The 120,681-nt window shown below is 33.7% G+C and overlaps 3 protein-coding genes across 3 annotated transcripts; 2 read left to right on the forward strand and 1 right to left on the reverse strand.

The window, feature by feature from the left end:
- Positions 1-7,095: 7,095 nt before the first annotated feature.
- On the forward strand, positions 7,096-10,105 carry LOC132545562 (putative inhibitor of apoptosis). The gene is made up of 5 exons (XM_060209251.1): positions 7,096-8,103; positions 8,269-8,447; positions 8,879-9,008; positions 9,283-9,450; positions 9,622-10,105. The coding sequence occupies exons 1-5, from the start codon at positions 7,191-7,193 to the stop codon at positions 9,816-9,818; spliced, it is 1,587 nt and encodes a 528-aa protein (XP_060065234.1). The 5' UTR covers positions 7,096-7,190; the 3' UTR covers positions 9,819-10,105.
- Positions 10,106-19,028: 8,923 nt separating this feature from the next.
- On the reverse strand, positions 19,029-53,629 carry LOC132545493 (uncharacterized). Its single transcript, XM_060209175.1, has 10 exons — positions 53,507-53,629; positions 32,252-32,375; positions 29,280-29,372; positions 29,162-29,185; positions 25,211-25,315; positions 24,393-24,493; positions 23,937-24,042; positions 22,847-23,020; positions 20,238-20,398; positions 19,029-19,280 (listed from the first exon to the last, which is right to left on the reverse strand). Exons 1-10 carry the CDS (start codon positions 53,627-53,629, stop codon positions 19,182-19,184), a joined length of 1,110 nt encoding a protein of 369 aa, XP_060065158.1. The 3' UTR covers positions 19,029-19,181.
- A 5,480-nt stretch (positions 53,630-59,109) lies between these two features.
- LOC132545642 (heart- and neural crest derivatives-expressed protein 2-like) lies at positions 59,110-74,695 on the forward strand. Its single transcript, XM_060209339.1, has 2 exons — positions 59,110-59,670; positions 74,591-74,695. Exons 1-2 carry the CDS (start codon positions 59,110-59,112, stop codon positions 74,693-74,695), a joined length of 666 nt encoding a protein of 221 aa, XP_060065322.1.
- The last annotated feature ends 45,986 nt before the right edge of the window (positions 74,696-120,681 follow it).

Genomic DNA, 120,681 nt, shown 5'->3' on the forward strand with positions numbered 1-120,681 from the left:
TATACAGTGTTACGCTGACCAAAGCGTTAAAAAATAGCAGCAATATTCGATTTTTTAAAATGTTGATTATGTCCTTATCACGATAACATAAAATTCACTCCCTCTCTGTTCCTGGAAAAGTTTATAATTCCCATGTGCTGTTTTCTCGTTCTGCAAAGAAACGTTCTCAAATACTATTCCTTGTCAAAATACACACGAATTACTGAGGGAATGAAAATATTCATATATAAAAATGGTTTCAGAATCCTGTGTCTGGACTTTTTTCACACAAAATGTACAACTTATTAATTTTCACCTTTTTTCACTAACTAACCAGGCTTAATGCATTTCTGATCATCTGGACATGAGTTACATTGAACTATCCATAATATCCATATTTCATTTTTTTTCTCACAATTTTTAAGAAAAACAAATGCACAAATCACCTTCATATAGTGACCATCATAATGAATTATGACTTACTTATACAAGTATCAAACTTACTAAGAGTATCGGGAGTTCGTTGGTACCAGAAGTACTCGTGCAGGTCAGTTGCAAAAAAACAGCACCCCATGATATTTAATATTAAACATTTAAGATATATCTGTATAACAATTTTCAATGTTTTCTCCGTCAAATTTCTTAAAACTGAAATAAAGTTTAAAATCAATGACAGTATGTTTCTTTGTCTTTTAGGTGTCGGTACACCAAACTCCACAATATTTCAAATATTAAAAAAAATTACAAGGACATATAGGGAAAACGTGCTCAAAACCTTTACACAGAGAGGTACAAAATCAGTTGTATCGTCGGTGCAATAAATCACGTGATACAAACAAGCAATAACCTATACTTACAAAGCCATGATGACTCCATACTATGGAAGCCCTAAGCATCCAATCAATTCTTTACATTTTTCATATCGGAAAATTGTATTTTCCAGGGGTTGAGAACGCAGCAGAGCGCAGCACCCAACGTGTAATTTACAATTAATTCAGTCGTAGTGTCAGATTTGTAAAACTCTAAAAAAGATCTTTAAATATTTTTTCCCTTTTACTTCTCGTTATTGTGGTTGTACAAATGTCACATGTGAGTAGCACCATTCTATTCAAATTTAGTCAGAATACTGGGGGTTTAATTAAAGTATGACATTCTTGGGACGCTTCCAGAAGGTCAAGCGATTTCTCTTGCAAGACCTCAGACAATGGATTTGTAGGGCTGAGGACGTGCTCCGCTGTAACTAATGATACTATGAAATCGAGTTGTGCGATCGAGCATGCGTAGCTTCTGGCTTTCGTGTCGCCACCATCCCCAAGATCTCACAAACACTCCAATATAACCACGTGGCAAATGCTGAAAGGGCACCAACACTCGAAAACCATCCAGTTTCACAGAACGTTTTTAACGCTTCGTTTTCCTGTTAATAGCCGCCTGCGTTTCAGCATCATTAGCTAAACATTACTCGAATTAGTGGGATCGCTTAGCGGAATAATCAAAAGCAAATGCTGTGTTTTGGACGGTATCCATTAGATTTCGAATAAATGGTTCCTTGCATGAATGAACGATGGCGACGTTAAGTGTATGTGCGCGAAAACGTATATACTGTGCCAACGGAACCCTTTCTCGAAGTCGAACCTGTACCCCGCGATCTATCCCTGCAATGTTAGCGGCACCATCGTATCCTTGTCCATGCATTTTGTCGATGTCAATTCCAAGCTCTTCTAATGGTTGGAGGGATGTTTCCGCAAGATCTTCTCCGGTAGTACTATCAGCCTCCTTGGAGCCCAAAAGGTCCTCCAAAGTTCGCCTTTTTCCCGATCAAAATATCTGACGCACAAAGAAATATACTCCTTTGTGAAACAGTCTGTCTCCTCATCCGCGATAAATCCAAAACAGCTGGCTTTGTTGCATACATTTAAGATATTTAGCCCTCGTATTCGCGTTTTGAAAATGGTCCAAGAGATAAAGCCATAAAATTTCCTTTTTCCTTTATATGACCGATAAGGACGATATTTTGCATCCCTCAAAACAATACAAGCTGAATGATTTCTTTCAAAATATGACGATTTTTCATCACATCATCGTGATTTTGAGAGGAAAATTGACACATGATGTCGCTTTTTGACCTTTTATCTTTTGTAAAAAACCACTTCGGCTTCAACATTTCAATGAAGAACGGAATATTCTGCTACATGACGGGATACATATTTTGATAGATTCGACAAATCTGAGACAGGACCGTGCTTGGTAAATGTTTTATCATTGGAATCATTCCGTTGACTACCGAATAGAAAACAAGGAGCGTAGAACACATTTTGGAATACTGTCTAGTGTCTATTGAGTAACGGACGGTGCATTATGACCAGTCTATAACCTCCACATTTCCAAAACAACAATAACATGGGACTACAACATAGCACATAGAGTGTGTGAACTGTCTCAACAAGCAAGCTGCCAGCTCATACATTTGACTCATGTTTTCTGGACGGGACGTATGTTCTCAATCTGTCATAAACTTTAGCATCATGAGAAGTAGTAAGGGACCGATAAAATTATGTGCACACTCTATACATCTAACGGTTTTATTTTATGATTGACAAACACATTTTAATCAAGGGACACGCTCCATCCTGCTCGACAGTGAACATCCACTCTGAAGGGCTTGTGATCAGATCGTTCTACCTAATTACAAACTGGACAATATGCTGCCCCGTTGTCTCAGCGCAAGGAGAGATGGACTGCAGGAATTTCGTTAAAGCGACCATAATGTTAAAAAATACTTCTAGAAAAAGATATAAAACTTTCTATTTTCCAAAAGTATATTACAAAACTAAGACTTTTTGTTAATTACTAAAATTAAATGTCACTGCAACCATTTTTTATTGATGTCTAAAAAATAAAAAATGTAAACATTTCTGTCCTGATCTAATTCATACTTTGCCGCTCGTAACCCTTATGCTGAGCATGCGTATAAGCCTAGAAAGAAGGAATATGGCAAACGCAAATACGAAAAGGCGACGCAGAACTAAAAGTTACTTTACAGAAAGTGCCAGAAAGCGTAAGTGGAAGGAGATCAGAAAAGAGGACAGGCAAGAATTTATATTAGACAGGAGATCGATATATGGCGAAAGATGAAGGAGGATCTTGGACTGATTACGGATCCAGAATTTGCGAAGCTGCTGTTTGACTGGTTAGCTGAACGTTAGCCCTATATTTATAACGTATCCGCCTGACATTGATTATAATCCAATATCCAGTGTTTGGCGATTGGATATGTTATGAACAAGACTACTAAAAGTGTAATCTGATAAATGTTGAATATGTTATTCGCTTGAATTTACTGTCGACAACTTGTGTTTGTTGTTGACTGCAAGGTGGGGCCCAATTGGGGGTGTTCGTTTTAAGTGTAAAAATATGACGGTACTGGTGTTATTGTAAGAATAACAACCGTGATGATAAACATAGCCTTCATAATAAACAGTGCAATATCTATTAATGTGTACAGACAAAGTATCATTTCCTGTGCATTTCTGCACAATGAGTTTTTTCTCTTCCGATTGTATTTATCCCCTTTGGGGCCCCACTATCTTAGCGCCCGCGATTGACATAGATAATTTTCGAACGACAAAGCCAAAACAAAACGAATTACTAAGATTAATTTTTAAAATCATATATTATAACACTATAGAATCAATTACTGCAAACAAGAATTAGCAGAATGGCGCAAAAGCAAGTATTAAACATAAGACATGTGGGTTTGTTTACCTCGTAATCCATTTTTTTCTTTGCGGCGGATGTAAATGACTTCGTCACGTGACAAGCCATGTGACCCACTCGGCTTTCTTCGTAATAAACCGAGCGTGAACATGTTTATAAACAATAGTCAAGATAAACAATGTTGCGACGTCGAAAATATGTACAAAAAACAACAAATTTATAGTTATAGGCGTGTGTATCGCTTTAATATGGATATATTTTATTATTCGTAAGCCGAATTCTCCATTTCCCGATGTTGACATGTAAGGTAATAGCCGCTTTAAACATAAAGACTTTAAATGTCGGTTGTCGAAAGTCTCCGGAACATGTTCTACAACTAAGCCCACGATAGAGCTGACATCTCCGGACTCGGAAAGGACCCGTATGGCGACTTCGGGATCAGATGACGAAGATTAAGAGTGACGATGGCAGTCTTGAAACTTGATAACGGCTTTTTTTTTTTTTTTTTTTAGAGCCAAACACTTTTTCACAAAAAGTGTCCATTTTACTCGAATACATCGTATACGCAAAGATGTGTTTGTTGTTACATTGTATTTAGATATAAATAATTACCTACATCTAAGGTTTGAAGTTACCGGATTCGATGGTCAGCAGCGACATAAATAATATTTTTTGTATTCGTTTTTTTTTAAATCGCTATTTTAGAACACTAAATTACGCCAAAATGAAAGTCATACGGTAAATTAATCAATAAAGTTTGAAACAATGATCGTGTAATGTGCAATTCGATCGTCGGATCTCTTTGTTTCAAATTACACACAGTCATATAATTTGCATGACTGATTTCAAAGATTTCGGAAATTGTCAACTCAAAATGATAATTTCTCTGGCCCCCGTGCCGTCGTGTCTCGACATTCAGCATGTTGTGATACATTACCTACCCCTGCTTTGACACATATGAAGTAATCTGCCAATACACATGTGAGTAGTCGATTAAATTTCGGTTGTGTCCCTTGCACTGTTATACATTACTTGAACGTATACAATATGTACATGTATAACCTGCATATATAAATTTTGAAACCCCTTCCTATAAAGCAGCATGCGAGATGGTGTATTTGGGTCAAGATATACATCAATTAAATGGTGTACATGTGTATAAAGTGTATGTTTGTATTGTACCTTACACCAATTATATCAGTTGTAATACATGTGTGTAACAACAAAAACAACAAAATTCGAGACAAACAAGATTCATTTGGTGTACATCAAAGGATAAAATTAGTTTTTTCGTCTTGTCTTTCGGCATGAAGAGCGTAATGACTACCTCTATCATTTTCTGAAAGATTAATATGTGCATGTGCGTTCGCCATCTTGAAAAGATTGTTTGACATTGAATTAATATCTACACATTTTCTTTTCTTTTTTTAACCATCCAAGCTAATATTAGTTATACACACTTAAATTTGTCACATACAATCATTTGACTTGATGAGGTTTGTTATAAATAAAATTGTGTCTTCAGGACGATATTGTCTATGTACACAATAACGCCATACTACAAACAACAGGTGAAACATTTGCCATTGGAATCACAAAACGGTGGAATTATATACATGTCCACATAGTTAGAATAACAGTGTATTTATGATTTAACACATCAATTATATCATAAAGAATCAGATCCACTCCTCGACCGATATTATTTTATATTTAAAAAAAAGTAATGATTTTCTGTTTTTCTCGGGTAGCAAAGTTCTGTCTAACCATGTAATACCGCAATTTCTAAGTAAATCGCTACCATAAGTAAATCGCTACCAATCTAACGTAATAAATAGTTTTAAAAAAGAATTCGAAACGACTCAGTGCTAATTCATAATTATGTCATATCAAATCAAGTCAAATCGTAGTGTTATGTGAAGATGTATTCAAAGCTACTTTATAGGGACCTTGTGTCTGATCACGCTGCTATATTCATGAATGTCCGATTATTTGAAATCCGACAATTTAATGATGTTTGACGAACTTTGGCAACAGTTTCATGGTACGATTTGTAGTGAATCATACTGAAGCGTATTCCGGTCACGTTGTGTTTAATCATATCCACATTACAGAAGAAATATTAATCTGTCGATTTAGACCACTCTCTGCGACATATTTCGTAATTTAAATTGGGTCATTTTGATCGAGTATGAGTATGTTGACAGACGAGGATAGTATATATGCTGTTGCTATATCAAAGGATTCGTAATATTCAAAGAAAAAAAGTAATGCAAAAAGGTAAAAGTTCTTACTAGAAATCAGCAAAAAGTAAAAGAAAATCGGATCAAAGCGTACAAATAAAAACGTAGCTATATTTAGTAACAAGGGTTTTCCGTTGATACGTTATGTTAAAGTAATATGTTTGGCGTTGTCATTACAACACACAGGGCGTCGTTACAGGTTACATCTATCTGAGGACATACAGGAAGCAACGTATAAATGGTAGGTACTACAATTAACAGGTAACACGAAAGTATATCTGTAGAAAATTAACTACAGTTTTATTATAATTGTACAAGTGTAATAAGGAGTGACTCTGACGTAGGCATATATGAAGGATAGTCTGGGTCATAGGACATTATAGGAGTAGCACGTGGCCAGTGAATACACGTGGAGTAACATACGGCACTTGTCGAACTGTAAGTAAAACTACCAATACTTTAAAGAAACAAAAATACTTATAACGGATGTGAATACAATGAAGAAAAATATACAAGGTAAGTGAACAAATTGATCGATGTTTAAATTCATCATCATACAGTGTTTTTTTTTTCTGAAATGTGGTCTTTACACGTCATGCTATTGATAAAAGTTAATGATAGCGTCTACATCAGGGTTTAAAGGTTTCTAATAAATCATTTGTTGAATTGTATTATCATTAATAGTTTAACGCTTATCAATGATGTTTAATATATTATAATAAAACAATGTCAATGTCATGTTTGAATGTAGATCCCATACATATTTCACTTATATGACAGAATGGATTTCACAAGTGCCAACTTCATCACTCATATGACAAATATATTTATATATTTTCAAATCGTAGGACAACATATATCTATATTTTTAAGTTATGCCTCGCACTCGATATATTTTGTTGTACTCGTCAGCTGTTCAATGATGTTACACGAGAAAACATTTGATGATATCATGTAAGTAGACGTCAAATAGGAAATTCTATACATACCAAACATCTGACACGTGTAATGTTATTCATACTACAGAACACTTACACATTACACTAACTATATTACTGAACGGATAACATCCCATTGCCATATATAGTAGTCAATCGTTTATCCACTGCTACATGAAGTGATTAACTTGATTATTTCCAGATTAACCAAGACAACTCCACAACGACAATGTATCGAAAATGTTGACTTTTCGTAGGAATTTCATGTCCAGTAAAATTTTCCCTAGAAAAAGAAATAAACGGAAACTTTTGAATGGAAAGCGAATTATCTAGACTCGCCAGTTTCTTCTCTTTTCCTTTCAATTCCCCTGTTTCCCCGACAGATTTAGTCAAAGCAGGTTTTTATTATGAAGGAAATAGAGATGAGGTGATTTGTTACCGATGTTCGTTGAAACACCAAGGCTGGAAAAAGGGAGACATCCCGTATTTGATACATTCATCTAAATCACTCACGTGTCCCCTTGTCGTAGGTAACGAACCCGACGAACCTCTCATCGGGAAAGGACAAAATAGTTTTATCCATCAATTTGAATCACTTTCGATCACACCATCACCAGGAGCCACTGGTGGTCCGGAAGACACACAAAACCAAAATGGACATAACAATTTACAGCGAACTACACGTAATACAGTCCCTGGTGTCACCTCCAACAAGACCAATGACATCAAACTTCCAGTTGCTGATTCTGACCTACTTGTTCAAAGTAGGACTCCTGTTGCTGGTACTGATGACATTACCACAGACTTAGAAATAGTTGTACCAAATGATAAAACCATAGGGATTAGAAACGAAATCACCCAAGATGCGACATGCGACGTACCCGAACAGACCAACGACAACCTTCACGAAGACAGATGTGCATCTGGGTTACCAGGTTGTCAACAGGAGGAATCTTTGATCGTAGAACCATCCACACAGTCCAATGCGGTACAAGGTCATGAACGGGAGAAATCCCTATTAACAGAACCATCCAGGTTACCTGAAGAAGTACAAGATTATGATAGGGAGGAATCTTTGACTATGGAACCATTAGGAGTCACAGATCCACGGCCAAAGTATCCTCAGTTCGCTGTTTTAGCTACTCGCCTTGCAACATATGTAAAATGGCCTAGTCATTTGAACCAGCGTCCGGAGCAACTAGCAAATAGTGGATTATTCTACGAAGGTATTTGATTTAGATGTCCAATCAGTTAAATATTCTATATAATGTAATTTGAAAATCTGTCGATATTTGATAACATATATACGAATTGATATATAATTTTTAGATCATTTTACGGATTTTCATTACTGTTATGTATAAATGACCTATATTTTGAAACATTTTCAGGTAATCATGACTATGTGCGATGCTTCTATTGTGCTGGAGGTTTAAGAGAATGGGAGCCACATGATGTCCCAAGCATCGAACATGCTCGTTGGTTTCCTTTGTGCACGTTTATGCGTCAGCTTAAGGGTGACAGATTTATTATGGATGTCCAGTCTGGAAAGATAACATCTGAGTTACAGGTAGAATGTCACTCTTTTCTCTCATTATTATCAATGACCACGAAAGATTTTTTCCCATCCATTGTGAAAAGAAGCGTTAAAGCAGAAATAAGAGACATACGCTAAAATGAAACAAATCATTATCATTGAAAAGAATTAACACGGACTTAATCATACAATGTCGCTATGACATATGAAAACCAATATGTGGTCAGTTGATAGATATATAATGAAATAATAGATAAGATTAATTTAATATTAACGTTATGGCAATGATGATATTCCATAATGTTCAATCTGTAGCTTCTCGCCTGCTTCGCCGATATTAATTGAGGTTAACGTTATATGAAAATGAAGATAAATAGAATATTGAATTAATTTTGTTATTTGCGCGGATGTCATTTAAAACATTGATTGGTTTCAAAGAAAAAACTATGCTTGATTGTTCTTAGAGTGCCTGCACAGTGTCGAGTGTACCAAGAGATGATGGTATGGACAATCCAGCTGTTATTAGTATTATGGAAATGGGATACACGAAGAGGATGGTGAGCAAGGCGGTATCTACTCTGAGGAAACAAAAAGGTATATTGATGAATTATTGGAATTCCACTTTGTCCATGTATTAATCTGTCGGCCACATTAACATATATTTTAAGGCACTTGTTATTGAATTGTAAGCGTCATCTTCATGCAAGATTTAAAACAAAACCCGCATTGTTATACGCTCCTCGACAACGTATGATCCAAACGATATCTATGGCTGTGGGTATTTGGGCTTGTGTTTCCAATAATTACAAAAATACTTTTAATCTGATGCCCGGTATTGTGATTAAAGTAGATATTAATGGTACTTCAGACATACCCCTGACAGCCACGAACCTATTACAAGTTGTGTGGGACCTAGAGGAAAGCGGCCAATCTCCTGATGAGGAAGAAGATGAGGAATTTCACACAGAAAACACAATCCATCAGACAACACATAACAACAGCACCATGGATACCCACAAATCAGAACCTGTCCAAGGTAATTATTTCCAACTGCCTTTGATTTTTGACATTTAATTAATATAACAATAAATGAGAACACGGATCTTTGCAGGCTATAGTCTGGTATTATTTAGGCAGATTTTTATAAAACCTAATTTCACACCTTATTAACGCATTGCTTTAAGTAATAATTTGTTTTTGTTTTGAGATCTGGAAGCACTCGAAAATGAGAACCGGGAACTTCGTGAACAGAAAACATGTAAAGTGTGTCTTGACGAGGAGGCAATTATCGTGTTCCTGCCATGTGGACATTTAGTCACGTGTCCCATGTGTGCTTCGGCCCTGCGGAAGTGTCCAGTTTGTCGAACCTACATTAGAGGCACGGTCAAGGCTATTATATCATAGAAAGAATATTTTTATACTGTTAAAAACCAATAGGTCAACGAAATTACGTATTTGCTTCGGTTTATTTTTACTCGGTTGGTAGTGTTATTTACATTTCTATAACTTTGATACCATATCACAAACGTAATGACTTTGGTTATAAACCAGGCCATGTTTGTGATACGATTACTTATCTCATGAATATTTTCAGTAAATCAATTTTTACGACTTAACCCTATTATTGATAACGAATTTTCACCGAAGAAGTTCTACTTTACTTAAGATCTATTGAGATAATTAGTACATATTCAAACAAGAAATTGATTAAATCCTATGATTGTAAAATAATTCTCAATTTGTTTTCGAAACAAGTTTTATGATTTCCATATTGGAACAACATATTACATTATCTAAGTATACAATAGATTGTATTGTTCTGTAACAAACACTTCCTGAGAAAGGAGCTCGTGTATGTCCTAGATGTGTTAAACATATTATTATTTCATTACTGGCTGTGATATGTTATTGGCATACCATGTTAAGTTTTATTGATTGAAATATATCAGTGATCTATTTCTCATCATTTTTCCTCCTTTATTTAGTCATGTGTTATATTTAACACTTAAAATACAAGTAGACTTGTTGCGAGGGTAAAAGGAAGCAAAAGCGATGAGCCTCTGGCCAAGCACTTTTGACTTCTTATCCCCAACCAAAATGACGTCAGTGAAAGTAATTGCTCTGCGTGGAAATATAGTTCCAAACTTCGACGGATGTAACAGCAATCTATCATAATGTTCGTAAATGATATTGTTCTTAACAACAAATTATAGTCATTTATATTTCTAATCGTATTATTTATGTACGTTTCAAATGTAATTCAGCCGTATTAATGCACGAGCTAAAACATAGCTGTTTTCCTTTTTTGCTGAATACAGCGAAATATATGTGGCAGGTGCATTCCGACGGCAGCGCCAATTGCGAGTTAAAATAATAAAATGGATTCTCATCACAATTTCATGTAATCATTTTTGTCAATATACGTGCACTCAGTCTGAAAGGTGCTATTTACTTTTGAGTCTTTGGTACAACCTTCGAGAATGCAGGACGTAGACAAGCGAGGTTTGCCGTGGCCTTCACGTTACGTCTTAATTCACTGAAAGGTGGCACGGTTAAAATATACACTCGTACTTGACCTTCTTTCGTAATCATAGGATATATGGCAAACTGGCCTGTTGCACCTTCCCCCACCCATCTGAATTTTAGGATTTTAGCAACACTGGCGAGTAATTAGGAGAAAGAAACAGCTGTATAATTGATTCCTAACTTGTATTGAAATGTGCTTTACACGTGTGTGACACTTCTATTTGGATTGACAAATATTGTTTATGGCTATTAAGCAGAAATTGTTCCTGAACAACAGGTCTTATTCTCTTCGTACTTTCCCCGAGTCTCCGTGTTAATATTGTCACTACAGGGTGACCTAATCATTTCCACTTCTGGAGTGTTAAGGCCTAGGCGTATCAGAGTAATTCAATCCTATTCAAGATACACCTAGACTATTTGTTGCAAATCCAAATGACAAATACTTCCTCTGTTCCGCCTTCATATTTATATAGATATATCATATTAATTCTAGACAAAGTGTACATTATTATTCACACATGTAAGGCTAGAGTCATTTCCACTACATTTTTGTGGCCAATAACAAGTTTTTGTTACTGATTAAATCAAACAGATACTATTTGAAGGGACTAGATGGTTAATCATTAGTTTCATAACTGATAAAAAGCATTATTATATTTAAACATCTGTTCAAAGTTGTGCATTTTCTGTTAATATATAATATATAAAGTTTGCATAATGATTTTATTAACATCGTCAAAAAATTTAAATAAAATAGGAGCGACCCAACACTAATTCATATCGTTCGGAGAGTGTAAACAATGTCTTTGCACATTCAATTTTAGATGAAGATTAAATCAAATTGATTTATTTCGCTCTGTCATGCGTATAGCGTGAAACAAGAAGCCATTTTACAAAGTAAGAATTGAAACATGGCTGGCAAATAAAGTTTTAGTTAATTACGTGATTACACACAGTAAGAAATCATAACAAAACGGTGGGTTAAACAAAGTACGTAAAGTTCATGTGATGAACTCTGGGTGGTAGATACAACAGAGAGTGTCGACTAGCGTTAGTTTGAAGCTGATGATATTGATATATTTCTCTCAGAGAGTGTTATAACTTTCCATGTCTATTAGGTGTCAAGCAAATAAGTACAACTTTATACATTTGTATACCAGAAATGTTAATGTTAAGACAACCTATCTTTAAAACGGATGTATCCATATGTGAATATCTCGTAATTTTTAATTGTCCTGTCTATAACGGTCAACTGTGTAGTGACTATCTGTTTAAATAATGATATTTTCAGAAGTCACCTGCCTATAACGACCGGTCCTATATTACACGTATATGTTGTCTGTAGTGACAAACAACCCTGTTCTGACGATCTTAATATGTAAATGTCACCTGGATATGAATGTTGTCTTCATTCTGGGCTCTGTTTGTATTCCTGTTTGGGTAGCTGTTGTTCTGCAACATGTAATAGTTATACAAGACGAAAGTCTGTCATAGTAATAAGCTACATGAATATAATATATTAAGGTCACTTCATGACTGATTCTATGTTAAAACACAAAATGCATTACCATTGTTACTCATATTAAAATACATCCGTTTACGATATGAATTGACATGTAAATTGCACCATAACGATATCCGGTATGATAGTTTAACGTCAACAAAATCATGATTCGAAAAAAAGCAAAATCCGGTTGTAAAGTATAAACATACTGTAGTGAAAGATCCGGATTTAGGAGGGAAACATGACAATATATTAAAGAATTATATATGATCTATATTGACGATTATATACTTTTCAACCACCATACGCCACCAACCTCACACCCTTTACTTCTCTGACAAACACACACACACACACACACATACACATACGCATACAAACACCCACACCCACACACTAACACCCTTACACAAATATATAGATAAAAATAAAAATATAAGTCATTGTTCTGATTAAGAGAATCAGCTGAGGTAAATTATATTTGTGAACTTAACAGGTACGTAAGGTGATGTAATCACTACATTCCTGTATTACTAATTGTCTATAATTAAACTAGTTTTGAATTGTACTGTATAAGTTAGTTACCAAAAATACGTTTGTACATTCAAAAAATAAGATTTGATATAGTATTGACATGCAATCTTTTGTTTTATAAGTATTTTAAGTATTTCAAAAATTTTGATATTTCATAGGTAGGTACCTATTATTTTATAAAAGCAACCGGGTCTTGATACAATATGATACGGTTTTATTAATAGATTTGTGATTTTTATGATATTTACATATCCTATTGAATGTTACTCAAGAGTAAAAAAAATGGGAAGGAAACAACTTACTCAAGGCATTGTTTATCAACTCAATTAGAACCCATTCTCGATACTCCATTTATTACGATCACCTTAGCTCCCGGCAACCCTACATTTTGTTTGTCGTATCCAAATTATCTTTCTAACTACATTGACTGTATAGTTGTCATAACATAGATGACAGATATAACGCGTATAAATTATTATACCAAACAATGTACCGTAAAGCGGATCAGTTTCCTGTTGACTTTAAATTTCAATTAGGTTTTCTGATCAGTAAGTACATTGTTTAAAACTGTTAGTCAGGTTTTCTGATCAGAAAATACGTTTATTAGATCTCGTCAGGTTTTCTGATAAATCATCCATACGGTTTTTTTTTAAACTTAATTAATGTTTATTGATAACTGTTGTAACTGATATTTCCCCTGATTATGTATACTTTGTTAAATATTTATGTTAATTTCAAGCTAGTCACAATAACTACCGAACACCTGTTTAACTTACATATATACCTGGTGCTGATGATTTTTGAAGTCTTACACTGTATAATGTAAATTTGGTGATAGTATTTTTCATATTTCTAATAAACATCTAATGCCATGCCAGAGTTGTTTTATTGTATACTTGTTGTGGGCAACCCTACCCACCAGTGACTCATTATCGATATATCTTGCTAATAGTATACAGTACATTAGACATAGATAAGTATACCTGGCCTGGTGCACTTACTACCTTGGTATACATATTGACAGGGTAGCTCTGTTGCTGTGGTATATGTTACCCAGGTACTTGTATCACTGTTACCAAAAATCTTTATATATATATATTGACGTCAGATCTTTGATTTAGACTACATGAATGAATTCACTGTATATGATCAAAGCGTACGATACTAAATACAGGGACCATTATGTGTGACGAAATCATGCGATACAAGTACAAAGTCGCTGACTAATCACGTGATACTAAATAAAAAGTATCGTGTAGATAGTGGTGACCACAATGTATTTATTAGTCTACAGCACGTGATGATATTGGTAATACAGCTTATTAAATATAGTTTGTGCACGAATTGTGTTATAAATGGAAGAAAACTTTACTCGACTGATATCTACCTAGTTTACGTCACAATTGTGATCTGAATGAATGGTTATATTTACATTCTCACGTTTCGTTTTTTTTCTAACTATATAAGGCGATAAGAAAACATTGTTCATGATAAAGGCTTGTCGATCGTGTTGAAAATTCAGAACAATGTTATTTTATGCCTATCCTTGTCATTATTAGCCCTTTGTGTACAAAATGACACGCATATAGCTCATACCCAGTTCTAAAAAGGATACCTGAAACCTACATATATATCGGGCATTTGTATGTTGTGGTCAGGGTATTTTTTTACGTTTGCGTATGATGATCATACTAATATAAGTTTCAAATAAAATCAAAATAGGTATATAACCAGATTAATGCCCGTTTTCATGATATATAGTCATTTATCAACGGTGGGAAATACACTGTAACTGTTTTCACTTTATCTGTTATATTATAACAATATATGTATAAGATAAAATAAAACTCAGTATAAAGTGATACTCAACAGAAGACGACAATTTGAGAAGTTTGTGACATTTGATCACAACTGATGACATAGGCACACAAATCAAGCATAAAAATGTTATTTGACGATGTACGAGTAAGAATGTCCGTGCTTCTCTTTTTACAGAAAATTACATCGACGTATATTTCACAAGAAAAAAAAAGCATTCATTGATGTAAGCAAACCTAGACTGTTGATGGCTTCCACCAATCCTATATCGATTGACGTCACGTAACTTGTTTACAAGCAATGTATAGAAAGTTTTTAGGGAGAGTTATCAACCGATTTAAATTTCTTAGTGCAGCACCACCCAACCAGCATTTCTTTGATTTTGTATAGTATCATTTAGTCAGCCTTGCTTTGATTTTAATATCTATTTGATGATTTCATTTTATATGTATTCATCAGATGTCCGATGTCGATACACCCTTGCTTTCAAGCTTATTCAAGTAAGTCATCATTCGATAATATTTATTGTCCCGACTAAAGGCAATTCACCAGTCTTATTAAAAAGTAAAATGACAGTGCAGGGCTGCGTCAGAGTTGAGGGACAATATATTTACACGCTGTGTTTACAGGCATGGTTTGTTTCATATCAATGTAAAGATAATAGTAATATTAATTGTATTAATACTCATTACAAATTATTATTATAGTTGATAATGTTTGTTATCAATAAATCTTTCAATAACAGGAAATAGCAGGAAATGTCGATTGAAATGTGTACTGTTCTTCATGCGTCAGAAGCATTGACGTGTCATAAGTTGTTCGGAAGTATAATGTAGTCTGACGCCAATGGAAAACTAGATTACCAAAACACAATTTAGCTTTACGAAAAGGATACATATGGACGGATGTTGTAAGTCCATTGTTGTAAGTAACTAAGTGGATATTTTATGATAATATAATGATGTTAATAAACTTCCTCAAATATCGGTGCTAGAGTATAGTGAAGTACATAATACCGTTCAGTTGCAATATCTGAACGTCCTTATGTATTACTTTTGTGCACATGTCTAGATAATCCACTTCCTTCTGGAATTACACATCCTATGGGATTAAAGGGGTCATGTAACGAGTTTGAATGGTGGAAGAAAGCCTAAATTTCAGGAGAAAATCCACCAATCTGCGGCCAGCGCCTGGCCACTGTCCCATACAGGCCTCGGACCTGCGATCCAGAGGTGGATAAAGACAGTCTGGCGCCTTAACCACTTGACCACCGTCCACGATATCAATAGAAAACGTTTATCATAAATATGAAAGATCTTAACCGAACATACAGTGTCATACATCTGTTAGGATGAATAATGATGATTTTTTTTTCTAGTGATTTTGTTGTATGGTGACTTACTCTTCGATGTTGGCATGTGCGGAAACTGCGATATAAATCATAATTGTCATTTTTTACAAAACACTGTTTTGCACTTATCTCTTCAGTTGTTAAGTAATGAAAACTCTATAAATGTTTTCATTAGATTTGAAATTAATAATAATTAATGAACATGTGAAAAACTGAGCAGAACTAACGCTACTCCAAGTATAATTCTTAAGGAAGTTGTGCAAAATAAGCTGTAAACGACACAGGTCTTAATATATCTGTATGTGCTAGAAGCAAATTAATGGTTTTTGCCATGACGCTATTTTAATAGATGGTCTAAAGCTGTTTTTAAATATGAACTAATTTTAAAAATCTGATAGATGCAATCTGGAGTTAATAAGTAAGTTATTGAACTGAATAACGTCGGACAGGGAGTTTGATAATTAATATCCAATGGGATTAGATTTGCAGAAGAAATCTGTGTGCTCAATTACATGTAAATGTTTCTTTAAACGTGCATGAAAACTGGTGATGTATATAGTTCTACTGAGAAACCACAGACTGAATTTTTTTTCTCCTGTCATCGATGTCGTTTGTCATAGATAGATATGTAAAAGCTGTGGGTGACCAAAAGGATGAGTGCGTTATTTACGATGCGTTAATGAGAATCGTCAGGGAACAATTCAAAGTATCCTGTTGTAAATATAGTGCGGGATTTCCAACAAGATGAAGGATGTATGTTGAAAATGGACTACACTACCGAATAAATTGTGAAACCACAATATATACATCTACACAATATCGCAGGTCGACTTATTAAACAGAATCTTTCTCCTCTGTGTACACAGATAGTTGAACGAGGGAAAATAAATCTTTCCGTGATGCTCTACTAACCTATATTATCCCAAGCTTATATATGTCTTTGTCTTCGTCACACAATTGTGGCTCATCAGTTCATGTTGCTGTTTATGTCCGTTCATGTCCTTTTTCTTTCTTTTTCGGCCGTTGTCTTTTTACTTCCTTTCGTTAACCTCTTATGATTGGGTCTCTATACTGACCACTCGATAAAGACTTCTAATGAGACACAACTTATCCATCAGAGGAAATTGTACACGAGAGTTCTGTATACACTACAGGAAACTTATCTTAAATGTTTGTAAAATATTTTCCATGTCTATAACGATCTAATGATAGAAGTTGTTATAATATCAGGAATTAGTTTCCATCTATGAACCTTTAAAGTGATTAAAAAGTTCATATTAACTTGTATGCCAAGTAATCAAAGAGAGATAAGTTTATTCCAATCGGTTATAGAATGGTGGATTTAATGAGACAGCCATCGATAAAAGAAAGCTCAGTGATAACTTTGGAAATTGCTTTATTTCACTGTGATTTTGACATATATTTTTCATCTTGCATAATGTTGCTCTATATATGCACTCTATAAACTCATCTCACTATCTGTTCAGTGAAGTATTACGAGAAATATGAAAAGGAAGGTGTGAGAATTAAAAGGGATAGGTTTGTTTTGAAATAAATTACCAGTAGATATGATTTGAAATGAAAAGGGATTATCATATGTAGAAACAGTAATGCTATTATATATCTAAAAGAATAAGTTACTGGGGAAAATACTCAACATTCTAACGTAAAAATAACAAAGGAACTATTTAACTGAGAATAGATCTGAGTGTTACAGGAATGTGTAAGGGTTAGATAAAGTGTTGTAGGGACACGACGTGTTCCTGGTACAATACACAGGAGGAAGCATTGGGTACAAGTTATAGACGAAGTCGTCAACATATTTTCAAACTTTGAACAGATTAATTGATGTGAAGTTTGTTTTTCCAGAAATTCGATACACAATTGATGTTTAAATGTTATAATTCCCATAGAATGTAGTAAAGTACATATGAATCAGAATATGGTTAAAATCGTAGAACTGTAACATCGGAGACGCATTAACTTTATTTATTTGTGGTGTATATGTTGTTTCTCAGGGATTCCCCTCTTCATTTTCTAATCCTTTCTTTATCAGGAAGTTCTCTTAACATATGATTATATTTCAACTTGGGTTAGTGAATCGTGATGTCTCCCCTATAAGGAAGTTGCTGGTTTCTTATTAAGACGAAACACAAGCCCGGGAGAATAAAGACTGGTGTATACACGACACCAGACATTTTGTCAGGAAAATATCAAAATTAATTAGTCTTAGCTTGCTGAAAATAATAAAAAAAAAGCTCATTTAAATTTACGATTTCTTCTTTCCCCTGAAAGGAAGATGAATTATACTAACATATTCTCAATATGTTCTTTGATCATTACCACGTAATGAGTCGAAAAGGGGACTAATAGACAATTACATATCATATATAAAAAAACATTTCAGTTAAGTAGAAATTAAATCTTTATTTAATATTTCAACATTATCAATATGTACACAAAATTTCAATGACATAGGGAAAAAGCGAAGCACTCGTGTTAATAATGTCATGATAATTTCCTTTCCCCCTCTTCATATATAGGTATTTATCCTACATTTGTTCGCAAATGAAAATTACCCAGATGGCTTTCCAGTAAACAATAAAAAAAATGGCATATACATCTAAATTGAAATTGTGACTATTTTCATATTTGCATGTTTTAAACACCAGTTAATGTTTCAAACCATTTTATAAATTTTGGGATTTCTGAAAAAAAAAACCTGTTATGCTAAAAGGAATTACAGTTATACTTTCCGACGACGGCCATTCCGATTTATATAGGCGAAATACAACGAATTACTGCCGGGTCTTTCGTTCCAGAGACAAAAATGTAGCAATTATATTGATACTTGCTGTTGCTAAATAAGACAAAACAGGATGTTTATTATAATTTCCATGGCAACTATGATTTGGTTACCATCTTCACATTGGAATGACGGCAAAAAGATCGGTTGACACAACTGGCATTACTGAAAGTGAAACTAGAATCCTTCTGACTTCAAAAGTCATGAAGTATGGGTCATGCATGCCAATCAACAGAGGTTCTCCAATGGCGTGCTGGTTAGGTAGATGTGCATGGTTGACAGCTGGGCTTTATTAAGCAGACACTGAGGTACTGGGTTTATAAACTCCTGAAAAAGACGAAATAATATCATCTACGGGTTGCTAAAATTCAAGGAAGTTTTTAAATGAGAAAGTATGACACTGTTCATTTGTGTTGAGGTAACAGTAATTTAATTAATAAAAATAATCGCAAAGGTATGCATCTTACCTGGACGAGGTCAGTTACATTACCAAGAGAATATCATAGCCTTACCATTCTTCATGTGGCGAATTCATTTCCTTGATAATTTCTTATCTATTTAACATGTATAGCGAGGACACAAACATAGCATTTCCTGATAAAGTTCATTTAACGTATTAATATGATACCTGGATAATACCTGCTCTTACTCAACAATCAATTTTCCTGTAACTGTTATACAGGTTTTCTGATCTTATATCCAAACTTTTATTATATTTGATACCGAAATTATAGTTATTTCCATCACATAGTTGATCTCTAATCCACTTATCCTCTTTTGAATTCATTTTCATATTTTTTTTATTATGGCACTTGTATAATATACCGGAGAACGTTTTTCATTTGTACAAATCGACATATTCATATATATCAAACACTTCTAAAGATAAATATGATTACATGTAATGTTGTCATATGATGTGGCGTAAACAATGGAGATTCTTCATGAAATGACAGAGGTAATAACGTTATATTCATCATACAGACTTAGGTCCAATGGTCATGAACTGAAAGTACTAGGCAAGTTCTAACGAGCATCTTATATTCCAAAGATATAAAAGCATGACTACCATCGTCAAATCCCCCCAAAGTCTTCGTCTACCTTCATCGCTCTTACCCTGTTTTTGTATGTTAAGCAAGACTTTTGAATTTGAAGGCAGTAAGGTATCCTTGGAGAGACTGGTGTTTATATTATGTTGTATCAACGTGGTATTAAACCTGAATCCTTTATTCTTAAATAATGTGTTGGATAATCTTTGATGTGTTTAGATAATTGAATATTTACTTTTATGACGCTGCTTGGGGGATGCTCCGTACGGTTAGAGGTCATGGGCGTGCCGAGCGCCCAGCCAAAGGCGTTCAGTCTTCCTTTGTTGTACAGGAGAAACACGGGGAAGAAATCGTCACAGTTCATGTCAGACGTGACATTGTACCAGTAGTGTTCACCTGTAGAAAATGATATATACATGGCTTTGTGTTCCTAAATCATAATCAAATACTCACTGGGGTTTTGCCATTTGTAACGTCCTAATTAATACTGGAGATGAATCTAATTAATAAATAGATGTAATAATCGACGAATATTATTGCATTGGCGAAAAATTCACACAGATAGCATTCTAACTGACCAAGGTAAGTATCATTGAATCATTTTGAAAACAAAAGGTTTTATTTGTAAAATATATTAAACAGTTAAGCGGGTGCATGTATATAGAAAACTTGATATACTTCATACGTAAATTTTCTGCATCGTAACAAAAGAATAAATGATTAATTATTGTCACTTTTATTTAGCATAACTTTTATATACGCTTTTGGAAGATTTTGTTTAGTTTCATTTAACGCTTAATACAACAAAAATCACTCATTTTGTTTTTTAATCGTTCTATATGATAGGAGGCTTAGTCTATCAAATACTATTGAGTTTATTGGTAGCTAAAGGGAGGTAATGACATTTGAATTACAAGAATCCTCTCAGAGTTACCCCTACTGCTTACGACAACAATAAGCAATGGTCTATCCATAAGGTATTTAATGAACAAAGTAATCTGTCTTTGGATATTTTCAACATATTATTAGAAAATTGATGAGAGTATTTCTTTTATTGTTTAGAGTGATTGATCTATCTTCTTGATTTTTTAAAAATTATTCGTTAGATATAGCGATAATATCAGATATAGTCACAATAATACTTTGTAATCTTTATCAGAAAAAGAAATCATGAAACATGTTTTTGCTGCTCATAAAAATACTGATGAAGTTATTGAAATGCATTATAACAGCTTCTGCGATGTCTTGAAAACTCAAAAATAAGAAGCGGCTTGTCAGTAGTAAGCAAATAAACGTTTATTTATATAAAAAAACAGACTTATTTTCAGGTTATACTTATTATTGAGGTCGACTTGTTTTCGGATTTTGTGTATGGCTGATGGATTTTTGACCTTCTTATTTATTCTATACATTATGTTTAAACAATTTCATCTCGAATGTGTCAGAAATAAACGCTGTTTTACATCGTAATGATTTGGGAGCACCTTCCTTTATATGTTTTACTTTTTAAAATGTTGCATTCATTGTAATGCATTGATATGATAATTACTCGCTGCCTATACCTCTCATCGTGAAAATGTAAAATCTATTATTTGAAAACGATTTGCAAATTAATAAACTGTTGATTTCAACGAATTTCAGCTTCCAACTCTCTTTACTTTATCGAGACATATTACATTGTTAATTTAATCTGTTAAATTCAATCAAGAACAGACTTTAGATAATATATATGTATATATTTATATATATATATTCCGAAAATTAATGAATTAGTGTTTGATTTGTAAGACAAGTCTCCCTTGTGACGAATATAAAACCCACAGTTGTCCCGTGCTGTATCATGGAACCTTGGTATCCGAGTCTAACTGGAGTCAAATAGTGCAATGTCGTGTTGTTTGGAAGTGTAAGAATATTTTAATCTATTTTACGTTTTTCATTTACGTTCAGTTTTTACTATTTGTACAGCTGGTAAAAGCCTATATGTTTATATCAGTCTTATAACAAAAACAAAGTGTAAGACATACATGTCCACACAAAATAACATTTAATGTAAGGGAAATAACTCTAAGTGATCTAAGTGGGAGAATATTCTGGTATGTTTGAAATATTTTCAAATTATTTGAAAAAAAAAATCGTAAAAACATCCTTTTCCAGCATTTAATCTCAATACATATTAAAAACATGGGAATGAAAATCAACATAAAAATATAGCAAGATTTATTTTATCAAAATTCAGTACGAGTGTAATACAGTTTTAGTAATATTTAGCTATAGCAGTTCCAACATTTTGGTATCTATAATACTTAACTGCAGCGTCAAAGATTTTATCTATGCGAGTGGTACAAGTATGACAGCTATACAGAACATACTTAATTTCATGGTCGGGGGAATCATACCGAAAGTGATTGCAACAAACCATTTAATATATACAATTCTAGGTCATTACATAAATAAAATAATAATGTACCGTCCCTTTCAGTACAACCCATGAACAAGTTAGTTTTCAACAAAAAAAATCCCTCAATGTAAGTTATCCTATACTTACTGTAGTGACACTACAGACTTTGAATAAATAGCGATCACAAAGGGTAAAGCTTTTCCTCTGGTTCCGTTTTTGTGTACCATGTTGTCTTTTGGAAATGTGACATTACTTACATAGATTGATGGAGACGTTATCAATGAATCAGAAGAGTTTCCGAGTAAATCTTTGTTTTGTTCATATCTATTTTCTAGTTGATTATGTTGACATGTTGTTATTTTCTTTGTCGTATTTGCACACACTTTCGCATATGAATATTCATGAAAGTAAAACGTTTCAGTTCACATTAAAGTATTATATCATACCCATGCTGACGAAACAGTGTCCCTTGGTCCATTTAGTTGAATCCAAGTACGTCTCCTCCTTTGGTACCACAAAGGAATTTTTCGCAGCATCTGTTCCGTTCTGAATGAAGAGAGAGTCACCAGTTCCATCAGAGGCAAATTTTTCAGCAGTCCTTCCAGTGGTACAGATTGTGGCTATAGATACATGTAAAGGTGTTTATCGACAAAGAGTTATCATCTGATGAAAAGTTTCAAACCCTAATAAAAGGTCAATATTTGTCCGTCTACGCTTATAAATGGGCCATATAATATTTGTGGAGAACTGAATTGAGAAAATGCCCGTTTTTGGAACAAATTGTGCTTGGCAAGCAAAGTGTCTGGATTATGCCATAAATCTTTCAGTTATCTACATTTGTATTGAGTGTAAGAACCCTAGGCCCAAAAAATGCATCGTACATCTTTACAGCCCTGTCTATTATTAGCATATCTGAAATCCCTTCGGGTATACATATCTTAAAAATATTTGACTCATTATGAGTAGATCATGATTTCTATCACATCAGATATCAACAAACATGAATACTTATGTTCCCACATATAAAGATCTAATCCCTTTTGGATATTGTTTACTATTTACAAGGATCTAAATTACGAGGGCTGGTTAAATGATCATATCTTAAGAAAAATTGTCTTAATGTCTTACATATGTTACGTCCAAGACATCAATCTTCATAAAGAAAAGTGGTTGATTCCGACGTAACACATATCAAGTCTACAATTTTATCAATATCTCAATCAATATAAAGAAAGGTGCTGTTTCGTGTATTCATGCATCTTTTTTTTTTCTATATTTTAGACCGATTGCAAATGCCATAACGTCCATTTGTGAGTTTGTTAACTTAATTCCTGGCATAGCTGAAGAGTTCCAGATGGATTAGCATCTTTCAAAGCAAATTTAGAATTAGATAGAGTAGAGCAAATTAATTAAATTGCATCATACATTTATTTTGTATATCTAGGACTCTTCAGTAATGCTAAGGGCCTGAATTCTGTAACCTAACAGGCAGTTTACAAAATCTCTTAGCATTATAAAGTAACTGTAATTAATTACCTGGATTGGTGAAGTAGGCTGTTAGGTAGTACATATTGTCAACACTGACAAAGGGATGGTTGATCTGTTTGTTTGGGGGAAACTCGACAGTGGCATTCTTTGTTACCTGAAAAAGAAGTCACATTAATGAAAGGCATTATAAGACACAAGGGGGGAGGGTTAAATCTACATAGATTGTTGTAGTTTATAACAGTTTGATTCGAATGATTTTAACATAGAAAATCATCCATAATTGAGATGATCTCTAGTTCGCTCAGTTACTATTTGTTTATCTATATATTCTGCTAATTGTATCTGATGTATTGTCTTGAAGTATGGTATATTTACTGCAATGCCAAGATATTTTATGTGTTTTCTCCGCCTTTCTCAGAGAATGGTGGATATCAGTATGAAATTATGAAATGAAAAACATAATTATTGTGTTACAATATATAATATATCTGATGGTAAACTTACCCCTATCTGGATCCCAGCTATGTAACCATGGATACCGTACAACAAGATAAGAGAGTAGTCCCCTCCCTGAACATAACGTTTCCCGTAGATTCCAGGAATGGCTGTAACATTGATACGAACATCGCCAACAGTCAGTTTTACCTATGAGGTATACATTAATGCCATATAATTTTAAAAGCTGCAGACAGTTTAACAGTTTAATACGTATGAAATAGGCATTGCCTTATTAGCATTATGGGTATATATATAACTATTGCAACTGCTTTGTAACTCATTCAGAGGGTCTGATATTGGACTCGAGATCTCATTTGAACTATCTTAAACCTTTTTGTATCTGATTAATAGTGAAGAGATGTGTTGACAATATCTCGACACAACAGTTTTTTTGGGGGGCTTTGCCTCCCACCTGCAGACTTAGAAAATATATTTCTTGTTATGGTTATATTTTCATTATTTTCATCGAATTATACTATTCATTCCTTTCGAGTTCAGCATTATAATTTTGTAGGATCTGTAGGAGCTTTCTAATACATTCATATTTATGCAATTTTACGACGTTTTAGAGCACATTATTCAGCTTATACAACAACAATATATATAAATAAAACGAAATGTTGACACGAGTTGTATTGAAAAACTGAGAACAGGGTTTAAAATTTTTAAAAACGTATTACATGGGTACATTACAATAAACTTATTGCAAGGTAATATCATATTGTGTCAGGAATGAATGAAAGTGCTTAATTCACACATGAATAGTTGATTGAAATCGATATCTGTCAAAGACATGATATGAAAATACACAAAATCGTTCTTACCTCCACAATCCGAGACCATTTTAAACCCTGCAGACACGGCATCAGATGTTGTTCTCGGCATTTTAGCGAACGTGTAAGGATTGAATATGTTCACATCCCATTTCACTGATGATGTTTAGAAAATTTAACATTATAACAACAATAATCGCCATTAGTCCCATCGTAACAAATGTAATTCATTTCTTCCTGGTACAATTTATCAACCACATGACGACAACTTTGCATTTCAGAACAGGTATATCTCGTTGCTGTTAACAATAACAAATTTTGCGGTAAGAACTTCCATTAGACTATTGGCATACCTATGCGAACTAATTTTACCCTTCTATGGGCTGACTTGTTTTTTTTTTCTTTTAATTTCATCAAGGACACGACAGACACTTTTTTATACGCCGTCTGTCCTGATCTTGTCCAATAACGAAGTCAAAATGGTTAACTCTCCATTAAGCTGTGTGGTAAGCGTGACGATTGCAATTTCTCTATTGTGAATTTACCGTTTGCAGGAAATTCCCTGTATCTTCAACCTATGTTTACATGTCGCAGCTGATCATTTATCCTTCATCACCAAGCTATGGTATTTTCATGTAGCAGCTGATACGATATTCAAGGGCCTGTTTGCAATGTGATGATTTTCGTGCAAAATCAACTGACAGACAAACTCATAACACAGGGTTATAAGAGATGCATTTGTACTTTTTGTACTTGTCAAAGTTTTGTTAATTTGAGATTGGATTCATGTTGGTATTCGCGTATTGTATTTACATTACTATAATAATACATTTCAGCTACTATCAGAGAACATGTGTGTTTTGTGCATTATGCCAGAATATACACAGTAACAGCAATTTCAATATAATTATGTACCGTTAGACTATTATATCATATTTCGTCAGAATATAGGGACGGTTATGTGTTTAATATTGAACTGACCACATTAGGAACGTCATATCGTCCAAAAAGCTGTTATAATAAGTAAGACACTGACATGCGTGACGGAATGTGCAAAGTAAGGTAGGTACCCTATTTACCAAGTTTTAAAATATAACATGGGGAGAGGAATATTGTTAGAAGGATTATAGTCTGTTTCGGATCAAGTCACCTTTGTGTTTACACGTGTTTTACCTGTGCCATCTAGCGTATGTTGGAAACTGATATCATATGAAGTGATAGGAATTTCATTGAGAGTCGAAAAATAATGAAGGTGTTACATATACTTAATAAATGTAAATATGACAGTGAAAAACGACAAAAAATTTGTTCTATGATTTATTATATTGGATTTATTGGATGTTAGGATAATTCAAATTTTACATTTTACACACGACATGTCTAAATAAGAAAAATAGTTATATAATGATGCTAAAATGATATAAACTATGGAAGAAATCTTGATTTAATCAACTCCTAATATAAAAGTATTGACATCATTAGTTAATATCAAGGTTTTTACCTTTAATTCTGGTTTAAAATATTAGTCAACTACCTATGCTAAATAATTAATTGTGATGTGCCCACTCGTTTACACATTACTACCTGGCAAGACCCACAGCTGTAAATCCGTTTCCTAACTCTGTTAAAGACAACAACGGACATCAACAACTTTGCATAGAGAACGATGACACTAAAAGACGTCTTCGCCTTAGTTACCCTTGATACTCCTGGAGAGGAAAAAGGGCGTGTGGTTCACATAAGGACCTCACATTATTAAAGTTTTGGAACCATGGTAGGGAAGCTGAAGAAGAAGATACGTCACTCACATATGCATTAACACCATCATCAGGGTGCTTGAAAAGGTCCAGGTTGCCAAAGAAAGAAACAGGATAGCAGCGCGATGCCAGAGAAGCAACAAAACTACTTGGGAAAGGTACCGAAACATCTATAACATACCTCTCTGTATTTAATGACTTCGAAACTTTTTTGTTTACAAAAATGTTGAGTGTTAACTTAGAATTGATGAATTATATCGTGACAATATAGTTATGTATGTAAAACTGTTTGTAAATTTATATACAGATTATACAGTACTGTTGTCGGAAACGGCAGAAGGGTTACAAACATATTGAATAATCAACAATAATGACACTAGCTAATCTAAACTTGTTATATTTTCTGAAAGAAAGACAATGATAGGACAATATTTCTTATTATACAAACAACAGTTGGACACTGGGTTCTTGTATCATAACAATTAGCTTAAAATTGTTTGTGCGATCAAACCTAAAAAAACTATCTTTACTGTATATCGATAACTATGAAATATTAAACTATCAATTGATATACAATTTAAATCATTTATTCATTAGATGTTCATATTCTGTTATGTTCGAGCGAAATATGGGGATATGATAATGTCAGTCAGTTGGAAACCATTCACTTGCTATTTTATAAACGAATCCTTGGTTTAAGGGAAAATATAGCACGTTTTATGATATATGGGTAAACGAGACGATATCCTATAACGATTAACATTGAATTAAGAATGATTAAGTTTTGGTGTAATCTTATTTTCAATTGATTTTTTTAAAAATTTATCGTGTATGTATAAGGTGAAAATGGTGTAATAAAATTTATACAGTAACACCTTAGTTTAAGTATACCTCAAAACATAACATTGTATAGGGTTCTTTGTATTGAAGTAGCATAAGATTGTGATAAGGTAATGATATACATGTAAGATAGTTTGACCTATTATGACTCAAAATTGTACATGATATATACTATGACCTCTTGTTACACACTGTGTGTGTCTGAGCAAATAAAGAAAATATTGACAAAAGTGATCCATTTATGAGTGTAGAAAGTGCTAATATGGTCAGCCAATTAGACATTATACATATGATAAGATAACTAATTATGATTTCCGTTCATCAGCCAAAGCCAGAAACTAATGATACGACTCTTAATATAAATAAAGGGCAACATCCTAATTTCCTGTGTGATATATATATAAAGGTGGATTTCTGTTAGCATTAATGATACTACGGAGAAACTTTGTGTAAACTTTTTTCATTAATAGAAAAATTTTCGAAACGCCAGATTTCACAGCCGTACAACAATATTGGTAAAATTATTTGATTAAATAATTTGATCTGGCAATCGATTGGTAAATTTAGATTGCGAATCCTTTATTTTAACAAAAACTTTGATTTAGTAACTTAGTCTTAAATGCGTTTCCTTGCTAATGAAAAGGAACAATTTTCAGAAAAATTCAAACCAAGCTCTTTATAGTAATAAGAAATCTCAAGAGCGTTATCAAACAGTATGAACATCTGTAATTTACGGCACCTTGGGCGGAAAATAACAACACAAGTCTTTGTTGTATGTATTGATAAATGCCAAAGTATATAATACTTTAAAAAACTGACAGTGATTTCTGCATATCTCTGTCTTTTTCTGTAAAAAATTACAGTATCATCTGCATATAACAGAACCATGTCTATAGTTTGTATTATAGCATTTCAGATAACAGATCACACGGACCAAAAAAGGTAGATGAGTAACTTATATGCTTAGTATGGAATTGAGCATAATTGGTTTGTCAGAGTCATCGTAAAATAGCATCTTTGTCTCATAAAAATTGAGTAAATCGGGAACCTTCGAGGTAACTGACCGGAAACTACGTAGTACTAAGAGTCAGTCCATAGTGAGACTGTCCACTCAGGCATGTAAAACGAGGTATGAGAAGATTCTATTTTTAGCACATTGATCACAGTCATATGACTGTACCTTAAGAATCTAGTGGAAAAGAACGCATGCACTGATTTTCTATCTTACAGTATAGTATCACGAATAATTCCAGTTTATCATATTGTCCTGCAGAAGACGTATCCTATTAATGCAAGACCGTGCATTCTCAGTCATAGTGAACCCGATACTCTTGGCTTTTATATATGTTTTACAGAAATATTAAGAAAACATATTACAGATAATACAGAGAATGTATATACTAACCTCTGAGATCGTTCCATTCAGGTTCTGAAAGATTCAAAATAGGCTAAATCATAACATGTTCGTATCTTTACCATTGGCGTTACGGAGACAAAGAAATAAGTATTACACATATACATACCATCAGAAGGATACCAATCCACTACGTATCCGGAGATAAAGGTATTTATAAAGCACAAAGTGATTATAATGAAGCACCTCATCTTTACCACTTCTACCAACGTAATACCTCCAAGTCATATGACTTGTTAGCTAGGTGCATGTCACGTGACTACCGATCGCAATATATCCGTGTCGGACTGATAATGGAAGCGATCAACCATTATTGGACTGATTTTTAACCTCAATATAGAATAGAAAACCTCTTATAATATAAATATCATCTAACAATATATAAGGCCTATTGATAATACACAGGACACCTATTAGGCACCATATAATTTCTAGGTGGAAACTGTTTTTTTTTTTTAAATATACCCTTTTCCCAACTGACAACAATGCCTTTGTACTGCTTCACATTTATAAAGAGACACATGTTGGTGTCAGATGATAGATTATATAACTATAAGACGTATTACAGGCGTTCTTAATTGAAATCTTGTACAACTACTAGGTACCACAACTACTAGGTACAATTTGTAATTCGAATGAGGTAAAGTCACCGTTAATCATTCTGAAAAATCTAAATAACCCTTAATTTACAACTATTTAAAGATAATAATTTATCAGGTACAACGCTACTATCACAATCTCCATCATCTGTCAGATAAATGTGCAATTTGTCCTGTCTATTACGCAAATTATTGGAAAGTCTTCAATAATTTGTATGAGTGTTTTTATGTGAGTGGCTATGTTGTAATAAATATTTGATTCCAGTTGTTTTGGTCATATATTCCTTAAACATCACTGGTTTTAATGTAATGTTTTTTCAGTGGTCGGCGTATGTTCTGATTCAAATTCCGTTACCAGTAGCCGTCCAATTAGTTACCTGTCTTTATGTATATGTTGGAAAGCTACAGGTAATTTTGCAAATATTTGGCTGATGTCGTACACGGATAATGGATGACATCACAGCCGTGTATGAAGTTTAATTACAGTCTTGTTCGCAGAGCGGACCTTCGGAGAATGTGTCGTGTATGTTCCGAGAATGTTCTATTTTAAGTATAACTTCATTATTTATAACAAGCGTCACAACCGGTTGGTTTTAAAAATGACCTTATATGCAGAATATAATGCATGTAAATTCATGGATCGTGATTAAATCCCGGATGTTTTGATTATGTTACCTGAATATCGTTTGAAGTCGAGTATTGTCAGATTTTGCGGCGTTTTGAAAAACTAAATAATTACAATCTAGGTTATCAAACTTTGAATAAAATAATATATATATATATATATATATATAATTGTCCTATCTTGTAAGACATATGAATGGTATACATTGTGCAATGTAAATAGGAAACAGTTAGAATATTGATGTGAAAATATGTATCAGACAATGTTTTGATTATAATGACCAGTTATGATGGGTTCAATGAAGGAAATGTGAAAATATAAAAATAGAGAAATTAATTGAATGCAGAGATGTGAGTAAATATATACAGGACACACACCTCGTATGGTTAAAGGCATTATCAGTACCTACACGAAGGTTAGACGTGTTCTGTGAGACTAACTTTGAAATTTGAACTTTATTTATTTCACATCAGTTGTGAAACAAATTTACCAACTGATATTAATCAACCGTATTGGCCCGGATGAAAGCGCGCGAGGGGTCTCACCTTGTGAGGAAACCGGAGTACCCCGGCTAGGTGAAAGGCGTGAGCGTAGCCAAGGCGTCAACCGGTCAAAAATCGGCCACCCGACCACCCGGCCACCCAGCCACGCGGCCACCCGACCACCCGACCACCCGATTGAGACTAGTTAGGGTGTCTGATAGTTCCGTTACTTATTATATTACTCTGGTCTAATAATCGATACATGTTTTTTCATGAGCCGCTCTGTAAATCGTTTGTTAATATTTTGTCACGGTGTAATCGATTCTGAGTTTGAATAAAGATTCTGTAAACATGGCAATATATTTTTTCGCTGTTTTCAATGCAGCTCATTTTTTCTCATGTACACTAATTATTTCTTCAACATGCAAAACATGGATATTGTTCCGTTTCTCTTTAGTAAGAAAACCACATGAATATATAGCAACAACAATGTCAAATCATGATTGTTGTGTAATTGTTTTCCTAAAAGAATTATCTTGGGCCAATTAAGCATTTTGAAATACAACTGAAATATACCTAAAATTTATACAATTTAAATCAGTGTTTTAGGGATGGATTCCCATAACGGCATTTAATAAATCATTACTTTTCAAAAAATGAAACACGAATGCCTTTTTCATTTTTAAAATTTGAAAAAGTTCCATTCACTATTTGCATGTTTGTAATAAGACATTATCGGTAAGGTGACTTTCCTATGTTTTTTTGTTTGTTTCTGGTTTTTACATGCAAAGAGGAAACGATAAATTCCAAAACAGCAATGCTTCATTAAGAAAACTACCTAGTCCATTGTACCTAATGTGTAACCGACTTGTCGGGTTATCTCCCTTTGTGAGCTTTGAAAATGTCTTTGTAAAATTAATCTGCACCAAATTACCATATTTTGGTGGAACTAAAAATCTAATATATCATACAAACTTCTTATTCAGAATAAGTACGTTTATCGTACTTGACAACGTATCATACAGTGCCTGCTATCAGTTGATAAAATCTGTCCAAATATAATGTGAGGAATTCGCTGTAACAACTTTAAATGTAATTAAAATCTCCGTCTAAATAAAAAAGAAATGGCCGGGTTTCTATACATGAGTCGCACTTACATCAACTTGCAAATGTGTCTTTCTACATAAAACCATTACATGCAATTTTTCCAGCTTATACGGGTTCCCATAAAAGGAGTAAGTGATATATATGTACTTATCATACATCCTTCCAATACGACCACCACTTTAACTCACCATTCAAAAGCGTAGGTGTCTTTTGTTTGAATTTCAAAATTATGGAAGAGAAAAAAAATCCTATCGATGGTTTCACTTACCTTCTGAAAACATGAAGGCCCCGGACTTAGCAATGGCAATACTGATGATGGCAAATGCTAGTAACCTCATCTTCATTCTGGGAGGAGTGATTCGTGAAACAAGCTGGTTGATCAGAAACCTCCTCTGTTAATCATCAAATAGACACCAGGTAGTCTTTAATAAGGCAAATATTCAAACCACGTGATTAAAATTGCAAGACGACACAATTTTGTGTTGTAAGCGACGTACGAATTCTGACCGACAAGAAACCGTCGAGCTGATGTAATACTGCAGGAGATATGAGAAATGAAGGCAGGACATGAAATTTCATAACCAACATCACCTATTCAACTAAGCAATGTAGATTCCAGGGACAAATACTGTTATCTTTGAAGTAGAAACAAAACTAAATTTATAAAACTAACTTTAAATGTCATTTTATTGCTAACACAATAGCAACATACAAAATTATATTGATAGCTGAGAATTATATCTTACAAGAACGAGTAATTATCCAAACTGTCATGTTTTGGTGTCTAAAACGTCTCTACTTTGACATGTTCTAAATTGTAGTTATAAATATACTTTCACGTGATTGATATATTTTAACTGTGATAAATTAGGGTACCCAGCATGTGTTTTAGACCTCATCAATATGAATATATACATAGTGTAGATGTCTTTACACGTGGAGAAGTTTTTAACACGTGATTATTCGTGATTATTACATATATATTTGATGTGTTACACAAATGATTATTATGTATCATAAACATGATTAGAAAGTATTACACTTATATCATACAAATGATCACTGTGACAAAACGTCACAGATAAATAGTGTTTTACGCGTGATTTTCGTACTATACAGAAAACTTACATATCAAACATTAATACAGCACACTATTGACACGTGGTTATTACACGTTTATCTGGGATTTATGTTGTATCATCCTGGCAAATAAATAAATTACGTGTACAGGTTTAATATTCACCCAGGTGACATATATATATTGGTGACTAATGTATATTGTTTTCATTCTTGACTTCTATTCTACATGTCGGCACTCTAGTGTTAATATTCCATAGCATTCATCATGACTTTTCATGTTTTATGTTATCTTTAATATAAATATGATACATGTACTTTACGTTTGCCTTTACCGACAACCATACATATGTCAACACGAGTTATCTCTCTTGCATAACATAATTGGTGTCTGGTCTAAGGGAGATAACCTACTCGATTATTTTGTTTTATACTAAAATGCATGTTAAAAATGGTGTACAAAAGCAATTTTTATAAGTTTAGAATACTATTACGTCATTCAATTTGATATTTGCATAACTATTTTAAGGCAAAATTTGCGCAATGCATTATCATCTGGAAAGTTCATGTAAATTGATGTTTTGCACTGCACAACACACGTGAAACAATTTTACCGATCTATTTCAACTTAAAGCAACTATAATCTTTAAAAAAACACTACGAGAAACGATATAAAACGTTATTTTTTCTATTAGTATGTTACAAAACTAGACTTTCTGTTAATTACTAAAATTAAAAGTCACTGAAACCATTTTTATTGATATCTAAAAAATAAAGAATGTAAACAGTGCGGTCTTGATCTAATTCATACATTACCGCTCGTAACCCTGATGCTGCGCATGCGTATTAGCCTAGAAAGAAGCAATGTGGCGGACGCAAATACAAAAAGGCGACGAGGAGCCAAAACAAAACTAATTACTAAGGTTAAAAATTATATATTATAACACCATAGAATAATTTACTGCAAGAATTAGCAGAAAGGCGCAAAAACAAGTGTCGTAATAAGACATGTGCGGCTCTCTTCGTAATAAACCGAGCGTGAACATGTTTATAAACAATAGTCCAGATAAACAATGTGACGATGCCGAAAATATGTACAAACACAACAAATATGACGTTATTGGCGCGTGTATCGCTTTATTATAGATATATTTTATTATTCATATGCCGAATTCTCCATTTCCCGATGTTGAAATCTAAGGTAATAGCCACTTTGAAGAAATGATTTTGTAAAATTAGAAAAAAAGTCAACCGTTATATACTGTACACTTGTAAATTCTACCTGATTTGATCCATTGTAAAACAAAAGAAATTGTTTTCAATTCATTAAAACATTAATTGGTATACGGTGAAGATATTTACGAGAAACATGGATACCAGCATCTAAATATAATTATAGCGTCATAAGAGAAACCTGAAATGGCCGCAGGATGATGACCACTTTGAACATGTCCTATCAGATACTGAGTGTATCTAGTAAGAAATAGGTCGCTCAATGATAAAAGTTGTGAAGAAAGTTGTTCTTTCTTCCACTCGAGTTGTCCATCACTCATTATAAATGAAATCTACTTCATTAATCCTAGAGCAGTTCGAAAAGTTTTCAACATTATAAAAGTATACAAGTTCGAAATTCTAACGACAAAACCATATGAAGAAAGAAGACGCAGATTAATTACGATAAGGTAAAACAGTCTCTCTGACTTAACAAAGGAACAAAATAATGTTTTGATAAAAAAAATATCAACACTGCGTTTGACAGCTTGATTTTGCTTCGATTTTCTGCACAAATCTCAAGCACAATGTGTTGTTATGTTGTAGAGAAAATTTAACGAATTCCTTCCTCTCCCCCTCCTTTTCCGGGTCTTGTCCGAAAGAACTTTTTAAGCTGTACTGACGTTCCTTACGTGAAACAGAGGAACTAATTTTCGCTTACTGTTGATTAAGGTATCGTGATCCTTACAAATCAATCGTGACATTTCTGTTTACTCATTTTTGGCGTAGAATTACCAATTACCAATAAACACGGAAACAATGAAAATCGTGTCAGTTATTCTTATTATTTCAACGTTAAATCTTTCAATAATATCAATGATCTTTAGTTCTATACAAAGTATTTTTCTTTTTTCGTCTTTGTGTGTGAGCGGATGTGTGTGTTTAGCGAGGAAAAGTAATTAACTGTTTACTATAGTTTCTCGATGCAAGATAATTGCGAATCACAAACGCATATTTATCGATAGCGAAAGCAACATAACTTCCTTTTCGAATCATTTAAATTTGCGATCATCCTCTTTGGACTCGACAAATTTACTTGTTTATTTAGAATTCCTTAATCCATTCATATATAAAAATATCTCAAAACGCTGAAAACTCGTTTAAACTTTCCGATGAGATATATGGTCACAACATGAAACAAAACTTATCCTAGTGTTGCCGGTATGGTCTTCTTGTAGAGTATATTTTTTCGTGAAATTCCCCACCGAAACGTCATATCTTTACTTCAGTCGCCTCCTAGACCTCAAATTTAGGCCCTCAGTATCACTGACGAGTCTGAAGGACGAAACAGCTGTATGATGCAGGTTAATTCACTATTTGTCTATACAGTATCTAATTCTAAACTATTAAAGGTGTTATTCATTTATGTGTCTTTTGTACATTTTCAAGTTCTGCTAAATTAGGTGGGATTAATGATTTCACATTGTTATCCAGTAAAAAGAATCAATTTTATGTCATATACTGGTACCTGTATGCCGTAATATTACTTTTATTTCGATAAATCACTGGACAGCACATCTTTCACTTTTGGACATGAACACGGTTTGGGAACATTGGTAATCATTACTTAAAGGATATGGTATTTGTGGTATAAATAGAAATACCACCGGACTAATGATTGGTACTATATAAAACATAGTAGTCAGACCTACACATCGCCCCATACCACAAAACATAGTAATCAGACCTAAACATCGCCCCATACCACAAAACATAGTAGTCAGACTACACATCGCCCCATACATCAAAACACAGTAGTCAGACCTACACATCGCCCCATACCACAAAACATAGTAATCAGACCTAAACATCGCCCCATACCACAAAACATAGTAGTCAGACTACACATCGCCCCATACATCAAAACACAGTAGTCAGATCTACACATCACCCCATACCATAAAACAAAGTAGTCTTACCTACACATCGCCCCATACCACAAAACACAGTAGTCAGACCTACACATCGCCCCATACCACAAAACACAGTAGTCATACCTACACATCGCCCCATACCACAAAACACAGTAGTCAGTCCTGCACATCGCCCCGTACCACAAAACAGAGTAGTCATACCTACACATCGCCCCATACCACAAAACATAGTAGTCAGACCTACACATCGCCCCATACCACAAAACACTGTAGTCAGACCTACACATCGCCCCATACCACAAAACAGAGTAGTCAGACCTACACATCGCCCCATACCACAAAACAGAGTAGTCAGATCTACACATCGCCCCATACCACAAAACACAGTAGTCAGACCTACACATCGCCCCATACCACAAACCACAGTAGTCAGACCTACACATCGCCCCATACCACAAAACACAGTAGTCAGACCTACACATCGCCCCATACCACAAAACACAGTAGTCAGACCTACACATCGCCCCATACCACAAACCACAGTAGTCAGACCTACACATCGCCCCATACCACAAAACACAGTAGTCAGACCTACACATCGCCCCATACCACAAAACAGAGTAATCAGACCTACACATCGCCCCATACCACAAAACATAATAGTCAGACCTACACATCGCCCCATACCACAAAGCATAGTAGTCAGACCTACACATCGCCCCATACCACAAAACAGAGTAGTCAGACCTACACATCGCCCCATACCACAAACCACAGTAGTCAGACCTACACACCATACACAGTAGTCAGACCTACACATACATACCACAAACCACAGTAGTCAGACCTACACATCGCCCCATACCACAAAACACAGTAGTCAGACCTACACATCGCCCCATACCACAAAACAGAGTAATCAGACCTACACATCGCCCCATACCACAAAACATAATAGTCAGACCTACACATCGCCCCATACCACAAAACATAATAGTCAGACCTACACATCGCCCCATACCACAAAACAGAGTAGTCAGACCTACACATCGCCCCATACCACAAAGAATAGTAGTCAGACCTACACATCGCCCCATACCACAAAACAGAGTAGTCAGACCTACACATCGCCCCATACCACAAAACAGAGTAGTCAGACCTACACATCGCCCCATACCACAAAACAGAGTAGTCAGACCTACACATCGCCCCATACCACAAAACATAATAGTCAGACCTACACATCGCCCCATACCACAAAACATAGTAGTCAGACCTACACATCGCCCCATACCACAAAACAGAGTAGTCAGACCTACACATCGCCCCATACCACAAAACACAGTAGTCAGACCTACACATCGCCCCATACCACAAAGCATAGTAGTCAGACCTACACATCGCCCCATACCACAAAACACAGTTGTCAGACCTACACATTGCAACATACCACAAAACACAGTAGTCAGACCTACACATCGCCCCATACCACAAAAAATAGTAGTCAGATCTACACATCGCCCCATACCACGAAACATAGTAGTCAGACCTACACATCGCCCAATACGACAAAACATAGTAGTCGGACCTACACATCGCCCCATACCACAAAACACAGTGAATTCAAAGTAATTCGACTCTATCAGAACGTCAATTGAAAAAATTGGATGAATGAAAGCAATAATGAATGGAACTTAAACTCGTTGGATGAAGTACAGAGTTAAAGTATGTGTACTATAAGTGACACTTTGTACATATACCACACACCTCCACGACCTCCCCCTATCGCCACCGCACCTGCACGCAAAACACCGTGCCCTAAACAGCTTCCGACGCGCGCGCTCACGAGCAGTTTGGGAGGAGGATTTTCATGCACGTGATGCGAAGGGGGCAATTAACACGGGAGTCAGTATGGATCAGTGGAAACGCATAAATCCTCTAATTACTATGGATGCCCGAATCTGTCCTATTCTCACAATTACGTATGCATCCTTCCGCCGCCCGGAAACAGCAAAAGTGTACTAACATTTCCACAGTTACTTCGTAATAAAAGCACGGGTAAAGTGTCTTTGTACTTCGTAATATGTTGGCAGCAGCGTTTGGTATTTCACAGCTGGATGAAACAGTATACATGCCAAATTTTAATCATGATTGTAGATTATCATTACTCAAAATGTCAAATACCAAGGTTTATCGAGGCAAAAATCATTTAGATCATATCTTAATATGATAAAATGACAAAAATAAAACTTTATACAACTGTAATTTATCGGAGAGAACTTCAAATAATATAAAAGGCCAAATTCAAATCGTTTCGTTACACTGAAGATCACTAATGATACTTATTATTAATAGGTTTAATATAAATATGCCAAGATATATTGAAAACATGTTAGAAATTTCCTGTTAAAGTACATGTATCATAGTTTGTTAACATTAAGACTTTCAAATTTTTATTCTGTATTGTAAATAACAGATTCAAGGCTTTTCGTCCTGTAACTTTTGGGATTTTATAAAATCTTCATTTTCCCGACGTCGAAATAGACAGTTTTATTTGAAGATTTTTGACCTTCCTGTACTAGCATAAATCGGTCAGTCTCGTTATCATCATCTACTTTATTCTAAACATAAGTAGGTAGACATATTGATTGAATACTCTCACAGGTGTTGACATACCTTGATCTATCAACATTCGTCTCAAAATGAGATTAACAATGCCTCATTACACCAAACTGATTTGATAATAACTTGCTCCATATTCCATGATTTATATATTCAATATGAAGTATTTAACGCCATTAAGCGTAAAAATAGTCCAAAAACCGCCGTTTTGATATTAATGTTAAAATTTGTTGAATTTCTATAATAGTTTGCATACTTTATGGGTTCTATGCGCTAGTATCCTGTTAGTAAGATCTGGTGTGGGTTTTTTTTACTAAATCTCCGTAACCGAATGTCGTGTCTCAGTTCTATTTTCCTTAATCTATATCGTTCATCAGGTTGTGTTTGACCCACTTTATCATCCTAAGAAATCATTTACTTTTAGTATGTGGAAATCAAACTCTAGATACTCTTAAAAAGTCATGCAGAAGGGACTTTTAGTTTCCGAGGTTTGCCGTAACCTACGTGTCACGTTTTAATTCATTCGAATTGTGGCAGGGTTTAGAATTTACACATGTACCTTACTTTGTTCTAAAGTTATCACACAGATAAAAATTACAGAATTGATTGTATGATCGGACTAGTGCAGGTCTCCACCATTTTTTTTTTTTTTTTTTTTTTTTTTTTTTTTTTTTTTTTTTTTTTTTACTTTTCTTGCGATTACCGTAGATATTCCTCAGATGCCTTCAAGGCTTGGATACTTTTAGTATCACTGACGGGTCCTAGAAGGATGAAACAGCTGTAGGATGCTGTTTTATTTATTGTTTGGCACTACTTTTTCTCATTCTAAATTTGTATTTAAAGGTGCTTATGACTTGTGTGTGTCTTTTGTACAATCCTTAAAAACAGCGTGAGGAAAACTTTGGTTTAACTTCTGAATTATTCACTTGTTAGAAGAATAGAAGGGGCAAACTTCTGTTAAAGCTGCATTTTGATGTAACAAAGGAAAAGTCGGTCATCATAAAATCTTTCTATATAAGTATATACATATAACACTTTTAGTGCAGTGTATATAAGGATAAGGAATGTTTAACCTAAATTGAAGTACGACGCTTCATTTACCATATCCCATGGTTTATTTCCGAGACTTCCGGAGACTGCAAAGTCTTCTAAACAGCAATTAAAACATAGTTAAACTAATATTAGTGTTCACATTCATCACAGCAACACGTACAATAACTTTTTGCTAATTTCTTATTTAACATTATTTGTATCATTCATTCTAAATATCACCATTATAGGCGTACTGGACAGACTATTATTACTTGGGCGCTCCAATAACAAAATAATTAAAATAAATCTAGTACTATAGGTCTGTAGGTCAAAGTAAATCTAGCACCTATTTTGACCTACATTTTCATTAGAAAAGCTAATTTTATCTCTCTCTCCTTTTGATTAACTAATTGATACAGGTCGATTTATGGCGGGAGGGAACGTGTGACGCCACAATCACGTGATCCGGAACACGAGCGATGAACCAGAAAGTCGTAAAGTGCACTGGAGGTCGTAAAACGTTTAAAAGAATTACCGTGACGTAATTAAAACGATTTTTGCGTATCAACATAATAGCGCACACTAAGAGACAAGTCTATAGGTTTCACAAGAATCCTTTCCTCCTTTCCTAATTGCACATTTAGTAGATTTTTTCAATATTTGAAAATATGTAGCCGACATATTAATCAAGGAAAATATTTACCATTATTAAATACAACAGCAAAAGTTCTGAAACATGACGTAAATGTGAACACATCGGTAATCGCATAATGTAGCAATATCTTCGAGCATAAAAAGTAACTTGTATGCCATGGTATGAGGACAATGCATCCATTTTTCTCCGTATATGTATTAAAGATTATCACACTCCGGGAAATGTTATGGTGGTAGATAGCCGGACCCACTCTCTTGGTATCCTATACCTTCCTGCTATGATCCATGATGCTGGAATAATCTAACCACATACCATTATATTTGAAAGTTTTTCTCCTATACCAACTATTAAAATAAATCGTTATATGATTTTATAATGAAAACATAATCCGATTGGCTGGAAGCCATCTGTACTTCATCGTCGGGTTTCACGAGATCCGGTGGAATTTCAATTCATTCTAAAATATGCATGAAGAAGCTGGAAAACCCCCAAAACATCCGGCCATTCTAACGACCACGCACCAAATTTTATATAGTGGATTTTTTGATAATACACAAAGACAATAAGGACGTTTGAGGTAGTAAAAGCTAAATGTAGTAAGCTCCTTGGACGCTCATTGAATCACTATTTTGCAACTGTTATTTCCTGTTTAATATTTCAAGTTCAATATTGAAGAAATATATCAAATTAAGCCGTTTTGTTGTAAAATCCGATGTTTTAACAACAATTTTCTTGGTCACGTCCACGACTACAGAATGTACTAAACACAAATTTAGAATTAGACAATTAAGTGAAATAGTATTACACATCTCGTTCGTCATTATAGAACTCGTCAGGAGAATCTAAGGGTCTAAATTGTTCTAAAATATTGTAGGAGGCGACTGAGGCAGACTCAAATTTATGGAACTTAATGTCAGATTTATTGAACGATGAAGTTAGTATGACCCCCACTTAATTAACTTTTATTTTGGTCAATATGGATATCTGCCAGTCACTTGTTTCTTTTCAAAATTTAGGTAATTAGCATCACTGAGGAGTCCTAGATAGATGGAAAAGCTTCTTGATATAGTTTGATTCGTTGTCTTCTAATTCCAAATTTATATCAATACATGCTTTTCACTTATATGTCCTTTGTACGACTTTATAGATAGAACGTTGTAGACGCTGTTGATGGACTTCGAGTCCCCGCGGTTGGTCATTCGAATAGAGACATTGTTCAAACTATACACTGCACTTGACGTTCTTCTAAAATGGATTTAATCAACGTAAATTACGAAATTTTCTCCGTCATCTCCTAGATTTCAAACTTCAGGTCCTTAGCATCACTGACGAGACCTAGAAGGACGGAACAGCTGTACGATCTAGTTTTAGTTATTGTTTAGCTCTACTAAAAATTATATTCGAAATGAGATGCATAGCACTTGTGTGTCTTTCGTACTTTTTTGTCAAACGTTTTGTCAAAATTGAGACTGGGAGGTGCTTTTACCCAAAAATTTGATAAATTTGATGATTTCTAACCTTGAATGAGTTCAAAGAATGTGAAATACACTTATATATTCTAAACCCAGGCACGATTAGAATAAATTACAACGTGGCCTACAGGTTACAGTACACCTCAGGGACTTTCACATAGATTATAACGGAATAACTAGTGTATTGTTGTTTTTGACAGTTACATAAACATTCTACCGTTTTTAAATGTTTATTCATTCATACATGTAAACATATAAAGCTCAACCCCAATAGGGACCCCATTAAAAACAAGCATCTGTAAAGGCTTTAATGGATTATTCCAGGTAAAGGTCGTTAATTATTATATTTCTAATCATTAAAAAGTCTTACGACACTGATATAACCACGTATGACATAAGGACTGTTTGTGTTTAACGACACTGCCTTTTATGTATGTTGTAAGACAGTAAGATTTCTTCAGTATCTGACGTGTCCGGGTCTTAGCATCTTAAGGTGGAATGACGATAGTTATATATTGTATGTTACGAAAAACTTTTCTGACCGATTCAGAAATGGTCATATTCTCCTTCAATGTAACCACATCGATATGTTTCACTCGCCCGGATCGTTGATGCTGATTATATGAACCCCATTCTCTCTACATTCTAAACTGCTTATTCCTTAATCTTGCATACTGTAATTTGTGTCGTCACCGTTTGAACTGATTAAAACACAAATTAAATAAATAAATTAATTAATATTGATGTCATTAGAGAATATTTCGTGTTTTTTTTACAATTAGCACAGGAACAAGGTAATCGTGACATCTGTATAGGATTTGGTTTATATTTAACAGTAAATAGAAAGTCTGTTTAATCATAAATCAAAGAAAATTAGCTATCTTACTTGTCTTTTCACAAGAACACGTCATGGCGACAAAAACACAACTTGGAATTGATAATTTTATTGAAGAATTAAATCTTTCCCAGAAAGTCTAGCGTCATCCCTTTTAGTGGTCTTAAGACTGTATCTTACGCACACTTGGAGAAATGTACTGGTGATTTCCTTGTTCTACACATAAATGTAACACAATCATACTCCGTATGGAACGTACATGTCGAGTTGATGTAACTGATACTTCTGTACCCAATGACCTCTAGTTAAGAACTACAGTTGTTTTACGTCCTAACTAGGACTTATTTTTACACAGAACGTTTGCATTAAACTTTTTTTTCGTTTTTTTTGTTGATTTTATTTGTTTTCGACAATATGTTGCGTGTAAGATATGCTGACAAAATCAACAGAGCCGCATCGATACAGTAATGTGAAGAATTCAAATAGACAAGTGTTGTAGAAATAATCAAAGGAAGGGGCGTTATAGTATACAATAACTATAGCCAAGACGTATTGACAAATCTTATTCAAAGGAAGGGGGCGTTACAATTTACAATAACTATAGTCAAGACGTAATGACAAATCTAATTCAAAGGAAGCGGGTTTACAACATACAATAACTATAGCACAAGACGTAATGACAAATCTAACTCAAAGGAAGCGGGGTTACAATATACAATAACTATAGTCAAGACGTAATGGCAAATCTAATTCAAAGGAAACGGGGTTACAACATACAATAACTATAGCACAAGACGTAATGACAAATCTAACTCAAAGGAAGCGGGGTTATAATATACTATAGTCAAGACGTAATGGCAAATCTAATTCAAAGGAAACGGGGTTACAACATACAATAACTATAGCACAAGACGTAATGACAAATCTAACTCAAAGGAAGCGGGGTTACAATATACAATAACTATAGTCAAGACGTAATGACAAATCTAATTCAAAGGAAGCGGGTTTACAACATACAATAACTATAGCACAAGACGTAATGACAAATCTAACTCAAAGGAAGCGGGGTTATAATATACAATAACTATAGTCAAGACGTAATGACAAATCTAATTCAAAGGAAACGTGGTTACAACATACAATAACTATAGCACAAGACGTAATGACAAATCTAACTCAAAGGAAGCGGGGTTACAATATACAATAACTATAATGACAAATCTAATTCAAAGGAAGCGGGTTTACAACATACAATAACTATAGCACAAGACGTAATGACAAATCTAACTCAAAGGAAGCGGGGTTATAATATACAATAACTATAGTCAAGACGTAATGACAAATCTAATTCAAAGGAAACGTGGTTACAACATACAATAACTATAGCAAAAGACGTAATGACAAATCTAACTCAAAGGAAGCGGGGTTACAATATACAATAACTATAGTCAAGACGTAATGACAAATCTAATTCAAAGGAAGCGGGGTTACAATATACAATAACTATAGCACAAGAACAGGAGGTGCTTTTGTCGGCATTCTTATAATGATAATAGATATAGTAAATTATTAGACCTACATTTTGTTACTGATCATTGTATAATGAGTACATGGTTAAAAATCTATAAACTTACGTACATTTTTGTACATATTGCAGGTTGAGGTTGACTGAGATGTGGAAACCCCTGTAAAAAGGCTTTCCATTTTTATTTGATTGTCCCAATCATAAACAGCAGAGATGTTTAACTCTTAGCTGTGCTTTTTTTAATTTAGACTTACTTCTTTCTGGAATTGATAATCTGCCTGTAGACACTGATGTACTGATATTTAGAAATGTGCACAATTTTATTAAATCTAGCAATAAATTTTAAATTAAAATAAGTCTAATTTGTTTTCTTCGTTCCGAGATCAATGTGACTTTCCTGTATGTGTTTAACTATAAGCTTAGATTGATGACCTCTTTGCTTGCCAAATGCTGTAAAAATAATTGGTTTTGGGAGAGAACTTAGATAATGTTGTAATAAGTTATGTCCAATCCTTTTGCTGATGATTATGGCAATAACTGAATATGTATGTGATAAAAAAATCATTTTTAGGAAGTCCTTGAGTATAGGTATGAGAACGAGTTATTCCTTAAAAGTAAGGGGACACGGAAATTTATATTATATATGATTGTATGAACGGCAGTGGTAGATATATTCAACCCTACAACTCATGTCAAATGTCAGATTTCACTGCTGATGCCACTTCTGAAAAAAATGATGAAATTTTCAGAGGGGAATACTTATTTATTAATTAGTTATTTCATCCGAGAATTATCAAAACAATTTAAATTTAATTTTCATAAGCCTAGCAGCGACATGCCAAATGTAATGGCCATCATGTTGTCGAGTGTCTGATACACGCTATGCTCCATTAAGTATCACAACAAATTAGTATGTCTCAGGTCCTGCTAACATCATTATACAGACCGATTGGCCGGAGTCCGAAGCCCAAGAGTATTGTGGTCAACCGTAATGACCGATGTCACGTTGGTCAGTATTGAATAGATATTTTGTTGAGTTGACCAGTGGTTGTGGTGTAAAGAGGAGTCACCAGAGGGACATAAGACGTGTTGAGGGAGAAGAGACACTGATGAAATGTCGATATGGCATGCTCCCTGGAGAAACTATCTCAAAGTATTAAGTAATAATTATTGTCTTATTTTGATAAATGTCGTGAGTTTTCTGGTGGGGATACAACATAGCCACGGTTTATAAACATATCTGATACAATATCATGAATTACAGCGGGAAAAATCGGGAGTATGTTAGGAACTTAGATGGAAGTAATTTCAAAATTTGAAACCAATTCTAAGCCATAACGCTCTCTAAAGTATGAAAAACAAAACAAAATAATAATAATAATAAAAAAACAAAACACCAATCAAACAAACAAAAACAAAATAACCGATGTATCATGTGATTATAGCCAGTTCAGTGATGTAAATTAAACGTGATAAAGTATATCTTTATTGTATTACGTTATGGGGGAAAGTGTTTGCCAAATTGGACAGCTTGTGCTCAATTATCACTAATGCAAATAAAAACATTTTAAAATCAAACACCATATCGATGATCCGGTGTCTATCACTACTAACGTAACATCCTAGATACAATTAAGTTTATAAGTAAAAATATCAGGAGAATGAAAAACATCCCTCATTGCATGTGTTTTAACCAAAATATTTTCATAGTCTGGTGGTGTCGTTTACTTTATGTGATTACATGTATATAAGTATGACCAGACATTTTTCACGGGCCTAAAGTTTGACTATGATTCTTTTTCTCAATCATCAGGAATAAAGAGTAGTTTCTTTTTCAATTTTGCAGAACTGATGGCAGTCGGTTTGCTTTAATGTATTTTCAAATTGTTTAAATTCGTTTATCAGTCTTCTGTAATTTGAAAATTAATATAATTCATTGAGATAATGTCCAATAGACAGATCACTGTAGTGATGTATTTATAGTTTTCAGACTCTCCGTGATATCTAACACATTACGTTTCTCTTAAATCAGGCGTATCATTATAATCGGGGCTACCTACTGCAGTGACAGTTTACAAATTAAGGTACTGCCACGGGGCCTATCTCCCTCCCTCTAACATCACAGGGCCCTTCTCTCTCCCACTAACTGTCATCACAGGGTCTATCCCCCCTCCCTACAACTGTCAGCACACCCATCAGTACCCAGAGTGGCTAACAGCCGATCAAAGGTGAAAGTGTTATAGATTTATCTTAATATGTGACTGAGTTTAGAGAAGATATTAGATAAACAATTTATCATACATCATAGCCATTCCGTTACTTAATGATAGCTTATCCGACATGAAAGGCGCGTCGCGTGCATCACACGCAGTTTAACATGCGATTTACATGCATGATGAGTCCTTGAGATGTAGCGTACTGTTACAGCGTCTGACCTGTATCAGATGTAGGTAACGAGGCTTCAACTGGACATTATAGGTCATCAAACTATTTAATATACATAAACATAGTAATGTTTTATTCGTCACAGTAGGATTAGTATAACATATATTCTGATGATATAATCAGCCTTACAATTAACTGTAACACACACATCTCGTCATCAACTCACATAACAACATTATTTGGAATGTATATAAACAACAAATAGAATCACTGCATTATTTGGAATAGATTTAAAGTAATATAAAAAAATATTTATATACATAATTAATATGTCTAGAGTACATAGATTAAATCAACTAACATGATTCCATATCTTTCATGAGATAATATCATTATACACATTTATCACATAATCATTCTATTATGCAGTGAATTCGCGTATGTAACAATTTTTGCACACGTCACTTTTACCATACCCTGAAGCGCTTCCATTGGCTGTTCTAATTAGAAATCGATTGTGATGTCATAAGATGTACAATGACGTCACGTCATGAATTGAAAGTGGTGCCGAACAAAATGGCTGCCTCCGTTTGATTTTGTCCTCCACATTTCGACTTTAACAACTATCAAAATTTAATTGTTTTGACCCGTGTAATAAAAAGTATATTATATTTAAGTTCAATTAATTGAAGATTTGATGAAACTCGTCTCGGAAAGTTCGCAAAAAAATGACTCGTTTTATAAAATTTCATATGAAATGAAAACTAATTTAAACATTATTCCATCTTCATTGTATATGTTTCCTCTGTTGTTATAGTCTGTTTGTGTGTCTAATATAAATAAACGGTGAAACAGTTAAATGAGTAACAGCGATGGACCGGCAGCGAGCGTGTGCGAATATAATGATGATTGTTTATATTTTGAATCCATAATGTTAGGAAAAAATGTTTACATGATTTAATCATGGCTGACAGATATAAGTCCTAGCTGAAAGGTAATGGTTTTAGGAATATTCTAAAAATATATTTGTTTAGATGAATTGTTGGATTACATGTTAATCGCTGGAAATTCTATTGTTACGCTACTATCTTTGTGAAGAAATGTTCCTGAACCTGATGCCTGATGTTACCGATAAATAGCTGGTGATCAGTGTACAGGGTACTATAGATGCTTTATAGTATCATCGCAATTGCTCAAAAGTGTATCAAATGTTTTTGTACAGTCTCAGTTTCCAAATGCATTATTGTCTCAAAATACTTTCTTATTACGGTAATGGAAAGTAACATCAAAGAAAATAGGATATTTGTTCAGGAAATTTTGATTAGATACATATAAGTCCGTGGTTCAGTATGTCAGATTTTTGTTTCTTGTTTACAAATCGATTGATAAAATATTATGTACTTGATATACGTAAGTGCTGATAAACAAGCATTCAAACTCACTTAGTCGTTATTATTGAAACAGAAAAATTGATGTTGGATTGCATTTTTTTCTAATACTTTATAATATACAGTTATGTAAGCATGTCGTTACTTGTAGGATAAATTATGCCTCACATCTTACATTATTATATACCATTATACTTCGCGTCATTTCATGTAACACAATCGTCTGGTAGAAGTGTTTGTCGTCAATGACAACTGAAGTACAATGATGTCCCTGATGAGTCTTCCTATCTTAGAGAAGACGTGGACACTATAGGTACTACAATAATTTACATCTAGTAAAGTTCTGTATCGACGACAAATGCTGAATGATAATGGTTTTTGTCAAATGTGAAATGCTTTTACAAAATACGAGATTTTTTTACCTAAATACGAATAACTTAACTGAAACATTTTTGTGAAGTTTAGTTCTTGAATGCGAATAAGTTTTCCCGATTTTTAATTGAGAAGTGTTTTGTTTCTTTTTGTTTTTTGTAAGCTTTTTTAACGACTTCTTTTCAGATAAATAAGCAACTTCAAAAGCCATATATCAAATCTATCGATTCCGATCACGTGACCTCAGCCACGATTCTAAATGCTGCTTATAATATTTTAGAAAGTTTTGAAAACGCTGATATTGAATTTGAACAGAGTCAGGAATACGACATATCAGGCCATGTTCTTTAGTGCTTTTTAAAGGACATTTTCAACTTGGCCGGAAGCGGAATAATAAAAGTAATGTAAACAAATCTAACAGATTGTAATCGGTCAGTTATGATCAGGCCGTTTTGTGTATGGCCTGTAGCCTATTATTGTCACATTACATATGTATGTATGTAAATATTGACTAAGATCTAACATAATGACACGGAGAACATATGTTTACATGTCCGGTAGTTCTTTTAATGTTGTTTGTTTGTTTGTTTGCATGTGATGTTTTGTCAGGTGCGAAATCACCTAGTTTATTTAACGAAAATTGCCTGAATCGACTTTCCTCAGTACTTAAAAAAAAACTTTTCAAATGCTAATACTACTTTTAATCATAGTTTTAATGATAAAAAATCCAACATAGACATCGCCTGACCACATCGTCAAAATTTTGGACAATGTGGTCAGAACTTTCTGATTACACGCGACCTCCGTAACTATACAGACTTGAATACAATAGTGACATTGTGTGACGGTGACTCGTAGATCTAACAGCAGTTAATTGATGTAAATCGGTACCAATAGATCAACTGATCGACCCTAACCGATTTTATGCCTCATAAATGACGGTTTACATTTACTTGACCACTGAATAACTTCTGTTCTAGCGGTTATAAAAGTTAGGTCAGCTTAATGTTTACATATACACGGATACTATTTATATGTGTCATATTATGCACGTGACAATGCACTTGCACCCATGAAAATATATACTTTTCAAATAAAGTATGGAGGCCTAAATTACATCTGTTTTTATTTTAACAGACACATTTCTACTTTTATCTTAAAATGTAAATGTGCTACGATGTAGTGCTAGCTGTACACGTGCCTGGATTGTTCACTGACCACGTGTGTCCACGCCAACGAGCCGCTGTGGGTGGCAGTATAGTATGTCTATTTCCCAAGACGGTCCTACTGAGGGAGAGGTCGTATCACCCTGACCCCCGTGTGTCCCTATCAGCGCCCATAGGGGTCGGGACTGATATTGACATATACAAAGACCTCCCCCTCCGTCCCAATAATTGGCCGTTTACTTTGATCTGTGTTTCACCTCAAGTTTATTCACTGAACAGATAGGCTTTGTACTTATATGTTTTTTGTTGTATAGTTCCCACAGCAAGTGCTCAATGTTTCATGTTTTTCTCGGCGTTGTTTTATCGTTGTACCTGCCTTCCTACCACCGACCCCGCCCATATAACTTACCGAAGTACCTGCCGCCCTCCGCTAACTTTGTCTCCGCCTTACACTGCTGTGTTGAACTCACATGATGATACTGTGTAAATAACATATCCCTGATACAAACTGAGGTTATTGCTAACGGCATTCGAACATCAGTTTATTTCCAGTATCGCAGTCAGTATGAGACTACGTATTAGGTCAATGGTTTAATTTTAGAATGTGATGATTAGAAATGGTTTGATTTTTTCATCGGACAAAAAAGAGGATCTAAATCTGCTCATTAATATTGATCCGTAAGCAAAGTACTAATAAATACATTGTTTGAGTTTGTTTGTACAGACTATAGGTATAATAATAACAAATTAATGTCTAGAGTGATCATTGGTTTGATAATTACGATACATATTTCATAATTTTATTGGAAATTATAATATTTTGATATACTCCAAAGGAAACATAAACATTTAAGTGTTTGATTCTCACTAGGGCAGTAACGAGTTATTTTCCCTACTAAGACAAGGTCTTTTCCTGTATTTGTTTTCCCACATTCCGTAGTACAAAAGTACAATCCCTATTTATTTTATCAATTAAGCATACTTTTAGGGCTAAGTCAAGGCGTTTGTTTATCACTTCTCGTGTTATTCGAGTAAAACTATCGATTTGTATGAAGATAACACTGAAAAAAGGGTATTTCCTTTCGTCCTTTTCACACGTATCTGTAGCAATGACCTTGTTTTTATTAAAGCGATGTTGTTTTGTCACACTCCCGAAGTAACAACTACAACACAAATAGGAACTCTTGTCGACTTGTCATAATTTACCCGATCATTAAACATCAGCGGTATCTGTAAATTGTACTTTTATTGTGTATATGTTGACAATCTGATGTAAAGGTTAAACAATTAAATGATATGATATGCATCACTTACATCAATAAACGATAGAATCTGAAAGAGAGGCCGCCTTAGCTATGATCAGATTAACCGGAGTTCTGTGATTATTGATAATATCTACAATGTATACTCTTCTCATGTGTGGCTCATCAAACGCACGCTAAGTGAAACAGACACAAATATTTTTATTTGCACCGCAGGCGACAAAACATCTTCAGTTACAAACGAGGTTATCCGAATGACTTTGTGGATCTTCGGATGAAATCAACACCGTCCTCCGGGCATGCGCGTTTGAAAGCGTGACGGCTATGTCGATATGCTATTGTTTCTTTCTAATTCCGACACAGAATCGTGTAAGAGAATATATAGAAATAGATTATGTATATTTCACAGATAACAGAAATGTAGGAACACAGAAACGCCGCGTAAATGTACGAGATTTACACGAAACAGATGTACATTATCAGATAGAGTAAGGAAAGTAGTGAGCTTTGTGTGACAGCTATTGTATGGAGGAAACGGAAAGAGAGAGAATTGTGTGATAGTCCTGATTTCACAAGGAACCTGTCCTGTAACAGGCTCTCACACAAAAACACACAAACTGTTACGTCATTGGCAATAAACTACCATGTTTAAAGCAGATTATCACACAATAAAGGCATTACATTATTACAAGTAGATAACCATGCCATTCTATCGTTACTGGACGAACAAAGCCTCGATATGAGATCGTTATAGCTCAAATTTCCTCGTAACGCACAGCGAGATTATAAGTTAGTCTGTTAAATAAAGACAGGAAAATTGTTCTTTTTTCACTTTCCAATTAAGAATAAACTATTTATTTTACAACAATTAAGGAACAAGTTTTTTACACATATATTAAGCATTTCTGTTGGCCCGAATGTGTGACGTCCGCTCGTGGAATCGAAGCCAGGAAGTCCAGTTGAAAGGCGATTGCGATACCTGATAGCACTACCTGGACAACTCTTTCGAAAGAGATTTGTGATATCAATATCAATTTCACAAAATGGCATAAAAATCGTGTACCCTAGATAACTTTTGTCGGTTTTTATCATGGCTCCATAAACTTAAAAAATAGAGATAACAATGAGCGAATGCTTGTAATCTCGTAGGACCGAGGCTATCACTGTATAGTGTCTATGTATAATCAAAAGTAACCAACAAATAATGGCCGTGATTTGTCTTACAGAACAGATTATCATTCTTTACAATGAAGAATAATTAAAAACCTGTGAAATTAAGGTAATATTTAACAAGAATTTATCATTGAATATATGTTACAATATATTTTGGGAGATGTCTTGATACGAACATTTAATTAATTCAACATGAAATTACACGATTCCAGGTAAAATGCCAGATCTCCAAGCATACTGCAAGCCTTCCCAAAATAGCAATATAATGCCTTATCCAAAGTATCTGGGAGAACTTGCACGTGCATAGAACATACATATATATTGTATTTTGTATTGTTAATTCCGTGCATTACGTCACTCTTTTCATGTCCATGATGTGCGCAACATATGCATTTTACACATGCGGAATGGGTGACAAGTTTGAAATCCTTCGATATGCCAATTAATTCCAACGGTTCCACTTTAATCCAGCACGTGCTCTCATGTTACGTAATTGTTTATGGGTCGCTAGGTGATGCGCGTGCGATGTCCTGCTACAACATAAATGTAATTTTTAATTAGAAAACATCAGCTTCTGTTTGTCTGAATATTCATCAAGGTTACAAAACAGTAAAGATCACTGAAACAATAGCTATACTCCAAATAAATCAACAGAAAAACTTACTATAATTCTACGGCAATATTTGATAACGCTAGGAAAAGTTTGCTGTAAATGATAGCGATAAACTGTAACTTAAATAGCTTTACAAATAGACGTACGTGATAAGTAGCTTTCGGTTTGTTGGTCCGTTATAAGAACTTAACAAAGAATTAACATGGTCGAGAATAGAAGATATTGTCCTGTAATGACAATCTACCGTATCCGCGTTTCTTTGTAACTGTCCCCGTGGGATTGTTTTAAAGTTCAAAACTCGAGTATTTGATGAAGAACGATATGTTTAGTTTTAAACATCCTATGGTGATAGTGATTAAAGCGCCACTTCGTTCGTTACAGGCCAGCTCTAATGAAGAGCAGGAGACCTGTCGGAAAAATTCCCGAATTGTCCATTTCAATTTATCGTTCTAAGTTTGGAATAAATTAAGATTATTTTCACCAAAGAACTATGATTTATTGAATTAAAGATCGCCATCGAGAATTTTAATTTTGTATAAAAGTGATTAGTGGTTGTATATCTGTCGCTAAGTACAAGCACGTGTGAAGGAGACACTTGGACTAAGGCCATGCGTGTACGCTGATGCTAGGATAGTTGGTATCAGATCGGAAGGCTGTGATAACGCTCTTTACTTGAGAACTACATCTTGGAAAAATTCCTCAAAATAAACACGTAAAGGATATCGCCCGCTTAGGTTACGTTTCCTATTTTACTACTCGACAAGTGCACCAACTCAAAGAAAATATACGACAGAATTAACCTTGTCGCCCTGGGGGCGGGGCGATTCCTCTAGGTCGGGTCTGGGTGGTCGTCGCGACAAAACCAGCCCATCTATTCCCTTCGCATCCCTCTGTCCCCCTCCCTGTATCTGTGACCGACTCATTCTCCCTTACATATCAAAAGCTAGGTGGGTTGATGAGAACAAAAAACAATGTTGGTTTACAACGTTAAGTTTGTCCTTAAAATATATATGCGCGTGCAGTGACGTTATTTCATGAAGTACTTTCAGATGTGTAGGAAATGCGGAGTAAATTAATATGAGAACTTGTTTGTATTGAGAGTAAACAATCGGGGCCGTTATAGTAGTCTAATGGCAGGACACGGAGTCGGTCCGCCGCACCCGGCGTTTGTACTGTATATAAATCTTCTATATCATCTTTGAGCTAGCATGTATGTTGATTTTATGAAATTGCGGTTTTCCTGTAATAGTGTAGAGCAACGATAACCTTTGGCTATATTCAATTAATTGTAGGGTAGTAAACCCAACCAATCATTTCCTTGCTTCATTTGTTTATATGACGAGTCGAGGAAAAGTGCAATGATTTTCCCTGTTAGACAAATAAATATATTTCACACAGTTTAATTGAATTTCTTCATACGAACGTTAAGACATCTTCATCCAGTGAAAATGGGAGATACTTTATAACAGTCGTAAGTCCGTCGACATAAAACTAATTTTGGTTGGTCATTTCCTCTGTTGATTGATTTACTGACATCACGTGTGTGACCTCGATCTGCTTTATTCAGATGTTTGATTTTTAAATATACCTGTGCTTGTGGTCAATAGAGAGAGAGAGAAAGAGAGAGAGAGAGAGAGAGAGAGAGAGAGAGAGAGAGAGAGAGAGAGAGAGAGAGAGAGAGAGAGAGAGAGAGAGAGAGAGAGAGAGAGAGAGAGAGAGAGAGATGTTCGACTCTTAACATATTATGTATTTTGGTAAAGTACATTCAAAATTTGTCGTATAATATGTAACGTGCCTTGTTTTCATTGTTTAATGTTTATGTGACAACAGTTCCATTATGTCATATAGGATAACGGTGGATTTTATCTAGACAAAGTTAATGATCCGAGTAACGACGTCATTTAAGTCTGACATCCCGTATGTCACCCGTAAAATGTCCCCGGTGGTCAATTAGTATCCAACATGCTCCGGGGCTGTCTAACAGTTTAATCTCGTAAAATCTCGCGAGAGTGATGGTCTATAAACCTTACTATGAAGAAATAATATTATTTCTGTAATTTTTTGTGGGAACAAAATTTTGAACAAAAAAGTGCTGAAAACTTGATATTTATAATTACATTTTCTTTTCTCCTTTTTTTTGTTTACTTATCAGTAAATGTATTTAAAACAAAGGCGAGGACTTAGTTATGTTTCCATAGGCTCCGATAATTAGGTATAACAATTCAATATCCTAAAAATCCCGATATTATTCTAATGCATAAGATAACCTCCAAAGCCAGAAATCTGTGATATTACCGTGTAACACGTGAGGTATACTTGTTTTAGTGTTTATAAAAGTCAACACGCGTTAAAGTTTACTTTTCGGAATACAAAAGTGTTGATCGTTTGGAATTCTAACATGATTGTGACAACGTAAGAGAAAGTAAAATTGAATTAGGCCTAAATGACCGTACGAAGAACAGCGTTTATCATATGATAGAAAACGTGAGGTTAGCTCATCGGTAGAAATGAATACGGATTATTATTAAAACGTGTTTTATATAATAAATTCTACACGCGCTGATAATCGAGGATGTGATAATGTATAGCACATGCGCAGGACCAAGGTATGTACAGAAATGTATGAAGTTTATACATATCTTTGGCTTGACCATAATATTTACATACGTGAAGTATAATATTTAACAAATTAAATAAAGATATCAAATATAAATATATGTTTACATATCCTTTAATTAACATCCGAGTTTTCTCTATTTGACACGTACCTGTATACAAATACACAGAGTGAATGTGTGAGTGTGTGTATTCCGGTAATTAGGTACGTGTGCCACATGGATAACTGTGTATATGCCACAGGTACCGGACGTGCACCATAACACATGTGGCAGGCCAATTTGTAAACATATTCGCTTGACACATGTATTATTTCGACAAGGAAGTAAAAATATCCAAGTATTAGAACTGTGTTCTGCAATATCTTTCAAAGATGTTAAAACAAAAACTCCAAAATTTTTACATGTTGCTTCATGAATCTAAGTATCCATTGGGTGCATCAGGTTTTTTTTTTTCAGAATACTGTGAAATGCTTTCAAAATAATGCAAAACGATATGATTGTTGTTATACAAACAAGATATGTTATTTAAACATGTTGATCAGGCACAACGTATATGAACTATTGCGGTTTTTTTATTACAGTGACACACCAGTATGGCAGAAAAAAACAATAGGCCAAACGATATTACATCAATCAAATACCATGATAGAGAGGGATTACAGGTAGATATATTCAAATATTATATCATATCTCTAGTACACAATATTTGTAACAAAACATTTTCCTGTGTAAAGCTCTGTGAAATGTGCAGCAAAATCAAACATACGGAACAAAGTTTAAATGTTTAAGTCATCACTGACTTTCATGTATTTTTAACAAGTAGAAAAATCATCATTGTCTCCATTGGCAGGTAAATTTTGATATAATTCAAATCAGCGTTTTTACTACGCTTTCACAGTGTTGTTACCACCAAGAGCACCCAGATATGTCAATTTATATCTGGTTTCAGCGACACAGAATATTACTTTTATATTATAAAGTTATCTTTATAAAAATAAACTGGTTGAAAAAAAAGCAACAAATTTAAGTCAAAGTTCTTTATGTCTTGAAGAGTACATACGGTAAAAATGATGTCACGATAATTTTACTAATATGAGTGAAAAGATTCTCTCACATGGCGTGTATAGCTAAACTATATTGTAGATATATATAAACTTATGTCAATTAAGATGATATATTAGATCTACACTAAGTACAATACGTATAGAAATCTACTTACGTACAGGAAAGTCCGGAATAAATCTAATTGAAATATATGTATTTATAATCATTAGGCAATTTATGTCAGAGAAAATATAAAATTAGCAATGTGAGGGGGGAAGGAGTTTTATCGACTTAAGTAAAAGTTGGTGTATATGAAGGTGATTTATTCCTTTTTAATCAGACATGAATCACTCTCTGTTGCCTCTCCCATCCCTCTCACCTCCTTCGACCCCCTACATCTCCTTACTTCTACCCTATCCACTCCCCTATGTGGTTCAAGTCACGGATCACCTCGCAATCCCCGCGTAAGTATACGTGACGTAACTCAACCATGACGTGTCATCGTAAAATACGTCACGGTTGATAATTGTTTAATGAGTTCCGGAGTCAGAAGCTTGTCTTTATAGACGCTTGATCAATTTTCTGTCGACGAAAAACTTTGCAGAAAATAAATTATAAGGGAACTTAATTTCTTCCATGTAACACATACTTGTTATATGCGGGTATTTTTTTCCCAGCTTTCTTTCCAAGATTACAGAATTAATAGGTTTACCATTTACAAGATATCGAGTTAAGATGTAAATAAATACAATAACTACAATGTGGAACAGGATTAGCTTGGGAAATGTTATTAGTCGTGCATGATATCTAATTTATCTCGATCCGAAGTACTGAATCACAAGAACACACGGTTATCTGTGATTGATTTTTCACTTGTGCCCAAATAAGAATAGCTGCCCCTGTTAAAGCTTAAAATGAAACATATTGCTATAAATGAATCCCCTTGGGAACAGGACAGAGTGACGCATCAGTGCTGTTTATTATTGTAAATTTTATATTTTTTTTATCGTTGAGTAAACTCGGAATAGTTTAGAATGGAAAAAAAATAAATAAGAAATGCACAAATATGTGAATTTTGAAATTATTCATACGGACATGATAAAATTGTTATACAGGAATTCTGAGAGAGGTCATCCATGTAATTTTCATCATGAATATATACAGTAATTTCAACTAATTCTGGAAAGTGTCCTGTAACTATGTGCATGTATGTATGTATGTATGCGTTCTCAATCAAATTTTGAATCTCAGTAAATCACATCAAATTAACTTAATGATACAAATATACATGTACAAGAAAGATAAAATGATACTTGGTTTGGGTCCGTGTGTCAGTAATCGAGGGCACGTCAATACTCCGGCGTGCACAATACTGATTAATTAACTCACTGTAATGTGTGTGTTCAAGTAATATATACCTGTTTTGATCCTTCATTTCAATTTAAATAATGTGTAACGATTTTTTTTTTTCACATTAACACTGGATTAGAATGTTTTGATAGCGTGATGCAGTGTTAACATCACATGGAAATGAATTACTTTGTGACATGAAATCAAACAGCTATTGTTTTACAGTAGCCAAGTCATTGATTAGGCTATGAATCATATCATAATTAATTATCATAAAGGAAGTAGAAACAATTCATTATTATCTATATTAATATATATCAACATATATTCGAGTTTACGTTTCGTGTTATCTGAGAACATGGTATGTGTTCGCTCGTGTGTGCACGTGAAAAGGTATCAAATATGTCCCTTATCACGTGCTCCGTCAAGCCCGTGCATTCTCCACTGGCAACGAGTCAATGACACCTACTAACTCCCATTGATAAAAGCACACCAAATCATGGTTATAGTAAATTCTGACAACCATCAACGGACCATCTGGGAAACAGGGACCAGTTTTGTCCTGGAGCCAATTCAGTCCAAACGAGGAAAATATTTGAAATAGTTTGTCGTATTTAGCCATTATATTCCTGTAAACCCAACGATCTATATTTTCTATTTTTCTCTATAAAGAAATTCATGTGTTTACCATATATATATATATGTATATTTGTTAAATTACCATTGACTGACTGAAATGTATTTTTTCTTATAAATAACAGAAATCACTTGGTGCATGTTTCTCTTTCGACACGCCCCTTTTCATAAACTCGTCGAAATTATGAATGATTTCAAAAACGTGACTAAAGTGTGCCATTTTGATCTTTTAAAACTGAAAATCAAATTAGTAACGATTTACGATAATTTTGGAATTAATGTTTTATGAAATTAACATCGTCGACAAATGGCATTGTAAGATATTACAATTTTATTGTGATGGTCTTGTACCCCACACACGGCGATCCCATAAAGTGGGCGGGGCCAGTCATCAACCGTGACATCTCCAAACGTCAGAGATAACAACATCCTAGGGCGATACTGACTTCTGATTGGCTGTGGGTATAGAGTGTAGAGCTTTTGTAGGAGGTAAATAGCGGGATTGTGGATGGAGGATCACTCGAGTTGTTGAGACAAAGTCATTGGAACTCTGAGAATATACATCTGGTGAAGTACTTGGCAAACTTAATATCATTATAAGTTTTTTTTTAAATCTCAATTTTCTTTACTCATGACCGACTTGGTAATCAGAGACATATCTCAAACGAAAGGCTACTGTTTATAAGAATTTGGGATAGTTAGTTATCACTTACAAAATAAGTATCTTTGGTGGTTTCGCGGAAGAGACCGACAGGATGAGTTTGAGTGTGACTGGGTATTCCCACCAAGGGTATCCCCACCCGGGACCCACGGGACACGACTTATACCAGTACCCTCAAATGCCGAGGTATTCCGATCACTGTGCGGATGCTACCTATTTCCAGAACTGGGTACTAAATGGACATCACCCGGATGTACAAATGTCTCCGGAGTCGTACGGGATGTGTACTCCTTCCCCTACGGATTTCCACGTAATGGGACACTATGTATCGGACACTATCAGGTACACTAGTGATGGAGTTCCAATAGAAAGGTGTATTAAGAGAAGGACCTCAGCCAACAAAAAGGAGAGACGAAGGACACTGTCTATCAATTCCGCTTTCGCGACATTACGGGGTTGTATACCCAATGTTCCGTCGGACACAAAATTATCCAAAATTAAAACGTTAAGACTGGCAACTAGTTATATATCATATCTGATGGATGTGTTGGAAAAAGACGACCCTCAGCTCACTGAGGATGGATTCAAAGCTGAACTTGTAAAGAAAACCGACAAAAAATCAACGCCTGAAGAGAAAAAACATAAAGAACACACGGTATGTATTCACAATTATACATAGACATTTATATATACTTATTCATTAGAAAATCCGAAACATTCCTGTTCTACAAAACATTTACTTGCACCAACACATAAATGCATCTCACTGTTTAGAAATTATTTGCTAGAGAATTATTTTTGAAATACAGCTAAGCTCACAATCTCAAAAAGTAAATATTAAAAAATCCTGATATTTGATACAAGTACAAAACTTATTTATTTCTCGGAAACGTATGATAAGTAAATCTCTCGACTTTATCTTTATATTTCCGTGACCGCAGGGAAACTTTTAAACCCATGTAATCTATTTTTCTGTTTGCGCTTATCTGTTACTTGAAGACATTCAGAATATGTGACACAATATACCATAAACCTGATGTTCTACCATCGCGCTACACTAAAACAGCACGACCATTTCACGAGATATTTCTAGGCCGGTCTTACTGTGACCTAAGATCAGAAAAGAATTCTTTGGAATTTTAACTTTGTTATTAATTTTTTTCCTGTTGTTCGAAATCTGTCCAATTTTTTTTCTTATTTACTTCGGATAATAAAATTCCGTGCGATAGGTGTTTATATGACTGTATAATCGTGGTATTATTTTTACTCACTTTTTTATCTACTGTTTTCTCTCAAAAAATTCAGTTGCAATGACATTTCACGATTTTGCTTTGACCCCTGAGTCGGAATTCTAAATTCTCATTCGAGGAGAGAATCGTGGACTTTATCATGGAAAAAAGTCAAGCTTCGGGCAGCTCTATCTGGTGTTGATACTGGCAAATGATAATGACTCCGAACTAACCCGCGGGATACGTCCCGAGCTGTTTCCTTTAACCATCAAGAAATCATGATAAATTGTAAAAAAAATTGTAGACAAACTTTAACAAAACTACGAATATACTTCTATCGGCAATGTACTTTTAGTGCTAAAGTTTGAGATATTGAAATAAAGTTATGATAAACATAGTGCGCGTTAATTGCAAGAATAGTGCACAGTTATCGTGATAAATACCCGAAACAATTATGACCTATTTAGAAATCTAAATAATATGAAAAAAACCCAGAACATAAAAGTACATCTGAATGTAAAATTATTTTCCGCTGCCTACTTTTAGTTTGAGATTTTATAACCTCCATTTATACGTATTTTTTAAACGAAATATCGTTTCATTCAGTTTCCTTATCATTTTAATAATAGATTTCTTCAGAACCATACAATGTTGCTCTAGTTTCAAGAATGTTCCAACACTGGAAGAAACTATAATCATATTTTCATTTTAAAAATCTCCCTCTCACGCCAATAAAATTATCCTATGGACTAACATCAGCTTATGAAGTTTCCTAGGTTTAGGAATGTTTTAAAACTTGGATAAGAGTTCGGAGACTCCTTGATCAGCTCATGTAGATTATGTATTTATTACGGGCTTAAATATGTAAGTCCTTTAATTTATGAACCTGAGACATGTAAATGTGCGATGTCTAGTTAGACTACACGGTTTTTATCTTAAAACACTCGATTAATAAAACGCTGGTGGGCTACCACTGTACGATATCATTATAACAACAGACAGTACATAAACTTTTATATCCATATAGATTAAATTTAAGATATTTTTCTCACTTTCAGCATATTCGATGTTGAATCTTTCAGTTAAAGAAAATTAAATATATTTTTTCTTAACGAAGTGACTGGATAAATACATATATATTAAGATGATTTAAGATAACAGGCCAATAACTTGAATGGACACCGTTATATCGGATGTTTACACGTCACGGCGCGTGCTGAATTACATATGTGTATTGTGTGGTCACGTGTTTTAATATATCCGGCTGATGTCACGTGTCCTTAATTATATTGACACGATATTTTATTTATTAGTTTTCATTTTGTTGTATTTTGAACTTTCCGAATCTGTGGTAAATGAAATCGGATTACAAAGCATATTGTAAATTTACCGATTCACATGTAATATAACCATCAAAATTGAATAGTTAGATAAAGATAAAAATAAACACGTCATCATTTGTTTACTGTAGAATCAATACATGTTTATATTGTTTTTGTGTAAGTATATAATACCATATCGAAGGTGTCAAAATACAACAGGTGTCACAATCCTAAATGGTCATCGTTATCGCAGAAAATTCGGAGATCCTGTTAAAATACTATCTATATGACAGTCAAATAATTAATCGGAAATTACATTTTTATATATTAGTATTAAAAGTAACTTAACGATAAAGTTTGCAAATGTTCGCGGCAGTGATGTAGATAGCTATCTGAGAAATATTTTAAAAGAACATGCTAATCCCCAGGATTAGTATCCATGTAGCTCTCAGCCACTACATAGCATCACTCTAAGTATAAGTTATTCTATAAAATCCCCGAAAATTAGCTGATAAAACCTACCTACCGAGACCCCGTAGAATCCCCGACGGGAGGGGCAGCTCGGCAAATATTTCTCTCAGCTGGTCAGCTGGAACAGCATATGCAATTATGACCAAGAGGACTGTGAGAATCAGCGATAAGCTTGACCACTCTAAAATCCCGAATGTCCATCTCAATTTCTGGTGGGGAGGGGCCCTGTGGAGATAGGGTTGGGAGTGAGACCCTGATGGCGACAGTAGGGAGGGGGACCCACAGAGTTTTAATGGGTAGACCATGTTCAATTTCTCTTCCCTATGTCTACTACACTGTTTGGTAATAAGAAAAACGTTGGGACTGTCGTAAAACCACGGGGATATCTCCACCAACATAAATAGTATTTTCAGAAAGGGTAATTTATGATATAGTATTTTTATTATAAACACAGTCAGAGAAATAGATCGTTTGTCGCTCCAAAATCCTTTCATTGGTGAGTTCAGAACGACAGTAGGCCTATAATTTTGGATATTGAAAACTCTCTTTACTTTAACACAGAAGGATGGTATACAAATAAAGTCAAATATTGTGGACTTTACTCAACTACAGAACAAAAGTAGATATATAATTTGGAATATTGACAATCTCCCTCCATCGCAGAATAATTGTATATCTATATAATTTCGGATATTGACAACTTCCCAATATTGCGTAACCACAGTAAATCTATAATTTCGGATATTGACAACTTCCAATATTGCGTAACAATAGTAAATCTATAATTTCGGGTATTGACAATGTTCCTATATTTGAGATATCTTGTTTCTGGTGTGATGTCCCGATATGGGTTGCACTTATTTGGAAGTTGTTTATTAGTACCTTATCAAAACAGATCGGAATATTGACTTGGAAAAAGACAAAGAAATAAAAATACACACACAAACGTAGGTTTATACATCAATCAAATTGTCAGCAGCTTTTGAATCTGATTCGAATCGGATGTCAGAATGATATTTTAGTCTCACCAACTACAATAAAGTATAGTGTTGATGACACGGATTTATCTATCTTATATTCTATTATTTTCTGTATACAAAGTTTGTTAAATCTCAAAACAATTCTCTTTGTTTCATTTCATCAGAAATACAAATATCTTTAATAAATCTATATTCCAGTGCCTTCCAAAATATTGTAGAATATGTTTGATTGAAATGTTTCGTAAATATTCTCTTCAAATATTTTGTGATGTCGTAACAATTATATGAATTCTTTAAAGTAAATAATGCTAAGTATTACAAAAAACAAACACACGTGACAGGTTAAATATTTAATGTATGTTTATTTTAAGTGGATTGTTAATCCCAACAACTATCATTTCTACAAAATCTAGAGACCCCGGGGCGTCGGTACTACATGTGTAATGTTATATGTACATTGCCTATCGATTTGTGTACGAGTTCATAAACCCAGTCACATGTAATTCCATATTTTAAGCAGGTCTAAAATTTTGCACATGAAGTTTACGTACATAATTCCTAACTTTTTTCAAATTTATATTATGTGTGAAAATGTAAACATTTGTTGGGTCCTATAGAAATGATGATAATAAAGATAAACAAATAAGTAAAATAACATAAATATATATAGATCTTTAATCAGAAAACGAAGTAAATATTTTCATAGGTAAGATATTTTTAAAGATAATTCTTATTATGAAAGACTATTTTTAGGCATTGATTTTCGTCTTGAGATTAAAAAAATGTGGAAGTAGGGGTTTAGAAATACGTATTATATTCGACATTTAAATTTCGATAATGTTGTGCACAGAGAAAATTAATACAATTTTTCAGTATTACCGTTTCTACATTAATACAGAGAAGACACACTCTCAGTTAATAATGTATATTTTAATGTCATAACAGCGTCAGGCTGTAGAAGTAAACTATATCTATAGATATTAATTTTTTTTTAATTAAAACTCTGCTAGACAGACTGGTGATAACACGTGTGTATTTCAATATATCTGTCTAAATATACTCACGATATAACAACAGTAATTATGATAAATCAACAGGTGCCCGGTAAATCTCTAGATCTCGGCTGGGATCTGTGTGGGTCAGAGGGGCATAAACGTAGCCCCACGGAAGTAAGATATATCCTAATCCGAGAGAACTTTTATATGGCTTGGTTGACAAACGTTGTTGATGTGAAGGAATTCACAAATCCCCATTTTAAGTGGCCCACTAATTGAAAATGGGAAAAAATGTAGACTTCTTCACATTTGAAATCAATTTGTGTCTTTCTTTGACTCAACGCTCAGTGTTGGCTGTCGTACTTGATCACGTTCAAAACGTCAAAAAGCGAGATTTCCCGGGTCGCTTACCCCACCACAAATCAGCAGTAGACCCGTGGCCCCATACGTCTCTATCTTCCACAGAAGGGACAAGCACAGGACGGGATGGAGCACCCAACAAAACAGTTTTGCATCCTTAATGATCAGGCAATATACGTGTCAGTGAGAATATAACGTTACCCTTTATTTATGAGCTCATTTTACCTCCCCTACAAACTCTCGTCTTTATGAACGGGTAACCCAAAAATGATGACTGTATTAATTTGACGGGACTTTTGACATCATCGGCGTTCTGAATAGATCGGTTTTAGCCCCGTTTTCAACAACACGATAAGTGGTGCCATTCTTAATTAATTCTCCCCCATCCTCTCAATTTCAGAGTACTAAAAACCTATTTCATCTAGCTCGGAAAAAAAGAAAAAATGAAACGGAAAAAAGCCTTATTATACAAAAAATATTTGAGAAGAAATTAAAACAAAACGTGATAGGAAAAAATTGAGAAACTGGAAAAAAGCAAATGTTCATTGTTAATGATTTTAGTGACGGCGAAAACTTACAAATAGACTGTACTAAAGTGATGGTGTAAACTTACAAATGTACCCTACTAAAGACTGTTCATGATTTGAAAAAAGAAATGACAAAAAAAAAAAAAAAAATCTTGAAACACTATTTTCTTTTCCATGCGTATTTGTTGAAAAGGATTGCTATAGAAATAGTTGACCGCTATAGTTTATTTGATCTATATCTTTGTATAAAGAAACTTTTTTGAAAAAGTTTTATTGCCTTTTCTTGGCAAATATGACAATAAGATGACCTCGGAGCTTCTTGATTTTCAGCCTTCACAGGAAAGATTTGTTTTCTTGCATTATAATTTGAAGAATTCCCATACTCCTGGTTCATCGACTCCCATGAAAACAACGTAGCATTCTTCTAAGTAGGAAACAGTTAGGCTATATCGAATAACTTATCTTAAATTTATATGATAACTCCTTAATTTGAAGATAATTCTAGAGGTTAGATACCGTATCCATTTTCGAGTGGTTTACGCGTCTCCACTCTTTAAAGTTATGAGTAGCGAGTTAGTATGAGTATGTTGTGTCACTAATTTTCTAACTAAATATACGCGGAGTGGCCCACTTTCCACGGTATGAGGACTCTTGAGGATGATTAGCCGTTCAGAACGATCTCGCCAAGTACTCGTCATTAAACAGATAAGACAACGTGGGGAAAGTGAGATCAGATCACACAGGTTTTCTCGTCCGACAACCTTCTCAAAATTTGTAGTCGCCGTAAGGTTGTATAATACACCAACTCGGAGACGGGCGCATGGTCCGGACCGCCCATCGTCTTTTGACAGATGAACATCGTCAGGTAGCTCTGTGTTTATGTTTGTGTAAATAAAGACACGTGGCCACCAAAGCAAAAATGCTTTTCTCATACTGATCGCCATTGTGGATGTTTGTAAATAATTTTAGTTTTTAATACAGCATCTTTCAGAAAAGTGTTCTGTCAATTTTATTTTGATTTATCGTAAATAAACGAAACTGTTTCCACTTGTGATGTGAAATAAATAGTAACATATTAGAAAGTGGTATTTAAAAAACAAATTTTACTGACTGAAGTCCACATTTCCGAATTTAACTAATGTAAAAAAATACTGTGTTAATAAAAATAAATATATGCACAAATATACATGGACGTAATAGGTCGGGACTTCAAGAATTGAGTTATAACATAAAGTTATGGGTATACCATTCTGGCAACATATACTACATAGATATAACCAACATGGAAACGAATGTTTTTCTTGCATGATTACGTTACGTAGACATACATCCATACATTATCTAAATTTAATTTTCGAGAAAGCTTCGCGTGCAAAATTCGCGAGGTTCGTGACCGTCATTAGTAAATGAGAAACGGAGAGTAATGTTGTCCCGGCCGTGAGAGTGAAGTACTCGACGGCACGATATGAATGATATAGACACTACGTACAGAATTAATACAGTACAAAAATACAAAGAAAACGTACACAGATGATTCATTACAATACAAAACATTGTTAATATGACTAAGGAAGGACATGAACTTTGAGCATATCAAGGTCAAATCCTTCTTTGACATTGAGTTTTTCACTTCATTTGTTTCAGAAGTACAATTGGTGCCCGTTGATTTGTCGTTTAAACGATTATGTAATCATTTCATCTAACATTCTTTACATTTTAATTAAATGAATTTGTCTTAACTGAAAACCAGAAATTTTCGCAATTTTCTTCACAGCAAATAGGCTTGTTTGCTGTCAGTAACCTCGACATGATTTAAATCTCACTTCCGATTTGTTACATATCTATAGGATAGAAATGAAACGATTAAGACAATTCTAAATTTCAAACCAAACAAACAGTTTCAGAAAAATGGATTGAGTCAAAGCGACCCAAAACATATAAACTATCAAAAAGATGAGATGATGTTGGAGACACTGACTGTACAGATTGGTAGTGTTTGTAGGATTGTAACGGGGACATAAAATAACCATTATTATTCTAAACTAGCCTTTGTTTCCATGGCCGTGGTATTACAGACAGTTTGATATGATTCGACCTCAGCCATTATCTGTAGTTAATACTAGTGCTATTTTATCACCAACATGGTGACAATATTATCCCGTCCTTCATTTCCCATTCATGATTGGCGTTAAAGGAGCAACATTCTCGTCACCTGATAATTTTTTTGATATTTTTAGGAAACCTGACGCCGTTCCTGTCACAGAACGGCAGTGACAACGTTGTTCCCCTGACTCTCTGTTTTGATAACGTTAGTTGATGCAACGTCTATCGACCTTTCCATCGTATGTATCAATGCGCGATCAGAAAATAATCCCCAGGCCATCATTCAGTAATTCAATTAATTTTTTATTGTTGGCGTATAGACATTTTGTGTGAATAACAAAAATTCCCTAGGAATTAACCGGTATCAATTTTAATATAGCTAATTGATGACATCTCCATAAAACTAGATTTACTGGCTTGAGACAGTGGAGTAATTGTGAAATTGATACGCTAATTACTACAGCAGAATTATCGACAATGCTGTATCCAAACATCCAATCAACATTGATTACTCCCTCTACATTTGATTAGGACGGAGTTGAAATGGTCGTCCTCCCATCTGGCCAGAAACCACACCACCATAAAAAAGAGAAATCGGTAGCGTAATTTCTTTTGAACCAGATGCCATCTTAAAATGGCAGAGTGAAAAGATGAGTCGTGAGTATGTTGCTTATAGCGGAAAACCATAACATCTCTTTGGTTATACAATGTTAATTAAATTATAGGAACAATAAATACACATAAAAACTAACGAAACGATACAAGCAATGAGCCGAAACTAATTCATTAAAATACCTCCAGTGACCGCTGGAGCAGGAGCACGTTTTGTCTGACGTGGAAACTGAGACGGTTGTACTCGTTGGGTTGAATGTTGGGAGACACGACATGGATTTATGAACGATAAATCAAGAAAGTACGGTAATTTATATTGACAAATTACATAATCGATTCTGCTAGAACTATCCTGGGACTAGGCTCTACCGGGAACTTTGTTGACGTCAATATCTTAAGTAGGTCTATACTATAATGCTTTATACAAACACCATGTCCATATGTGCTATAGATTCCTATATTCATTAAAATAATTTACACAGAAATAAGACCTTCAAATAATAATTATGTCAGAAAATTATATTTCATCGCTTTCTTTGTGCTTGGAACTGAACTGCTGTTGTATATGGCATGTACATCCAGTGTGATATCAAAAGACTATCATGTTTGTCTTTGGGTTATCATGAGTATTGCTATCTTTTGTAAGCTCAGAATAAAAACAGTATGTACAACGCAATAACATTGTCCACGTGACCATGTGGGATCACATTGATAATACGTTAAAAATGATGTCTTAGAGTTTCGATTGAATTTTACCTGTAATGCCTGAAATGCGTCAATGAATAGAAAATGAAATAATGAAACATATTATATTTATTTAAAAGTACTTCCAGGTTGCATAAAGGGACAATGGTATTTTTTCTTCTGTTTTTTGTTTTTGAAACCTCTGCTTTCTTAAGCAGTGTATATAAATCGGTAGGTCAAGCCGACAATTAACTTATTTTCCCCCATTAATGCTATTATATTGAAGTTTCTGAATTTTGTGTGAAGTATATGAGGATTTATAGGAGATTATACGGTAACGTACATGTTTGTGTCACTGATTTGTATTGTTCTATTATCATAATGATGACAAATATTAGCCCCATTATTTAAATCTTTCCATCGACCACGAGGGAATTCTTAACTCTAATCAAAACAAAATTAAAACTAATAGCGGTAATACTGCCCGATCGTAATGGAAATGAATTCCCTCCGAACAGTCATTTGGAATAAGATATAATTGTTTCAAATCTGAATAAGATTGATCTGCCATTTTGATAGCAGGTTAATCTCGTGCGCACGTCCGCAGCGAATTCGGGCACGGGACGGTCGTGCGCGCAACGAGGGGATAGGGCATTATCGGTAACGTCTGTGACATATTAAGTTAGGTCCAATGTGTAATGGCTTCCGAGAAGAGTGCTTAGCGTTATGCCTGTCTAACAAATATGCATTTAGACCTAATGACTAGCGAGCCGAGCGAATGACGATACACTCTATATCACTATTCAGTGGCAGGTTATAGGTCTTCTGTAAAGCCAGGTGGTACAACAGTGACCCCGCCGAAACCAATTCTGTTGCTGCAAATGTATTATAATGGATCTTTTTATTTTCAAATCACCAACAGCTTAGTAATTGCTTTAATGAATCGACTTTTGTGTTCTCTAGTAAATGTTTTTTGTTATTTTATCGCCAGGCATACATTATTCATCCCCTTTGACATCTGAATATCATAAAATAATTTCATTATGATACTTGAACAATTTTCTAGCGGTCAGTAGAAACTTGTTTCTAGAACCGTTAATTTGTTTAGGTATACTAAGACAGATCGGGTGGAGAAGACATTAAAAAATAAATAAAAAATTAAGTGTGTATAAGTTGTATCCTCGGATTGTCATGTGTGTGTTTTTTTTCAACATTATTCTCATCAAGTTTCATAACAAAAGCAAGAAATGTTATTCTCCAAATAGTTTAATTTATTATAAGTTTATATTCAGTCTATTTTAGGTACGATCGTGTACTATAAAACATATCATATCTTTCTTAATTAATACTCATAACAACATATAGGTGTACCCGCCCCGAAATGATGAGCAGGGACTAGCTGGTAATGTTTGGCAGTGGATGAAGATGATATCAGGGCTCTTAGGCATGTACACAATGTCTGGTTACATATTTGTATGTTATCTCTCAAGTCATAATCTTAATTTCAACATCTTAACCTTGATCACACGTGTGAAGCTGTAAAGTGTAATCATGTGAATCCTCGTCGGTGTATACTACTGCCTAACCCCGGCTTTAGCGTCACTAGGCACTTCATTGTAATTCATATGTTTATGTATCATTGCCTGCTTATTGATAAGACGAACGTGATGATATGAAATTTTCTGTCTCGCATGTCCACTGCGCAGGTGCAGGGTCATATCCTCTTATGTTACTTGTCGTCCTCCGAAAAGACAGATAAAAACCGAGACATTTAGTGTGCGGTCAGTATTAAAAGTGCAGAATCTCTGTCTGAAATGTTCTCTCGATTGTGAGATCGTTGTTAGGTTCTGAGACGTAAGAAAATGATAATCTGCAGACTGAAATTATATTGCTAATACACGTCTCGAATGCAAGGGCTTTAGTTGTGAAACATTGTGTCTTAACACTTGTGTGAGCATACTGTCATTTTTATAGCTTCTAACTCTTTTTAGAAGTAAAATGCAGTTATACAGACAAATTCTTTATAAATATGCTTAATCTTCTTCTAATTTGTATTGAAATGTTCTGATTACTTTTGTGTATGTGTACAACAATATTAGAAATCGTCAAAGCACATGGAATGTATGAATATATGAATAACGAAATATATCACAACAAGTGAAATATGATCACGATATTTGATTAGTGAAGCAGGAAATATTTCTTTTTCTGACACGAAAGTGTCCGAGTTATAAAAAAACCTTTGTGGATGAAAATAAAAGCAAATGTAAACAAAGACTGGTATAAGGCCAACAATGATCTGGATTAGACAAACTAGACATTGCCAATTTCACAGAATAAGTCTGTAGAGAGAGACGAAATTATAAATAACAGATCACTGCCAACAAAAAAGGTTCTGTTCCAAACACTGGCACGAGTGATATGCATGTGTTTTGGAAGTAACACACACGTATATGATAAAAAGTGGGATAAAATATGAGTCAAATTTTAAATAAAGGAGAACAAACAGAAAACAGGACAGCAAATATTAGTTTATGTAAGTTCATATATTATAAATGTTGGTACATTAAGATGCTGGCGAGGTTATGATTTCTGTTAGTAAACTGAGGACAAACCGGAGTTAATAATGATATATACGAGTGTCTGATATTTCATAAAATCTGGGTTGTAACATTTTTTGATGGATGAAAAACGGTTTAATGATTGCGAAAGAAAAATAAATGCAAGAAAATATATTACAAAATGCTTGATTGAAAATAGAGTACATCACGACAAATAAAAACAAAAAGCTCTCTTTTGTCTAAATACGACGGTACTTTATAATAACTCTAACTTAAAATAGACAGGGGGCGACAATACTAGTGTTATCACAATTGACCGAGTACAAACTCTATCACCTATCATGATGTCTTTCCTATATATAGGCACCCTGAGCGTTTAACAACAGTAACCATATCTATCAGATTAAATTCTAAAATCTCTGGTTCGGCATCGGCTTCAGGTAACAAATAATGGATTACTGACAAATCAACGTTAAAATAGATAATGAAACTGATATAGCACCCGGAGTTTTAAATAATGCTAGTTAAACGTAGGTAACTGGAATGCTACTACTGAGGAAAGGAAAGTTAATGGCTGAAGTCGTTATGTCACAGCTATTTATTGATTACCATTATTATTAAACTGTAGGAGAATGAAAGAGAAATGTCCTTTATGGTCTGATGGGGTTGTAGGGATACGTAACGGTAGATGTACGTTAGGAATGAGACGTCAGGATATTGTTTTTTAAAGTCCTGATAATAGGTTAGACAAGGTGAAATATATTGTTATTCCACGTCAGATGTATGTGTAGATACCATGTAACTTAATTGTATCATTGCTGGGATTGACGTATATAACATTGTACTTCCGATCCATCCTGATACTAGATATATACCACTAACTTATCAACACATATACTTACTGCTCCATCTATTGTAATCAGTAAAAGCTCTACTTCCAACATAATAATTTAAAAGCATACCATCAACACCAAAACCGTAGTGTGAATGTATATCATAACGATGAGAATAATGAAAATTAATGACAGTATTATAGCCAGTATTCAACAGTCCATTTAAAACAAGTCATGTTTACGAATAAATAATAATACACGGAGAAATAAAACAAGGACGAACACGAGAATAAAAAACGTGGCGGAAGGATACACGAGAGGGTTGTTATCAGGCCTCCATGTGAGAATTGTGTAGAACCCAGGATTCCCCGTCGTGTTTCTCCCTCCGCTTATCATATCCGAACAAGTCCCGACAGATACTATCATGCTCTTTGGCGCGCAAAATATCATTGTTTCACCGTAAACTATTTAAGTCTACAACGAATGATTGATAGTATACATGAATAAAATGGACGTATTATCTTCTTTATTTTGTTTTTAAAAAATAAATACATTTTAAGTGAAGTTCAAAATGGAACAAGGAAAAAAACATCTAATCTCATTTAAAATCAAGATGTATATGAGAACACTCATTCGTTTTCTGCTTGTTGCTTTTTCTGGGATATTATCTGATATATATTGAATTTCTCTATTTTTGAAATTGCTGTGGAGGCGACAATCAGAGAAATGAAACGTAAGTGGTATATTGGAGAGAAATAATTATACTTCTGTCAAATTTTGATGCAATCATGTTGATTCGTAGTAGACTCGGGCGTCGGCAAGTCTCGGAAGACTTCCGAATTCACGTTAAACGTTCAAGGGACCACCAGGGTCGCGAAAACAGATAGATGCTCAATAGCTGAAGGAGGCTAATAAAGCCTAATTTTGCTCTGTTACTTATCTTTAGACAGTCTGTTTGGATGGTAAATTACATTAAAAACGAAATCAACAAAAAAGTGACATGGAGTGGGGTTCAACAAAGAGCAGTTTATCAGGAGTTAAATTAGGGTTCACATGGGGTTTAATACTGTGGGCTTCATTGTATATTGTCCTTGTAGGCAGGATTTCCAATTCACCAATTGATAATACTTTATCAAACATAATAATTGCCTTACGAAATTGAGATAATGTGATTGTCATGAAAAAAGACTGCTAAAAATATCCAACATTTTCATTGCTGTTTTTAAAAAGCTCTCTTGTTACAGTGGAAGCAGTAAAACGAAAATCTTATCAAATTTATTCGAAAATGTAGGCAAAGTAAATTGTGCATTTTTCAGATTTCATTATTAATGGAAACACTCGCTTACGTCCCAACTATACTTTTTCTGATATTTGAAGATTTGATTCTAAACCTTTAACATTTATCCTCGCTTGTGAATACTATTTAAGTCTCTAGTCACGGAACATTTATTGCACAAGTGATTTTGTACAGTAGCAGAAACATAAAACAAAGAACAGAAAAATGGTTTCACGCTGTTCGTTTTTCTTTGGTTAATGTGCCAACTATTGTAGTGAGGTGACACATATTTCCGGCGTCAGCTAGTTATGTATTGCAGACCCCCATATAACGGTCTACCTTTCGTAACATGGGCCCTACCATGGCTTTGGACGGAATTAGTAACGACCTGCCACCTGTTCTCACGGGAAATAATCATATATTAGTGTGCTTATGATATGCAATGTCTTATTGAAAAATGATAGGTTACACTGGGAATAGAAACAGGATTTCGAATATTTTAGTCGGTACTTCATTTATCAATTAAAATCTAGATGTTACTTGTAATGAATCTGTTATAAATTATAATTTATGTTATGGCTGGATTTTGTTTTGAGATCATCATATGAAGATGTCATATTGCAATCTGAAGATAAATGCAATTTTTAATCTCTTGTTCTTTGCTTTACCTCGGCAAATCGATGCTGAAACGGAAACTTCAAGATCATCTACTTGTATGACTTTTGTACAACCCGTCAACATAATATGAAATGAAATCTCATTTCAAATCACATACATATTTTTTTTAAAGAAACAGTATCAATGTTTACAGCAATACAATCCTACAATAGTCACTTGACACAACATCAGTGTGTGTCCGTTGTGTTGTGAGTACAACATATTTTCTCAGCCTTATCTTATCTCTAGTGGAAAAATGAAGTGGTTCAATATCATGCTAGGAAAACTGATGCTCTCATTCAGGATAAATGTGATATTTAATTAGTAATACTTTAACGAGCTGTGGCAGCCCCGAGATAGGTTTTGGCAGGATAGAGGTGAAAGGTCACCAGGGATCACACAGGAAGGTTCCTTGTTTCCCCTGGCTGCCATGCCCATATCTAAACAAGTGTATAAATAGGGTAGTCAAAGATACGCTTTGTGGTAAGGACTCCTGGTGTTGGAGAAAATCGTGTAAACAGTGGAAAACAACTTAATCATGTGAAAAAAAATCCTCATTGTCTTCAACGATTTCGGTGGAATGATGCAATTGATTCATAAACAATTAACATCAGTAGGAATTTATCTAAAAGATTCCAAATAAATGCACTTTACAGCAACGTGCTATTGGAAAAATCGCACGTACAGGTAGATGAAAAATGTAATAGAAATGGAAAAATATAATTATAACCTACCATAATTCGTGTTTGGTCTCTTTGAATTTTGATTAAATAATGACGATAGTTTCCTGCAGACCACTAGTTATATTGTATCACACGTAGTACAGGATTATGAAACATTAAGAAAATGATTTGAAAAGGAAATGGACCATATTCTTGTTATGTGTTTGGAATAAATATTCGTAAAACTATGTGATATTTTAACATATAATTAATCTATATCTATCTACATTTTTGTACTTGTAGAATTCGGATTCTTCTGAATCAACGAGCCCCTCCAGTATAGACAAGAAAAGCAAGGGACGGACAGGATGGCCCCAACACGTGTGGGCTTCTGAACTGAAACAATAATGAGGCCAAACATGTCTGTTGTTTGCGAAAAAAACTGCAGCAATTAATTCCGTTTTCCAATGATTCCATATCTTGTGGACAGTATCCACGGAAATCTGTTTCTACCAAGCGCAGAGCTCTCGAAAGCGATCAATCATGTGGTCTGACAAAACCGGATCCGGAAATCCATACACAACGAGATTGAATTAGAGTGGTCGTCAGGACGACGCAGACGCAGTGTGGCGGACGAAAATGCGCAATGGTTCGAATACGGATACGCGCTGATATTATAACTTATTATAATATAGAAGAACGAAATGGCTAACATAGACATGAATGGTGTGGAATGGTGAAAACATTTCAGACTTAAATTCGACAGACTGAGGAAGGTGGATGTGGGTTCTACAACTGTATCATATTTATTGAGTTTGAGTTTTTATGATTATTTTTGGTAATATTTTGTCAACAGAGAGTTTTATTTAGATGATGAGACACGTTATAGTTTCATCAGAGCAATAACTTTATTCACTGTTCTTTTTTTATTTTAAGATTATGTTTAATTTTTGTTTACCATCATTCATCTGGGATAGATGCATTAAAAAGATTGACGATGACCTCTGGTTTTCCAACAGACTCTAGTCTACATGTCTAATGTGTTTCTCTCATAAATAGATCTCTTTTTAACGTATTTGATTCATTCATGCCTTTTCATTTGAGGGACGTGGCGATAGGATACAGTGTATACAGAGATTTGTATATATATATATGTATAAAAAGGCAAGGAAGACGTTCTTCGACTACCTGAGTCAGTAGGGTCAAGCCTGACACGACACGAGATGTGTCTACCCTAACGTCTCAGTCGAGTAAATGTAGATACGGGAAGGGTACGAGACCGTGTGAAATGGGCGTGCGAGTGAGATCTGAGAAGTGTACTAGTTTATGGAGATGATTTACACTAGTAGTGTGACTGTCTGTATGTGTAAAAGTGTTTATAAAATGTATATTTTGGTCGAAAGAATGGCATACATGAGAACCGGTGTAAATGGTTAAATGTATGATATGTACGTTAAACTTCACAACGCATTATCAATCAAATATCCATGTTAAATTTAACTTCCTTTCTATTTTTGTCGTTTATTCTACATGTAACTATATTATTTATTTCTTGCTAAACCTTGTGCTAGACATATATATCATTACGAAATTCCACAATATATATCTACAGACGAGTGAACTTAGGAAATGTAGATATACACAAACTCAAATCCTTGTATGAAAAGTCACTATAAAGGCATATATCAATCGAGACTTTCAGGAGACAAAACATAAAGAACTTTGATTTACAAAATCTCACCATCCTGTATAAAAATCATTATGAAGGCATATGAATGGAGATATTTAGGAGACTAGGAGAACTTTGACATATTAATTGAGTCTTTTAGGAATTTAATTGTGTACCTTTACAATCACAATTCTATCAGCATACATTTACACGTCTATTGTATGTGAAATGTGTTTATAATTGTTAATTACATATTAAATGAAATTGAGGAGTGAATTCTATATTTATGTTATACTGTGTGCCAAATAGACAGGTTTTGTTGGAACAATCCTCAGTTAATTATGAGTTGAACCTCTATAGAGATGATGTATGGGTATGCGAATTGCAGCCCAGAAAATAAACAAAATGATTTTCACAAAACATGTTCTGTTATCATTTGTGCATGTTAACGTGAAATAAAGAATTTATCATGATCATTGATGATAACGTAGCCATTTTAAGATGATCATGTCATTTAAAATTAAATATCAGAAAAACTTAACGTTTTTAGTGTGTACTGTTCACAAAGAACAAACCATCATATATGATTTTTTAATACAAAAATGGGTGATGTTTTAAATAGGCTGGAACTTCTGTTATTATTCAAGTGTTGGGATCATTATCTGACGTACGTGTAAAAATAGACTTTCGAGAGAAGACAGCTATAATTGTTTTTTACAAAAAATTCACACTGGTGTTTAATTGGGTGCTAGCATCTCACAATGGTATTTACAAGGTGACAGTATACTGATATTAGTAATTTAACAACAGTGAACACATCCTATACTTTATAAAAGACACACAAGCGAATAACACCTTTTAGTACAAATCTAGAGTTAGATATAGTAGAGCCAAGAAATGAATTAAACTTCATCATGCAGCTGTTTCGTCCTTCTTGAACTAGTTAGTGATGCTAAGGGCCTACATTTTGAAGTTTAGGAGGCGCCCAAGGAATATCCAGTGATCGAAATACATATGTATAGCGTTGACGTAATTAGTACTAGTATCTTACATTGATATGGAGGAAGTTAACCGATACTCTGCTGTACTGTATTTACTTAAATTATCTTTGATAGATATTTGTATCGTATAAAATTTACAAAAGTATCATTTACATTAAAATTGACGTTTTATTATTGTATTCCCATAGTGAACCGTTGATTAATATTGTTATGATAATATCAGAACGAACTATTCATACAAAATCATATAAAATACATGTATACGAGGTAAGCGTATACTTTCATATATTTACGTTCTCAAACAGGTGCACGATGATGACGAGATCAGTTATTCTGTTTACATCAATACTATTATACATCTAATAATTCTATCATACTTCTGCTAACTAATGGTCATGTGATATAAATCATATAGAAAATAGCAAAACAAGATGATATTGCTTATCTGTTGGAATGCCAACTAGTCAAATTTCTATTAGACACAATAACACTTACTTGAGATAATGTGAACACCTAATTCATCTGTGGGCACATACACAACAAAAACAGACAAAGGATGTGGTAATATTTGTAGTCGGACAGATAGAAACACTCCATGACAGAATATTACATATTTCTATAACTGAGAATTAATAAAATATTGTTTGATATCATCGCCCACGGACTGAAAAAAAATATATCAGAACACTTGAACATGGTTAATAGTATATTTTACTATATTCGTGTGAAGACTTTGTGATTGCAGTTTGCAGTGAAAGTGTCGAACAGACATGGGTAAGAACCGTGCATTATCTGTCTTGGTAGCATTGATAGTGTTTATTAAGTCGTTATGAACGACCGCTAACATTCCAAGAATATTGGAATGTGTAGAACTGGTAACCAATGGTGTTAATTATTCACGGGCATAACATGGCTATTCGATTTGTGTAACGGGAAACAATGTTGTTTAGTGATAATTTTCCTTGAAAAGGACACGGTAGTGTTAATTTCATCCCAAAATGAACAGCCTATAGTTATTGATCTGTTTTCCAGCCTCCTCCGCTCCAGACAAATGCCCCGGGCGTCAGTAGTTCCACATAATTCATAGCATAATTCTCATCGATCCAGCCTTTTGATATTAAATTATATCACATATGGTTATCGTTAGTGGAAGTTTAAACCAAATTAGTATCGACATCGTCAGTGTTATTCCTAGCTAGGCAGAGAAAAACGACTTCGATGTTCTATAAAACAAACCCTAACGTAGGGATAATACTTTACAGTGTTAAATATCTCTGTTGTAACAGTTAACACTGTAACCACTGTTTAGTATACGTTTACGTAAATAAAAATAACAATTATCACAAAAAAATGATTTATTATATAACAGTATTACATAAGTTTAATACACAAGGTCTTCATTTATCATATATGTCGGTAATATATTACTGAGTTAAGGAAATAGAAAACACTCTATAGGCATTAAATCATTGAGAACATATCTGGGTTCATGGATGTATCTCTAAAGATACAGTTGTGTAATATATTAACCGAGAAAAAGACACAACATGATAAATAGTAAATTAATCATTATTGAATATTTCTTTATCTAATACATTTTTCAGAATTAACTTATTATCAATATACTGTATCATTATTGCATATGTTTATAAAATCGTATTCAATCCCTTTGGCAATATAATAACGTAATAATTAAAGTGCATTATTGTTTATCTGGTAATAGATACATGAAATCAACCAAAATTATACCTCATGAAGCACAGATAAAACACGTCAACAAGATTAGGCTGGAACCATATCGTTAAAACCAATTATTCAGTACACCTTGGTTTAGTTTTAGTTAGAAATTATATAAAACGTAGTACAGAAGAGATATATAACAAAGCGTGATATACCAAACTGATATTTCGACGTTAAGATAATTTCACATTTAGGTATATTGTGGTTTGATATATATTATCGCAATACAGATGAAAGAAATATGATTTCTACAGAAACAATTGAAATAAATTGGAAGCAAAAGCTGTGATTAGTTTATCAGAGAGCAATGATGATTATTCGTTAAAGCACTTCACTGCCTGTAAGCCAGGAGGATAATATATCATATCTTGTCCGTGATTAGATTAGTTTCATTCCTTCCTTAAATCGTGAAAAACCTATGATTTGTATTTGTGAAACAGTCAACAATTCTATCTTAATTGATTTCAAACCATTTTCGCCAATTTTATATACAAATAAAAACAAATCTAAACGTTATAACAATTGATAAATACGTTTCAAAAATTTACACTTCAATTTAAAATTATACAAAGAAACATATTACTCTTTTAAACATATCAGTGTTCACAAGTACTTTCTTGATATTTTGAACTTTGTTAATTATTTTCATTGAAACCCTTCATCATTATAATCTGCAATGCTTATCCCAGTGTAGACCGTAAAACACCATGGCCCACGATATTTCTAGTAAAATACTTAAGATATTTGGCAGCGATAACGGGCAAGCGGTTGAAAATTTCAGATAAACTAATAATAAAATGTGACTTTAATAGACATATTTATACAATATTTTGCAGCACAGCGGTTCGACATTATCACATACCGGTTCCTGATAAGGGTGACATGCTTAGCCAATTTTCTCTACTTTTTGTCCCTGGATGGGGTTTTTAGGAGATCGTTTATGAAACGCTCGAGGTTTACCCCAGCTTAGAGTTGATGGACAGACAAGAGAGGGACATTAAGAGTAGAAATTAAAGTACACACGTCAGTTGGAAGCACCGATTATGTCTACAAGGTTGCAATGCTGAACGTGATGAGAAAACTAATAATAATTTACCGATATATTTTTTCTACATAAACTCAGAGACCACATGGAGAGAAATCTCAATTCAACGTTTGACCTTGCCAAGCGAATTAACACAAAAACGTGTATCGTGGAACAGTATGATTGCTATTGAAGCCATGGTAACACAAAAACGTGTATCGTGGAACAGTATGATTGCTATTGAAGCCATGGTAACACAAAAACGTGTATCGTGGAACAGTATGATTGCTATTGATGCCATGGTAACACAAAAACGTGTATCGTGGAACAGTATGATTGCTATTGATGCCATGGTAACACTTAAACGTGTATCGTGGAATAGCATGATTGCTATTGATGCCATGGTAACACTTAAACGTGTATCGTGGAATAGTATGATTCTATTGATGCCATGGTAACACTTAAACGTGTATCATGGAACAGTATGCTTCTATTGATGCCATGGTAACACTTAAACGTGTATCGTGGAACAGTATGATGGCTATTGATGATATGATAACACTTAAACGTGTATCTTGGAAAAGTGTGATTGCTATTTATTACATTATAAATGATAAAATTGGATTGCAATATTAATGATTGTCTAATCCCATTTCTAAATAAAGCTTTTCAATAGTGTATAAAAATGAAGGATTACAACTACATACATATATAATAAGGTAATGTTTTAATATGTATGATAAGTCTAAATCATGATAGTGTACATTTCATATAGAATTATTAATATGTTTAGATGTGTAACCTAAATCAGACTTATGACAAAGTGATACACCGGATACATATTCAAAAGTCGTGACTTAAGCGTTAGATATTTTATTATTTTTAACCAGATCTCTCATTATGTATAGATTACGTGATGGGCTGAAATAGATATTCACTATGGCTTATGATGACAACATAAAGGAGAAATCCTAAATCATCTATCTGATTCTGTATAGATTACGCTGATAATGGAAGTGACTTTAGCTAATGGTGTGATACGTTAAGAAGGATCCTTTATCCGATATATGATTTTTAAAAATTACAATGTAGTAATTCCATTCCTGACTATGGCTATAGGGTAAGGCATACTTTATACTGATCCTTAATCAGAAATACATCATATCAAGATATCAAAAAACTAATTATACTAGTTTAACAATGTGAACGAGACTAACATAAATTTTCTAATATCAAAATTCAATTACATTATCTATCAATTGACACCTGCAATCAGATATATTGTGCTTTATGAGACCCGATAATTGATAGAATTATGGGGAGAGTGCTCTCCATTCCCTCCCACCCACTCACCATTCTAATTTTTGTAATATTTTTTTCCAATCACTTTGTGATTTCCTTAGTCGCGTTCTACGTTTTAAATGTTAGATTCTTAGTATTACTGACGTGTCCTGAACGGGGCAGAACAGCTGTATGATGCAGTTAAATTCATAATTAGGCCTTACTCTATTTCTAAAACTGTATCAAAAAGTTCTATTCTCTTGTGTGTCTTTTGAACATTCTAAAGTAATCAGAAAACCAAGCTTTTAGATGTGAAATTTTTTATCTCAGGACATCGCAAGAATCAATAAATTGCATCGACATCAGTTGAGCAATGGTACATATGTTAATGAAATACTTCAGATACCGATATAATTAAGAATCTTAAAATAAATGGGGGGGGGGGGGGTCACAAGAAGGGTTTCTCTGCCTTAATGATCGTTCCTATAGTATGACACATCTGATGAATCAACTCTACGTTTCCTATAGCATGACACATTTGATGAATTAACTATAGGCTTCCTATAGTATGACACATTTGATGAATTAACTATATGTTTCCTGTAGTATGACACATTTGATGAATTAACTATAGGTTTCCTGTAGTATGACACATTTGATGAATTAACTATAGGTTTCCTGTAGTATGACACATTTGATGAATTAACTATAGGTTTCCTGTAGTATGACACATTTGATGAATTAACTATAGGTTTCCTGTAGTATGACACATTTGATGAATTAACTATATGCTGCCTATAGTATGACACATTTGATAGATTTATGCTTTCAGGTATTTATTTACATGCATGAATCTCAAATCGCGCTAATTAATAGTATATGTATATAAACTTAGGCATGTGGACATTATAGTTGTCCAAAATCTAGCATGATCCATCTTGGTCTCCCACCTGCAAGCAGGCACATGTTTAGAACACGACATGCATGCTTGACGCACAGGTGCTGTTCTAGATTTTAATTATGTTTTTAGTACAGGTTTCAATCTGAGACAATACATGTGCTTTTTTCTTTTATGAAAGTGCACAGTCATAAATTTTGTATTTTGGGTCAAAGTAATAAATTCTGCATTATGTAACTCATAAAATCATTAGCATGTTTTGATTGACATGTTCTGTGGTCTTTTAATCAGCGAAAAATAAATTTGGATGGTTATTTACTTTAGAGTTCATCATTGGTATTGAAATCAATGGTGGTATGCAGTGATAACTTGAAGTTACGCTGTGATTATACTATGATATTACAGTATATAAAGCCATACTGTGACGTCATGTCCTCTATATTACAGTATATACAGTCATACTGTGACGTCATGTCCTCTATATTACAGTATATACAGGCATACTGTGACGTCATGTCCTCTATATTACAGTATATACAGTAATACTGTGACGTCATGTCTTCTATATTATAGTATATACAGTCATACTGTGACGTAATGTCCTCTATATTACATTATATACAATCATACTGTGACGTCATGTCCTCTATATTACATTATATACAGTCATACTGTGACGTCATGTCCTCTATATTACAGTATATACAGTAATACTGTGACGTCATGTCTTCTATATTATAGTATATACAGTCATACTGTGACGTAATGTCCTCTATATTACATTATATACAATCATACTGTGACGTCATGGCCTCTATATTACAGTATATACAGTCATACTGTGACGTCATGTCCTCTATATCACAGGATATACAGTCATACTGGGACGTCATGTCCTCTATATTACAATATATACAATCACACTGTGACGTAATGTCCTCTATATTACATTATATACAATCATACTGTGACGTCATGGCCTCTATATTACAGTATATACAGTCATACTGTGACGTCATGTCCTCTATATTACAATATATACAGCCATACTGTGACGTCATGTCCTCTGTATTACAGTATATACAGTAATACTGTGACGTCATGTCTTCTATATTATAGTATATACAGTCATACTGTGACGTCATGTCCTCTATATTACAGTATATACAATCATACTGTGACGTCATGGCCTCTATATTACAATATATACAATCATACTGTGACGTCATGTCCTCTATATTACAATAGATACAGTAATACTGTGACGTCATGTCCTCTATATTACAGTATATACAGTAATACTGTGACGTCATGTCTTCTATATCATAGTATATACAGTCATACTGTGACGTCATGTCTTCTATATTGTAGTATATACAGCCATATTGTGACGTCATGTCGTCTATATTATAGTATATACAGTCACACTGTGATATCATTTCCTCTATATTACAGTATATACAGTCACACTTTGATATCATTTCCTCTATATTACAGTATATACAGCCATACTGTGACGTCATGTCCTCTATATCACAGGATATACAGTCATACTGTGACGTCATGTCCTCTATATCACAGGATATACAGTCATACTGGGACGTCATGTCCTCTATATTACAATATATACAATCACACTGTGATATCATGTCCTCTATATTACAGTATATACAGTCATACTGTGACGTCATGTCCTCTATATTACAGTATATACAGTCACACTGTGATATCATGTCCTCTATATTACAGTATATACAGTCATACTGTGACGTCATGTCCTCTATATTACAGTATATACAGTCACACTGTGATATCATGTCCTATATATTAAAGTATATTAAGATATTCTGTAACAATATGTTTTTGGTATTACAATGAAAAATCAATGCATGAAGAGTTTGCTTACATTTTTTCATTTGTTTTACCAAATTACAATTGAGTTCGTTTGAAAACCATATCTTAACTGAGGAAAAACCATCACATTTGGCCATTTATTTGATTAGATTGGTAACCTTATTTATGGTGTATTCATTTTTTAGGTCGTTCAAGTGATTCTAGCGAGTGACACTGTTCGAGTCACAACATTTCGCGATAAAAACGCATCACGGTTTCATTGCCGCACTTGATTTTATGAATAAGAGCAAATGGCCCCATTTTACTAAATAGAGTTTAAACTTTTATGACGTGTATAGATGTGTAATTCATCAGCATAGTATTTGTCGGCGTATTTTCATAATTATTTGCAACACAAAATAATATTTTTTCTTTAAATCAACCGCTGTGAATAATGTTTTGTTGTTATCTGGTTAGGAGAATACTTCACAAGTTAAATCCTATATGGAATTATAGAAAACTATAATGTATTCAGCAAAGGTGAAGTAACACGGCTACTTTTTCTACTTTTCCTTCGTCGAGAAAGAAAAAAAATGCAGCTTTCTATATATAAAAAACAAACAAAAACAAAAAACAAAAGAAAACAAAAAAAAAAAAAAAAAAAAAAAAAAACGAAAAAAATAAAAAGAATAAAAGAATGATGAAGATGATTAACCAAACCTGACCATCAGATCAGATCAATGCAGTGAAAATGAGTAGGTATAGTGATTATTTATGTTATGTTGCAAAATTGTCATATATAGCAAAACTCATATATTCTATGAAAGTAAAGTCAACTAAGCGAAATTGATGATGATAATGTCCTGCTATATCACATCAGAGATAGTTTTATAGTTCATCACATCAGAGATAGTTTTATAGTTCATCGCATCAGAAATAGTTTTATAGTTCATCACATCAGAAATAGTTTTATAGTTCATCACATCAGAAATAGTTTTATAGTTCATCACATCAGAAATAGTTTTATAGTTCATCACATCAGAAATAGTTTTATAGTTCATCACATCAGAAATAGTTTTATAGTTCATCACATCTTAAATAGTTTTATAGTTCATCACATCTTAAATAGTTTTATAGTTCATCACATCAGAAATAGTTTTATAGTTCATCGCATCAGAAATAGTTTTATAGTTCATCACATCTTAAATAGTTTTATAGTTCATCACATCAGAAATAGTTTTATAGTTCATCACATCAGAAATAGTTTTATAGTTCATCACATCAGAAATAGTTTTATAGTTCATCAAAAAATGAAGAACATTTGTTCTCGGGATGGTATTAATGTATAAAACAATTTTGATATGACATTATCTTAATGAAAACCTCGATTAATTCTCTTTTTATACACGGCATTATTATGTTTCTTTTCCTCATGTTTCCAATTTTGTTGAAATACGGAAGTGAAAAATTGGTTATTTAGATAATATTTTGATAATAAATAACCTTATTAATTGTAAAACAAAAAATATTACATTTCAGTCATAAACAATTTTAACTGATGGTTGTGTTTTCATAATACTGATGCTCTGAAATATTTCTTGCGTTTCGTCTGCAAGTTCTACCACAAGTTGCCATGAGTTTGAAAACAGACAGGGAGGGATGTTTCTTTTCGATGGTCTAGTATTACAGGTGTGCCATCCTTTGGCGCTCAACACCTGCGCGTAATTAGCACTACTCTCGTGGTGGTATATCTACATGGATGCTAAGTTAGGAACCCAACAGAAATATAGACCATACCTTGATATTTTCATCACGATGTTTTTAAATTTAATTAGCACTCGAAGACATCCTTGCGTTATATAATATCTATTCGAGGAGGTTATCTTGAGGACACACATGTGCTTTTATACAATGAATATGATTCAATGTAAGTGTACCTATTTACATGTAGCTATTTTAAGAAACATTTCTTAAGGTCTCTGGTAAAATGATAAAAACAAAGACAGCCAGCTTTCTTCTAAATTCATTGTTGTTATTCATATTTATACTGCCACCTGACATAGTTTCCATATTCAATGTTATTTTAGATGATGAATATGGCCTTGTTACTTGTTGTTATTATGTTGTGAAACTGAGGTCAGCTGATGTAAAATTATGTCATGATGATATGACAATAAGAGTAGGTTAATATGATAATTCATCACGTCAATATTTAATCTGGTTACCATATAGAAAGCAACACATAGTATTCCTTCCAACAGTCTTATGATTGGATAAAGTATTTGATAACAGACTCGTTAATAATGAATTTAGTCCGCGATACAAAATCTTTTTGTGTCGGGTGAAATACACATAGTGAAACGAAGAACAAAATTAATGTTCATTTCATTCTTTCTTTTCTTATGATACTTCAATATACAACGTGTGAAAATCAGACGTTGAGAGTATTATTACATGGTCATCGCTTCTGTATACACCAGTACTGGTTAATTATGTAGGTATTAACATGTTAATTAATGGTAGAATTGAACAAATCAGTATTCTGTAGGAAATATCATATTTCATTAGTCAGGTTGTTTATCGTGCATGCATATTCCGAAGCATTTAAGGATAGTCAGTGCAAACCTCTATAAGGTGGTTAGTGAGACGAAGCACAGGATAACTGTAATAATTAAGGATGTATGAAACTCAGACAACAAAATTACTGAAATTCAACTTTTGTTCTGGTAAAGATTTTTTGTAAGGTCAGACGAGAGAAAGTAATTTAGGGAAAAAAAGATAATATATTTGATGCATTTCTGTAACAGCTACAGACGTTAGAATTTGTATTAAAGTAAATATTCATTTTCCGTTATTTTTCTTGATTTATTTCTTGTATATATTGTTATAATTTTCTACATAAATTTCTTATATGTATCTGACAGCCTCATAAAATTTCAATGCGATTATAAGCAACAAGTGGTTTTCACTTTCATAGCAATGAATGGACAAAAGCAATTGCGGACAACTATGTAATACATTTTATAAAATAATACTTTATCTCATGACTAATCATTTAAAATTCTAACCAAGAACATCTGCTTTTCTTAAAGATCTGATACGGAAATGAAGACTGATAAAAATAGATAATTGAAAGAGATGAAAAGTATATAATTTATACTCACAAAAGTAACATAATGTGCATAAATATCAAGGTATGAAATTCTAGAGAAGATATAACAGCAAATTAAAATTCAAAATATAAGTTGTATGACAAAATGATTTTGTCATTGCCACTTTTAGTGTGGTTATTAAGAGCTCTGTATGTCTCTTCTTGTTTGAGAAGTTTTAAGTCAATCGATGATAAAGCTCTGTTGTAACATATATTAGCATGTGTTATCATTAACTTATTATTGAACGTCACTTCTATAGAAAACAGATCATATACAATGTAGATGGCATTGTACAGCAGCTTAACTCGATGTTATATATTGTAGAACGCATACATCACTAAACGTAAAATTAAATTCTTTACAAGATAGATTTTTTTCATAATCTTGAATTTGATTACATAGACTTTTATGTAATTACATATCATTCTTAATATGTATCGTACAAATATTTTTACATTGACGATAACTTTTCATCTTGTGATGTTTGTCTAGAAATAAAGTATCACAGGATGAATGAGGCTTTTCATTTAAAACGTGAAACTATCCAGTTATGTCAATTAGTACAGAGAGGTCATCACAATATACTTGTTATGTGTTTTCGTTGTAATAGTGACGTTTCTCTCTGACTACCAACTTTTCTCTGCCGTCTCACTTGACGAACATTTATCTCTACAATATCTCGCGGAATTCTTTGATGTTTATTTTATTACTTTGAACCTAAACCCAACAAGCGTACGACGATTTTTTTTTTTATTTCGACCAAACTTATTTTCTTAAAAGACTACATTACTCTAGAATATCATTTTGATATCTTCACACCCGCACATTTTACAACGGATGCTTAAAATGTCATTTAAATTGTCATGAAATATACGAATTAAATACATTACTTCATTCTCTGAGTATGATTTGATAATCTTAATCGGTGTTCATGTGGACATGGGTTAGGTTTTAGTTGAGTTGTATCTTCGTTTCTACTCATTTAAACATGACACCGAATACCCTACTGGTCGTTATGTGTAATCTAGATAAAGCTTAATAAGTGTTGTAGTAGGGAGTTTTCACGATAGAAAGATAAGACATACTATTTTCTCCTGGTAAAATATCATGGAAAAAGCACTAATTCTTGGACTCAGCACGTCGGCGCCAGCGTTCAGTCTGATAAGAAGGCTTACTTGACAAAATTGACGTTTGTGAACAAATATGAATATTATGGCAGGAGTTTTTTGTTTTTAATTCATAAAAGTTTCTAGCAAATCTCCATCATAGTATAATAAATGTCTTTTAGCGCCATGATGGTGAAGCATTGATAATAGTAAGAAAGATCGCATAACGATTAAAGGAACATCATAATGGGTAAAATTCACATCCCATGGACGTGAAGAAATAAAGTACGAATGTTACGACATGAAGGCAATGTAGAGTAATCTCGCCTACAAAACTGTTATAAAATGAATTTATCACCAGGTTCAGCCCTTGATTATTCAAACTACTTTTTTAGCTTTTAAATAAATATATTACATCATATATATACGAAAGCGCACTGTATCTATAGATCTGAAAAAAACGACAATTTATTAATTTCCAAATCCATCATTTTGACGGGTTTTATGAGGCACATTAGACACGGCAGATATTAGAATGCTACATAGAATTGATACGATAGTGAAATTTAACTACCCGCCAGTGCTGTAAAGACAGGCAAAAAGCCTTGGCAGTTTGATACGAGATGATATAAGCGTATCCACATACGACTTATCTGAACTTGGAGTATGTATATGTCTGGGAGGAAACTACGAACTTACTTTATGAATGGAAGGAAGTGTCGTTTTACACGGGTCTTTGAGATGCCAGTCTACAGTTATACGATTCCCGTTTCTATCTCAAATTGTCGATATCCACATGCTATGAGAGAAATACAAAGTTTCTGTTGAGCATTGAAACGTTACAAGGTTAAGTTGTATCGCCAGATTGCCAACTGAAGTACACTTTTACGAGAAAATACGTTTAAAGTAGACAGATGCACGTGTAAGTATGATATCATTACACTCGAAGAGATGGTATGATCAATGATTGACAAAATGGTAAACTGATACTGACACTACGAGATAATACGAAACCTTAATATCATTAATTGAAATTTTCATCAAATATTCATAATAGATAAAAGCAATTTAACGTCTCAATAAGGAACACAATCCGGTATTAACAATGACTATGTAAGCTATAGAACGCCATGACAACTGTCCAGAAAATTTTAATTGTAAAAAAACCCGACTGGTTCCATGTTCCAAGACAAGGGAAAATAACTTTTAAGATATACCGCTGTTGGACAAATCTTTTCAAATTTGATACCATATGAGTTCATCTGTAAGCAAACAAAAGGGGCGCGAGAGAGGTTATTATAACGAGATAATGACTAACTTAGAGATATCAACAAACAAATCGTTAGTATACATCAAGCTTAACGTATACATTATGGAATACGTTCAAACATTCCTCTAATACTGTAAGTCCACAAAAATGAGGGAAATAATGAAAATATTTCCATGCGGGACTAATAGATTGTGGCACCTAGATGATTGATTTGATGTATTCCGTAGAACGTGCTCTGTAACAGGGGTTAAACTGTTTAATGCTTGTTATATCGTCTGTAACCTCATCTCAGAGGTGGCAATACCCCTAATCACAATGTTAAGAACAATGCACGGAACAATCATGACATTATGTGTCTGGGGTACGGCTTCAGTACGGCAGCAGGGATTGGGCGGGCACAACATTAGCGTCATAATGTTAAATGTCTAGAGCAATCGTTGCCGAATAACAAGGCTCTTTACTAGCCTGCAGGGGTTGGATTCCAAACCTACGTATTCTTGCTGAGTGGGACTATAACTAGGGGAGGGGGAGCAATAACGGGGGAGTTATTACCGGACACCATCGTCAAAACATCGCAAATGTATCTATGAATATCTGTCATACTCTCGAGTAACGACCCAGTGTAGTATTTATAACAGTCACACAAATGCAGGGTAAACAGCACTGCTATGTTGTGAGGCAAGCTCAACCAAACGTATACAACAGGGAACGGAATATACATCATGATAACTGTTTGTAGATATAAGGACCAAAATAAGTGTCTAATTTGATAAGAATACGGCTTAAGTGATGGAATAAGGGTATTGCATAATGTTCATCAAGTTTGTTACTTGAATTTCTTGCATGCATTGTCTATTATGTATTTAATGTAGATATTGAGCTTGTGTTTCTTATCAACAGTTATAACCGAACGGACCAATAACAAATATTCATAAATCTTAAAACATTCAATTTAAATATACTTTCTTTAACCTAAATCTTATGCACTAAGCTACCTGAAAACATATTCAGCTTTCATATTTAGCCATCTTTTAATGGTGTCTGTCTGTAAAACTTATATATTTTATCTAAAAAGAATTCGAAAATTGAGAATGGAAACATCCTTTCAAACTTGGCAAACTTTTATATTTTCTATTAACAATGTGACTTAATAATTACCACTACACATCGGTGCATAGATTTATTTTAATATATATATTCATAAATTTACATGGCGAGTATCGCCAATGAAGTAGAAGACGCTTACTCTTCAGTAACACGTGGTCTTATTCTCATAGTTCTTTTACAGGAGTCTCCGTGTAAATCTTTCTTTCGTTTATTTTTTGCTCTGTTTTTTTTTAAATTTGAGTTTGAATTGTGATGGTATTGACATGTATGTTCTTGTTTTGGTTTTTGTTTTTGTTTCTTTATTCTACGGGGTCTTGACATTCTCATTTGCTATAATATAATCCGTATATAACCCATGTTACCCATGTTACTTATCCTTTCATTGAGGTATTTCATCCTAACATTTTACTTCTTTGGTGAGATACATTTCCCCCAGCTTTCATGCTGAAGTTAGTGACGAATATCTGTTCAATGTTATGATCTGATATAATTCGTCTTTTATTTTTATAGTGTTTTGTCCAGGTTTTGGAATATATTCCGTTATCTCAATTTGACATTGTCAATATCTGTTTTTGTCATTATTTCGATCGATGGTAAGTCATTTTTCCATGTCTTTAATCCATGATAACCTATAACGTCTTTTTTCTGACCTAATATTTGATATGTCAGAGATCTTACAAGAATTTCAATTTAAATGAGATTGATGACAGCGAGTTAAAATATATCATTCCTGACGTATTGCATATATGTCATAGGGTTCTGTTTATCACATTCGAGAAAATAGTATTTTATTATTCTTGATACAAAATCTAAATTTGTGTTATATCTCTAAATAACTTTTGGTGACCTCTGAGTGGATATGACGTCATGCTGTTGTGATGAAAGAATATGTATTCTGCAAGGATATCACACATGTAAGACCAAACCTTTTGGAAGCTATGTATTCTTTATCGGTGACGCCCTTTTTAATTTTTGTTTTTTCTTTTTTGTTGGGATGTAGTTTTATCCAAAGTTTTCGACATTTTCCTTGTGAACTTTCCTGATTGGATGAAAAGAGTTGATTAGTAATTCATTAATGCTATACCCAGGGTGAAATAATGCGCGAATCGTACAAAGGTAAACAAGTGTCAAGTATGTCTGAATAATATATTAAGATGGAGCAACATACATTGTTGTAAGTAGAGCCCCGCCCAGGACAGAGAAGGGAAGGTTTTACGGGAACGGCTTTGTTTATGCCAGTAAATAACGGTGACATCATTATGGGTCATAGATAAGCACAGTAAGTCATTATTCTAAATCATTAGACCACCAGTATAGCTAAGACAATTTGTAAACGTTAGACAGCTTTAGATAGGAGTAGACAAGATGGATTTGAGGGTCACACAAATTTATATATTACACATAAATTTCACTAAATAAATGATAGCGCGGAGTCCATTTGACTTCGTAGACTCCACAGCTCGACGGAGGTAAACTCCATTTAATGACTGGGCCGGCCGAGTAATTGGCATGAGTAACGATGGCAGTTACGGTTATACGGCCAATAACAGTGCATGCAGATAAATCGAAAGTAGAAGTTAATACACAGGGGCCATTTATATTAGTCGCTGTCATGTGGCAGGTTCTTGAGAAATCTGCAAAGCCATTTTAAAGCAATCCTCTATACTTCTTATAAACTTTCGTGTGAAGTGGACAAAGTACTGACTTTATGACAGCATCTTGTGTCCCTTTTTGTACTTTAAATTTATATGTCTTGACATGTATACATAACGTTACCCATAGAGTATATCTATTGTTTTTAAAGCTGTCATAAATGATGTTAGTATTGCCAACCTTCTTCGTTTTAAACATACATTTAAAAGCAGACAAGAGAATAGAAACCTACTATATTAAAAGTAATCATTAAAACAACGTTATCTTTCTACGGACATGGTAGAGATAGGAAAACTTGGCATGTCAAAATGTGAAAATATCGTGACTAAATGGCATATAGATGACATTGCCGAATGTTCCCGCGGGTCGGTATGAGAGGTCCGGAAATACCTCGGAATAAATGCATCAGATAATAGGCAAGAGACACCTTGTATCTACGATGTTATCTATATACATAGAGTAGATACCTGCCTTAAGCCAAACTCACAAAATTTGTCTACATTTTACAACGCTTACGGGTGCCTAGGGCCAATCTAACAAGTTTAGAATAACACGCATCAATGTGTAAGTAATGCGATATTTATTGTCTCGTTTAAATGGCTGTTGAAGAGTTATATAGAAAATGAACTTAGTCACAGGATGAGCAATAGTTATCACTAGGATCATTCGGTACAGCTGTGTAGTCCAGTAAGTTTACGGACATACAACCATGTTTAACCATATCAGCTTTAGTATTGAAAAGAAAACAAAATCATTCACAAAAAAACAACACTGAAGAGTTAGAATACAGAAAACATACGATTAAAAGAAGTGCATCGCGGGACAACAGTTACATAATGTACAGTCTATGATCAATGTGATTTCCCTACAGATGTACCAGATCACAGATTCAACAATTTTCTTCTTTATTCTTCTTTCAATACAAAATCAGAACAAGTTGTAGTGTTGGATGAATTCATAAGAACGACTTTTACATATGTATATTTTAAAATATAAGACACTATTAGAATCAATTAAAACATATAGATTACGAAAACCTTGGTGACTAAAAATCCGCAACCAGTATTTATAACCTAGAATCACATTGATTTTTATAAAACACATGTCAACAACATCTTTAAACACCAATAACTCTTGGATCTGAAATACTCCACTGTCATTCTTCACAATAGTTGCTGTCGGCCCCTGTCGTCATAAATATACCATTTCATATGATTCTCTATAAAACAATGAAACAAGCGGTAACAAGAGCTTTAGAAATAAAAGCAATCTTGCCCTTAAAAGTCGAAAATACGATGCTACTTATTTTCTTTAATAACAAGCAAACGTAGCTTTATTTATGTAAGGACAATTGAAACCAAGTCATTTATGAAATATAAAATTTTATTAGCGCTGAACACAAACAGGAACGACAACGTAAATACCAACATGTCAACAAAATCATCCATTCAATCAAACATTAACAGAAGAAATTTTAGCACAGAGACTACTCCAAAGGCAACAGGAGAATAAGATCATGCATTCCGGAGGTGAAAGCGTCCTCTGCTTCACCGATGGCACCCGCTATGTAAATCGTAATCCAAGTAGGTAATGTCACGTTCTCAAATGAGAGCAAGGTACACAACAACGATCTCAACAAGGAAATGCTATTTTATGTCTTAGATATTGCATTTGTGTTTAGTTATTGTAGTATACTTAGTTTAACAACGGGATGGTTTATCTTACAGTCTTCTGACGGCATCTCGTCAAACGTTTAATGTATATGTTTTATATCAACCTAAACATAATCAGAAACTAAACATCATCATGTAATACTATTTATATCATATATAATTTGGTTAACAATATAACAATTTCTTCGTTGAATTTTAAAAAGTTTGTAAAGTGATCTCATACAATTTAAATGCAAAATTCGTTTCCAAGAAGAAAAGATAATTGAAACTGCCATTCGTGTCATTCAAACTAATGACTAAGACGAAGGCTGACGATATTGTAATCTACAAAGACATTCGTGTTATTTTAGATTTTTTATTTCCTCTATTTCAACGGCGTTATTTAAAGGCGTCTATCTAAATTTGAATTCCTGTTCTGATGTAAATTCCGATCTTAAAATGAATTAACTAATTAGCGTTTAGTAATCTTAGTTCCCGACATTGTTGGGTAACATTTCGTTACTCAATAACGATAAACGACTAGAATAACACTATCTAAAACTTCACCCCAAAATTAATGTCAAACGTTTCCTACGCAAAATATATGTTGGTGTAGTTTTATTTATGTGTATTTGATAGCCTCTGAAATCATTTTATCAGAATGTGGCATTTTGAAAATATGACACAATTATCGTTTTAAAGCGTACACATACAATCTCCATGCCATACTTCTTAAATAGGCAAAATTTAAATACTCCCTCGCGACGATGTAAATGAATGTTTAATCAGAAAATCAAATACCGCTGTTTCATATAAGCCTGGGAAAATTAGATGTAATTGAAGGCATTCGCATTTTATTAACGGCTAACTTTTCATGGATATATAAGTAACAGAATCCCTTCGCCACACATTATATAATCTGTTTTAGCAATGAAAAAATGTTATCCACTTGATGTAAAGAACCGACTGCGGGAGCTCAGACCCACTTGAGTTGGATTTGACTTCTCACCTTCGGCATGTCAGTTAAGTTTTTTCTTGAATGGCACAAGATCTCAAATTTGAGTATATCAGAAATTATCATATCGGTGTTATTTTGTAGCATTTATTAAATAAACCGGGTTTACAGATGTCTAACTGATGGAATAACTAAAATCATTTTGTTTGTTAAGTAGTATAAATTTGGTATAAAACATAAGTGAAATCGCATTAACATACAAATCAGATCATGTAAAAATGTATTTTCTGCTATATATGTATATAGTTATGTCCCGAAGTCTCCCTCTGTTTCACCCTACTTGGTTTGTATATACAATAATGATAATGCTTTGACAACAACAAAACGGTGCCAATTTCGATCTCATGAGTCAATCAATTAATCATCATCATCATCATCATCATCATCATCATCATCATCATCATCATCATCATCATCATCACCATCAAGAAAACATCGTCATAGTTATGCCATCATCATGCAATCATCATCATTATGTACGTCATAATCATCATAATCATATAACCATGCAATTATCCTTATCCTCATGATAATCATCATAATCATCAACTTCATCGTCAAATGTTTTCACAAACACTCATCTCACAGACATTCACGCACAGAGAGAAATATTGGAAATTCAATGCGGTAAAGAAGAGTGAAGTGAAAGAGTTTTAATTTTTTAAATAAGAGGATTATTATATACTTATAAATGTGAATTTGGCGCACTATCAAGTTCCTGGAAAGGCTTTTTTCCCCTAGTAAACTGCTGTGCCTGAAGAATAAAACAAACAGAATAATAATAGAAAAATGAAATGAAATAAAACAAAGCGTTATACACCCGGTAACAAAAAAAAATAATAAAATAAAATGCAATACAAAATGAACGAATACGAAATTCATAGACTTACAAGTCTGTTAATGGCTTCCACTTCCTCAAATTCTTTCAAAACAGTTTTTTTTTTCAATATTTTTAAAGTTTGAAAACATTTGAAAACATAATGATCCAAATGGCCAAATTGTTAGTGCGGTTGCTAATCTTAGGATATAGATTGTGAATTTTAGTATGCATCATTGCATATAAAGAAATGATCTATTTCTGTATATTTAGGTTTTTAATTGAAGTTAAAGAAACAAATATCTCGTATGCTTTCTCATATAAGTAGGTCATTATGGATGCATTAACTTAAAATTAACATCGAATGTGTTAATTAAAAGATGAATCTTAGTAATTTTCTTTTAATACGAAAGAAAGAAATACCTTTATTGATAAAAAGGCAGATCCAGTATCCTTATAGACCCATTGTCAATATGACTTTGATATTTCATTTGGATTTCATTCGTATTTTAGAATTTATATTTTTCAGTTAACAAATGAGAAAACCATACAACTTTGAGGAAAGACCATAAGCATTATTAGCCACTCAATCATACTTTTATTATTGTAATATCAGATAAAATGTCTATAACAGTGAGTAATGTATTTCGGATTACTGTAATGGTAAAGACGTAATGTTTGTTATTGTGTTTTTGTGACTTGTTAGGAAGAACCTTACCAATAAAAGTGATTATTATGTTAACGTATTTAGTTTGATTTCTGATGTACCCGTGTTGACGTTCACTTCTTCACGTCTTCATTAAGTGTGATCCATGTCTGATACCTGCTACTTACCGACATGTCAGCCATACCAGTCTACACCCTGACTACCGAAGTCGTTCTACCATTGGTGTTCAGTCTATCAGAATGTCTAATTATCGCTCTGTGCTCCTGCTATCAGAGTAATACGTGGGCCTACGCTCTCTTAATTACGTGTGTGTACGTTCTTCTGAGGCTGAATAAGTTTGGGGATGACTGGGGATCCTTAATTCACCCTAATGGGAGCCCCTAACGTTAATAAACGTATTATGAGGATATTTTATTAACATGTACTTTCTAACTTGCAGGAATGGCGTCTAAGTTCTCGAGAATACCGTCAAATCGCCGTAGGTCTCTTCTCCATACAGTTCAAAATCCATAAACAAAGGAAATAGCTCTAATTATTGCCTGGAGAGATAATGTAAAATTCTATTATATATTCACATATGGTCACTGGAAAGTGTGCGATCAAGTACGAAAATAGTTCAATAAATTATATACAGTTAGCCCAGGGTCTCTGACCTTTTAATAAGTTCAAGGCCAGCACACTAGCAACAAATATCTTTTCATTCAACAAAAAGGTTGTATTTCTATAATTTATGTATGAGCATGAGCAAGATTGTCAACAAGAATTCATCATACAATCAAACTATAAAGAATACATATGCGACGTCAATGTAGAATCAGCTGTTACTTGATCAAAAAATCGTTCTCCAGTATTGATTTCAGTAAAAATCTTTGCACTATTTCGAATCAGAGGTCTATATACTAAGTAATATTCTACAATGGTTAAATAATTAAGAAAATACGAATCCTAACAGTAAATGGTCATTCAAATAGATATCCTGATGTAGTAATGTCAAGTTAAGGAAGAAAAATGCATCAGATTCCGTTTTATATTTCTGTAAATTTTTATTAGCCAGTCATGTCTTAAAATGATATACAATAATTTGTTTGACTTTTTTTATAAACTTATTCTTTTTAAAACCTGAATAAAGTTTTTTAAAAACTGGTATAAAAATATTTTTAAATAAGATATTGATGGAAGAATAAGTGTTAGACGTGTCTTAATACTTGTCTTTAAACAATGTCAAGTCATAGGTATACAGATACAATAACTAATAACCAAATTATCTGACTGTTCATTTAAGGAAAATATATAAAGATAACCTTTCACATTTCGGCAACGAATTTGTTGTTTTTTCTTATATATATAATAATTTTTATTTGAAAGAAAATTTAGAAAATGAAAACACATATAAATAAAATGTTTAAGAAACAGATAAGCAAATGTTAACGACAAAAGAAGAAATCAGGCTTATGACATAAAAATTAATTATTGTATCAAATTAAATTTACGTTGGTGGGACAGAATCCTTACCTACAGAGACCAAGAATCGCATCGCTACGATATTTTTTAATACTTTTGAATTTCTCCCTCCGATTCCATAATGTTGTGGGATTTCCCGTAACTTACTATGCACTTCAAGGTAACTCGACCTATGTCAGCCAAAAGGACGGCGTATATTAGATGTTAAAATACCCACATCCTGTTTTGTTACACCGAATTAGTAGCTATCATTTATTAAAGTTCGCGATTACGGCGTTGTTTCTTTTGCAGTTAACAGTAAAGACATTTTTATATAAGGTAAACATACAAAAAAGCATACCATTTCTTTTATATTGAATTCTTGTAACGCAATTACTTAATCGTAGACATATACTAAACATTCACGTGATCTTGATTGATGTTTTCTATTTATAGCTGTTAACTAGCTAACGCCCATCATGCTTATTCCAGCACCCTGTCATGTCGGGAGGAATGACATGTGTCATATATACCTAGCTTTTCGTAAATGGCAAAATACGTTGCCGACTTGTAAAATACGTTTACTTAGCAGCCTGGCACACAATTCATTTTAGTCTTTGCTTTTTTCTTGGCAATCTATGAGGTTGCAAAGCGGTAGTGATTTTCTGGCAGAAATATCTGTATCTGTCAACAGTTGACATCTCAAAATTGTTGTTTATTTTAGTGCTAAACAAAAATCTTTGATGTCGTAGCATGTACGTAAAAGTATGTCCTCAATTAAAACTGATTTGAAGGAGATTAGATCAGAACCAAGTAATTCTTCCCAAGTGTTTTGTACAGAAGAACATGCTTCCGTTTACACTTTGATTTGAAGATGGATAACACCATATTACATTACTACAGAAGCCGATAAATCATGCCAAGCCTTTTAAAATATGACAAATAGATACCAACTTGATTTATCTTATCTGGAACCAATTCCAAATCATAATCCTAAACATTACTTTAAAAAAGTCGATGTATCTCACTGTCAAGATTAGACATATGTACACGATGTTTTTACACGGTTTTGGAATTTTGCATCTGTCTTGAATTTTACCAAGACAATTGTCAGATTGTCATTATTGAACAAACATATCTGCTAAACAAACTTTACGTTAACTATATGATTAAGACGAATATGATCTTTAACAACGTGTAATGTTTTTCACGTCTTAAGATCTCGCAAGAATGAAGCCAGTCAAATGCAAATAACCTTCGCTTTTTGCCATCTTGCTGACAATCCAAGGTCCATCACTTGATGAGATATTGAATCACTATTTTATCATAATGATAGTGACGTTTTAATTATACCTGTATACGTTTCAATGTGTCAGTTTTTTAAAGAAAAAATCTAAATATATATGTATGTTTACCACTTGAGTTATTTGGAGGACTGCTCTTAGAACAAGTGTTATGTTTGAAAGAGAATTTGACACCATGGGTTAAGCTGTGTCTTACCAAGACTTTTCCCTTATGACAGTGAACATGAAATTACTTTAATTAGAATAATACCCATCCACATGGTTTAGGATACAGGCTTACCCATCTCGAATTTCTAATGCAGAATAAATTATATTGACAATAATAACATCAATATTGGATTTAAGCAGTAATAGGATGTACTAACTAAGGTAAATTTCAATACAATGATTATTTTACAGATTCGCTGACGTTAAGTCTAGGTATGTAGGTTTTACAAAAGTATGACGAGTATATCAGTAGAAATGTTTTCGGTAAGTGCCAGTTCATTTCTTTGACATTTATTTCGAACAATTTTGATTTTCCTCTGCCGCCTGTCAAGTTTCAACAACTTACGCCCTTAACACCACGGACGAGTCCTAGAATGGAAACAGCCTTGTGTTGCAGTTTAATTCGATCGTTAAGCTGTACCTAATCCTAAATTGCTATTCATTTGTGTCTTTTGTACACAATCTGAACAAGATTATTCTATTATGACTCTGTATATGAAATTTATCAAATAAAGTAGCATGTCTGACAAGGAATTTGAACTTTTTATGACATCTTAAAATAATTTAACGAAGGAAAACAGTAGGAATATAGTGTCTTCTACCAAATATGACATATCTGTTATTGTTAATGGTTCAAAAGGTACTGCAGAAATTTTAACGGTGACATTTACACAGACTTTTTCACTAAGAATAAACATGCAAATACAACATTTAGTCTTCATTGGTAAAATGTTGTTAACATTCGGAAAATTTATTTACAAGACATTAATTAGGACACAAAACATTTTAATCGAAACAAGATAAGCTGACAAGTTACACGCTTTCTATCATACACAATTATATAAATAGATAATTTAAAAGGTCAGAAGTGAGATTCAGATTCTGTTCCTAAAATTATCTTCCTGAAGTTACAGGAAGGTTTTCCTCTTCTTGATAACATCAAGTGATTTTTCCTTAATACCCCGTTTTTTATTGGACGGATTGGCAGACAATTGCAACAATATCATTTTAAAAGCGCGTGTCTTTGCCTACATAACTTGCTTCCTGTAATTACCATGAGCGATATTTCCTCACTGGTTTCATTCATGCCAAGATTTTTTCTCTACTCTAGTGTCGACCGGCACTACTTCTTCCGATCACAACGCTTTCTTGGCACTCATTGATATGACGTAATGATTGACAGTTTACATCGGCGGAAGGAATTAATTCCTGAATATAGGTCTAAAGCAAAGTGGTTAGTAAAACCTCAACGAACTGCTTATTTGAAAGGTGATAAACAGAATTGGACATTTAGAGTGTTTAGGAGGATATTAAGACATTAGGACGTGTATGTCACTGGGCCACAAATTAAACTTCGCGATAGCAGTAATTCACTTTTTTACGTTATCTCTCCAACGAGTAAGCAACGCAACGATAAATAGATAGATTAAGGGAAAAAAAGTTTAATTGATTTTGTGTTGAACACTGATGGAATGTTAACATTTTTCTTTTAAATCGTATATGTTAGATTATTGTTTCAGATTCGTATAATACGTGAAAGCGAATTTTCACCACATGGAATGCACTCTTATAATACGATGGCAGGTCATTGTTTCCAGATCCTTTTAAACAAAATCATTTTGTACCGCTGATACCATGACGACCCGATAAGAGGACGTATCTCAGTCGTTGCTCTAAAATAGTAGTTTTGCAATGAAATTTAAACATGACAGTAGGAAAAATCAGACTTTACTATATACATTTTACACGAATATCCAACTTAAAACGTCTCTTTCTTTCTATTTTATCATAATTATTGAAAACCAAGATAAATTTAACGCTAAATTTTACATCTACATTTAAACATAAATACAAATTTGTATATATATCGTGACTTGATTAAGATGCAAAAAGGGTAATTTATGTGAGATGATATGATTGTGTTACAGCGTCTTCGAAATGCAGTAAAAAGGAACCAAAAAGTGATAATCAAAAATCACGATTTTTTTTTAAAATCTGTCCTATAACATTTTTTATATGGAAGAAATTCCATATCATATAGCACATTTCCTTCATACTCAAAGTAGAGTGCAAAGATAATTGTAAATATCGTAGCCGTATCAATCTACATAATATATTGTACGGTATTTTTGTTGGGCGTATATGTTTGTTGGTTTTCACGGTTTGGGGTATCTCATGGGGATTTGATTTCGTCGCATATATATACATTGATATCTATGTTTAAAGGCGTATAACATATATTTTCTAGGATTCAATAAATAACATTACTGGATATTTAATCTAGTGCAACATTTATTGGCATTGAATAGAGCGAAAATATATTCTCACAAATATGACCATCTACACAGTATGTAAATACAAATTGATAGGGGTGCTTACAATTATTAAGGAGGAAACTGTCATGGATTCCACTGACTCATTATTCATTTTTCTCTTTATTATTTAAATATATAAAGACTTCAATGATGAATGACACGATACCATAAACATACTTTATTTCTTATTAGTGTTGTAATGCATACAAGTAACCATTTTATCTAAAAGTAACTCAAATCAAGAACATAATGTATAAGGCATTAGATATAATTCAATTCTCATTCAAAATGTTATTTCAATTTTCTTGGTTTAAACGGAATCTAAGCAGCTTTTTTGGTCATAAAGTTAAGATTGTACAAAAGACACACAAGTGAATTAGGTAAGTCATGACATTTTTTCTTTTATTTTCATTTTTTAAAATGAGTATTTAATAACTAAAGATAGACATTTAATTTATTCTTCTTACTATTGATATAAACAAATAAATGACGTTTCTCAATTCACAGGAAAAGAATCATATACAAAATTCAAGGGTAAAGTAAATTTATTTCCCTTACACTAAACATAAATTATTTTGATAATAATGCACCAGGGATGAGTACAGAGTATAAGTAAACATGATAAAAAGACAACTATAAGCTCTCAATCTCATTAAATACGATAACGTATAAAATTCATTTTAATTATTAGAGGGAAATAACATGGAACGTTCATTGTCATTTTAAGAAGTCTTACTGTAGCTTTAACAGGATAACATGAAATCTTACTGTAATTTTAAAAGGATAACAAAAAATTCTGAGAAGGCAATGTGGAGTTTCATTGTAGTTTTAAAAAGAAAACAAGGAACTCTTATAGTAGCATTAAGAGGAAAATGAAGTTCTCATTGTAGATTAAAGAAGATAATATTGAACACTCATTGTAGTTTTAAGAGGGAAAGCGGAATTCATACAGATTTAAGAAGTCAAGATGGAGCTCTCATTATAGGTTAAAGAGGACAATGTGCAATTCTCATTGTAGTTTTAAGATGGCAATATGGAGCACTCATTGTAGTTTTAAGAGGAAAATGGAGTTATCCTTGCAAGCTTACAAAATGAATATTGACCTCTCATTGAAGTTGTAAAAGACCAATATGGAGCACTCAATGTAGTTGTAAACGCCAATAAGCAGCTCTCATTGTAGTTGTAAAAGGCAAATACGGAGTTCTCATATTGCAGCTTTAAAAGAACAATATGTAGGCAGTTCTGGTATTCAGTATTCAAAAATATTAACACTCATGCTTTATTTCATAAACAACTCCCTATTTTCTACTTATATTTTGAGATGTTCATTTTTTATATAATCAAAAAACAAAACATTACAATTATTACATCACAGTGATATAATTATGCACAGTACTAGACGTAGCTTACATGATAAACAAAAAATCTCGATATACCTATCAATATTGATGTTTTCAAATGATGTGATTAAGTTTGATGTTTCGTTGAAACCAAATGTACGTAATAAAGAATTTCTATGTGTATCATATAAACGATATTTCTCTGTTTAGTGGAGAGAACATAAATAAATACCCGATAGTATATTTTCATCTTAACGTCAGCAGTATATTACAGTGGTCGCTTCTGGTCGTGTCAATTTATTATTCCTATTGCATTATTGGAATGAGTATTTTGCTGATACCGATAAGCGCACTCATATAAGGTCACAAAGACCATTTACAAAACTAGTTTTCAATCAATAACCGACAACTGTTTTATATGCAAATTTTATTAACTGCATTATTTATGTTGTAATGGCATTCGTAGTTTGTAGATGCAACACTGTTCATTGAAATATTTATTTTCCAGTCCAGGACCGGAAATACACTTAATGTGATACTGATTTCGACCTATCACATCTAAATATTGGATATGCTAGAACATAAGGAACACTAATAACATCGGCAAGCAAATATAAGGTTGTGAAAAAAAGGAAATAGATATATGTTTTGATCTTATTATCCTTGTAAATCTTTCTTTTGTTCATATTTGCCCTAGTCTTATTGACTTTGAGTTTGGAGTATACTTATATTGACAGGTCGATCATTTCTTTGTTTTTTGACCCCAGAAGACCATTGAAAGTTTATGAATGAATTAATTAATTAATGTCTCATATCTTAGTCTCTGTACTTTGTTACACGTTTCTCTTATTTATTTTGCGTCTTTGCACGTGTTCACTTTATCAGCCATTAGTAAACATTTTTGTTATTTTCACATCTAATCAAAATTCGATAGCTTATCTTCGAAACGGGCAACTAGGAGACGTTAGAGTTCACAGAAACATGATTTTGTTGCCGTCTTTTTGTGGAGGAAAACCAAGCCGTGAAGATGTCTCGCAAAGATCCCATCTGGGCCGATAAACTGGTGAATTTCGACGAAGACACTTTCAGTGAAGGATAAAATTGTTTTTTGTAGAGATTCGGGAACTTGCCCCGATAGCCATCAACACAAGGAAATCAATCCGACACTCAAGTGTGAGAGCGGTCAACGCTAGTTCTGAGACCTTATCTGCCTGCTTATCTAGGATAATTGCTCACAGAACAGATAGATAATCCGACGATGGTCGGGTCGTAATTAGGCCGACATGGATGATATGAACAACCTAAGGGATTAATTCAACTCAATAGAAATTGTGTATACAACGGCTCCTTCACATCCAAACTATTTGGAAAAGGGCACCTGCAATTTTATACTCAAGATTTAGTTACGATTTATTTATTAGGGAAAGATTTTTGTTTTTCAGAAAGAATCTTCCGTCCATCAATTTTTGTGAACTGATCACGTGACAGGATTGCCATTTCGCGAGAATGTCATCGCCGGCACTTGAGTTAATGCACATCATGAGATAGAATTACCTCTTAAACGTAAATCATATGATTAGCTATATACAAGAAGCCTGTATGAATGCCGGACCGCCCAGACGCTTCCCTCGTCCCTCCGTAAGACATTCTATATAGCTAGACAGTTTGTCGCCTCTTCCTCATGTTACTCGGCCGATTCAATGCATTTCCTTTTCTTTTAGCCTGCTATGATAAACCTACAAAATACACCGAACGTTTCTAACGCAGTGTATGTTTATAAAAGCATCACTCGTTAACGCAAGTAATATCGGAAATTAGTAGTCTTGTAAGAGGGATAAGGAGTGATAACAAATATAAATGCTAACCGGAGCAATTCGGGATAGAATGAACCTTCCAGATAGTGTACATGACATTTCACGATAGCGTGCTGGTGGATTTGAGTTTCCGTCGCGTCCATTAATACGGCAAACTGTATGTCTCGTTCATTCTCGTGCCAATCCGTGACAACTCGAGATACCCTCTGACCTTAAGAAAAATACGTCATACTAGAAGTCTTGATGGCATGGTTATTCCTTAGAGAAGAAAAAAAGTAAATTTAAGTCAAGAAGATAAATACCTTTGCGAATGTCGCCAAGACTTGATAAAGCATACTAGATACGCGGATGTCATAAAATATCTAACGAGACTGCTTCAGGGCAAACTGATCACGGTATTCATTATAATTGTTTTATGTCCGGTATATACAATACCTTATTAATTTCTGATAACGACTAGGGTATTCAGGACGTCTCCTTTTCTTTGTTTTTCCTTGATGCCTGGGTCTGCGTTATTGTGGGTCGCATTTCTAGCCTTTTATATGTTCTCTATTTACCCATACATTTAGAGTGCTTTTCGATCTTGTCAGATTATTTTTCCTATATATCTTTTTTCCGAAGAATCGTGCAAAATAAAAACGAGAGAATACCTTATTTTAAAACAAAATAGAGTTGAGTCAAATAAAACTAAAAGTGTATCGGAAAACTGTTTCGTCGTTAAGACACGGTAGTGATGTTAAGGACCACAAGCGTTGAAACCTAAAAGGAAGCTGAAGTTAATTGAAATCGTGATATCATATGTTAATTTGCAATCTTGATAATATATATTTATTGTTTGTTGATTTCATCTTACTTCACTCTTCTAACTACTCACTACCTGCCTTGTCATGTGGCACTGTCACTTTGACTACTATCAGATGAGTAAGTTAGTACATTGCCCATTATATAGCGTATGAATGGCTACAGCGATTACTTATTTCCATCAGTTGTATTGCTCTCGTGACAAACGTGCAAGGTATGTATTACTACTTAGACTGTATACTATGTATTTTACAATGTTGTATAATGTAGCATGTATATATTGCTATTTTGACTAGTGTACAATGTGTTTCGGTGTCGACGAGTGTACAATTAGTCTATTACTGTGTTGACTAGTGTATAACATATGTATAACTATATTGACTAATGTACAATATGTATATGATGTACAATTAGTGTACAACCAGGTGTTATCATGTAAACTAACGTCGAGTTGGTGTATGTGTAATTTGCTTAACAGTGAGATTGTTGTATGTGTATTTGTATACTGATTGCTGTTTTTTCCATATAATCCAGTTTTTCAGCTTCAGGAGGCAAACGAGCACTTCCGTTTTATATCATTTTAAGGGCAACAGTAATTAAGATATGAAACAGAAACAATGGTGTGTATTTAAGCTAAAAAGGAAACTGTTTTGTAAAGGTTAAAGTATTCATAGATTGTTTTTATCGCTTACTAGAAACGCATTTGCAGAATTTGATTATAATCCATCTACATGCAGCCTTTCAAACGGGTAAAGGATGTCTTTGATGTAAGTATCTTTGCGTATGTAAAAGCATTGAGAGGGATGAATAGTGCAGGTGTCATAACGTATATTTCACGAATTATTAAGTAAAGCCTTTATATCACATTGCAATGGCATGGTATCCCTTGTGTGCAATTGTATGCCTACATCCACTCATCAAAACACTGCCAGGTTCCGGCAGATCAACTCGATACAAAGGTCACACAACAACATATAATCATAACTCATTCAGTGTGCTCTCTTCATATACCAACAATTGTTTTTTTATTGTCCATTTGATGCAATAATGCCCAATATCTCTCTGTATTCCCAGAGATCGATTTTAAACATGGCGTAAATCATTCAGTAAATTGGTTTTATAAGATCTTTGAGGTAATGCCAAATAGACACTTAGAGTCGTCCGCCACTGAGTAGCAAACGGACATGCTCGTTTTTATTCATTAATTCATGAGAACATTTATTCTTAAGTAATTGAATTACCTTCGTTTTCATTAAGTGGACAGTGTCATTCGACAATCAATCCTATTGGTATTAATGAAGATTTATTCACTATACATGGATACGAAGTATTCATACATAATTGTATTACCCTAGCTAAAAATACCACAATTCCATCTAGACACATGAAATGTTCTCGCTCCGAGCATGCTATACTTATGATTTTGTTATCCTTGGACGCAGTTCTTCTTTATGGCCTCTAATGTACGTATTTCTCGACCTGATCTAACAGCCATTGTTCTCTAAACAACATAAAATTTGACATTAACTTATCAGTTTTGTTGCTTTTAGGTGGCCACGTCGTTATGATACCAGGAACCATGTACTTGACTTTCCATCCCGCCGACGAGGAAAAAACCACATGGCCTTTTTATTGCACAGGGGGCGAAGAAGGACATTTCTCCAGTGTATATAAATTGGTTTTATTACCAATCAAAATTACCTCCCTCCACGAAACATCATGCCAAAATTGACCATCGCGTTGAACTTAATCGTTGGTAAGAAATAGGAAAGCGAATAATAGATAAAAAAAAATTCAACTGAATATGCTTTCATTTTTATCATTTTTTTCTGATGTTTTATTCTTATGGAGTATAATCAAATATAATATTATACAATTTATGTGTAGCGCTTATAAGTAAATTCAAGCGAACCCCCAACCCCCTCAAAAAAAAAAAAAAAAAAACACACACACATTAGATGATATGAATATATTATATACTTCAGTGTTAATATATTAATTTAGCATTAAATTGATGTATGTATGCTTGCTGTTGCTGATTCTTTAACAGCGCTGGGATATATCAAATACCGAATAGCAGATGGGTATATTACAAGTTATAATGAATTTGATATTTGACAGCAACTCAGTAGCGGTGAAATAACGTTTTATGACTACCTCTCAATTTCCTTAAAGAAACGACAAATTTCTCTCTTATAATGAATCTTTATATAGGTTAGATACAACTATACATTTGAATTTTTACAATACTTCAATACGTGCATGTATTTCTACTATGCTTAGGTCTACACTAACTGCACTTGCTATAGCGTACATTGCCTCAAAACATAAGAAATCGATTGATGGTACGCGTCAGAGGGTCGTATGTTCCTTATTCTATCAAACACAAATGGAATTAGGTGTGGCTTTTTGAGCATGGTTATATTTCAAAGGCTATCGCAACTAAGTTGAAAAAAAATCAGACAATCGATTTAATGGTCTGATAATAGTCCTACACAGTAAATATCCTTTTCAATATCGGCTGTCTGGTGCGATGGTGTGGATAGGTTAGCATAATAAACGCTAATCTTTACCATATGGAATCTATAACGTTGATTCACGTAAAGGATATAGACAATCCAAACTCATAAACTCCAATAAATACGTGCAAATTAAATAATCCAATCTGTAAGTAATATAAACCACCAATGTGTATATAAACATCGCCTATCGAAAGGCTAGAAGGACGTTTTAACAGATATACAAGCGTATTACATAACGATTTTCTACAGTAGAATTGCACCAAAAATCATATTACTTTTATCCTATTTTCGATAAATGTATTACCAACCTTCGTTCAATAATACAGCACAGAAACGAATAGTACTTTAACTTTGAAAATTGTAAAGTTACATATTTTCAGGAAAGTAACAAAACTGGTAGTCATTTCCACAAACAAAAAATCAACAGCAGTAATAATAAAACGATAAGCAATATTTACTACACATTTTCTTATACACCAATACATTATGATATTATTTCGTAACTTATCTACATGTATTGATTACAATTTTCATATAATTGTAGACAATGAATCATGCATATGATAATGGATTTTTGGTTTTATCATATGTATTTAGTATTGCACTTTACTATATATATTCTGTATTGCACGAATCGTATCATGGAAATATTGATTAAGCTTTACAATATACAAACAGATGTATCAAAGTAAGGAAAGTGCAATACATATATATTATTGTAATATTATCATGCTATTGTGTAGTGATATAGACAATAGCATGATAATATGTATATATGAATTGGACGGAAAGCACTGTTCCTCACGATATTTTCGGAAATGTTTATTATTTTACGCACTTTCATGACAAACTATTATTAATTTTAATTGACAATTGTAATTGTCTCTTTATAACTTTATGTGTTGCCAGAAAGAATAATGAAAATAGATATAATTTCATGATTTAACAGAGGTTGTGTTATACACTTTGTACTATTGTGTGCTAATTCTAAAAACATATATATATATAAAGATACATCAGAAATGTCAGTTTACATAAGCTGAAAGCTGAAATGTAAATTACATCATCTAGATAGGTTACTATGAATGCGTTCTGTATACCAGTGGCATTGAATACAAAAACTATGACGATTACTTGGCGTTTTATCGCCAATAATATTATGTTAGTAATTTTTCTGAATGAATAAATAAACATTTTCAGAAGAATAAAAAAGATTTGCTGGTTGGCCCACTTCAAATGATTTTGATAAAAATTACACTAGCTAATTGATCCCTAGTGCAAAACGTACTCTACTGCCCAGGAGTATCAAATCATGTTTCACTTTCTCCTCACACCGTGAAAGAAGTGCAAGTGTTGAACATCTCCAAATACTCGCCGTGACTCCTCTGCTGTCATCAGCCTGGTTACCGACCCCAGCGTCCTTACCACCCATGGCCTCAGCTATTACTAATACCAATACCACATCCATTGAGAAAGTCTGGAAAGCCTAAAAAACCACAATGATAAATCATTTAGATCCAGGATTGTCTCATTTGTTAGTACATTTGGTTATTTTTTTTATTTCAAAGGCAGATTATCAACAAAATACCATTATTAAATACATCAATACTCTAACATAGTTAAAAAGGATATTTGGGAAAAAATACCAATTCAGTTTCAAAATAGAGACAAACAACAAGCTACATAAATTGAATCCTGAAATGACGGGAAATGTTTCTGTTCCATCAAAAACGAATATAAAGCTACTATTAATAAGACTGTGCATATAGCGAAATTACAATATATTTGGGGTTCTAGGTCGAAATGCATTATGTGTGTGTAACATCAAGATCAATTGATCCTGTGCTGTTAGAATATAGATACAATTCTAACATTTCCCAAGTCCCACATCCTTCATCACATTCTAATCTGTATAAACACTTGTTATTCCCTAGATGAATTTACCGATGATACATGCAGATCTACAGATATCTCTGTTATTTCTGTATCAGTGATATTTATACAGATCTACAGATACCTAAGCTATTCATGTATTTGTAAGCTTTGTGAGAGCCGTTAATATCACACTATCCCCGATATAGAATCAGTAACGTAACTAGAAGTCAATTGAAACTACCGGAGTAGCTGTATGAGGTCAAGTAACCGTGGAATTGGCGATAGACCGGCACTATCCTCAGCCGATTCCCATGTCAACGTCAACCACAAACCCTCGTAAGGTCTCGTAACCTCGTTTTCGATGTAGGTCAGTTTTCCGTTATCATGGCTACCTAATCACACTTTCCGCTATCGCGTCACGGTTGACTACTTCATTGAAAATACAGTCAACTGGAACAATACAGCTACTGTCCATAGGAAGTAAGAATTGCCCCTTTAATATAGTAAAAACTATATGAGAAGGTTTGCATATACTAATGAAAGAAATTACAATCTAACATCGACACCTCTACGCGTGCAAACTATCTGGATTTTATTACACTGAATTTAAAAACTTGAGGAATTAGTTATTACTCATTGCACTTAAATTTGCATGCTGCTGATCTGCAACGTCGGCGATTCATACAATACAGGTTCACTTTCTTTAACTCGTTTATTATAAAACATTTTCTAATAAATCATTTTATAATGTTACAACAATACGATAAGGATCGGTGATCGATTTAAACAAGGCATCTGCTTAGCTTCATTAAAATCAATCAATATTTAGTGCACGTTCCATGTGCATCCTAAGAAAATGAAAAGCAAAAAGAGTATCAGGTTACATTTAGGTCTTGATACACAAAGAGAAGATATTGTGGTAAATTATTTAGAATTGTCCAAAATATACGAAATTAGTCTTATTTGTTATCACTATTCAACTCAAGAGTTGAAACAAAGACAATGTAAGTATACTGCTTCAAAATTAAGGACATTTCAATTTCATAATTTGTTATTTTTGAACTGCCAATTATGAAAGAATTATGATGAAATAAATCATTAGTTTGGATACTGTTATCGTAAACATGTAGTAAATCTTATTAACCGCTGCCACCCTAAACATCCGGGCATTTAACACTACACATATAAATGTCAGACTTTCCGTACACTTTAAGCCACTGTGGTTGTTCTACATGTTATTTTATTACATACTCATTATCTTTTATATCAACGTACCACGTGCGTGTTAACTAGACCATGCTGCGTAACCTCGTTCTGACTTGACACTCATGACGTTTCTTAAGGCACGCGACGTCCATTTCCTACCATTATTGTGTTATCGCATCGCTGATTGGTCGGTGACATATGGCCCCTACGGACGAACCATATTCCCCACCTGCTTTTTGGCCAGCACATAAACATTGCATGTTAATCTGAATTGGACAAAGATTTATCTGATAAAGATAACAATGGATGTATAGAACTAAAGTGTCTCATCGTTAGTGTCAACATGAATTGACAAATTTAGCCTTAAGACTTACCAATCCCAGCAATTAAATCACACGTAACAGGTGAGGACATCAGTATTGTGACTGTGTTAAATTGTGCTCAAAACTTCTTCCATTTGTCTTATACTATATATGGTGTTTTAAGGGATATTTCCATAATACAACGTATTTTGCCTTGATATAGTTCAATTTTGAGCAGGAAGAGCTTAATGATATGCACAAAATGTTTCAGACATACGTCCACATCAAAATCCTTATTTTTCACGGAGAAAATGTGACTGGAATGCCATATTTGTTTTTTCTGTCTTTTTACGATTCCTGTTTATAAACCCCTGAACAGCAAACTAATTTATATAAAAAAAAATATTTCTCGTAGTTTTACGCCAATGATATATGTATCACAGAGGTAAGGTAAACATGATAATGTGATTTTAATTTCTGACTTTTTTATTGCCCTTAACTTAATACACAGGGAATCACTTAAAAGGCATCATGAACAAGACTTATAATGTGGACAGTTAACACATCAATGTGCCTGTACAAATTTAATTAAATTTAATTTAATTTAAATGTTAATTATATGGAATTGTGTATGGAATAATCATTCAGAATAGTTAATTATGTCTAAGCTAATGTTATTCTGCCACAAGTATAGATAATTTGATAAACCAGAAATGGAGGAAAACAAAGCTTATTTCTGTATACATGCGCCACTTTGGAACTAGTCCAGACTGTGGACATGCAGACCAAGAAGTGCAAAATGCTTTTGAAAATAATATGTTACTTAATCAAAACGTCTGGTACCTGTCTCTAAAACCATTTCTGTATGTATGTTTTACGTTTACGTTACCTGATAGAAAACACATAGACAAGTTCATTCACTTAATGGAACAGTAGAATAAAAATATTACGGAGAAGCAGTCTTAGTCAGTTTATAGAGAACGATGAAGGAAACATATTCACGATCTTTAATGGGAAAACAATATATACACAGGTAGATAATTTAAGCGTGGATTTTAAAATTAATCCTAGTTAAAATGATAAAATTTGTTTTGCTGATATAAATTTATTAATTTTTTCGATCACCATGGTATTGATATTCATCAATACATTTTAAAAAAAACAACTATATTATTTGGATGTAACCCTTCCTTTATGAGATAATAACAAATTACATATTAAGAAACTGACAGACAGGATCATTCCATAAGAGAAATACTGGTATCATATAATTGAGTTTTAGACGCTGGCTGAAACTTTAAGTAATTCATATGTCGAAACATATAGTTATCTGTGATATTGATGTGATATTATAATATGGTATATTAACGATATCAACTGCTTTTTATATTCGCAAGTAAAACGATTTTGCACGTTCACTGCTATGAGTAAAACGGCGTACAGGTGAGTTTTTTTTCTGTTTTATTTACCTATGGACAGCACTGTTTAACCTTGACCAGAGGCTAGAGGTCACACATAGATGTCACCTGAGAATTGAGATTGTGTCATAGATCACACCTGAAGGCAATTAGTAACTGTAGACAATAAAAACTTTATCATTATGAAACATCTATAGTCCCAGTGCCAACCATACGTAATAAGTTTTATCTAACACTCTAAATCTGGTCTGTATATCTATCACTACATTTAAGGAACTGATAAACATGCAGCTTTCATTGCAGTAAAACTTCTAATGTAAACATCTGGTAACACTAAAGTGTGTCGTAATTTATTACTTTTACTAAAACAAATCACCATAATGTCTGTTACTGCACATCGCTTCAATCAATTGTTTCAGGATATATCTATTTTTGGAGCTCGAAGACACTATGGACTTTTTAACTATAATCACTTACGTTTTTATTATTTACATGATGATTTTCAGTTCAGATTACATAACGTGTGTTTATATTAAACGATACCTTTATCTGTTGTTTGTCGAAAATTACTTAATAGACAATAAATCGAACTGATTGTATCACTTAAAAGAATACAGTGTACTCTACGAAATGACATAACATCATTGTTTGCCATCCGTGACTGGGTGTAAATGATTGAACACTTTATTACTTATTAGGAATCTTTCCTGACGTAATGAATTGATGTTCGTTCTGTCACGAAAGAAACACTGAGTAAGGTTCACAGTATAATTAAGTTGAAAACTAAAACGTTGAACTAACTGACCTACATTACAAAGTCATAGAACTGAAATAAAAATTTGTTACAGTAGATCATCAAAGAACAATATACACTATAAACCTGATGAGGAGTCTCGTCTTAAGCATATTGACTCTAGTGACCGTTCAGAACCAAGTCATGCCCTGAGACGTCAAGTGTTTCGCCACCACCATACAAGTACTGCTGTCATCGACAAGTGTTGACGCTTAGACCACTTCCGAGCCGCATTAACTTAATGTTTCACTCCACTGGACATCGGCCCTAAAGTGGCGCCCTAATAGGGAGTTCCGCTTGAGGCCTTATTGAATTACGGGGCCCGTTGTCCTTGGTGTCAACAGCCCTTAGGAGTCCTCCCAGATGCGTGTACCCGGATGAATCCCCAGCGTCTGTTACTGCAAATAGACCATGACGGATTTAGTCAAATTGAATCGTTTTTTATTCGAAATTAGTGCTTTGATAATTTTACGTTACTTAATTTATAGCATAAATGTAATTGAGGAGGTTGTAAATAGCTTTGATAAGACCAGTGCGAACTTCTAGCTGGGTGTGAAACAAAATGTATTTATTTTCAATATAATTGCAGCTTTTTTTTTTTAATAAAATTTCAGTTTTTTTTCATAGAAAACAACTAATTCTGTTTACAGATGCCAATAGTTTTGAACTGCTATATCAAGTTTCAGTTTCTAAGAGCAAGTCATTACTTCAGTGTCAGGCTATGGGATGTTAGGTATTGTAAGAATACAATATTAAGTATCAACGTCTTATGTAAAGGAACACTTTAAGTAAGCGATCTACTGATGAATGGTATAACAACATGCACACCATACATGGTTTAATCTCTTTTTAATCTCAATTTGTTATGTGAAAATAAAACTGAAATAAAAGAACATTGTTTATTATGGTTATTTTTGTTATATTTTAAACGTTATTGTGAGATGGACACAATCATATCACAAATTATATGGAAGTAAGTTTGTATGAATTTGTATTCGTTAACATCATACATATTGCAATTTTCAAGCCATGCTACATAATTGTATAAATATGTGGGATATTACGCTAGTTTCAATATCATAGTCTGAGATTATGGTATATAATACACGAAAGCAATGTCGACGTGATGCTTATATTCGTCTTGACTCAATTTATATTGTCTTAATGAAGACAAAAGTTTTCCGAAATTGTGTGACGTCAATTCAACACTTAGGATAGTTACTATCGCCATACGCAAAAATATGAAATATGTATACATATGATCTTGAACACTTAATCATTTGTCCTTCTCACAAACTCTAACACATTTAATTGTCGGACGCTGCCAAAAAGGTTCCGGTGTATTTTGTGTGAATTTTGGATAGGTTTGATTTGAGGGAGAAAAAGTACAAAAAAATACGATAATTACAGGCACATCGTGCATGCCTTTACAGCGTTTTTAGTGGTACGAGGTCGCGGACCTCTTGATATCAGTTCGCGTGTCAGTACGTTAAATAAGTAAAAGCAACAAGGTGAAACGGTGCAGTAGCAAAACAAAAACATAACCAACATCTAACAAACGTTTGTAAACAGTCCAAACTCCACATGGACTACATGAACAACATCTTACAAACGTTTGTAAACAGTCCAAACTCCACATGGACTACATGAACATCTAACAAACGTTTGTAAACAGTCCAAACTCCACATGGACTACATGAACAACATCTTACAAACGTTTGTAAACAGTCCAAACTCCACATGGACCACATGAACATCTAACAAACGTTTGTAAACAGTCCAAACTCCACATGGACTACATGAACAACATCTTACAAACGTTTGTTAACAGTGCAAACTCCACATGGACTACATGAACATCTAACAAACGTTTGTTAACAGTACAAACTTCACATAAACTATATGAACAACATCTTACAAACGTTTGTTAACAGTGCAAACTCCAAATAGACTACATGAACAATATCTAACAAATGTTTGTAAACAGTGCAAACTCCACATAGACTACAAAAACAGCGTTTTAAAGGTATATATGGCTTACAAATAACATTTCATAAAACATTGTATGATTTAAAAAAAATGAACTTATGTTTGCTTATAGACCGTTATGACAAGAAACATCCCTGATACCGAGTCAAGTCTTGATTTATTACTCTCATTTACGTACACCCGATACATTGATCACGTCATTAGTGTATGTTTACTAGGTGATATTCATGTTCTTTTAAAATTCCTTTCCGATTACCGACATGTCTTAAGATGATAACTATTTCTCTGTCTTATTAGTGTTACATGTTGAATAGTATGGATGTTGTATTTTAATGCTTTACCCTGAACGGAAATATTTGTATTCAGTGCTTTTCGACGATCATCTTAACACGAATTTTTTCCGACTTTAATGGTCCATTACGATTGATGATCTTTTAATTTTTCATATTGATTAGAAGATGGATAATTTGAATCGCCTGTTCTGGGAGGTCGAATGGTGCAGTAGTGAAGCACTTGCCTTCACTTATACGTCCTGGGTTCGATTCCCTGGGCGGAAGTGAAAATGTATGGGGGTCATGTGCCCGACCTTGTTGGGCTTCGAGTGTTTCCATCAAGGCCAACATGAGTTATTAATATAAACTGATATCCTGTTTGGCATATGTTGTAATATAAATAAAGTTTTAATATATTTATATATCTAACAGTAATAAGCATCGGTCACATTCGATCCGGCACTTGTATAGTATACTGTTTGGAAACACTGCTCATTTTTAAGGCCAAAAGATTCAAAGTAACATTGGTTGACGCTTGAAGACGCTTGACTTATATCAAATTTGTTGAAGATATGTAGCTGATAAATGGCGCCACTTCTAGCAGTGCTTCTTTATATAAGAATTCTAAACATGTATGTCTTTTTGAGAAGATGATCACATAATCAGCAGAAGTCATAACATGTCAATTTGGAGATAGCATCAATGATAAAGTGGAATCCTTACGTAAACTATACCATACGTCTCCTTTTACTTCCGGTATTATTTACAAAAATGTTTGACCTCTGCAAGTGGTAAAGGAATAATCATAACAATTTTGATAACATATTGCGATAACTATGTGTTTATTTCAATAAACGATATGTGTCATTCAAACTTGAGTATATCCGTCTATTTCAATCATGAGCTGGGGTTCTGTCAGACGACCGTCAGTGTTATGGCGGAAAAATGCTACTTTGTTTACAAAAGTTCAACATTGTCGAGAAGTTATGTTACGTGTTTTTATCATTGGTATCTCAAGTACCTGACAAACAGGTAAATGACGTGCTTTGATTTTACTAAATAATCAGGCGAGCGGTATCTTTGAAGGCTTATTGTAAGGTTATCGTCTGCTAGTTATACGCTGATAGAGGTGAAAGTGGAAGGCTTTTAAGTCATATACAGTTTTCACTGCCAAGTTAGTCAGCTTCACGCTACAGTGCAATCAACTGTAACACTCGGTGTTTATATACAACCAAGTCATACTTGTGTATCTGTGGAATGTTGCGTCAGTATTTCAAAAAACTAAACTTTTAAAGTGCGAGATATTTAACCCGAGGAAAGCGATGCCTTCATCATCAGCTCGAGTGTTCCTGTTATGTTTTTATTGGTTCGTAAATGAAAATTAAAACCCTGAACCCAACTCTAGTAAGCAATGTAACTGAACAACAATTGTATTTAAAGATATTATTCTCTTATGTGTATTGTATGCACTATTTGACCAACACGATGCTTTGCTGTCTCCGACAATTGTTGATACCTGTCTGGATTTGGCAGAAGTAAGACCAGTAACAGCAGTATTTGTAACAGTACCTGGTATGATATGAACTTACAATTAGTAGAAAGACAATCTTGTACCTTGTATAAAATGAAAATCCATCCCTGCTATGGATAACGTGGATTGTATATAATCAGAACAAAGATATGTAACTCAGGATGGTGTATAACCGGTATTACAAGAACAGTCATTGCTGAGGTCTAACATGCTACAAAGACGTGATTATTATAGAGGAACGATATAATTGATAAACTATAAAGCAATATATCGAATGTAGTGTTATCCTCCCCTGTTTTGTAAGAATCTATTTTAGTCAGTGAGATCCGATATCAAGATCCTAATATAATCATATTTATTGATGTTTTGAGTTCATAACGTTTCAGTAAGGAATTTACCCAATAAAAGTGTTGTTAACCCATTTTATCTGGTCGTTAAATACCCATCAATGTATTAAGACGAAAAGCGCATTACATTTGACAAAACCGCGTCTGTGGTATAATCTACGTATATGTACGGTTTTTTTTCTACCTATCTCAGGATTAAAATCAACCAGTTGAGAAGAGTTGCGGTATATATTCCGAGAATTGATCACTGAATCGTTATTTACTTACTGTGTGATGGTTCTTTCCCTAAGGAACAATCATCTTACACGTTGTCTGGGGGAGGAAAGTCGTCTCGTCTAACAGAATTATCGACAATATAAGAGAGCTATTCCCTCGGGAGAACACCATAATACCAAGTATTGTAATTTTTCGCATGTGCACAGGGCTTTTCTTCTGTTATACACAGAGATAGGCACAATTTTCGTGATAATTTTATCCATCTTATTATCATCCATATAAATCTACATATATTTGTCTTGTATCTATTCAAAATATGCCAGGATATGTTAGAGTATCGCTGTCTAGGACAATATTGTGATTATCACATATGTAAATTTATCAAATCTACTCAAAATATCATGGGTAACGTATGAAAAAAAAGACTATTTGTGCTCTAAACAAAATTTATTTTATCATTTTCATGATTTTAAAAGCTGATTCCGTTTTCTTACATTATCGCTGTCTATGACAATATTGTGATTTTCACACGTGTAAATTCATCAAATCTACTCAAAATATCATGGGTAACGTATGAAAAAAGCGATTATTTGTGCTCTTAACAAAATTTGATATAACATTTTCATGATTTTAAAGCTGCTTATGTTTACTTACATTTCACTGACGTCAAATAATAAATATGAATAAACAAAATGAGCTTAGAAGATTAAGAAAATAAAAGAATAAAACGTTTTTAAGAGACTGAATCTAGTAGACACCATAGACATTTACCTGCATTGTATATAATGACTGCAGTATCCCTACCATACATAAATCTCTGGTCTGACAGAAAACACAGTATGGAGGAGCCAGTGAACTTCCGGACACAACAATTATCCGGTACCCTTCCATTACGTGTGTATTTTAATTACCACTATCTCCGTCTACACACTAAACCCACAATGCTAGTCTTTATAACGGTAACCTGTCTTTCATCATTGCCAATGTTACGTCCTTTATCTAATTTTCACCCTTTCTGTACAGTGTTAGTATAATGCTGACTACTTAATTATTCAGTAATATTGCTTATTACAAGAAAGTTATAAACTCCTAACGAACCTTCTTTTGATGGGAAGAGATTGGGGGATGTTCTTCAATTATTATCGATATTTTTTCAGAATGCTTCATGGGTTCTGTTCTTTGTAAAAGATGCCTTCCCAGTTCTAATTAATTATGTTTCAATATTCGGAACATCTGTTGTCTATAATTCATTCTAATCGATAAATAACTTTCAACAGTTGATCGAAATCCTACAAAGGCCACCTGACCTTATTTTGTTGATGATGTCACCTTTTTGAGTATATATTAATCACTATTAACACACCTGTTAATTGATTGCCGTTATGTGATGCAGTGATATCTATTCTACACTGGACACCTACCAAGAGGCTAGATCTACAATGTGTTGTGTAAAGGTAAAAAGCAATGTTATGTCTATGATATGAACCATGAGCTACTACTGTATATGGACCATTATATTTCTTCATGTAAGACCTGAAATCATCATATTAAGCACTTCAAGAACAAAGAGTAGGAAATTGAACGTAAAAATAGAACATAAAAGTACAGACACAAGACTAGCATGTGGACATAACAGAAAAACATACCCTGACGTAGACCAAATTTGAACAGGAAATGGCGTAATTTAATACCAATTTAAACATGTTCTTTGTGGTTGATACATCAAAGTATGTATTTCTCTATAATCATAACAAAAAGGCTTAATCTGCATACAGTCCAATGGAACCGCAGACAACAAAATTCTACATAAATCCTACTCTTTTGCATTGAGAGGCACGTGAATTTCCTATCCAAGTTCTGGTTTACTGTATAATAATTATTTTCAGTGTTTTTTTTTTATTTTCGTTGAATTCGTAGCAACGTTTTGATTTACGAATTTATGTGTCCATGAAATGATAAACAGACAAAATTTGACGTGGATCATAGAACTAGATGTTTCCATAATATTTTTGTAAAACCACGAAATTTGAGCCGACCGAAAAGATATTATTTTACAGTCAGTGTTTTGTTTAATATATCTGAACAGACGAGCTCATTGAAAACGTTTGCTTAACACTTACACGATAGATAATCGTTTAAATATTTTATGAACAAACATAGTCTACAACATACATGCATTTGAAAGTAGATTCACAAAAGTTTGGCCATATTTTTCATTACGAGTTTGGACTACTTTTGAATGCAGTTACCTACCTGATATTACCTACCTCATACAACTTCCTAGCTGTAATTAAAGAAAGTCATCAGGGATGATAAATCGCTACATTTTGGTTATTATCAACGAGATTCTAGCCAGATACCTATATACTTAGCTGACTTCTAGGCGATTGGTCGTTACCTGTAACAAAAACAGGTATTTTTCAGGTTCAATAAAACATCTGATTTGAAATATTGATTTCGTGTATCTCATCCACCTGTTCTCATCAACAGACAATAATACGTCACAAACTCCCATGGATGATTTAAGTCATACTTATATAACAAGTCACTTAACCTTTGTGTCCCGGTGCCATTGCCAACCTTCCATAAATATAAAGGCATGGTACAGCGTCTCCATCTTAACCAAGAGATGCTAAATCGTACTTGTTGTCAATCTTCCAAGTAGTTATGTTAGTATATAAATGTAGTTGAATGCATTCATACAATCTTTGGGTTATTTTAGTAGTAATAACTGAATAATTTGTTTCTGACTTATATGATCAGATCACATCTTTACAGATGTAATGGACCTTGGCTTAAACATTCAAACATATTTGT

Source organism: Ylistrum balloti, unplaced genomic scaffold (genome assembly GCF_031769215.1).
Source record: "Ylistrum balloti isolate Yb309-2 unplaced genomic scaffold, AGI_CSIRO_Ybal_v1 Utg369850, whole genome shotgun sequence".
NCBI classification, from domain to species: Eukaryota; Metazoa; Mollusca; class Bivalvia; order Pectinida; family Pectinidae; genus Ylistrum; species Ylistrum balloti.

What these genes read in the sequence shown, in the direction of transcription:
- LOC132545562 (XM_060209251.1), top strand. Translation starts at nt 7,191, where the DNA reads ATGGAAAGCGAATTATCTAGACTCGCCAGTTTCTTCTCTTTTCCTTTC. An exon ending in TAGTGGATTATTCTACGAAG is followed by an intron (nt 8,104 to 8,268) that starts GTATTTGATTTA and finishes AAACATTTTCAG; the next exon opens with GTAATCATGACTATGTGCGA. An exon ending in AGATAACATCTGAGTTACAG is followed by an intron (nt 8,448 to 8,878) that starts GTAGAATGTCAC and finishes GATTGTTCTTAG; the next exon opens with AGTGCCTGCACAGTGTCGAG.
- LOC132545493 (XM_060209175.1), bottom strand. Translation starts at nt 53,629, where the DNA reads ATGAGTCGGTCACAGATACAGGGAGGGGGACAGAGGGATGCGAAGGGA. An exon ending in AATGGTCTCGGATTGTGGAG is followed by an intron (nt 24,494 to 25,210) that starts GTAAGAACGATT and finishes TCAATGTTACAG; the next exon opens with CCATTCCTGGAATCTACGGG. An exon ending in CCCCAAGCAGCGTCATAAAA is followed by an intron (nt 19,281 to 20,237) that starts GTAAATATTCAA and finishes CGTCTTTTTCAG; the next exon opens with GAGTTTATAAACCCAGTACC.
- LOC132545642 (XM_060209339.1), top strand. Translation starts at nt 59,110, where the DNA reads ATGAGTTTGAGTGTGACTGGGTATTCCCACCAAGGGTATCCCCACCCG. An exon ending in AAAAACATAAAGAACACACG is followed by an intron (nt 59,671 to 74,590) that starts GTATGTATTCAC and finishes TTGTACTTGTAG; the next exon opens with AATTCGGATTCTTCTGAATC.